Raw genomic sequence first — 144179 nt, 5'->3', positions numbered from 1 at the left:
GACGTCTTTGAAGAATCCAAGCTTGGTTCGTTACCTCCGCACCGAGAGTGCGATTGTGCCATAGATTTAATCCCGGGTAGTAAATACCCAAAGGGTCGTTTATTTAATCTGTCTGTGCCTGAACATGCTGCTATGCGAGAATATATAAAGGAGTCCTTGGAAAAGGGACATATTCGTCCATCGTCATCTCCCTTAGGAGCCGGTTTTTTCTTTGTGTCAAAAAAAGACGGCTCTTTGAGACCATGTATTGATTATCGGCTTTTGAATAAAATCACTGTTAAATATCAATACCCATTGCCGTTGCTAACTGATTTGTTTGCTCGCATAAAGGGGGCCAAGTGGTTCTCTAAGATTGACCTTCGTGGGGCGTATAATTTGGTGCGAATCAGGCAGGGGGATGAGTGGAAAACCGCATTTAATATGCCCGAGGGCCATTTTGAGTATTTAGTGATGCCTTTTGGTCTTTCAAATGCTCCGTCAGTTTTCCAGTCCTTTATGCATGATATTTTTCGCGATTATTTGGATAAATTTATGATTGTGTATCTGGATGATATTCTGATTTTTTCGGATGACTGGGACTCTCATGTCCAGCAAGTCAAGAGGGTTTTTCAGGTTTTGCGGTCTAATTCTTTGTGTGTGAAGGGTTCTAAGTGTGTTTTTGGGGTACAGAGGATTTCCTTTTTGGGATATATTTTTTCCCCCTCTTCCATTGAAATGGATCCTGTCAAGGTACAAGCTATTTGTGATTGGACGCAGCCCTCTTCTCTTAAGAGTCTTCAGAAATTTTTGGGCTTTGCTAACTTTTATCGTCGATTTATTGCTGGTTTTTCGGATATTGCTAAGCCATTGACCGATTTGACTAAGAAGGGTGCTGATGTTGCCGATTGGTCCCCTGATGCTGTGGAGGCCTTTCGGGAGCTCAAGCGCCGTTTTTCCTCTGCCCCTGTGTTGCGTCAGCCTGATGTTGCTCTACCTTTTCAGGTTGAGGTCGACGCTTCTGAGATCGGAGCTGGGGCAGTGTTGTCGCAGAAAAGTTCTGACTGCTCCGTGATGAGGCCTTGTGCCTTCTTTTCCCGTAAATTTTCGCCCGCTGAGCGGAATTATGATGCTGGGAATCGGGAGCTTTTGGCCATGAAGTGGGCTTTTGAGGAGTGGCGCCATTGGCTTGAGGGGGCCAGACATCAGGTGGTGGTATTGACTGACCACAAAAATTTGATTTATCTTGAGACCGCCAGGCGCCTGAATCCTAGACAGGCGCACTGGTCATTATTTTTCTCTCGGTTTAATTTTGTGGTGTCATACCTACCGGGTTCTAAGAATGTTAAGGCGGATGCCCTTTCTAGGAGTTTTGAGCCTGACTCGCCTGGTAACTCTGAGCCCACAGGTATCCTTAAGGATGGAGTGGTATTGTCAGCCGTTTCTCCAGACCTGCGGCGGGCCTTGCAGGAGTTTCAGGCGGATAGACCTGATCGTTGCCCACCTGATAAACTATTTGTTCCTGATGATTGGACCAGTAGAGTCATCTCTGAGGTTCATTCTTCTGCATTGGCAGGTCATCCTGGCATTTTTGGTACCAGGGATTTGGTGGCAAGGTCCTTCTGGTGGCCTTCCCTGTCACGAGATGTGCGAGGCTTTGTGCAGTCTTGTGACGTTTGTGCTCGGGCCAAGCCTTGTTGTTCTCGGGCTAGTGGATTGTTATTGCCCTTGCCTATTCCTAAGAGGCCTTGGACGCACATCTCGATGGATTTTATTTCAGATCTGCCTGTTTCTCAGAAGATGTCTGTCATCTGGGTGGTGTGTGACCGTTTCTCTAAGATGGTCCATTTGGTTCCTCTGCCCAAGTTGCCTTCTTCTTCCGAGTTGGTTCCTCTGTTTTTTCAAAATGTTGTTCGTTTGCATGGTATTCCTGAGAATATCGTTTCTGACAGAGGGACCCAATTCGTGTCTAGATTTTGGCGGGCATTCTGTGCTAGGATGGGCATAGATTTATCTTTTTCGTCCGCTTTCCATCCTCAGACGAATGGCCAGACCGAGCGGATTAATCAGACCCTGGAGACATATCTGAGGTGTTTTGTGTCTGCTGACCAGGATGATTGGGTTGCTTTTTTGCCATTGGCGGAGTTCGCTCTCAATAATCGGGCCAGCTCTGCCACTTTGGTGTCCCCGTTTTTCTGTAATTCGGGGTTTCATCCTCGATTTTCCTCTGGTCAGGTGGAATCTTCGGATTGTCCTGGAGTGGATGCTGTGGTGGAGAGATTGCATCAGATCTGGGGGCAGGTGGTGGACAATTTGAGGTTGTCCCAGGAGAAGACTCAGCTTTTTGCCAACCGCCATCGTCGTGTTGGTCCTCGGCTTTGTGTTGGGGATTTGGTGTGGTTGTCTTCTCGTTTTGTCCCTATGAGGGTCTCTTCTCCTAAGTTTAAGCCTCGGTTCATCGGCCCGTATAAGATATTGGAGATTCTTAACCCTGTTTCCTTCCGTTTGGACCTCCCTGCATCCTTTTCTATTCATAACGTTTTTCATCGGTCATTATTGCGCAGGTATGAGGTACCGGTTGTGCCTTCCGTTGAGCCTCCTGCTCCGGTGTTGGTTGAGGGTGAGTTGGAGTACGTTGTGGAGAAAATCTTAGACTCTCGTGTTTCCAGACGGAGACTCCAGTATCTGGTCAAGTGGAAGGGATACGGCCAGGAGGATAATTCTTGGGTGAATGCATCTGATGTTCATGCCTCTGATCTGGTTCGTGCCTTTCATAGGGCCCATCCTGATCGCCCTGGTGGTTCTGGTGAGGGTTCGGTGCCCCCTCCTTGAGGGGGGGTACTGTTGTGAATTTGGATTCTGGGCTCCCCCGGTGGCTACTGGTGGAATTGAACTGGTGTCTTCATCTTCTCTGTTCACCTGTTCCCATCAAGATGTGGGAGTCGCTATATAACCTTGCTGCTCTGTTAGTTGCTTGCCGGTCAACAATGTTATCAGAAGCCTCTCTGTGCTTGTTCCTGCTCCTAGACAACTACTAGATAAGTTGGACTCTTGTCCATGTTTGTTTTTGCATTTTTGTTCCAGTTCACAGCTGTAGTTTCGTTACTGTGTCTGGAAAGCTCTTGTGAACAGGAATTGCCACTCTGGTGTTATGAGTTAATGCCAGAGTTTTAAAGTAATTTCTGGATGGTGTTTTGATAGGGTTTTCAGCTGACCATGAAAGTGTCCTTTCTGTCTTCTGCTATGTAGTAAGTGGACCTCAAATTTGCTAAACCTATTTTCATACTACGTTTGTGATTTCATCTTAATTCACCGCCAATACATGTGGGGGGCCTCTGTCTCCTTTCGGGGTATTTCTCTAGAGGTGAGCTAGGACTAATATTTTCCTCTGCTAGCATTATTTAGTCCTCCGGCTGGTGCTGGGCATCTAGAATCAACGTAGGCATGCTACCCGGCCACTGCTAGTTGTGCGTTAGGTTTAGTTCATGGTCAGCTCAGTTCCCATCTTCCAAGAGCTAGTTCCTTTATATGCTGATGCTATGATCTCTTGCCATTGAGATCATGACAGTAGAAGAAGCAATAGACACAGGCAGAGAATCCTCATGAATACCACGACAGCCCCAACTTGACACTGACATAGCCTTCCAGTCCAGGACTGGATTATGGGTCTGTAACCATGGCAGCCCCAAAACAACCAAATCATGCATTTTATGTAGAACAAGAAAACGTATCACCTCGCGGTGTTCAGGAGTCATGCACATGGTAACCTGTGTCCAATACTGCGGTTTATTTTCTGCCAATGGCGTAGCATCAATACCCCTAAGAGGGATAGGATTTTCCAATGGTTCAAGAATAAAACCACAGCGCTTAGCAAATGACAGATCCATAAGACTCAGGGCAGCACCTGAATCTACAAACGCCATGACAGGATAAGACGACAGTGAGCAAATCAAAGTTACAGACAGAATAAACTTAGGATGCAAATTACCAACGGTGACAGGACTAACAACCTTAGCTATACGTTTAGAGCATGCTGAGATAACATGTGTAGAATCACCACAGTAGTAGCACAAGCCATTCCGGCGTCTATGAATTTTCCTCTCATTTCTAGTCAGGTTTCTATCACATTGCATTAAATCAGGTGTCTGTTCAGACAATACCATGAGGGAATTTGCGGTTTTTCTATCACATTGCATCGAATCAGGTGTCTGTTCAGACAACACCATGAGGGAATTTGCGGTTTTGCGCTCCCGCAACCGCCGGTCAATTTGAATTGCCAGGGCCATGGTATCATTCAGACCTGTGGGAATGGGAAAACCCACCATAACATTCTTAATGGCTTCAGAAAGGCCATTTCTAAAATTAGCGGCCAGTGCACACTCGTTCCAATGTGTCAGCACGGACCATTTCCGAAATTTTTGGCAATACACTTCAGCCTCGTCCTGGCCCTGAGACATAGCCAGCAAGGCTTTTTCTGCCTGAATCTCAAGATTGGGTTCCTCATAAAGTAAACCGAGCGCCAGAAAAAACGCATCAATATCAGCCAATGCTGGATCTCCTGGCGCCAACGAAAAAGCCCAATCTTGAGGATCGCCCCGTAAGAAAGAAATAACAATTTTTACTTGTTGAGCAGAGTCTCCAGACGAACAGGGTCTCAGGGACAAAAACAATTTACAATTATTCCTGAAATTCCTAAACTTAAATCGGTCTCCGGAAAATAGTTCAGGAATCGGTATCTTAGGTTCAGACCTAGGATTTCTGGTAACATAATCTTGTATGCCCTGCACACGAGCAGCAAGCTGGTCCACACTTGTAATCAAGGTCTGGACATTCATGTCTGCAGCAGGCTTAAGCCACTCTGAGGTAAAGGGGAAAAGAAAAAAAAAAAATGAGAGAGGGGAAAAAAAAACTCAAAATTTTCTTTCCTATAATCCCACTTCTGCAATGCATTAAACATTTAATACTGGCCTGGCATACTGTTGTGACCCCAATGGCGAGGGTCTCAGAGGAACGTGTAAGTCTGTAAGATACAAAAATCCAGCTCATAGGGCAGTGGTAACTGGGTTGACCAAATATCTACTCCTAATGCCAACACTAGAAGTAGCCGGGGATCAGTTGGATACAAGCCCCCCACAAATAATAACGGTGAGGTAAGAGGAAATGACAAACACAGAAATGAACTAAGTTTAGCAAAGAGAGGCCCGCTTACTAATAGCAGAATATAGCAAGATAACTTACTTGGTCAACAAAAACCCTATAAAAATCCACGCTGGAAATTCAAGAACCCCCGAACCGTCTAACGGTCCGGGGGGAGAACACCAGCCCCCTAGAGCTTCCAGCAAAGGTCAGGATACTGATTTGGAACAAGCTGGACAAAAATACAAAACAAAACAAAAGCAAAAAGCAAGGAAGCAAACTTAGCTTGAATAAGCAGGAACCAGGATCAGTAGACAAGAGCACAACAGATTAGCTCTGATTTCAACGATGCCAGGCATTGAACTGAAGGTCCAGGGAGCTTATATAGCAACGCCCCTGAACTAACGGCCCAGGTGAGCATAAAAGAGAAGACAGACGCTCCCAGAGTCAAATCACTTAATAACCACTAGAGGGAGCAAAAAGCAAATTCACAACAGGGAAGTAAAATTCTCCTCAGAACGCAAATCTTTCCATGACCGAGCTTGAAAGTGATGTCCATCAGGCCTCAGGCCTACTACCGTGGCATTGACATTATAATCATCTGGACGGAGTCTGAGCAACAACTAAAGATGTTCCATAAACACTTTAATCAATTTCATCCTACCATCAACTTGACAATCAACTACTCCTGTAATGAAACTAACTCTTTAGACACAATTAGAGATAAATGAGTAATAAAATGCTCTGGGCTCATTGCTCGAACTGAGCAATTCCTTACACTCGCAGGCTCGTTTTGAGTAACGAATATGATGAGAGTCAATAGGAAAGCTGAGATTTTTTCTAGCAGATCCTACAAAGAGAGTGAAAAAGTTGAAATGGATGGAAAAAGTGCTTAATAGAAGGAGAACAGCATGGGGAAGACCCCTGTAAGCATCTCTGGCTCCTAGATCTTCACTGAGAACAATGGGGTCACACTTTCACTCCATTTTAAGGACTGACAATAAAACAAATCCAAACCAATGAGAATTTTTTTTCCCTCTATAATGACTTGTATATAAGGCAAAATTTAAAAAAGGATTTTTAGAAAATCAAATTTAAGTAAAACAAAAGTGATTTTTCTATTAAAAATAGGAAATTTCAGTTGAATTTATAAACAAAGCAAGAAACCGCCAAAAATAAGGGACTCAGAAACACAATGTATTAGACATAAAGGAGGCCTCATACACATTCTGCTCACATTATCATGTATTGGTCTCCTAGACTCATAAAGACTGTGCACTTTTGAGGGTTAGATACCAAGGAAACGTCCTCAAGACCAAGAAATAATCTATGGTTGAGGAGTATAATACTGATAAGGGGATGTGCACACGTGGACTAACATTTCTGCATCTCTTGGCAGGAAACATGTAGCTACAAAAATGTGCATTTTTTGTGCATTTTTGTCCTGTGTTTTTGGTTGATTTGAGTGAATGGTGAAAACCGCACATGATGCAGATTATTTTCTGCACCAAATTTGCAAGTCAAAAATACTCAATGTGTGCATGACACCTCAGGTGTCTCATTCACTTTGCTGGCATCAAGTTTTGATTGAGGTTTTGTCACAAATCAGTGCAGACAAAAAAACATCAAAAAAGCACCCAATCTGCAATGTTTGCACACAGTCGAAAATGTTGAGCAAGTTTTTACAGGCTTATATAGCAATGAACTGTACTCAAGAATATGTATGGATAAGCAATATGATACCAATAAATTTAAAACAAGTTTTTTTGAGGCTTATACATCAACGAAATATACTCGAGACCAAGAAATAGTCTCTGGGTAATCAATATATTAATAGCCTCATTGTCCTAATCTCTAGGAATCCTTGGTCTTCGAATCTTCCAGCCTCTTGAACTCTGTTCTTCCAGCACTGACTGGACACCATTTGGTCATTTGCGGTATGATGCACTTCAATGACCACGGAGGTCTAGTCAGCATTGGAAGATCTGAGGTCAAGGGGCTAGACGATCTGAAGACCTGAAAACTAGAGGGCCTTTGAGGGTCATGCCAAGGTCAGGTGATTATATCATTTTGATTTAAGCACTTCAAGTAAAGATTTGTGACAAATTTGATTAGTAAAGAATCCATTCACTCACCTTATCTCTACTCCCAGATATTACATTGAGTTTGAATGCATAATCATAATTAAATGTGAAAACTCATGAATATCAGGTAATCAGCGTATGAGTTCAGGTCTCTCCTCAGGTGGCATCTTGAGTTTTTGACCCTCCGTACTGCTGATGAGTGCCTGTCCTCGTACTCTCTGTGAGACTTTGTTCTGTACACATCGAGCCTCTGAAAAGGTAATAAAAAAACCATTGCATAAATCAGTTACGGTAACTGTTATTTAGTGCAGCCTGGTTTCTTATGATCCTAATCAACTACACCCAAGTTTTATTTGAGGGGATGGGCTGTGAAATAGAGAAAAATGGAAGGAGAAGGCCTGCCCAGTGCAGCAACACAATGGAAAATCTGCAGACGTTTGTGAAATGGGATGGTGTGCCCAAGGAGACCTGTCATGATCTCAATGGCAAGAGAACATAGCATAAGCATATATAGGAACTAGCTCTTGGAAGATGGGAACTGAGCTGACCATGAACTAAACCTAACGCACAACTAGCAGTGGCCGGGTAGCATGCCTACGTTGATTCTAGATGCCCAGCACCAGCCGGAGGACTAAATAAAGCTAGCAGAGGAAAATATTAGTCCTAGCTCACCTCTAGAGAAATACCCCGAAAGGAGACAGAGGCCCCCACATGCATTGGCGGTGAGTTGAGATGAAATAACAAACGTAGTATGAAAATAGGTTTAGCAAATTTGAGGTCCACTTACTACATAGCAGAAGACAGAAAGGACACTTTCATGGTCAGCTGAAAACCCTATCAAAAACACCATCCAGAAATTACTTTAAAACTCTGGCATTAACTCATAACACCAGAGTGGCAATTCCTGTTCACAAGAGCTTTCCAGACACAGTAACAAAACTACAGCTGTGAACTGGAACAAAAATGCAAAAACAAACATGGACAAGAGTCCAACTTATCTAGTAGTTGTCTAGGAGCAGGAACAAGCACAGAGAGGCTTCTGATAACATTGTTGACCGGCAAGCAACTAACAGAGCAGCAAGGTTATATAGCGACTCCCACATCTTGATGGGAACAGGTGAACATAGAAGATGAAGACACCAGTTCAATTCCACCAGTAGCCACCGGGGGAGCCCAGAATCCAAATTCACAACAGTACCCCCCCCTCAAGGAGGGGGCACCGAACCCTCACCAGAACCACCAGGGCGATCAGGATGGGCCCTATGAAAGGCACGAACCAGATCGGAGGCATGAACATCAGATGCATTCACCCAAGAATTATCCTCCTGGCCGTATCCCTTCCACTTGACCAGATACTGGAGTCTCCGTCTGGAAACACGAGAGTCCAAGATTTTCTCCACAACGTACTCCAACTCACCCTCAACCAACACCGGAGCAGGAGGCTCAACGGAAGGCACAACCGGTACCTCATACCTGCGCAATAATGACCGATGAAAAACGTTATGAATAGAAAAGGATGCAGGGAGGTCCAAACGGAAGGAAACAGGGTTAAGAATCTCCAATATCTTATACGGGCCGATAAACCGAGGCTTAAACTTAGGAGAAGAGACCCTCATAGGGACAAAACGAGAAGACAACCACACCAAATCCCCAACAGAAAGCCGAGGACCAACACGACGGTGGCGGTTGGCAAAAAGCTGAGTCTTCTCCTGGGACAACCTCAAATTGTCCACCACCTGCCCCCAGATCTGATGCAATCTCTCCACCACAGCATCCACTCCAGGACAATCCGAAGATTCCACCTGACCAGAGGAAAATCGAGGATGAAACCCCGAATTACAGAAAAACGGGGACACCAAAGTGGCAGAGCTGGCCCGATTATTGAGAGCGAACTCCGCCAATGGCAAAAAAGCAACCCAATCATCCTGGTCAGCAGACACAAAACACCTCAGATATGTCTCCAGGGTCTGATTAATCCGCTCGGTCTGGCCATTCGTCTGAGGATGGAAAGCGGACGAAAAAGATAAATCTATGCCCATCCTAGCACAGAATGCCCGCCAAAATCTAGACACGAATTGGGTCCCTCTGTCAGAAACGATATTCTCAGGAATACCATGCAAACGAACAACATTTTGAAAAAACAGAGGAACCAACTCGGAAGAAGAAGGTAACTTGGGCAGAGGAACCAAATGGACCATCTTAGAAAAACGGTCACACACCACCCAGATGACAGACATCTTCTGAGAAACAGGCAGATCTGAAATAAAATCCATCGAGATGTGCGTCCAAGGCCTCTTAGGAATAGGCAAGGGCAACAATAATCCACTAGCCCGAGAACAACAAGGCTTGGCCCGAGCACAAACGTCACAAGACTGCACAAAGCCTCGCACATCTCGTGACAGGGAAGGCCACCAGAAGGACCTTGCCACCAAATCCCTGGTACCAAAAATGCCAGGATGACCTGCCAACGCAGAAGAATGAACCTCAGAGATAACTCTACTGGTCCAATCATCAGGAACAAACAGTTTATCAGGTGGGCAACGATCAGGTCTATCCGCCTGAAACTCCTGCAAGGCCCGCCGCAGGTCTGGAGAAACGGCTGACAATACCACTCCATCCTTAAGGATACCTGTGGGCTCAGAGTTACCAGGCGAGTCAGGCTCAAAACTCCTAGAAAGGGCATCCGCCTTAACATTCTTAGAACCCGGTAGGTATGACACCACAAAATTAAACCGAGAGAAAAATAATGACCAGCGCGCCTGTCTAGGATTCAGGCGCCTGGCGGTCTCAAGATAAATCAAATTTTTGTGGTCAGTCAATACCACCACCTGATGTCTGGCCCCCTCAAGCCAATGGCGCCACTCCTCAAAAGCCCACTTCATGGCCAAAAGCTCCCGATTCCCAACATCATAATTCCGCTCAGCGGGCGAAAATTTACGGGAAAAGAAGGCACAAGGCCTCATCACGGAGCAGTCAGAACTTTTCTGCGACAACACTGCCCCAGCTCCGATCTCAGAAGCGTCGACCTCAACCTGAAAAGGTAGAGCAACATCAGGCTGACGCAACACAGGGGCAGAGGAAAAACGGCGCTTAAGCTCCCGAAAGGCCTCCACAGCATCAGGGGACCAATCAGCAACATCAGCACCCTTCTTAGTCAAATCGGTCAATGGCTTAGCAATATCCGAAAAACCAGCAATAAATCGACGATAAAAGTTAGCAAAGCCCAAAAATTTCTGAAGACTCTTAAGAGAAGAGGGCTGCGTCCAATCACAAATAGCTTGAACCTTGACAGGATCCATTTCAATGGAAGAGGGGGAAAAAATATATCCCAAAAAGGAAATCCTCTGTACCCCAAAAACACACTTAGAACCCTTCACACACAAAGAATTAGACCGCAAAACCTGAAAAACCCTCCTGACTTGCTGGACATGAGAGTCCCAGTCATCCGAAAAAATCAGAATATCATCCAGATACACAATCATAAATTTATCCAAATAATCGCGAAAAATATCATGCATAAAGGACTGGAAAACTGACGGAGCATTAGAAAGACCAAATGGCATCACTAAATACTCAAAGTGGCCCTCGGGCGTATTAAATGCGGTTTTCCACTCATCCCCCTGCCTGATTCGCACCAAATTATACGCCCCACGAAGGTCAATCTTAGAGAACCACTTGGCCCCCTTTATGCGAGCAAACAAATCAGTCAGCAACGGCAATGGGTATTGATATTTAACAGTGATTTTATTCAAAAGCCGATAATCAATACATGGTCTCAAAGAGCCGTCTTTTTTTGACACAAAGAAAAAACCGGCTCCTAAGGGAGATGACGATGGACGAATATGTCCCTTTTCCAAGGACTCCTTTATATATTCTCGCATAGCAGCATGTTCAGGCACAGACAGATTAAATAAACGACCCTTTGGGTATTTACTACCCGGGATTAAATCTATGGCACAATCGCACTCTCGGTGCGGAGGTAACGAACCAAGCTTGGATTCTTCAAAGACGTCACGATAGTCAGACAGGAACTCAGGAATTTCAGAGGGAATAGATGATGAAATGGAAACCACAGGTACATCCCCATGAGCCCCCTTACATCCCCAGCTCAACACAGACATAGCTCTCCAGTCGAGGACTGGGTTGTGAGATTGCAGCCAAGGCAATCCTAGCACCAAATCATCATGTAGATTATACAGCACCAGAAAGCGAATAATCTCCTGGTGATCCGGATTAATACGCATAGTTACTTGTGTCCAGTATTGTGGTTTATTATTAGCCAATGGGGTGGAGTCAATCCCCTTCAGAGGAATAGGAGTCTCCAAAGGCTCTAAATCATACCCACAGCGTTTGGCAAAGGACCAATCCATAAGACTCAAAGCGGCGCCAGAGTCGACATAGGCGTCCGTGGTAATAGATGACAAAGAGCAAATCAGGGTCGCAGATAGAATAAATTTAGACGGTAAGGTGCAAATGGAAACAGATTTACCAAGCTTTTTAGTGCGCTTAGAGCATGCTGATATAACATGAGTAGAATCACCACAGTAGAAACACAACCCATTTTTCCGTCTAAAATTCTGCCGCTCGCTTCGGGACAGAATTCTATCACACTGCATACTCTCTGGCGACTTCTCAGTGGACACCGCCAGATGGTGCACTGGTTTGCGCTCCCGCAAACGCCTATCGATCTGAATAGCCATTGTCATGGACTCATTCAGACCCGCAGGCACAGGGAACCCCACCATAACATCCTTAATGGCATCAGAGAGACCCTCTCTGAAAGTCGCCGCCAGGGCGCACTCATTCCACTGAGTAAGCACAGACCATTTACGGAATCTTTGGCAGTAAATTTCCGCTTCATCTTGCCCCTGAGATAGGGACATCAAAGTTTTTTCTGCCTGAAGCTCCAAATGAGGTTCGTCATAAAGCAACCCCAAGGCCAGAAAAAACGCATCCACATTGAGCAACGCAGGATCCCCTGGTGTCAATGAAAAAGCCCAGTCTTGAGGGTCGCCCCGGAGCAAGGAAATCACAATCCTGACCTGCTGTGCAGGGTCTCCGGCAGAGCGAGATTTCAGGGACAAAAATAATTTGCAATTATTTCGAAAATTCTGAAACCCGGATCTATTCCCCGAGAAAAATTCCGGCAAAGGAATTCTCGGCTCAGATACAGGTGCATGACAAACAAAATCTTGCAAATTTTGTACCTTCGTGGCGAGATTATTCAAACCTGCAGTTACACTCTGAAGATCCATTACAAACAGGTGGACACAGAGCCATTCAAGGGTTAAGAGGAGGTAAGAAGCAGCTAGACAGCAATTAAGGGCTAGGCAGCAAAACTCTGAGGGGAAAAAAAAAAAAAAAAATTTCCCTTCAACACTTCTTTTTCTCCTGCTTCAGCCCAAACAATTAACACTTTGAGGGCCGGTCAAACTGTCATGATCTCAATGGCAAGAGAACATAGCATAAGCATATATAGGAACTAGCTCTTGGAAGATGGGAACTGAGCTGACCATGAACTAAACCTAACGCACAACTAGCAGTGGCCGGGTAGCATGCCTACGTTGATTCTAGATGCCCAGCACCAGCCGGAGGACTAAATAAAGCTAGCAGAGGAAAATATTAGTCCTAGCTCACCTCTAGAGAAATACCCCGAAAGGAGACAGAGGCCCCCCACATGTATTGGCGGTGAGTTGAGATGAAATAACAAACGTAGTATGAAAATAGGTTTAGCAAATTTGAGGTCCACTTACTACATAGCAGAAGACAGAAAGGACACTTTCATGGTCAGCTGAAAACCCTATCAAAAACACCATCCAGAAATTACTTTAAAACTCTGGCATTAACTCATAACACCAGAGTGGCAATTCCTGTTCACAAGAGCTTTCCAGACACAGTAACAAAACTACAGCTGTGAACTGGAACAAAAATGCAAAAACAAACATGGACAAGAGTCCAACTTATCTAGTAGTTGTCTAGGAGCAGGAACAAGCACAGAGAGGCTTCTGATAACATTGTTGACCGGCAAGCAACTAACAGAGCAGCAAGGTTATATAGCGACTCCCACATCTTGATGGGAACAGGTGAACATAGAAGATGAAGACACCAGTTCAATTCCACCAGTAGCCACCGGGGGAGCCCAGAATCCAAATTCACAACAGAGACCCCACCCCATGAAAGCCAGAGGTGATGCTGCTCATAGTTTTTAAGCATCTCACCGGTGAGGGAGAAAGTTGAATTTTGGCTCCAGAGGCTGACAAGTAAGGTCGTACTGGGCCACTGGTCTTAAAGGTTGGATGACATGACAGAGTTGAGAGGGAATGTAGTAGGCTGGGGTTAAATAATTAGCTGGTAGTGCAGGGGCTAAAATATTTGAACTAGGTGGTGCTGGTCTTATGTTTGAGGGGAGAAAGAGTCAGGGGTGGGGTCACAGGACACTAGTATAAAAGGGGTCAGCCATTTTAAGTGAGACAACCATTTTAAGTGCCCCTTACAGTGATAAGAAGCCCTCATAGGGTACCTGCATGATGGATGTTGAAGAAGTTCTTCAGCAACTGAGGCATGCCGCAGGCACATTAGGCACAGATTGGCTCCAGGAATCTGTGCAAGGCTTGCTGCATGGGGCGGTGGCAGGAGTTCCTCAGACACCACAAGACAGATGTCGGCCACAGAGATTTAGGCCTCCGGCACCCCTCAGTCCAGAAGTCACCCCCTTGTCCTGCATCGCATCAGGAGCCCCTCTGGGGACCCTCCAGCAATGGGCTCGGGTTGCAGGGCTTCTGCCAGGCGTCCGAGAGCTGAGAGGAATCCTAGCAGCTGGTGGGGCCTGCATCGGGGGGAGGAGTTGGCCTCCTTCTCTTCAATGGCAGTGGTGGATGTTCCGGTAGATAGTGCGGCGGATGTCCTGACCAGAGCAGAATCTGCTCAACGGGGACAATTCAGTGAAGTGCGGAGGCAGGGGCATTACCGGAAAGTAAATCGGCGGGGATCACGTCATGAGCAGAAGTCAGCTGGCTTCGCCCACTCAGCAGCAGCAGCAGCAGCAATGGCACAGGTAGATATCGGGCAGTGTCGGGCGGGCCTGAGAGTCACAGGAGCTTACAGGCAGCAGGCAGCTGGCCCAGATAATGATGTGGGGGGTTCAGGGGTGGGGTCATGGAGCACTAGTATAAAAGAGGTCAGCCATGTTAAGTGAAGCAACCATTTTAGGTGCCCCTTACAGTGATAAGAAGCTCCCAGAGGGTACCTGCATGATGGATGTTGAGGCAGTTCTTCAGCAACTGAGGAATGTCGCAGGCATGTTAGGCACAGATTGGCTCCAGGCATCCGTGCAAGGCTTGCTACATGGGATGGTGGCAGAAGTTCCTCAGACTCCACAAGACACACGTCGGCCTCCTGCACACTGTAACAAGACCACAGACAGAATCCACTGAAAAGACGGTCAGTGAGCACCCCCGGCCCCTTGTACATAAAATAGACAGGACGAACACAGCTCCTTCCCAAGGGTTACCTTTTCTTTCCAGTCCCTGTATTCCGGCAATCAAAATCAAAATCAAAATTGCTTTGCAATAATAAAGAAATAGGAACAGGTAGTAGAAAAGAAGATACAACACCGGCTTCCTGCTCATTCCCTGACACTACCCACAATGGTCACGGTACGGTAGCTGAGATCAGGCAATCAGTTCATTCTCTAGAATCTGATCAGTTATAGTCCCTTCAGCTGGGGCCCATCTAAAGTCCAGGGGCCAGTGTTGTGGTCCTTTAGTCCTTAATCCGGGGCAGCAGATCCTCTCCCTGCTGGGAGTCTGGTAATGCCCCGGCTGCAGCCACACGTCTACTCAGGGCTCACTTGCCCAAGCTTCTGACCCAGAGCAGCAGCTTCCTGCTGCTTTTTCTGCTGCTAGCCCTGCCCATCTATTTAAATATTGACTGTCCCTAAATCTACAACAGTATGTATAACACAGTGCACAGCAAGTACATATAGGGACATTACTGACACAGCACATCACAGGATAAACACAGTACAGCATATTACAATAGGAAATCCACACAATAGGATAACATATACAACATGCAAACAGGGCCGCATGGGCTCCGCGTAGGGGAGGGGCAAATCCGAGGTTCTCCACCACCTCCTGACAGCATCTCAGTCGAGAAGTCACCCCCCTGGTCCTGCGCCATGTCAAGAGCCCCTCCAGGGACCTTCCAGCAATGGATGCGAGTTGCAGGGCTTCTGCCAGGTATCCAAGAGCTGGCAGGAATCCTAGCAGCTGGCAGGGCCTGCAAGGGGGGAGGAGTTGGCTTCCCTCTCTTCAATGGCAGTGTTGGAAGTACCGGTTGATAGTGTGGCAGATGTCCTGACTGGAGCAGGATCTGCTCAGCGGGGACAATCCAGTGAAGTGCGGAGGCAGGGGCCTTACCGGCAAGTTCATCAGCGGGGATCACGTAGTGAGTGGCAGTCGGTTGGCTTTGCACACTCAGCAGCAGCAATGGCACAGGTAGATGACGGGTAGTGTCGGGCTGGCCTGGGAGCTACTTTGAGCCTGGGAGTCATGGGAGCTTATAGGCAGCTGGCCCAGATGACAGTGCAGAGGTTTCTGAAATGGGCACGGGGGTGAGGGGAGACATCACAGGCAGCTGGTAGCTGGCCCTGAATTCAACATGAATGCATCAACAGCACAGAGGGACAGTGCTCACATGGCTGGCATAGCTTATTGTCTGTCATGATTCCCAATGGCAGGGACTTAGGCAAAAACGGACAAGCTCTAGGAAGGATGGTATCTTAGGTAACCGCGATACTGAACCTAACACGCAACTAAAAATAGCCAGGGCGTGTGCCTACGTTGTCTCTAGACACCTCGCGCCAGCCGGAGAACTAACTACCCCTAATAGAGGAATACACAGACCTGACTTGCCTCCAGGGAAACCCCAAAGGTTATAGTAGCCCCCCACATATAATAACGGTTAGGTAAGAGGAAAACACAAACGCAGTATGAATATAGATTCAGCAAAGCGAGGCCCTCTGACTAGATAGCGGAATATACAAAAGAGGACTTCGCGGTCACCTCAAAACCCTGAACAGCCATCCTGGAATTACCTTAACTCCGTTGTCAACTCATGACACCGGAGTAGCAATTCCAGATCACTAGAGCTTCCAGCCGCACGAGATATGAAAATGCATGCTGGACAAAACAAACACAAAAGCCAAAGATTCAACTTAGCTGACTTGCAGACTTGGAGCAGGAAGCAAGCAACAAGGTGCTCTGATAACATTGATTGCCGGCACTGCAATGACTGGGAAGCCAGACTAAATAGGAGACTCCCAATTTCCTAATGGAAACAGGTGCACTGGAAAAAACAAGACACCAGTCAACCAGTACCACCAGTAACCACCAGAGGGAGCCCAAAAACAGAATTCACAACAGTACCCCCCCCAAAAGGAGGGGGCACCGAACCCTCATGAGAACCACCAGGGCGATCTGGATGCGCCCTATGAAAGGCGCGAACCAAATCAGAAGCATGAACATCAGAGGCAGTCACCCAAGAATTATCCTCCTGACCGTATCCCTTCCATTTAACCAAATACTGAAGTCTCCCTCTGGAAATGCGAGAGTCCAAAATCTTCTCCACAACATACTCCAATTCACCCTCCACCAGCACAGGAGCAGGAGGCTCAACAGAAGGAACAACCGGTACCTCGTACCTCCGCAACAACGACCGATGGAAGACATTATGAATGGTGAAAGATGCTGGTAGATCCAAACGAAAAGATACAGGATTAAGAATCTCCAAAATCTTATAAGGACCTATAAACCGAGGCTTAAACTTAGGAGAGGAGACCTTCATAGGGACAAAACGAGAAGACAACCACACCAAGTCCCCAACACGGAGATGATGACCCACACGACGATGACGATTAGCAAACTGCTGAGTCTTCTCCTGAGACAGCTTCAAATTGTCCGCCACATGACTCCAAATCTGGTGCAGTCTATCCACCACAGTGTCCACTCCAGGACAATCCGAAGATTCCACCTGGCCAGATGAAAAACGAGGGTGAAACCCTGAATTGCAAAAGAAAGGAGAAACCAGAGTGGCAGAACTGGCCCGATTATTGAGGGCAAACTCTGCCAACGGCAAAAAGGCGACCCAATCATCCTGATCAGCAGACACAAAACACCTCAAATAAGTCTCCAAGGTCTGATTAGTTCGCTCCGTCAGGCCATTAGTCTGGGGATGGAACGCAGACGAAAAAGACAAATCAATGCCCATCCTGGCACAGAACGCTCGCCAGAACCTGGACACAAATTGAGATCCCCTGTCAGAAACGATGTTTTCCGGGATACCATGTAAACGAACCACATTCTGAAAAAATAAAGGAACCAACTCCGATGAAGAAGGCAATTTGGGCAAGGGTACCAAATGAACCATCTTAGAAAAACGGTCACACACCACCCAAATGACGGACATTTTCTGAGAAACCGGGAGGTCCGAGATAAAGTCCATAGAGATGTGCGTCCACGGCCTCTTCGGAATAGGCAAGGACAACAACAATCCACTAGCCCGAGAACAGCAAGGCTTGGCCCGAGCACAAACATCACAAGACTGTACAAAGGTACGCACATCCCGAGACAGGGAAGGCCACCAGAAGGACCTGGCCACCAAATCTCTGGTACCAAAAATTCCAGGGTGACCTGCCAACACAGAAGAATGAACCTCTGAGATGACTCTACTGGTCCATTCATCTGGAACAAACAGTCTCCCAGGCGGACAACGATCAGGCCTATCAGTCTGAAACTCCTGCAAAGCACGCCGCAAGTCTGGGGAGACAGCAGACAAAATCACTCCATCCTTAAGGATACCCGTAGGCTCAGAATCACCAGAGGAGTCAGGCTCAAAACTCCTAGAAAGAGCATCTGCCTTCACATTTTTCGAGCCCGGCAAGTATGAAACCACAAAATTAAACCGGGAGAAAAACAAAGACCAGCGCGCCTGTCTAGGATTCAGACGCCTGGCAGACTCAAGGTAAATCAGATTCTTGTGATCAGTCAAGACCACCACCTGATGTCTAGCACCCTCAAGCCAATGACGCCACCCCTCAAATGCCCACTTCATAGCCAAGAGCTCCCAATTACCGACATCATAATTTCGCTCGGCGGGCGAAAATTTTCGAGAGAAGAATGCACATGGTCTCATCACTGAGCAATCGGGACCTTTCTGCGACAAAACCGCCCCTGCTCCAATCTCGGAAGCATCAACCTCAACCTGAAAAGGGAGCGAAACATCAGGCTGACGCAACACAGGGGCAGAAGAAAAGCGGCGCTTAAGCTCCCGAAAGGCCTCCACAGCCGCAGAGGACCAATTGGCAACATCAGCACCCTTCTTAGTCAAATCAGTCAGAGGTCTAACCACACTTGAAAACCCAGTTATAAATCGACGATAGAAATTAGCAAAGCCCAAGAACTTCTGAAGACTCTTCAGGGAAGTAGGCTGCGTCCAATCACAAATAGCCCGAACCTTGACAGGATCCATCTCAACAGAAGAAGGGGAAAAAATATACCCCAAAAAGGAGATCTTCTGAACCCCAAAAATGCACTTTGAACCCTTTACAAACAAAGAATTGGACAGCAAAACCTGAAAAACCTTCCTAACCTGTTGAACATGCGACTCCCAGTCATCCGAAAAAATCAAAATATCATCCAAATACACAATCATAAATTTATCCAGGTATTTACGGAAAATATCGTGCATAAAGGACTGAAAGACTGAAGGAGCATTAGAAAGACCAAAAGGCATTACCAAATACTCAAAATGGCCCTCGGGCGTATTAAATGCAGTTTTCCACTCATCTCCCTGCTTAATCCGCACCAAATTATACGCACCCCGAAGATCAACCTTAGAGAACCACTTTGCCCCTTTAATACGAGCAAATAAATCAGTCAATAGTGGCAAAGGATACTGATATTTGACTGTAATCTTATTCAACAAGCGATAATCAATACAGGGCCTCAGGGAGCCATCTTTTTTACCCACGAAAAAAAAACCTGCTCCTAAAGGGGATGAGGATGGACGGATATGTCCCTTTTCCAAGGACTCCTTAATATACTCTCGCATAGCAGCATGCTCAGGCACAGACAGATTGAACAAACGACCCTTGGGAAACTTGCTGCCAGGAATCAATTCTATAGCGCAATCACAATCCCGGTGAGGGGGAAGAGAACCAAGTTTAGGCTCCTCAAACACATCACCATAATCAGACAAAAATGCCGGAATTTCAGAGGGAGTAGATGAAGCAATGGAAACCAAAGGTACTTCCCCATGAGCCCCCCAACATCCCCAGCTTAACACAGACATTGTTTTCCAGTCGAGGACTGGATTATGAGTTTGCAACCATGGCAATCCAAGCACTAAGACATCATGCAAGTTATGCAACACAAGGAAGCGAATCACCTCCCGATGGTCAGGAGTCATACACATAGTCACTTGTGTCCAGAATTGTGGTTTATTCCTAGCCAAAGGTGTGGAGTCGATACCCTTCAGAGGGATAGGAACTTCCAAAGGCTCTAGGCTAAACCCACAACGTCTGGCAAAGGACCAATCCATAAGACTCAAGGAAGCGCCAGAATCCACATAGGCATCCACAGTGATAGATGACAATGAACAAATCAAAGTCACAGACAAAATAAACTTAGACTGCAAGGTGCCAATTGAAAAAGACTTATCAACCTTTTTTGTGCGTTTAGAGCATGCCGATATAACATGAGCAGAATCACCACAGTAGAAGCACAACCCATTTTTGCGCCTATAATTCTGCCGTTCACCTCTGGACAGAATTCTATCACATTGCATAATCTCTGGTGCCTGCTCAGAAGACACCGCCAAATGGTGCACAGGTTTGCGCTCCCGTAAACGCCGATCAATCTGAATAGCCATAGTCATGGATTCATTCAGACCTGTGGGCGTAGGAAACCCCACCATGACATCTTTAACGGCGTCAGAGAGACCTTCTCTGAAATTCGCCGCCAGGGCGCACTCATTCCAGTGAGTAAGCACAGACCATTTTCGAAATTTTTGACAATATATTTCAGCTTCATCATGCCCTTGAGAGAGGGCTATTAAGGCCTTTTCAGCCTGAATCTCCAAATTAGGTTCCTCATAGAGCAACCCCAGTGCCAGAAAAAACGCATCCACACTGAGCAGCGCAGGATCCCCTGGTGCCAATGCAAATGCCCAATTCTGGGGGTCACCCCGCAACAAGGAAATAACAATTTTAACCTGCTGAGCGGAATCTCCAGCGGAGCGAGATCTCAGAGAAAGATACAATTTACAATTGTGCTTAAAATTCAAAAAACGAGATCTATCTCCAGAAAAGAACTCGGGTATAGGGATCTTGGGTTCAGACACAGGAGCATGCATAACATAGTCTTGGATATTTTGAACCTTAGAAGCGATAGCATTTAGGTTTGAAGCTAAACACTGGATATCCATTTTTCAACAGCAGAGATCTGAGCCATTCAGGGGTTAAGAGGAGAGAAAAAAAAAACAGCAGACTGCAATTATGGCTAGGAGAACTTCTGAGCAAAAAAAAAAAAAAAAAGTGTCAGAAACTTCTTTTTACTCTCTTTCTTCAGCCAATACTCTTAATACATTAGGCCGGCAATACTGTCATGATTCCCAATGGCAGGGACTTAGGCAAAAACGGACAAGCTCTAGGAAGGATGGTATCTTAGGTAACCGCGATACTGAACCTAACACGCAACTAAAAATAGCCAGGGGGTGTGCCTACGTTGTCTCTAGACACCTCGTGCCAGCCGGAGAACTAACTACCCCTAATAGAGGAATACACAGACCTGACTTGCCTCCAGGGAAACCCCAAAGGTTATAGTAGCCCCCCACATATAATAACGGTTAGGTAAGAGGAAAACACAAACGCAGTATGAATATAGATTCAGCAAAGCGAGGCCCTCTGACTAGATAGCGGAATATACAAAAGAGGACTTCGCGGTCACCTCAAAACCCTGAACAGCCATCCTGGAATTACCTTAACTCCGTTGTCAACTCATGACACCGGAGTAGCAATTCCAGATCACTAGAGCTTCCAGCCGCACGAGATATGAAAATGCATGCTGGACAAAACAAACACAAAAGCCAAAGATTCAACTTAGCTGACTTGCAGACTTGGAGCAGGAAGCAAGCAACAAGGTGCTCTGATAACATTGATTGCCGGCACTGCAATGACTGGGAAGCCAGACTAAATAGGAGACTCCCAATTTCCTAATGGAAACAGGTGCACTGGAAAAAACAAGACACCAGTCAACCAGTACCACCAGTAACCACCAGAGGGAGCCCAAAAACAGAATTCACAACAATTGTCAAAACCAGCTGTCTGAGATGCAAGGAGACATGGGAGATACAGAAACTGCAGAAAAGCAATGCTCGACTGGAGTAAGCTCTGGACAGCATCATCAGGAATCCTGATTTCCGGCTGCTGGGATCACAGCGCCCAGGCAGCCAAGTGAGACCACTCAGTTCACTCATATTATCCCTTTGTTAGCCTCCCCTGATTGTAGGAGTCAGAATGTGTTTTCTGGGGGGGGTTAGCAGGGGCATGGGGCTAATCTTGCAAGGTTTGAAATATTTAGCTTGGTTATGGCGATCTGGGAGGCTCTCAAGGTGGGGCATCGCCATCTGCAGCATGATTGGGTAATGTTAGGGTACGGGGGTCTCAGGTAGATATTGGTGAGTACTGTTTATCTGGTTTGGGGATAGGTGATTCGCCCTTTATTATGGCAAGTGACGTGTCATCAATTATTAATATGTTAGCGGGAGGAGTGTCTGGACCTATACAACCTACAGGAGAGGGTGGGGAAAAGGAAAGAGGGTTCGGTACGTTTGGATGATGCAGCAAAGGGTGAGGCATATGTATGTTTTGAGGGTCCCTTGGGGGCACATCTAAAGCTAGAAGTAAGGGAAAAGATTTGGAAAGGGGAGTACGTGGAAATATTTTCGCTGCTGCCACTGGAACGTTTTAATTTGGATAGGTTAAGAAAAGAGCATTCTAGGAGGGAGGATGAGGATAAGAGAAGGTATTGCTTAATTCCCAGAACCTTCTCAAATCGGTTGCAAGCATTCGCTATTTTGATGAGTGTCATAGGTGAGATGGTCCTGGAGAATTGCTCAGGCCTGATTTGTTATATGGATGTAATTGGGGATACTTATAGGGTATATGGTAGTCAGGGATGGCTTAGACATGATGAACAATTTAGTCAGCAAAAAGCAGTGCGGACCAGTATCCGCTGAGATCACAAAGATGTAGCTCTATGGATAAGGGTAACGGTCCCTATTAGATTAGGCCAAGGGAATCAGTCATTTCCATGGGGCACCAGGGGTTTGGGACAGCCAGGACACTCGGTTTCAATGCAAAATGGGCTGTTTCTCATTCAAGGAGGGGGTCATGCAAATTTGGGAACAAGTGTAAATTTAAGCATGAGTGTTAAACGTGGGGCAATCATGGGGCAACAAAGTGTTTTAAGGGAGGAAGACAGAGGGGAAATGATAGCACTGAAAAAAGGGGTGACACCAGTGCACCTGGTCGAGATGGAATGCTTTCTAAATAAATATCATAATAAGGCGGCGGACACTTTGTTAAGAGAGGGATTTAGGGATGGTTTCAGAATACATTGTTTTGACGTTAAGGTTCGGTTATCTACTATGAAATTTAAGTCGGCTTTGCAATTCCCGGATGTAGTTTCAGAGAAATTACATAAAGAATTGGCTCTGGATAGGATGGTGGGACCATTTGTGCTTACTCCTCTCAATAATTTGAGGGTTTCACCACTTGGAGTGGTACCAAAAAAGGAGCCTAATAAATTCAGGTTGATTCACCATCTTTCCTTTCCGAAAGGGTCATCGGTGAATGATGGGATTGATCCGCAGTTATGTTCTGTGTGGTATGAAGTATTGTTGATCTTGGGTAATCAGCTATCAGATGTTTGTTCTTCGCATTGTGATGTAGTTCTTTTTAAGTTGGCTTTTTCGTTGGCCTTATTTGGTGCTTTTCATTTTGGGGAGTTAGTCAGTCCCTCCAGATTTAAAAAAGGGGGGGTTGTTGAGGGAAGATGTGGATGTTTATGGGGATAGAGTGGTAATATTTATTCGGACTTCAAAAACGGGTGTAAGGGAAAGGGTTGCAGGGTAGTGTTGTTTGAGGTGAATGGTTCTCCCTTATGTCCAGTTCATTGAATAAATGTGTTTTGAGATATGGTGGAGCATTGGATGCCCCGCTGTTGGTCCATGAGGATGGATCCTTTTTATCCCATTTTCAGTTTGTGACTATATTCAAGCGGTGTTTAGAACACGAGGGCATTCCTTCAACAGATTACAAGGGGCATTCATTTCAAATTGGGGTAACCACGGAGGCAGCCAGAAGGGGTTTGGGAGAGGAAGAGGTAAAGAAAATTGGACGTTGGGAGTCTGTAAGGTTCGGGTCATAAGTTCGCTGTTCGCCCAGCGATAGTATAAGCTAAGGGTAATTTTATTTTTTCTACGTGTTGTTGTTCTTTTGTTTCAGAGCATGGACAGCTGCTTGGGTGGATAATGGGACATTGTTTGTATTTGGGGTAGCGTTGAGGACAGGGGTTCATCATGATGGGCAGCAGTTGGGTGTCCCGAGGAATGTGGTGGTTCTGCGTTGGATTAGGAAGAGGGGGGTGGTTTGGAAGGAGTTACTTCTGGAATTTCACAGATTTGTGCATTTAGATCGGGCTCTGGATGTGCTGGTACTACATCTAGAGGGGAATGATTTTGGTAAAATGCCCTGTAGGGAATTAATAAAGGATATTAAGTTTGATTTGTTGCGGCTTTGGTCGATATTCCACAGGGTTTTTGTTGTGTGGTCCAATATAATTCCTAGGAAGGTATGGCAAGGAGTGTGGTCTATTCAGGGGGTGAATAAGGCTCGAATCAAAGTAAATAGGGGGGTGTCTTGCTTTATGGTGAGCAACGGGGGGGGGGTGGTGCACCACATAAAGTTGGAATCTGATGAAGGGGAATTTTGGAGGAAGGATGAGATTCATTTAAACGCTGTCAGACTGGACATGTGGTGTTTAGTGGTACAAGAAGGCATCGAAAAAGGTCTGAAGGTGTAGAGGGACATAAATGTTTAAGGAGATCAGAACATTTATGTTGGTGACATGGGGGGGAGGTTCTCGAAGTTGGTGGTGCTGATGAATGGCGGATTGGAGGGAGATCTCAAGAGGTCCTGGTCCCTCCTCTGGGTGGATTCAAGCTGACAGCTAAATGGTGCTGGACATTGCCCAGGTGGGTTGATAGGTGCCACTGAGCTGGTGCTTAGCGGCTAGAGGCCAGACTCGACCTGGGGCCAAGTTGGGATTATTAAACCTGAGGTTTATGGTTTTGTGGCTTCGAGGACCACCCCTCCTGGGATGTTGTGTTAAAAAATTGTGTTAAATGTTAATAAAAGGCTGCTGTGACCAATTAATCCAACTTACGTGTGGAGTGTTTTTGGGATTTCTTAATAAAGGTTGAAGTTGGGTTAAGAGGCTAAGAGGTATAGAAAATGGGTGTGGAAGCTCACATGACTCGCGAATACCAGTTTGTCGAGCAAGCACCCAGCATTGCCATGGTAAACAAGGGGCAACATTGCGCGCTCATGGTCAAATATTACCCAGAAGTCCAAGGCAAGAGAAGAAGACTAATGCTTGCAGCACTCCAATATGGACACTCAAATAGTGTGAGGTCTGCTCTGCATCATCCAAGTGCATCATATAAGTGTATTGCACTGAATTAGACCAGAATTTAATACAATGTAAACAGACTGCACCTTGTATTCTAAAAATATTGCTCTCTAACCGGCATGTCTACTTATCTTTTCTTCCTACAGGTATGTCACCCAGCTTTCCAAGCTTTGTGATAAATCTTACAGATGGCGGCCATTTTAATGAAATCAGAAGTGGAGAATAGGACACAGCCATCTTTGGGGTGAGTAAGTAACATACTTGCAGAGTTTGTGGCTAAACCTCAACAATGAGGGGCAATGCCGAAACTGGAACTGTATGTTGATTGAATTTGATGTCAGACATTTGATAATGATAACTGATATACAGCCATCGTTTACTGTACAAAAAAAGTGTAAAAGAGGTGTAAAATATATGAGGTGCAGAATGAGTGCAAATACCTCCATGACATGATAAATTAAATATATCTATCTTACTCTGTGGAAGAGGAAGCAATAATACAGTGATAGGAGGAGGAAAAGGGAACAGAGAAATAATCCTTGCTCACGTGCTCTAACAAAAAACAATGGTGAATAAACCATGATAGAGTGATAGTTGAGAATGAGTGACTTCTTTTCATACACAGTCTAAATTTGAATGAACCCTACAATATCAGTGGGCTCATGCGTTTTGAAAGGGGTTAAAATCAAACAAAGTTGGAAAACCCTATCAATTAATGTATATGGGGCCTCTAATGTGTATGGGGGCATCTCAACTCATCCCTAACAAATTATGTCGGAGGAGAAAAGGTTCTGGTATGTTCTAGTTTTTGAATGGCTGATCTTTTTGTTCTTGGCAAAAAAATAGTCTAGCGACTAGAGGATTCTGACAGTAGCATTCTCATGGAGGATACAGTAAGCGCTTGTGTATGAAGAGTTGGAAGACAAATGATTGGCCAACAGTAATCCATTGTGTATGGGCCCACTTACTCTTCAGCCTTCTGCTATGGTGGTTCTTTGTACACAACCCTACAATTGCCTGCACATATTGCCTGAAGTCTGCTGATATCGGTGGGATTCTGTGCATGGGTCCTTCTGACTCTCCAGATAGATGATGCCAAAGAAAATGAGTTTTGGGCAGTTTGACCTTTAACTTTCAAACGAATGTTCTCCAGCAGATAAGCTGTTGTCAATGATCCTCCAAGCTCCCCTTTAAAAACACAAGCAATTTTAGCAAAGACGAAGATTCAACTATGCAGGAAAGTAAGGAGAGTTCATTACAACATTCAGCTGACAGCTATCAAATCTGATCGTGGTTGGCTTAGCGCAGATGACAGCTATGTTCCCTGACTCCCTCATACACGTGAACATTTAGCATGGTCATGCGTTTGTGTGTTTTGGAGTTAAAATCAAACATACTATAGTTGTAAAATCCCCCTATTTGGTTTAGATGTCTTAGGACATGAGCCTCAAACATGCGGCTTGAAAGCCACATGTAGCTCACAGGATCATGTTATATGGCTACCGGGTTTACCAAGAAACTATGAAAAGATGAGCTACAAATGGTGACTTTTCTACGTAACTCTGCAAGACAGCAAGGGAGTAATAGTGGGTAGTTAAATAGGGTAAGCTTGAGATAGGATGATACCGCCAATTGCATGGGTGCTTGAAGCTGGACGCCATTACATGGTGGGAGCACCGGGATAATGTTGCCTATAACGAAAGGTGGCACAAGGTCTTGGAGTGACTTCTCTGTGGAAGCTTTGGATGTCATTGTACCGGTAACGGGAGGATCAGGATGTCACTTCCTAAGTGACTCTAGATGTTGCTCGTGAAAACCTCTGAGAGATATACACTCACCGGCCACTTTATTAGGTACACCATGCTAGTAACGGGTTGGACCCCCTTTTGCCTTCAGAACTGCCTCAATTCTTCGTGGCATAGATTCAACAAGGTGCTGGAAGCATTCCTCAGAGATTTTGGTCCATATTGACATGATCGCATCACACAGTTGCCGCAGATTTGTCGGCTGCACATCCCAAAGATGCTCCATACAAGGCAGGATGGATCCATGCTTTCATGTTGTTTACGCCAAATTCTGACCCTACCATCCGAATGTCGCAGCAGAAATCGAGACTCATCAGACCAAGCAACGTTTTTCCAATCTTCTACTGTCCAATTTCGATGAGCTTGTGCAAATTGTAGCCTCAGTTTCCTGTTCTTAGCTGAAAGGAGTGGTACCCGGTGTGGTCTTCTGCTGCTGTAGCCCATCTGCCTCAAAGTTCGACGCACTGTGCGTTCAGAGATGCTCTTAGGCCTACCTTGGTTGTAACGGGTGGCGATTTGAGTCACTGTTGCCTTTCTATCAGCTCGAACCAGTCTGCCCATTCTCCTCTGACCTCTGGCATCAACAAGGCATTTCCGCCCACAGAACTGCCGCTCACTGGATTTTTTTTCTTTTTCGGGCCATTCTCTGTAAACCCTAGAGATGGTTGTGCGTGAAAATCCCAGTAGATCAGCAGTTTCTGAAATACTCAGACCAGCCCTTCTGGCACCAACAACCATGCCACGTTCAAAGGCACTCAAATCACCTTTCTTCCCCATACTGATGCTCGGTTTGAACTGCAGGAGATTGTCTTGACCATGTCTACATGCCTAAATGCACTGAGTTGCCGCCATGTGATTGGCTGATTAGAAATTAAGTGTTAACAAGAAGTTGGACAGGTGTACCTAATAAAGTGGCCAGTGAGTGTATGTGGCTCTTAATACATAAAAGGATAGGGACCACTGCCCTAATACAAAATGGGATTCAAAAGTAAAAACACCCTTTAACCCCTTAACACAAAATCTAGCACATGTACGTGTTTGTGGGGTTAGAGAGGGCTCAGGAGGACGTATCTCTCTGCACGACCGGTGCATAGCCATCATCTGTACCTAAGAGCAGTGGCCGGAGCAGAGTTCTGATTAAATTGCTAAAGCATTTGAACATTGCTGTCAATCTAGGACAGCAGCATATAAGTGGAACGTGCACTAGTTCCCAGCACAGGTCACTGACTGTGATTACCATGGAAGTTGGGGGTCTGCCGATCAGTGCTTCCCTAAAAACACTAAAATATAAAATAAAATAAAAAATATTTAAAAAAATGAAAAAAATTAATAAATAAAATTCAAATCATTCCTCTCTTCCCATTTGAAAAATAAAGAGATGTAAAAAAAAAAAAGTTTTATCATTGCACCTATGAAGGTTCAGTCTATCGAAATCTAAAATTAATGGAGAACAAATTGCCAAAATTGTATTTTTTTGTTTACCAATCCTCCCTAAAATGTGCAAAAAAATATATATAAATCTATATAACCCAAATTGCTATCAATAAAATGGTCAGCTCACCTTTTCCTGTTTTTATGTACAATAAACATTAAAATGAAGATGTCATTCAAAACTAGAACTTATCCTGCGAAAAAAAAAACGTTCACCATCCAACCTGATGGAACTGGAGAGGATCAGCAAGGAAGAATGACAGAGGATCCCCAAATCCAAGTGTGGAAAACTTGTTGCATCATTCCCAAGAAGACTCATGGCATGTGCTATCTCAACAAAGGGTCTGAATACTTATGACCAAGTGATATTTCAGTTTTTCTTTTTAAATAAATTTGCAAAAATTTCTACATTTGTTTTTTTTTTTTCAGTCAAGTGCAGTGCAGAGTGTACATTAATAAGGAAAAATTACCTTTTTCGAATTTACCAAATGGCTGCAATGAAGCAAAGAGTGAAAAGTTTGAAGGGGTCTGAATACTTTTCGTACGTACTGTAAGTGATGAACACAGACTCCTCTGTCCACATGTTGGAAAATGTTATTCATCAGATCAGGATTCTCTCTTCCATTTTCTTGATGGTCCAGTTTTGATGCTTCTGTACCCATGGGACTATTAGCGGTGAACTGCAGTTAGTGTGGTTACTCTGGCTCTTCTGCAACTATAAAGCCATATACACATTGAACTTTTGTTTCTTACTAAGTACTGAACACTACTGATGAGCGAGCACTAAAATGCTTGTTTCTCTAATCGAGCATGTTGGACTTCTCAGGTGCGCAACTAAAGCGTATAAGAGTATAATGGAAGTCAATGGGAATTTCAAGCATTTTTCTGGAAGACACTCCCAGGAGGTCTATGGAGCTTACAATCACTGAAATGGAAGTAAAAAATACTTAAATGTAAAGGGAACAGCATGAGGAAGATGCCAGGAATAGTAATGAACGAGTATGCTCGTTACTTGGGTTTCTCCGAGCATTCTCGGGTTGTCTCCGAGTATTTCGGCGTGCTCAGATATTTAGTTTATGTCGATGCAACTGCATGATTTGAGGCTGCTAGATAGCTTGAATACATGTGGGGGTTGCTTAACAAACAGGTAATCCCCACATGTATTCAAGCTGTCTAGCAGCCTCAAATCATGCAGCTGCGTCAACATAAATTAAATCTCCAAGCACGCCGAAATACTCGGAGACCACCCGAGAATGCTCGGAGAAACACAAGTAACGAGCATACTCGCTCATCAATAGCCAGGAAGCATCTCTGACTCGCAGGTTGCTGCTGGAAACAATGTAGTCAAAGTATTGTGCCACTTTGGTGGATTAACAATAAAACATACCAAACTGAACATAAAATGGACTTAAAAAGGTTAGGAAACATTATTTCCAGTATAATAACTTGTTTATAAGGCAAATGGAAAAAGAGAGAAAAAAGCCCCGCATCATCTACTACTTAGTTTATCTTCACAAATAGCATTTTTGCACTTTCTCATTGCTTTCAATGGTGAAAAAATGCTGCATAAACACTAAAAGAATTGACATTCTCCTTCTTTTAAAAAAATGCAGCATTTCAGTAAGGAAAAAAAGGAATTGTGTGTGCGCATGAGATTTCTGATTTTTTTCCCCCATTTGTAAGGAGTGGGACTTCTAGACAGGTGAATAGTGATGGGTAAACCTGAATAGTAAAGATGGGGTCTATATCGAACACCTACTGTTCGGGCACGGATCCCAAACATGGACTTCTCCAGGAAGTTCATGTTACTGTTCAGGTTCAGCACCCCAAACATCAAATGTTTCCCATGCTGTAATCTGCATTACAAAGCGAGAAACACCTTTGGCTCTGATGGTAATAATCTTACCGCCGGTCAGAGCGCTAGCGGCTGTGATGGCTGTAAAAAGTTTACCTCCTGTCACAGAGGCGTCAGCTGAAGAAAGAGTACTACTTCTATCAGCCTTTGCCTGTAGTTGCTGATAATAACGAGATCAGTGCCTGCTGCTCACCAGCCGGCGCCTGCGCTATAAATTAATTTAAAAAAATGATGTGGGGTCTGTGTTGCAGCCCGAAACTGAAAGCTTCGGGCTGCAACCCTCAGCTGTCAGCTTTATCATGGCTGGTTATCAAGAATTGAGGGGTCATCACGCTGTTTTTTAAATTATTTAAGTAAATAATTTAACATATGGCATGGGGTCCCCCATTTTTGACGACCAGCCAAGCTAAAACAGACAGCTGGAGGCTGGTATTCTCAGGATGGATATTGACTCCCCCATCCTAAAAATAGCGGCACACAGCTTCCTCAGAAAATTATTATCTTTGCTAGGCTCTTCCCACTTGCCCTGTGGCGGTGGCATGTGGGATTCAAATTTTTGGGGTTGATGTCACCATTGTATTTTCATGTGACATCAAGCCCAGCATTTAGTAATAAAGAGGCAACTATGAAATGCCTCTTCATTAACAACCCCATATTGTCATATCGTCAATAAAAAACATCCTGAGTAAAGTCCTTTATTTGAAATAAATATACACATCATGTTACAAATGTATTTAAAAATAGCAAACATAGTTATACTCACCTTACGCCCATTCCATTAAAACCCTAGTCCTCTGTAAAAAACAGAAAATAATAAACAACAAAAATACTCACCTAAAGCCTACTTTATTGAAGCCCTGATCTACTACAAAAAAAAATAAAAATAGAAAACAACTGTATCCCTAACCTGTCCGACATACTGTCCCACGCCGTAATCGATGTATGCGATAATTATCTTTCAACCTGGACTTTGCCCAGATGCGACCGTCCAGGCTGAAAACCAATGAAGAATGAACTGCAGCGGTGATATCATCGAGGTGACTGCAGGTAACTGAATCTGCTTCAGTGTGACACGATGAACTGTGGTGACCTCAGTGAGATCACCACTAGCACCGGGAGAAAAAGTGTCATGGAGCAACAGCGAGTTCACTGCAGTTCACTGTAGAAATGTGGTTTTCAGCCTTGGTGGTCGCATCTTGGCATTGTCCAGGTTGAAAACCAATTGCAGCTTGGGACAGTATGTCGGACAAGTGAAGGATTTGTTTTTTTATTTCTTGTATTTTTTTTTTATTGGGGACCAGGGCTTCAATGTAATGGGCGTAAGATCAGTATAACTGGGTTTGTTATTTTTAAATACATTTGTAAAATAGCGTGTATTTTTATTTCAAATAAAGAATTTTATTCTGGGTGTTTTTTACTGACAATATGACGATATGGGATTACTAATGGAAAGGCGTCTTAAAATTAGAAATAGGCACTCCAATACACCATGGTACTCCCATAGAGTAGTGTCTCAGAAAACATTTACATTTAGAAGGAGTGAGACTACAACTGGCGCAACAAGGACATTCAGGCATTCGACTGCAATGTTGCTAAAGTGTGCAGCATTTCCCTCTGTGTCGGCTCAGGGCATCAGGCAGCCCAGAGGCTTCAAATAAATTGAAGCAGGGGTTTCAAAACATTTTTTTTCTACTTGGAGACACTTGCCAATGACAATTCATAAATCATGTGGGGGAAACTTCTCCAACCCATTCTGGGGAAAGAACACCACAATTCCTGTGTCTATTTATTCACACAAGAGGTGGATTTGGGCCTTTCTCCCATTGTATGAATGAATTTTTATTTTACATGGTGCTGAAGCAAATTTAATGCTCACATGCCACAGTCACTTCCTCTCTGCGTAAGCTGATTCCGTGGGTTTTTAATGCCGCTGAGGGTATAAGAACTAAAAGGCACATCCACCTGTCAACTAAAAATGCTGACAGGGTGACTTATCAAAATGAAAAAGGCCAATTGAAATCTTCCTTTTTTTCTGATGTATTACCATGTGCCCCTTCCTACCGAAAAAAGGGTAAATGGTTCATCGTTTATTATTTTTCATGCCCTCCTCACTCTCCTCCTATATGATATCAGCAGAGTTATCATGCAGCCCTCGCTTAAAATTTTTTGAGGGTCATCGGGCGGCCCTCAGACATACATTTTGGATGCCTATCAGTCATACATTTTGGAGTGCCATCTGGCTGCCCTCACTCATAAATTTTTGATGGCCATCAGGAAGCCCTTAGTCATACATTTTGAAGGGCCATTAGGTGGCCCTCATGCAAAAACTTTGGAGGGACAGCAGGAAGCCCTAACACTAAATTCATATTCAGGGCTACATATTTTATTTTCAAAAATAACACTAGCCAAGAGTCTGGACAACATAATCCTCACCTTCATGCTCTTTCCTCCCACCATGGCGAGTTCTAGGAAACAAGTGATGCCACAGTTGAACACTCCGAGGAGCTCTTTACATTTCCATTTATAAATTATGGCCTCTTGCCCTGCATATTTCAACAGGGACATTAGGAGATTGTGTGTAGTGATGCCCAAATTTTTTGCAAGCCATGGTCAGTTGAAGATGATGGTGGGGAATGACATTTAATGTCTCAAGAGGTAGATGATGATGAGACACAGTTGACAACAAGTGATGTTAGGTCAACAAATCAGGAGGACCAGAGTGCAGAAGTGTAAGACGAGGTAATTGACGATGAAGACACTGACCCAACCTGGGAAGGTGCCATGCAGATAGAGCACAGCAGCATATAGGAGAGGGATCTGCAGCACTACAACAAGCAATGAGATAGCCAAAAGGAGAAGGCGGACAACTGTTCCCCAAAGCGCCAACACAGGGCAAGTTCCCAAGAAAAGGGTTAGGTATTCCTCCAGTCTAGCACTTTTTTAAAGAAAGTACGGATGATAAAAGTATGGTCATTTGCAGCCTTTGCAATACCAAGATGAGCAGGGGCCAAACCGCTACCAGTCTAACCACCACCAGAATGCTCAGGACATGTCATCAAAACATCACTGCCTTTTCCCTTGAGCTATATGCTTGCTAATTCCTCATCCAGGATGCTGGCATGGATTCCTCCTGCCTTGCACCTGTTTTTGCACATTCACAAGCACCATTCTCAACCATGTCCACTTCCTTGGCCCAGAGCAATGTTCAACTGTCCCTACCCCTGGCCTTGGAATGTAAAAGATAATACCCAGCCACCCACAGGCACAAACACAAAACGGGCACACTGCCAGACTGCTTGGTCTACAAATGTTGACATTTAGGCTTATGGACACTGAGGCTTTCACCAACCTCATGGCAGTGGCCATCCCTCTCTGTACTTGGTTCTCAGCCACCACTATTTTTCCTGGTGTGCCATTCCCGACTTACATTAGCACGTGTCCCATAGCATCACCCATGCCCTGACCAATGCAGTTACTGGGAAGGTTCACTTAACCACCAACACATGGACAAGTGCTTGTGGTCAGAGACAATATATTTCACTGATGGCACAGTGGATGAACCTTGTGGAGGCCGGGACCAAGTCGGACCCTTCGACTGCACACATGTTACCGACGCCAAGGACTGAGTGCCATTGTTCCATCAGGGTTTCCTCTATCTCCTACACCAGTTACTGTACCCACTCCTCCTCCTCATCCTCTATCTACGAATTGTCATCTGTAAGCACTTCATCCATTTCAGTCGAAAGCTGGATGCACTGCGGCACTGCCTTGGTGAAGCATCAAAATCCCGCTCTGACAAAATGCATCAAAAACAAGTCCTCGTACGGCTACACCCACGTAAAAAAAATAAACTTCATAGGAAAAAGAGAAGGGAAAGACAAAAGAACAAAATACATTTTGCACGGAAATGCATTCGGGGAAAAATGAAATGCTTTGGGTAATATGCTCCGTGGCCTTGAAGCCAAATTAAACTATATCAAAGAAGAGTAATCAAGAGTTCAAAAAAAGAAAACTTCATGATGTAAGATATGAAAAGGAAGAAAATCAGGTGACTCTATGTAAATGATTAAGAATCAGGCAAAGACTAGAAAAAAAACAGCAATAAACAACATACCCTAAGGAAAGGGCTAGACGTAAACTTCTCGGTGAACATTGAGGAAGTGATTGACGTTGACGAACTGTTAAATGTCACTAAGACCTTGAAGTCTTGGTGTACCACGACATAGTACAGACGTGTGCTATAAACAGAAGTACGTAATAGACCATTAGTGTATAAAGAGTATGATTGTATGTAAATTATGTCTCCTGAATGCCCTATAAAATACGGTGATTTATCATGTTCTCCTCTCATACGAGTTATTTATCTGGTTGGTAAAGGACAACTTAGAAATGAAAGCCGTGGTCTTCACAGTCGCTGTTGGGTTTGCCTTGCAGGTGGCAGGTAATTCTCTTTTTATTACATTGTAGTGTCATAGGAGCTTTCTTTTTTATGTTTTTGGAACTTTATACATTTTTATAAATTTTATTTGGGCATTGTAAGTTAGAAACCATAGTCAAGAATGAGGCAGGACCATACAACAGCATCATAAAGCTCATTTAGGCTCTCTGTGTCCATGGCTTTGATATGTGTATGAGACCTACACTCACCGGCCACTTTATTAGGTACACCATGCTAGTAACGGGTTGGACCCCCTTTTGCCTTCAGAACTGCCTCAATTCTTCGTGGCATAGATTCAACAAGGTGCTGGAAGCATTCCTCAGAGATTTTGGTCCATATTGACATGATGGCATCACACAGTTGCCGCAGATTTGTCGGCTGCACATCCCAAAGATGCTCCATACAAGGCAGGATGGATCCATGCTTTCATGTTGTTTACGCCAAATTCTGACCCTACCATCCGAATGTCGCAGCAGAAATCAAGACTCATCAGACCAAGCAACGTTTTTCCAATCTTCTACTGTCCAATTTCGATGAGCTTGTACAAATTGTAGCCTCAGTTTCCTGTTCTTAGCTGAAAGGAGTGGTACCCGGTGTGGTCTTCTGCTGCTGTAGCCCATCTGCCTCAAAGTTCGACGCACTGTGCGTTCAGAGATGCTCTTAGGCCTACCTTGGTTGTAACGGGTGGCGATTTGAGTCACTGTTGCCTTTCTATCAGCTCGAACCAGTCTGCCCATTCTCCTCTGACCTCTGGCATCAACAAGGCATTTCCGCCCACAGAACTGCCGCTCACTGAATTTTTTTTCTTTTTCGGACCATTCTCTGTAAACCCTAGAGATGGTTGTGCGTGAAAATCCCAGTAGATCAGCAGTTTCTGAAATACTCAGACCAGCCCTTCTGGCACCAACAACCATGCCACGTTCAAAGGCACTCAAATCACCTTTCTTCCCCATACTGATGCTCGGTTTGAACTGCAGGAGATTGTCTTGACCATGTCTACATGCCTAAATGCACTGAGTTGCCGCCATGTGATTGGCTGATTAGAAATTAAGTGTTAACAAGAAGTTGGACAGGTGTACCTAATAAAGTGGCCGGTGAGTGTAAAGAAAACCTAATTTTCTATACCCTAATAGGAACATTTAAGTTAGTAGTGATGGATCCTCTGTTAAGGATTCCAATCCCTTAGGGTTCACGTTGACTAGTGTATAATCATCAATGTGCTGCCCAATTTTTGATTGGATAGTACATGGACAGCACACTTACTCAAGTTATTCAATAGGGTGGTGTGAAAAAAAATTGCAGAATGCACTACTTTTATATCATATGACACTCACCCATTCAAGGCTATGAGTGCATTAAACAAATTGATGTCACAGGGAAATAAACAGACACATGGATGAAAATTACTTGAGTTTTTTGCATGAAACTCTAACGATTTTCTATACACTCACCTGCATATAACTTACTGTAGGTTCACACGAGCGCATAAAAAATCATTTAGCGTTTCATCCAGAAAATTTGTACAGTTTTTTTTCACTTGTCATCCATGTACAATACCCAGCTATTAATCATTTATTATTATTATTATTCATTTTTATAGCGCCATTTATTCCATGGCGCTTTACATGTGAAAAAAAGGGGACATGCATAGACAAGTACAATCAACATGAGCAATAAATGCACACGCAAGAACAGGAGAGAGGACCCTGCCCGCGAGGGCTCACAGTCTACAGGGGATGGATGAGGATACGCTAGGAGAGATATATAGCACCATTTATAGTTTCCTATGTTTCAGAATTGCAATATATCCGTAAAAATCAGCTATGTACAACTTACGATTATTATTTTTTTTTTTTGCGTACACATAGACTTGAAAGGGCAAGTCTCATTCGATTTAGGGAAGAAACCAGTGGATTCTGCATTTTTTTTATCAGACACAGATCAGGTCACTGAAAAAAAATAATCTGCACTGCCCCAATAAATAGCATTAGCCCAAGTGTTGTCTGTTTTTTCACGGAAATATGTTCCTTTCAATGAGCCTTTAGTCAGAGTGGAAAGTGGATACAAGAAGAGTCTTTCATCCTAGAAGACCTCCCCTGTCCTGAACTAGACATTCAGTTGAGTTTAATGAGTACCATGTAATTCTTAATTTGGCCTACGGGGGTGTTGCAGATAAAATGAACACTTTTGGTGTATCTAGAAATGCCAATAATAATCAATGAATCAGTATGTGCTGAACGTCCTGTAAACATGCTGGTGTTGACCTCATGAACTAGCAAAAAGCTTGTTCTTATTGTGAATTTTTTTAAATTCTGCCACCAAAATTTTTATCGGCAGGACATTTCCCAGTGAAAACAGGAAAGGTGCTGCCATTAACATCATGCTGTATAGGGAGAGAGCACTCAAATGAATGATCTTTCTGTTCTCATGAGTATTGGCCAGTCTACAAAAACTGACCAGTAAATGAGCGCTGATAGACTTGAATATTGGCACTCGTTAAGGCCAGGTTCATACTGCATTAAAGCAGCCCGTTCAACGCATAGCGTTGACGGGCTGTGTTAATGCTACAACATACACGCCATCAGTCACGTTATGCTATACCACTAGCACAGATGATTCATCTGTGCTAGCGGTGACGGAGATTCAGATGCTGCAGCCCGCATCCAAGGCTCCATCACTGAATGACGGCACATCGCTTGCGCATGCCGATTCTGGCTTGCGCATGCCGATTATGGCATGCGTTGGCGATGCGCCCGATAATAGGGGTTAATGGCAGCGTTAATGGACTGCGTTACACCACGTTATGCCTTGGTGTAACGCAGTCCGTCTAACAGACTGCCATAACGCAGTGTGACCCCAGCCTAAGGTGCATTGACAAGCCAAAATTGGTACATCTAAATGCACCGTAACTATTAGGTTTTCCCACAAATCATAACTGAATGCTAAAGGCTTTTGATCATCTAATTGTCAAAGACCCGTCTAAGAAGTCGGTATCCATATGTTTACATGTTGCCAGTAAAGAGGGCATGGATAATTCTTGTCTCCAAATTTACCAAATTGAATGTATGGACCATGTTCCAACTGACATGTTCAACCAACAATAAAATTAAATATTGCAAAAATGCTACAAAAACTCCTAAGCCCTTCATCGATTGCCTAATTTCTCCACAGTACTAGGAAGATTAAAAAACAACCGACAATTTAGACAGCTGTCCACACAAAGAACCAATGATGCAAATTTCACATTCCCTCAAAAGGACTTAATACAGAAACGCAAACATCATGAAAGGCCGGTCATTATATTTATGAATGAGAGAAAAGTTACCTACAATGATCAGACAAAATCTAGAATGAAGAGGAACATTGAAATATTTACAGAAGAAGGTTCTGGGGACTTATCTACAATACCACCTCAGTCTACAGAAACAATCAGAACTCCAGAAGGATCTGGTGATGGGTTTACAACACCCGAAGACTCTCGAGACTTCACATCCTCCACTATTAAAACAAGGCCGACCGAAACCAAACCAACTTGTAAGTGTCTTGATACCTTTCAGATGTTCTTCAGGGGTGATTATGTTACTGGTACATGGTACAAGCCTTTTGCCAAATTATGACCCTACTATGTTATTTTTTAGTGGTTTAGCTGGTGGAGACTCACATATAGCTATATGCCCCATGTGTTGGGTCTCAGTAGGGAACTTCAAGTAGCCATCTGCAGATCTGTTTACACTGCAAGATAATCGTGCACAAGACTTGTTAAAAATCCTTGTTTCATGATAATCTTGCTTTTCAAACAGGCTGCCAATCACCAAATGAACAAGAAATATGCCAGTTCATCGAATAAAATAATATTCTGCACAGCGCAAAAAATCATTGATAGGTGAGAAAACATCTGATACTGTCAATAACTATGGCAACCTAGGTGCACTGAGTGATGGAAAAATCCAACACAGCAGATCAACTTTTTAAGAAGTGTCCGCCATTGGTTGTCTTTGTCATTCATGTTCAAGCCCCCCATAAAATATTGACCAATGGCAAACAAAATAGTCTAAAATATCCCAATGGAAGACCAAAGCCTATATTGCCAGCTATAGGCATCGGGAAAAAAATCCCAGTCCTGTCCATTACAATAGTAAAATCTTAACCAGTCTTTATTGGACAGTCCAGAAAACTTCCCACCTAGGTCGCTTTATCTGGAGTCATGGACATACAGGTCCCATTAAAGCACTCGAGGTTTTAGAGGTCCAATAACAACTATCAGCACCTCTTTGTGACTGTCAAAAGTTGATCTGCCATTTTGTATTTTAATGGTTGAAAAAAAATAATTCATGTCATGAACATCTCATCAATGAAAACCCATATCAGGTCCCAGATCTTGGAAGAATCCAATCGATATTTTGACATTTCAACTTGTGGCATTGTTGACAACTTTTAAAAATCTGCCAATGTCTGTCTAAAATCTTTGATGCATCGCCACCTTACAGCTACTTGTAGGTTTGGTTGTCCTCCCTGCATTGGCCACTTTTGCACTTCAATATTAATATAAGGACTTATTCTTCAAGCTAAGCGTAGTTTTCAGTTCCTATACATTGTACTGAGACCATGTAATATTATCTCTTCTACAGTAAATTGTCAAAATGGGGGCACCTCCAATGGTAAAATATGTGTGTGCACCCCAAATTTTTATGGTGACCGCTGTGAGTTTGTCTCCGGAAGAATAGAAATTGGTAAGCATTTTTCATTCTTTCCGGATTATATCTATGCTTCTAGACTTTGTCATCTATTAGGACATTTCTCTTATTGGTTACTCAAACTAAGCTGCACTGCCTGTTGGAGTCTGAGGTAGTCCAAAAAATTTTTTCTAAGGCTAAAACCCATGCTGATTATTTTCTGATTAGTGTCGGATATTTTTCATGTTGCAAATATTGCATTCAGTTTGGGGTATATTGCATGGCAAGTGTCGCAATTCACGAAGAGTCTCTCTGAAAAGATTCAATTTTTTTTAGTTTTTTTACAAGTTGGCCCATGTTGCACTTATTATTAACCATGTGGTATTATCTTTATATACTTGGAGACAACATAGGAAACAAACAATACTCTCAGGTTACTTATCTTTGCCTATGTTCACATGCAGCATTTTTGCAGCTTATTTTTGTTACTTTATATATGCAAATTAAAAGCTTCTGGTTACGATACCAGGAAAAGCTATGAGATTTCAAAAGTCTTGTGCATACACTTTGTTTTATTATGTCCATGAGTGAATTTGAGAATTGCAGCATTTTTAAAATCTGCCTTTTCTGGGTGGCTGAGGGCTGCTATTTTTAGGCTGGGGGGGTCAATATCCATGGCCCCTTACCAGCCTGAGAATATCATCCCCAGCTGTCTGCTTTAGCAAGGCTGGTTGCCAAAAATGGGGGGACCATATGTGTTTTAAAAATTATTTATTTATTCATCCGCTGCCTGCTGTCGCTGTTATCAGCTCAATATATCTCTCACCATTCTCCCATGGTCGCGCTGATCGCCGGCAGAGCAGGGGAGAATGATGAGAGCTATCTTCAGCATGCGGCACCAGGGAACAGCAGTAACTCTACCGCTGCTTCCCTGGCGCTGGTGCATGTGGTATTGATGCGACACCCGGGTGCCACACGTGTGCCACACGTGTGCCACAGGTATTACACACACTGACAAATGGACACGGATAACTCTGGTACCGTTTTTTCCGGTACCTGAAACATCAGTACGTGTGAAACAGGCCTTAGGAGGCCTTTTTGGATCATTAGATTAGATTAAATATGAAAAAACTTAATATATAAACCAAAGAATAACCTTACGCTTAAGTATTAATTTATAAATTAGCAGAAAAATCTGCATTTGTACACTTTGCATTATTATACATCGCATGTATATATGCTATTATTTACTCATTTGCATTTCATCTTGATGTGTGATCCACATGATTGGTGGATTTTTTTTTTTTAATTTTCTCTCCCATGATGCATCATTATACTCTATACGCAGTTGGGTCCTCCTGGGTCTCCTGCCATAACATTTAATTTCATTCAAATGTCGACAGTTTGCGCTGATACTGAGGCATCCTGAGCATGCAGGATGGCTTGAATTTATTTGGAACTTGATTGGGGCTTCTTATCCACCATCTAGAGTATGATGGGTTGAAATATTTAATAAATTTTTCTCTGCCACCACATTGATTAGCTACAGTACAATCGGTTGAAAACTTCTTTAACATGTTGCGCACCATAGACAAAGCAACATCAAGATCTCTGGAGATGGACTTGTAACCATGAGATTGTTGATATTGTTCAACAATTTTGATTCTCAAGTCCTCAGACAGTTCTCTTATTCTCTTTCTGTTCTCAATGCTTAATGTGACACAAACAGACACACCTGTTACTTGCCACTGGTGAGTTTGGACAAGCATCACATGCTTGAAACACTGTTTCTGCAATTTTGGAAAGGTGACAACAATTTTGCCAGGACCATTTATGGAGTTTTGTGTGAAATTATGCCCGATTTGCCTTTAATTCCACTGTTTTGTGTGTTGTTCCAATACATACAAAGGAAATAAACATCTATAACAAACATGTGCAATTGCAACAATTTTCTGGGAGAAATACTTAATTTTCTGGAAGGTGGAAACACTTTTGTCCATGATTGTATATATTCCTAAGAGATCTTTTACAGATCCTGCATTGTAAAGATTTAAGCTCTATGGCAGCTGTTAGAGTACACACAGGTGCTGGGTTCTTCTGTCAAACAGAGTAAAATTTATTGTATTTCCTAAATTTCCAAAGTGCTCAAATGCAAAGAAACAAAAGCCTTTAAGTGGCACAAACGAATAACAAATCAGTCCTTTCAATGGATAGACAAAATAGTTCAAAACAGTCACACCCATTCAGTTTTAAATCCACCTCTCAGGGTTCAGTAGACACTTTACCCCATTAATGGTCTTATCCCTTTCCAAACACCACAGACACTGCTAAGCTAGCCCAGCTGCCTGTTATTACAAAAGCAAACCCCGAGCTGGAGCATATGGGAGCAACCTTTCCACCAAGTCTCTTTTGGTCGCTCCTAATTCCTGGACCCAAAATATGGTCAACTAAAAATCCTCTCAGTAAACTGTTGTTACTGGCATATTTTCTTCTGGGGCTTACATCACCGAGGTCAGCTACCACAGTGACCAGAACATTACAAATAAAGTCCTCAAGATAAATATGAAAATATACAATGACATACATATAACTAAGAAAAAAAACAAGTTTGCATATTAGGGATCTACATGACAGTAATAAGTTAGAAAATTCTTTCAACGGGATATTCATTGTGAATGTAAACAGCAAATAATGTGTACAAAGGAAAAAAACTAAACCAAAAAATTACTTTTTTCTTTGTTAGTATCAAAAAATATAATATAAAATGTATGAAAATTTATATATATTCTAAAATGTTGCTACAGCATAATACAGTTCATGAAGCAAAACCTCAAACAGCCGCGTTAATGAAAAACAAAACTTATGGCTTGCTAAAAAGATGAAAACAAATTTGGACAATTGTAAAGGTCCATTCCGTCCTGATCACTAAGTTACACGGTCAGTTACTGTGTGGAACTGTTATTTCTGTAAACTTTTACAGAAATTGTTAATTTTCTTTATTTTTTCTTCAATACATTGATTCAGGACCAAATGTTAATGTCACAGTGGACGTGGAGATTAAAATTGTGAATAAAAATTTTATTGGAAATTTGGAGAACAAATTAAGTGAGGAATACAAAGAGCTTGAAAAAATGTTCAAAAATGCTGTAAGTTCTATTTATTTATTTATTTATTTTTCCCAGAGAAGTAAATTCTAGTCATTGTTGTTGACATTAATATTTTTTTTCATTATTGTAGATGATTTCAGTCTACAGTGAAGTTCCAGGATACAAAGATATGAAGATATTGGCTTTTGGGTAACTATTTCTGTTCATGACTAGTGACCATTAATTCTCATGGTGTGGAAGGATGTACAGAACTGTACAAAAGGTTTAGGCAGGTGTGGAAAAAATGCTGCGAAGTAAAAAAAAATTAAAAACTAAAAATAATATTTTATTTTTTATAAGTGAACGAATAAAAGAGAAGTCTTATATCCATCAGAATCTGATGACCACCTATCACCATTCATCTTTTCTTTTACGTACATTTGCACACAGTTTTTGAAGGCAGGATGTTGTGCCAAACATCTTGGAGAACTGCCCCCAGATCTTCTGTGTATGAGGCTTGTGCTGATCCTTCTTTCTCTTCATGTGATCCCAGACAGACTGGTCGATGTGAGATCAGGGCTTCGTGGGTTTCCATTTGAGATGAGAAAGGAGTCCTGGAAGTCATGATCTGGCCCCACAGAGCCCTGACCTCATATCATCCAGACTGTCTGGGATCGCATGAAGAGACAGAAGGATCTGCAAAAGCTAAAATCCATAGAAGACCTGTGGTTAGTTTTCCAAGATTTTAGGGTCAAACTCCTGCCAAGTTCCTTCAAAAACTGAGAGCAAGTGACAACTACCAAGAAGAAGTCACCAGATACTGATGTGATTTACTTTTCTATTTTATTAATTCACTTTGTATTTTGTTAATTGATCATTAATAAACTAATAATACTTCTATTTTTGGAAGCATCCTTACTTTTCAGCATTTTCTCACATCTGCCTACATATTTTGATCAGTACTGTGTACAATGAATATTCATTGTTGTTGGCTTCCTCTTCTCCCACCCTTTAATTTAGCACACATCTCATGACTATGACAACATTTCATGGCATGGCCGTGTGGGACACAACGTCACATTGCCATTCACCAAATGTCTGCATGTTATTAAGAACAGAGGTATACAGGGGCATAACTATGACAGGTGCAGGGGATCATGATCTGTTAAAGGCAGACGCTGGCTGTATTGCACAGGGAGCTCTTTCCTGTGTGGAGCAGGCTCAGGTCTTGAGCCCGCTCCATGCATGCACACCTGATGTGGGATGTACCACTGTCTTGTTAAGGAAGATCTTAAGAGGTCTAAGACTACATTGGGATCACAGGTATTTTTTCCTGTTACACACTCTAAAATCTTGTTTGCTTGGGAAGCTTCTGCCTGACATTGAGCTTACTTTCAACTAGAAGTACTTAAAGGAAATGTCTGGCTTAGTAAACCTACTATTATGGCAGTGTGAGTTCATAAATGGGGTCCTTCATCAGTTGGACAGATCAGTAGATCTAAAGTTAAAAACTGTTGTGTTTCTAACAGGAATGGTAGCGTCATTGTGAATCACAGCATTATTCTAGAGGTGGAATATGAATCTCACGACGACCTCATTGACAATTATAAAGAACGATTAAACAATGTGGAGACTCAATTGGGAAAACTAACAAACTACAACTGCTCTGGAACACGTAAGTATTTACCAAGGGTGACCACTGGAGTCCGAAAGGTTCTTCCTGGGTCAGTGGGGAAATATTCAGTATATCTTACATTTCATTGATCTATATCTTTGTGAGCTCAGGTGTCCAGTGGATGGTCCTAGTCAGTGATTGTCAGATTTTCCTATATGTTGTGAGTGGTTGACTCACTCAGCTGCTTCACCAGTTAGACACAGGAACCGTACTGGTAGCAGTTCACCTGCTAGTTGATTATGGACACCACAAACTTAAGAAATTAGAACAAACCTTTCCCGTTTTAGGTCAATTAGGATTACCATAATTATTAATATTTGCCAAATACCAGAATAATGAGAAAGAGAGAGTGAGAGAGAATGTCTTATGGCATTTTTATTACTTACTGTAAAGTCAAAAGTTTTAATAATTTAAGATTACTGTGCCATTAAACAATCCTCGACTGCCCATATGATAATAATAATGTCATGTGTTTGGAATCTTCTGGTAGGTTTTTTGGCAACATCTGACTTAATTAGAGACACACCTGTGGATGTATTTTAATGCACACCTGAAATATACTGCGCGAGTCCTTAGTGAACTCAGTCATTTACCGAACTTTGGCCGACTTTTGCCTATTTTTTTTAAAAAAGCAAGAGAATCTTAACACGAAACCGAATATGCAATGTTCATGCCGAATTTCAAATTGGCGAACGTTTTCAGAAAAAGTTCGATCATCTATAGTCACTACTTATCTAAGTATCCCCCATATTCTGGAACTGAGTGCATCAATGCGTCCTATTATCTCTCACAATTCGAAACTTTGGACGCAACCTTAAAACTCATCTCTACAGGAAAGCCTACTGTCTACAATAATCCCACTGCCATCTCACTACAACTAGAACTTCCGACCTACTGTCTCCTTCCCCAATAGCCTGTGTATTGTAAACCCCAGGGGGCAGGGTCCTCAGCCCCTCTGTACCAGTCTGATAGATTGTTTAATTAAATTTTAATGATTAATTTTAATGGAATTAATGCTGCTTTAAAATTACATAATAATAACAATAATTATAGTATTATTATTATTATTATTAATAATGTGCCCTACCATCACAACTACCAGTCCTACACTGACTCCCACAAGTCTTGTCTTTTCTCTTTGGTCTGCATCTTCTGGCAATGACTAGTCCTCACATGGTCACATGTGGTGGAGCACAATATTAACGTGATTTGGCCATGTGTTATCGCCAGAATATACAGACTGATGGTTGAATAGAAAACAGAAGAGTTTACCAAAGGTAGCTAGTGGAGGAACTGGCAGAGATCTAATTTTGCAGGGTAAGTGACTGTGGGCGAAGAACAAGTGAATATAGTTTTTGTTTTACTTTTTCCCAGCCCTCAAAAGAACTGAGCAAAATTGGCAGCTGGAATACCGCCATTTTGTTTGGATAATGTGAATTGACTAATCTGATTCTAGTTAGTCTGATTTTTTTTTTTTTAGGAAATCCATAAACATTTGATTATTTTTTTAATCAATCATCTCCAATAGGGTTTACAAGCTTGTTGATGCTGATCATGGAGACAGCAAAATTCTTTCTGCTATTGTACAGAGTTACCAAAAATGTATGGATGTTTTGCTACCCTAGTTGATGGTTTTTGGATGATGCAAGGGCTAAAGAGAATGGCCGAGGGCAGAAAAAATAATCTATAATTCAGTTTGATCTACATACTGTAGGTCCAATATTCTGTATAGGTTAATATATGCTCTCACAATGGTCATATAGAAACACTAGATGTTTCCAGCCAGCTAACGCTCGGCACGCTCATTGCTTTCTAATTAACGCTGCTGGTGATTAAACAAAAGTAAATAATAACAACATTCAATAGCGCTTGCGCAGGTGGTAAATTAACTTAAAATTAAGTTAATAACAATAGTGTGGTGATGTGTTGGGGGCGGGATTATGTGTGGTAATGTGGTGGGGGCGAGATTATGTGTAATAATGTGTTGGGGGCGGGATTACGTGTGGTAATGTGGTGGGGGGGCGGGGTTATGTGTGGTAATGTGGTGGGGGGCGGGATTACGTGTGGTAATGTGGTGGGGGGTGGGATTACGTGTGGTAATGTGGTGGGGGGTGGGATTATGTGTGGTAATGTGGTGGGGGCGGGATTACATGTGGTAATGTGGTGGGGGGCGGGATTATGTGTGGTAATGTGGTGGGGGGGCGGGATTATGTGTGGTAATGTGGTGGGGGGCGGGATTATGTGTGGTAATGTGGTGGGGGGGCGGGATTATGTGTGGTAATGTGGTGGGGGGCGGGATTATGTGTGGTAATGTGGTGGGGGTGGGATTACGTGTGGTAATGTGGTGGGGGGTGGGATTACGTGTGGTAATGTGGTGGGGGGTGGGATTATGTGTGGTAATGTGGTGGGGGCGGGATTACATGTGGTAATGTGGTGGGGGGGCGGGATTATGTGTGGTAATGTGGTGGGGGGCGGGATTACATGTGGTAATGTGGTGGGGGGTGGGATTATGTGTGGTAATGTGGTGGGGGCGGGATTACATCTGGTAATGTGGTGGGGGGGCGGGATTACATGTGGTAATGTGGTGGGGGGCGGGATTACGTGTGGTAATGTGGTGGGCAGTGGGATTACGTGTGGTAATGTGGTGGGGGGTGGGATTACGTGTGGTAATGTGGTGGGGGGGCGGGATTATGTGTGGTAATGTGGTGGGGGTGGGATTGTGTGTGGTAATGTGGTGGGGGCAGAATTTTGTGTGGTAATGTGGTGGGGGCGGGATTATGTGTCGTAATGTGGTGGGGGGCGGGATTACGTGTGGTAATGTGGTGGGGGGGCGGGATTATGTGTGGTAATGTGGTGGCGGGGGATTAAGTGTGGTAATGTGGTGGGGGGCAGGATAATGTGTGGTAATGTGGTGGGCGGTGGGATTACGTGTGGTAATGTGGTGGGGGGTGGGATTACGTGTGGTAATGTGGTGGGGGGTGGGATTACATGTGGTAATGTGGTGGGGGGGCGGGATTATGTGTGGTAATGTGGTGGTGGGGGATTATCTGTGGTAATGTGGTGGGGGGCAGGATTATGTGTGGTAATGTGGTGGTGGGGGATTATCTGTGGTAATGTGGTGGGGGGCAGGATTATGTGTGGTAATGTGGTGGGGGGCGGGATTATGTGTGGTAATGTGGTGGGGGGGCGGGATTATGTGTGGTAATGTGGTGGGGGTGGGATAGTGTGTGGTAATGTGGTGGGGGGCGGGATTATGTTGGGTAATGTGTGTGGTAATGTGGTGGGGGCAGAATTTTGTGTGGTAATGTGGTGGGGGCGGGATTATGTGTCGTAATGTGGTGGGGGGGCGGGATTACGTGTGGTAATGTGGTGGGGGGGCGGGATTATGTGTGGTAATGTGGTGGCGGGGGATTATGTGTGGTAATGTGGTGGGGGGCAGGATAATGTGTGGTAATGTGGTGGGGGGCGGGATTATGTGTGGTAATGTGGTGGGGGGCGGGATTATGTGTGGTAATGTGGTGTGGGCGGGATTACGTGTGGTAATGTGGTGGGGGCGGGATTATGTGTGGTAATGTGGTGGGGGGCGGGATTACGTGTGGTAATGTGGTGGGTGGTGGGATTATGTGTGGTAATGTGGTGTGGGGTGGGATTACGTGTGGTAATGTGGTGGGGGGGCGGGATTATGTGTGGTAATGTGGTGGAGGGCGGGATTATGTGTTGTAATGTGGTGGGGGTTGGGATTGTGTGTGGTGATGTGGTGGGGGGCGGGATTATGTGTGGTGACGTGGTAGGGTGAGGGATTGTGTGGTGATGGGGTGGGGGGGCGGGAATATGTGTGGTGATAAGGTGGGGGGCGGGATTATGTGCGGTGATGGGGTGGGGGGTGGGATTATGTGTGGTGATTTTGTGGGGGGGCGGGATTATGTTTGGTGATGGGGTGGGGGGGCGGGATTATGTGTGGTGATGGGGTGGAGGAGCGGGATTATGTGTGGTGATGGGGAGGGATTATGTGTGGTGATGTGGTGGGGGGCGGGATTATGTGTGGTAATGGGGTGGGGGGCGAAATTATGTGTGGTGATGTGGTGGGGGGCGGGATTATATGTGGTAATGGGGTGGGGGGCGGGATTATGTGTGGTGATGTGTTGGGGGGTGGGATTGTGTGGTGATGTGTTGGGGGGCGGTATTATGCGTGGTGATGTGGTGGATGGGCAGGATTATGTGTGGTGATGTGATGTGGATTGTGTATGGTAATGTGGGGGGGCGGGATTATCTGTGGTAATGTGGTGGGGGCGGGATTATGTGTGGTAATGTAGTGGGGGGCGGGATTATGTGTGGTAATGTGGTGGGAGGAGGGATTGTGTGTGGTGATGGGGTGGGGGGTGTTATGATCCTTAGTGATTGAGGATCACAAGTTACTCCAGCAAGGTGACTAAACCAAGGACAAGCTCTAGGGAGGTGGAAAACTGGACTGACCGCAAATCTGAACCTATACAAACACACTAGAAGTAGCCGGTGAATGTGCCTAAAATCCTAGATGTCTCGAGCCAGCCTGAGGAACTAACTACCCCTATAGAGAAAGAAAGACCTCTCTTGCCTCCAGAGAAATAATCCCCAAAGATATAGAAGCCCCCAACAGATAATAACGGTGAGGTAAGAGGAAGGCACATACATAGGGGTGAAAGCAGATTCAGCAAAAGAGGCCCACTAATTCTAAATAGTAGAAAATAGAAAAGGGGTCTACGCGGTCAGTAAAAAACCCTTACAAAATATCCACACTGAGATTTCAAGAACCCCCACACCAACTAACGGTGTGGGGGGAGAACCTCAGTCCCCTAGAGCAACCAGCAAGTAAGAAATGACATTTTAACAAGCTGGACAAAAAACATGATGAACGCTGATAATCAGAACATGAACAAACAAGAACTTAGCTTGTCTTGGAGAGACTGGGAGCAAGGTAGTCACAATGAAACTGAAGAGCACTGAATACATTGATAGCAGGCAAGGAGCTGAGTATCCAGGTGAGCTAAATAGGAAACCAACCAAGGATAACGAACAGCTGATGAAGCCAACCTGCAAAAAGACAACACTACACAGTACCGCTTGTGAGCACTAGAGGGAGCCCAAAAATAGAGTTCACAACAGGGGGGGTATTATGTGTGGTGATGGGGTGGGGGGCGGGATTAAGTGTGGTGATGGGGTGGGGGATGGGATTATGTGTGGTGATGGGGTGGGGGGTGGGATTATGTGTGGTGATGGGGTGGGGGGTGGGATTATGTGTGGTAATGTCATTGGGGGGCGGAATTGTGTGGTAATGTAGTGGAGGGCGGGATTATGTGTTGTAATGTGGTGGGGGGTGGGATTGTGTGTTGTAATGTGGTGGGGGGTGGGATTGTGTGTGGTGATGTGGTGGGGGGCGGAATTATGTGTGGTAATGTAGTGGAGGGCGGGATTATGTGCTGTAATGTGGTGGGGGGCGGGATTATCTGTGGTAATGTGGTGGGGGGTGGGATTATTTGTGGTGATGGTGTGGGGGGGTGGGATTATGTGTGGTAATGTGGTGGGGGGGCGGGATTATGTGTGGTAATGTGGTGGGGGCAGGATTATGTGTAGTAATGTAGTGGGGTGGCGGGATTATGTGTGATGATGTGGTGGTGGGGTGGGATTATGTGTGGTAATGTGGTGGGGGCAGGATTATGTGTGGTAATTAGTGTTGAGCGATACCGTCCGATACTTGAAAGTATCGGTATCGGAAAGTATCGGCCAATACCGGCAAAGTATCGGATCTAATACGATACCGATACCCGATACCAATACAAGTCAATGGGACTCAAGTATCGGACGGTATCCCTGATGGTTCCCAGGGTCTGAAGGAGAGGAAACTCTCCTTCAGGCCCTGGGATCCATATTAATGTGTAAAATAAAGAATTAAAATAAAAAATATTGCTATACTCACCTTTCCGACGCAGCCTGGACCTCACCGAGGGAACCGGCAGCGTTCTTTGCTTAAAATGCACGCGTTTTCTGCCTCCCTTGACGTCACGGCTTGTGATTGGTCGCGTGCCGCCCATGTGGCCGCGACGCGACCAATCACAGCAAGCCATGACGTAATTTTCAGGTCCTGAATGCCTAATTCTAGGCATTCAGGATTTTAAAATTACGTTTCGGCTTGTGATTGGTCGCGTCGCGGTCACATGGGCGACGCGACCAATCACAAGCCGTGACGTCACGGGAGGCAGGAAACGCGCGCATTTTAAAATTACGTCACGGCTTGTGATTGGTTGCGTGCCGCCCATGTGACCGCGACGCGACCAATCACAGCAAGCCGTGATGTAATTTTCAGGTCCTGAATGCAGAATTAGGCATTCAGGACCTGAAATTACGTCACGGCTTGCTGTGATTGGTCGCGTCGCGGTCACATGGGCGGCACGCAACCAATCACAAGCCGTGACGTAATTTTCAGGTCCTGAATGCAGAATTAGGCATTCAGGACCTGAAATTACGTCACGGCTTGCTGTGATTGGTCGCGTCGCGGTCACATGGGCGGCACGCAACCAATCACAAGCCGTGACGTAATTTTAAAATGCGCGCGTTTCCTGCCTCCCGTGACGTCATGGCTTGTGATTGGTCGCGTCACCCATGTGACCGCGACGCGACCAATCACAAGCCGGAACGTAATTTTAAAATCCTGAATGCCTAGAATTAGGCATTCAGGACCTGAAAATTATGTCACGGCTTGCTGTGATTGGTCGCGTCGCGGCCACATGGGCGGCACGCGACCAATCACAAGCCGTGACATCACGGGAGGCAGGAAACGCGCGCATTTTAAGCAAAGAACGCTGCCGGTTCCCTCGGTGAGGTCCAGGCTGCGTCGGAGAGGTAGGTATAGCAATATTTTTTATTTTAATTCTTTATTTTACACATTAATGTTGTTTCGATACCGATACCCGATACCACAATAGTATCGGATCTCGGTATCGGAATTCCGATACCCGCAAGTATCGGCCGATACCCGATACTTGCGGTATCGGAATGCTCAACACTAGTGGTAATGTGATGGGGGCGAGATTGTGTGTGATAATGGGGTGGGGGACAGGACTACGTGTGGTGGTGGGGAGCGGAGCTACTGTGCAGGGGGCGGGATTAGCGAGTAATCACGATGCCTCTTATATATATAGATTCTGGCTCTAGTGTTAGCTATCCCTCCTAGCTTTACACCAACTGCACATTTGATCAGATTACCTTTAGTTTCCTTTTCTAAATTATTTATAAAAATGTTGAACAACACTGGGGCCAAGACAGAGCCTTGTGGTACTACAGTTGAAACATTCCTCCAATTGCATGCACAAGCATTTGTTATCACTCTTAGAGTATGTTTACTGAGCCAGTTATGAATCCACCTAACCGTAGACTTGTCAATCCCATACATTTTTTCAATAAGGATAGTATGAGATACTTTATGAAATGCTTTATTGACATCAAGATATACTATATCTACCTCATTTTCCTGATCCACCCAGTCAGTGATTCCATCATAGAAGGATATTAGATTAGTCTGGCATGACTTGCTTGCTACAAAACCATGCTGGCTCTGGTTAATTACTGCTTAATTACTGTATTTTTATGCAAGTGCTTACATACATGCTGGTTAATAATTTATTCAAAGATATTTCCTGGTATAGAAGTAAGGATCATTGGCTTATAATTCTCTGGATCTAACTTCTTTCCTTTTTTGAAGATGGATCCAGAAAATGGCAACATATTTGGACTACCTCCAACATTGGATTTAATGTCCAATTGGACTTTTAAATGTGTTTTGTAGGCCTTTAATCACCATTGGGAGCAACCTCTGTAACCTCATGTTCCTCCCTGGGAGCTTTACTGTAGCTCTGTAGGCATTTCAAAATGACCAGCGTCACTCACATATAGGCAAGGCTTGCCAAAGCACCTCCACTTCTATGCATAATTAAGACACTTGACAAATTTGTTCCACTAAACAGAGCTATGATACGACCATATACATGTTAGATTTTCTCTCGAGATCACCTTAGACATGAGTTAGATAAAAAATGATCTTGCACCTCAGACAGATGTACATTTGAAGAAATGATGGAAGATCTTACTGATACACCCAATCCATAGATAACAGCGGAACAATGCACTTAGATGAGAGCAGCATTGGATTCTCATTTTCTCATGTGTTACTTATTTAACAACTTATTTTCTTTTCAGCTCAGCTGTGTGTTGATGGACCATCTTCGAATGTAATAGAACGAGAGCCAAGCAAAGAGGGTCTGTGACAACCATTCACTGATTCTTATGAATGTTAAGATGATGGTGATGATGGTGCTAGTCGTGATGATTGTGGTGAAAGTGATGATGTTGATATTCATGATTCTGATGGTGATATTGATGGTGATGATGGTTTTGTTAAATGATTTGTCCACTACTGAATGAAACCTTCCTAGATGCTAAATACCCTCAGATAAAATAAAAACACATTCACCTGTTGGACCGGCTTATCCAGTGACGTTAGTGCTGCTTCCCATGGTGGTCTTGTGACTTTATATAACATGATCATTGCAGCCAATCAGAGGATGCCCAGCTCTGAAGGAAAGCTGCAGCCAATCTGTTGATGATGACTGCCTGCAACAGGAACCTGGCATAATAATGTTACATAAGTGCTGGGAAACAAAGCGCCGACATTGCTGGAACGGAACAGAACCGGTCTGGGAGGTGATGTGTTATTTTGTTATTTTATCTTTAGCAATTAAGAAGAGGTTGCTTGGTCAACAGGCTGATGACTTCAGGGACAGCAGCACTAGCTTCTCCATAACTTCCTGAAGGTATCACGTTGAGTAGTACAGCCAATCAGGGGGTCTATCACAGGAAGCATAAAGGATGTGGTCTATCCAAGGAACACCATATTATGCTTGTACTGTGTAGGGATAAGAGCTAGGGAGGTGCTGGTCCTTTATAGTCAGTGTGACTGTGAATAGATTGATGTGAGATATTCTACAGTAACAGCACCTTAATAACAATTTTTATTACTCTTCACATAGTACAAAGAAGGATAGCATTTTATTACTGCAGTCATCATGCCTTATTTTGCTACTAAAGCAAAATCCTGAAACCAAGGCTTGTGTGTCACAGATAGTGTGCTTCCTGGCATGTGAGACAGGCGAGATATATATGTATAAAGAAATTATATATTTTTTTAAAGACCAATGAAAAGTCTCCACTAATCAGAAATATAAACATAACTCTGTCTGAAAAAATATATCTGCTGAATTTTTTTAATGCATAGTTACTTCATGTAAAAGCCACCCAAATATAACTGCTGGTTAACAGCAGTTACCACCCAATATCCCCTAGCCACTTAGGTTGAGGTCACATGGACATTAAATGGGTTGTCCAGCTCAAATCGATAAGTCTGCAGTCACTCGGTGTGACTGCAAACTTATGTATCCTCCCAGTGCATTCACTGTGCACTGCGGGTATTCGCCGATTTCTGAGTTGGGACTGTAGGGTTATGTATGCATTATTCATACTCCCGGCTTATGGGAATGGCCTCACTTCCATATACATATATGGAGCGAGGCTGTGCCCTCTAGATGGCCACATCACTAGACAGGTCATGGCCTCACTCAATGCAAATGTATGGAGTGAGGCCATGCCCACTAGACAGTCCCTGGCTGGGAGTATGTATAATACATACAGTACATACCCTCTGGTCCCCGTTCAGAAACTGGAGAATCCCTGCAGAAAGCAGAGTGACTGCAGACTTAACGATTTTGACCATACAACCCCTTTAATTAAGAGCTTGAAAAAGTTTCAGTAGGTGACTTTAGATTGTTATACACATATTTTCCAGGCAGCTAGAGACTTTCCAGGTTCAAAATTTTCTATATAATTATTAGCCGCACGCCAAACTTTTGAGGAAAATTTAGCAAAGCTAATAAACTTGAATTACAAACAATCCACCTAAATAAACTAGAGACCCTACATTCTTCCTCTTTGAAGAGGCTGTTTGCATGGGTGGTGATGGGAGCAGTGATGATGGTGATGGGAGAAGTGATGATGGCGATGCAAGTAGTGATAATGGTGATGGGAGCAGTGATGATGGCAATGGGAACAGTGATGATGGCGATGCGAGCAGTGATGATGGAGATGCGAGCAGTGATGGTGGTGATGGGAGCAGTGATGATGGCGATGGAAGCAGTGATGATGGTGGTGGGAACAGTGATGATGGAGATGCAAGCAGTGATGATGGTGATGGGAGCAGTGATGATGGTGATGGGAGAAGTGATGATGGCGATGCAAGTAGTGATAATGGTGATGGGAGCAGTGATGATGGCAATGGGAACAGTGATGATGGTGATGAGAGCAGTGATGATGGTGATGGGAGCAGTGATAATGGTGATGGGAGCAGTGATGATGGTGATGGGAGCAGTGATAATGGTGATGGGAGCAGTGATAATGGTGATGGGAGCAGTGATGATGGCAATGGGAACAGTGATGATGGTGATGAGAGCAGTGATGATGGTGATGGGAGCAGTGATAATGGTGATGGGAGCAGTGATGATGGTGATGGGAGCAGTGATAATGGTGATGGGAGCAGTGATAATGGCGATGCGAGCAGTGATGATGGAGATGCGAGCAGTGATGATGGTGATGGGAGCCAGGGCCGGTTTTAGGCAAAGTGGGGCCCTAGGCAAAGTTTAAAATGGGGCCCCAAATGCTAACATATTGCACATCACACAAAAGCATTTCGGTTGTATTTACATGCGCTGATCTCAGGCCGCTAAATGAGTTTGATCGACAATACTGAAGCTGTTCAACACTTGTTTCCCGGCCTCTTTCCACCAGCTGAGGAATAATGATGGGACAGAACGATCACTAACAGATCACTATACAGTATCATGTTATCAGCAGCACATCTACAGTTTACACCGGCGATGTGCTGCTGAGAACAATGATTTCTATTTCGGCATAAACAATCCAATCACTCGATGAATATGCAGCTTTTTGCTTGTTTAGTAAAATACACCCCATAGTCCTGCATATATTATAATGTGCACCACAGTCCTCCATATAGTATAATACACTCTTCCTATAGTCCTCCATATATTAAAATACACTACTTAGTCCTCCATATAGTATAATACACTCCTCATAGTCCTCCATATAGCATAATACACTCCTCATAGTGCTCCATATAGTATAATGCACCGCCATAGTCCTCCATGTAGTACAATTCACTTCCCATGGTGTAATGCACCCCATAGTTCTTCATATAGTATAACGTATTCCCCATAGTCCTCAATACAGTATAATGCAGCCCACATATAGTATAATGCAGCCACCACCCCACAGAGTATAATGCAGCCAACCCAGAGTATAATGCAGCCACCCCATAGAATAGAATGCAGCCCCCCTCATAGTTTAATGCAGCACCCTCATAGAGTATAATGCAATCACCCATCAAAGAATATAAATATAATACAGCCCCCATAGAATATAATGTGGCCCCGAATAGAATATAATGCAGCCCACCTCCCCTCAGAATATAATGCAGCCCCATCAAAAAGTATAATGCAATCATCCCTCAAAAAATCTAATACAGACCCCTATAGAATATAATACAGCTCACCTCCCCATAATATATAATGTAGCCCCCATAGAATAGAATGCAGCCCCCCATAGTATATAACACAGCCTCCCCATAGAATATAATATACCCCCCATAGTATATAACACAGCCTCCCCCATAGAATATAATAATAATAATTTTATTTATATAGCGCCAACATATTCCGCAGCGCTTTACAACTTAACCTCCACAATAGTGTATAACACAGCCACATAGTATATAATACGGCCTCCCCCATAGAATATAATATACCCCCATAGTATATAGCAAAGCCCGCATAGTATATAGCACAACCCGCATAGTATATAGCAGAACCCGCATAGTATATAGGACAACCCGCATAGTATATAGCAAAGCCTGCATAGTATATAGCAAAACCTGCATAGTATATAGCAAAGCCCGCATAGTTTATAGCACAACCCGCATAGTATATAGCAAAGCCCGCATAGTATATAGCCCAACCCGCATAGCATATAGTACAACCCGCATAGTAGTATACAGCACAGCCCGCATCTCTCCTCCCCCCCGAGAATGGCCCCACAGTCCAGTAAAAAAAACAACCCACACTCCTCACCTCTCCTTGTGCCCGCGTTGCTCCCTGCGCCTGTCTCGGCGGCTGCTGCTGCACTGCCTGGCACATAGTGAGTGTGCGCACACCCGCAGTGTCAGAGGCTGAGCAGGGAATTATGGGAGAGGGAGCGTCAGCGGACGCTCTCTCCTCCATCATTGTATTCAACTGTACTGGCGTCATAGACACCAGTATAGTTGAATGCGGTGGCAAAACGCTGGTGGGGGGTGAGTCGGCACGCAGCGGCCCGCTACTGGCACAGGCACTTCTGGCATTTGCCAGAACTGCTTGATGGCCAGTCCGGCCCTGGTTACAAGAGACCCTCAGGGGTTTTCTTCTCCGAGGATGCTCTATACTTTACAAGTCAGTGGCTTAGAAGACACCCTGACATCTTTTTGAGCATTTTTTTCTTAAGAAACCATTAGGCTGGGTTCACATTGCGTTCCTGGCGTCCGTTAGACGGACTACGTTACACCACGGCATAACGCGGTGTAACGTAGTCCGTTAACGCCGCCATTGAATGCAATGTCGGACACATCGCTAGCGCACGCCCACAATGGGCGTGCGCTAGGGATGTGCCGTCACTGAGTGACGGACCCTGAGACGCGGGCTGCAGCATTTCCGGGTCTGTCACTGCTAGCGCAGATAGAGCTAGAAGATGCTCTATCTGCGCTAGCGCGATGTAACGTCGGCAATTGCGTTAACAGCAGCCCGTTAGCGTATGTGCTGAACGGGCTGCTGCTAACGCAATGTGAACCCAGCCTTAGCAGTTTCTTTACTGCTGAAAAATACCAAGTACAAAAGACACACAAAATGCTAAAGAAACAAAAAAATGAGGTGGTGTGGCCAGTGTGTGACTGGTGTGGTAGTGCAGTTGAAAAAAACTCACCAGTAAGCAGTGAAGTCTCCATATGGGAAAACTCCTGGGTGGCAGCATAGCTCCTGTACTGTGTCCTGACAGGGGCTGCTGTGCAGCGTCAGGACAACGTCAGTGGTCAGGTGTGACATAGGAAGGTCCTGCCGCTGAACAGCAGCTGCAGTGCCAGCCCAGGACACAGTATAAATTATAACCCTGAAGCCTGCTGCAGAGTGAGGATCGACGGCCATAGCAGAAGAACAGGAGAACATGCAGAGCGCAGGTCAGGTCAGTATAACACGCCTGACTGCTTCTGCCTGGGGGATTGCAGCCGACGTTACAATAGATAACACGAGGCAGTGCAGCGCCGCCAGGAAACGCTCGCATTGCAGAACAGATAAGACAGATACACTTATGTCTGCCTCTTCTGCAAAGTGAAGCACTGCCTTGTGCTATTTTAATTTTAAGCAAGCTCCATTGTGGAACCAGCAGGGGGCCCTTGGAGGAGCGGGGGCCCCAGGCAGCTGCCTGGTCTGCCTGTGCTTAACGCCGGCCCTGGATGATGGTGATCGGAGCAGTGGTGATGGGAGCACTGGTGATTGGAGCAGTGATTATGATAATGGGAGCAGTGATGGCGATGATGGGAGAAGTGGTGGTAATGGGAGCAGTGATTACAATGATGATGGTTATAATAATTATGTTGTGGTGATGATAGTGATGTTGATGTTTATGACGTAAAGACTGAAGATGATGATGATGTTGATCATTATGATAATTATGGTGTAGGTGAAGATGATTGTCATTGTAATAGTAAAGATGATGATACTGATGTTGATTGTTATGTTAACAATAATTATGAAGATAGAGATGTTGATAAAGTTTGATAATTATGATGATAATGGTTTTGATGATATTGAAGGCAATAATGATGTTGATGATGGTTAAAATGTCTGGTAATGGTGTTGGTGATTATAGTGATTGTAATAGTGATGATGATACTCATGTTGATGGTTATGATTAGAGTTGAGCGAATTTTACTTTTTTCAGATCGAGTCGGGTTTCGCGAAACCCGGCTTTGTCAAAAGTCGGGTCGGGTGAAATCGGCCGATTATTGCCAAAAGTCGGGGGCCGACTGAAACACGAAACCCAATGCAAGTCAATGGGGAATTAAAGTCGGCAGTGAGTGGAGGACAGGAAAACACCTACAGTGCCCATTTTAATGCCAAAAACATCAATTCTTATTACTTAAGCTTGTCAATCTTAATTTACTTTATAATAATAGTTAGGCATTGAAAACTGGGGGTCATTTGGCTAAAGTTGTGGGGGGTAGGGCTGGCTCAAGATTTTCGTGGGCCCAGGAAACGCGGAATACGTCACGGCGGTGGAGCAGGGAGAGGTAAGTATTTCAACTTTGCAAGTGCTGTGATCCTGAGCAAGCAGGGGAGGCCCACTCGTTGGCACTGGCACAGGGCCCCTCATAGTACAGCGGTGTGTTTGACAGCGGGTGGCGCCTCCCACTGGCAGAGACACTTTTGTGTACTATGAGGGGCCCTGTGCCAGTGAGGTCACCAACTAGTATGCCCCCCACCTGATGAAGGAACCTGCACTTTCATCTGCACCTTCCTCTTTGTCCCCGTGTAAGGTGGTATAGTATGCAGGAAGGGGAACCTTACTTTCAGCAGGGTCAGATTCTGGCTGTGTAGAGTGCAAGGGGAATGTAGTGGTCTGGGTCAATGTACCAGCAGACTCATCTAGCAGTGGCTGGGCAATGGGCAGGATGAGGAGGAAACACAGATATAGGCCCAAATAATGAAGTGGGCTAAATGCAGTTCAAAATTGGTAACAGAACTAAACAGGCGGCATTGCTTTGTTCAGTGGAGTACAACTGTAATGAGTGGCAGACACAGTTAGTAGGCCCTAATAATAAAGTGGGCTAAATGTCTGCCAAAAAATTGTTCATAAATAAACATGTGGCATAGCTACGTACAGGGGTGGGCTCCTCTGCTGAGTAGCAGACAGTGGTAGTAGGCGCAAAGTATTAACTGGTCTAAATGGAGGTCAGAAAAAAAGGATTTGTCGGGAGCACTACTAATTTGCAGAATAGTCAGCTAGGGTGCTACACAATGCATGAAAAATGCAAGTACTGAACAAAAGAAGAAAAAAGACACTGCATAAATGCATGCACACCTATATGTACGAAAAATGAAAAACAGCTTTATTGTGTAACCAAACACATGTACAATATAAAAACACTAAAAACAATCCAATGAGGATCAAAGAGACAAACACACCAATCTGCTTATATGATGTTGAACGCAAAACCCACAGCCTCAACAGCAAAATACAATTGAATATATGTATAAACCCGAATATAATAAGGCCTAATACTTTCTGTAGGTTCAATTACACAGGTCAACAAAAAAAAATTTTTTTTCTGGTGTCCAAAATATTTTAATGAATTTGGGGTATTTTTGGGGTGCTGATTCTGAATATGCTATCAGTTTTGCCAGATTGGCTCAAGTTTTTGAGATTTTTGGTATCTTATTTATAGCACTTGTTGGTAAATGCGACGCATCATCTCATTAATTTCTTTGGATTAGTACTTGAACTGAGCAGTTCTCAATATAGTTTTGTGTTAATTAGTGTTCTAAAAGTTTGTTCATAGCTTGATTTTTGCACTAACTTTATGTTGTTGTCTGTTTTCCAGTGAAAAGCATGAACTCATCAAGAAGAAGTTGTCTTAACGATCCAGACTCATTCTGTTACATTTGTGGTGAATACACACTGCCAAAACATAGAAGAAACATAACAGACTTCGTAAAAAAAAGTGTATTTTGCCTATTTTGGGGTTATGCTTGGGGACCAAGACAAGTTTTGGGCACCACACATAGTGTGCAAAGCATGTATCGAATTATTACGAAAATGGAGCAAAGGACAAAGAAAAAGCTTCAAATTTGGTGTTCCAATGGTGTGGAGAGAGCCAAAAAATCATCATGATGACTGTTATTTCTGTGCAGTGCAAGTGCAAGGATTCAATAAGCATAAGAAACGAAAATGGGAGTAACATGGAATCTGCAAGAAGGCCTGTCCCTCATTGTGAAGATGTGCCTGTACCTGTGTTTACCATAAATAGCAGTCATCATGATGATTTTTTGGCTCTCTCCACACCATTGGAACACCAAATTTGAAGCTTTTTCTTTGTCCTTTGCTCCATTTTCGTAATAATTCGATACATGCTTTGCACACTATGTGTGGTGCCCAAAACTTGTCTTGGTCCCCAAGCATAACCCCAAAATAGGCAAAATACACTTTTTTTACGAAGTCTGTTATGTTTCTTCTATGTTTTGGCAGTGTGTATTCACCACAAATGTAACAGAATGAGTCTGGATCGTTAAGACAACTTCTTCTTGATGAGTTCATGCTTTTCACTGGAAAACAGACAACAACATAAAGTTAGTGCAAAAATCAAGCTATGAACAAACTTTTAGAACACTAATTAACACAAAACTATATTGAGAACTGCTCAGTTCAAGTACTAATCCAAAGAAATTAATGAGATGATGCGTCGCATTTACCAACAAGTGCTATAAATAAGATACCAAAAATCTCAAAAACTTGAGCCAATCTGGCAAAACTGATGACATATTCAGAATCAGCACCCCAAAAATACCCTAAATTCGATGAAATATCTTTGGCACCAAAAATGCTGTTGACCAGTGTTATCAAACCGCAGACCCTGATAGCACATGGGTGTCCCCAGAGCTATCATACCAAAAATGTGAAAATAATCACTGAATAAATGCAACCGAGTGACTGAAACTGAAAGTCAATCGCCAAGGGCAAGAGAGAGCATATTGGTCGAAACCAGCAGGGGGGTGCCACATGGCAGGCAATTGCCGATGAATGTACAGCCTGCAGCTAAAATATAAGCATGCTATGGAAATGGCTGGAAAGTAACATAACTAAGGGAACAAGATCTGCTCACCAGTTAAAAAAGGAAAGGTTGGAATAGTAACATGCCTGTGGCTGCTGTAGCAAAAATCCCCATGCTGGCAAGTCTGTGGGCAATAAGCAAGGAGGTGCAAGCGCAGCGATACGCGTGGGATTCTCCCATACCTCCTTGCTTATTGCCCACAGACTTGCCAGCATGGGGATTTTTGCTACAGCAGCCACAGGCATGTTACTATTCCAACCTTTCCTTTTTTAACTGGTGAGCAGATCTTGTTCCCTTAGTTATGTTACTTTCCAGCCATTTCCATAGCATGCTTATATTTTAGCTGCAGGCTGTACATTCATCGGCAATTGCCTGCCATGTGGCACCCCCCTGCTGGTTTCGACCAATATGCTCTCTCTTGCCCTTGGCGATTGACTTTCAGTTTCAGTCACTCGGTTGCATTTATTCCGTGATTATTTTCACATTTTTGATATGATAGCTCTGGGGACACCCATGTGCTATCAGGGTCTGTGGTTTGATAATTGAACCTACAGCAAGTATTAGGCCTTATTATATTCGGGTTTATACATATATTCAATTGTATTTTGCTGTTTATTTAGGCTGTGGGTTTTGTGTTCAACATCATATAAGCAGATTGGTGTGTTTGTCTCTTTGATCCTCATTGGATTGTTTTTAGTGTTTTTATATTGTACATGTGTTTGGTTCCACAATAAAGCTGTTTTTCATTTTTCGTACATATAGGTGTGCACGCATTTATGCAGTGTCTTTTTTCTTCTTTTGTTCAGTAAATGGAGGCCAGGGCCCTGTATATTTTAACTATCATCTATCATTTCAACAAATTTGTATTGGCAGTGCCATTGAAGGATTTAACAGCACAGACTATACAGTGGTGGAGCAGGGAGAGGTAAGTATTGCAAGTGGTAGAGCACTGTTCGAGCTGGGGGGGAACACTCTCATGTGGGCGGCGGTACTGGCACAGGGCCCCTCATATTACGACGGTGTGTCTGACGTTGGTTGTGCACCACCACCGTCAAAGACATTTCATTGTACCATGAGGGACCCTGTGCCAGTGCCGTCGCCCAAGAGTGGGCCCACCCACCTGTCCAGGCAAACGGCACTTGCACGGGTGCTTGCGCCAGGTGGTGACCACGGCCCTGTAGGGGGAGTCAGCCAATTTAGGGAGGTATAAAAATGGCCTATGGTGGACATTCAGAAGCTGCAAATGGAGGAATTGGAGAAGTCAGTAAGAGGAGGCCAAAAGCAAGACATTTTTCAGGCAAGCTACATGTCAGCAGGGGAAGGTGGGGCAAAATAATTTGAAATCCATGATTGGTTCATTTTAATGAAGGTTAGATCATCAACATTTTGGGTAGCCAGACGTGTCCTTTTCTAAGGGAGCATTCGAGGCCTTGTGTAGCCAGACGATGACGCTGGCTCAACTCCTCCAGCCTTAGGTGCTATTGTGCTTTTAGACACAAAAAGAGGACTTTAAAAACCCTCCAGAAAATTGAAAAAATCACAGAGAAAACAGCAGAGATGTTTACCTGCTGAAGCCTCCAAACAAATGGACCCGATTATTGATGGCAAAAACACAGGTGCAAAAAATACCGATGAAACAACCACTTTCAATCCAGTGTTGGCTGTTTGGCATTAGTGCACAAAGAGATAAGCGATACTAGTCTGTATGTGGCATTGTTCACACAGGCAATGCAAAGCATCTGGTTTACAGCCTATTACTGACGCACATATATGCGGGCTGCCCTTGTGTAGCCAGACGATGACGCTGGCTCAACTCCTCCAGCCTTAGGTGCTATTGTGCTTTTCCCACTACCACCAGATGCACCACCACCACCACCATCAGTACCAGCTGGCAACCACCGCCCACGGGCTCTTCCACCAGACTTCCTCATTTTTTGAAAAATCTAACCAAAATAACAACCGTTATATGGTACTGTAAAACAAGGTAGAAGGTGTATATAAACATGTTGAGAATTTAAATCTCCCTTTTTTGGGGGGAGACTGAACCAAAACTCAGGCCCTGTGCATAAAACAACACAATGTAAGTGGCAGAAAGTGGCTGGCTGATATATGACAAACTAACAGGACTGAAGTATATCCACTTTGTGAGAATTTGAATCTCCTTTTTTTTTGGAGACTGAACCAAAACTCAGGCCCAGTGTATAAAACAACACAATGTAAGTGGCAGAAAGTGGCTGGAAGATATCTGTAAAAATCCAAGGACTGTCGTACAATTTCAATCTTCCTACAATGATCTCAGGACAAGTATGGCAGCAATAAAAAGGACTGCTGCACACAAAAGTGTGGACAAATAAACAAGATAACTGTGCAGAAAGGAGCAACAGGATTTTTGCTTTTAAAAAAGCAGTTGGTTTGCACAGCGGCGTACACACAGCAATGCAGCTATCAGGGAGCCTTACAAGGCAGCCTAATAAGCTACAGAGCTGATGCACAGAAATATACCCTCCACTGTCCCTGCAAAGAAAAGGTGGTGTTGGACAGTGGAAATCGCTACAGCACAAGTGGTTTGGGGGTTAATCTTCCCTCCCTAACTATATCCCTTCTTCTGACGAAGCAGCAGCAACCTCTACCTATGCTAAGATCGGCAGAAGTAAGATGGCAGTCAGCGTGCACGCCCCTTTATAGCCCCTGTGATGCCACAGAAAGCAAGCCAATCACTGTCATACGCTTCTCTAAGATGGTGGGGACCGAGACCTATGTCATCACGCTGCCCACACTCTGCGTCCACCTTCATTGGCTGAAAAATGGCGCTGAAAGCGTCATACGAAACGCGACTTTTGCGCGCAGATCGCCGACCGCATGGACGATCCCACACTAGGATCGGGTCAGGTTTCATGAAACCCAACTTTGCCGAAAGTCGGCGATTTTTGAATTTGTCCGATCCGTTTCGCTCAACCCTAGTTATGATAATTATGGTGTTGATGATAGTAGATAATTATGATGATGGTAATGAAGATGATGAGGACAGTGATGGTGATAATCTTGTTGATGATGGAGATGATGATATTAATGATGATGATGATGATGATACCATTGTTCTTCTCCTTTATTTGGCAGAGGTCTGTAGAAGCATAGTTCCAGAAAACTTTACAGATTATTTTAGCCCACACGAGTCACAGGCAATCTGTTTATCTATCTGTGAAGAGGAGTCCTCAAATCATCATGAATGTAACAATGGTATCTGCAGAATCTCTCCAAATGCTGGGGCAAGCTGCAGGTGGGTTCAGACTGTTGTATAAATATATCTACTATATAATTGTCTAAGGGTCACTTCCATCTTTCTGTCTGTCCTTCTGTCTGTCACGGTTATTCATCCGCTGATTGGTCTCGCCAGCTGCCTGTCTTGGCTGCCACGACCAATCAGCGACGCGCACAGTCCGGAAGAAAATGGCCGCTCCTTACTCCCCGCACTCACTGCCCGGCGCCCGCATACACCCCTCCGCTCACCGCTCACACAGGGTTAATGTCGGCGGTAATGGACCGTTATGCCGTGGGTAACGCAATCCGTTACCTCTGCTATTAACCCTGTGTCACCAAGTTTTTTACTATTGACGCAGCCTATGCAGCGCCAATAGTAAAAACATCTAATGCTAAAAATAATTAAAAAAATGAAAAAAGATTATATACTCAACTACGCCGCCTTTCCCGCTCCTCGCGATGCAACCGGCACGTTCTGGTGGCACGGATGGTCTGGCAGAAGGACCTGCCATGACGTCACGGTCATGTGACCACGATGTCATCACAAGTCCTGCGCGCCTGCGCAGAAAGGACCTGCCGTGACGTCACGGTCATGTGACCGCTACACGGACATGTGACCGCGACATCATCACACCCTGGGACCGGAAGCTGCCGCCTGCACCCCACACAGGCGACACAGCTACAACGCACCTGCGGAAGGTGAGTAATGTTTATTTTTAATTTTTTTAACCTGTGTCATACGTGGCTGGGCAATTTACTACATAGCTGGGCAATATACTACATGGGCTGTGCAATATACTATGTGGCTCTGTGCTGTATACTACGTCACTGGGCAATATACTACGTCACTGGGCAACATACTATGTGGCTCTTTGCTGTATACTACGTCACTGGGCAATATACAATGTAACTGAGCAATATACTATGTGGCTGGGCAATATACAATGTAACTGGGCAATATACTACGTGGACATCCATATTCTAGAATACCCGATGCGTTAGAATCGGGCCACCATCTAGTATATATATGTATATATGTATATATATATATATATATATATATATATATATATATATATATATATATATATACTAGATGGCAGCCCGATTCTAAAGAATCGGGAGTCTAGAATCCATATATACTTTATTTATTCAAATGTAAGAATAATTTGGTGGGCGGGGACCCTCGGCCTCCGATTTGGTTGGCGGGGCACCACGGCCTCCGATTTGGTGGGTGGGGTCCCTCTGCCTCCGCTTTGGTGGGCGGGGCCGCTCGGCCTTCGATTTGGTGGGCGGGGCTCCTCGGCCTCCGATTTGGTTGGTGGGGCCCCTCGGCCTCCGATTTGGTAGGCGGGGCCCCTTATCCTCCGATTTGGTGGGCGGGGACCCTCGGCCTCCAATTTGGTGGGCGGGGCCCCTCGGCCTCCGATTTGGTGGGCGGGGCCCCTCGGCCTCCGATTTGGTTGGCGGGGCCCCTCGGCCTCCGATTTGGTGGGCAGGGACCCTCGGCCTCCGATTTGGTGGGCGGGGCCCCTCGGCCTCCGATTTGGTGGGTGGGGACCCTCGGCCTCCGATTTGGTGGGCGGGGACCCTCGGCCTCCAATTTGGTGGGCGGGGACCCTCGGCCTCCGATTTGGTGGGCGGGGCCCCTCGGCCTCCGATTTGGTGGGTGGGGACCCTCGGCCTCCGATTTGGTGGGTGGGGCCCCTCGGCCTCCGATGTGGTGGGCGGGGCCCCTCGGCCTCTGATGTGGTGGGCGGGGCCGGGCCCCTCGGCCTCCGCTTCGGTGGGCGGGGCCGCTCGGCCTTCAATTTGGTGGGCGGGGCTCCTCGGCCTCCGATTTGGTTGGCGGGGCCCCTCAGCCTCCGATTTGGTGGGCGGGGACTCTCGGCCTTCGATTTGGTGAGCGGGGAGCTTCGGCCTCCGATTTGGTGGGCGGGGACCCTCGGCCTCCGATTTGGTGGGCAGGGACCCTCGGCCTCCGATTTGGTGGTCGGGGACCCTCGGCCTCCGCTTTGGTCGGCGGGGCCCCTCGGCCTCTGATTTGGTGGGCGGGGTCCCTCTGCCTCCGATTTGGTGTGCGGGGACCCTCGGCCTCCGCTTTGGTGGGCGGGGCCCCTCGGCCTTCGATTTGGTGGGCGGGGCCCCTCGGCCTCCGATTTGGTTGGTGTGGACCCTCGGCCTCCGATTTGGTGGGCGGGGACCCTCGGCCTCCGATTTGGTGGGCGGGGACCCTCGGCCTCCGATTTGGTGGGCGGGGCCCCTCGGCCTCCGATGTGGTGGGCGGGGCCCCTCGACCTCCGCTTTGGTGGGCGGGGCCGCTCGGCCTTCGATTTGGTGGGCGGGGCCCCTCGGCCTCCGATTTGGTTGGCGGGGCCCCTCGGCCTCCGATTTGGTGGGCAGGGACCCTCGGCCTCCGATTTGGTGGGCGGGGCCCCTCGGCCTCCGATTTGGTGGGCGGGGACCCTCGGCCTCCGATTTGGTGGGCGGGGCCGGGCCCCTCGGCCTCCGCTTTGGTGGGCGGGGCCCCTCGGCCTCCGATTTGGTTGGTGGGGCCCCTTGGCCTCCGATTTGGTGGGCGGGGACCCTCGGCCTCCGATTTGGTGGGCGGGGACCCTCGGCCTCCGATTTGGTGGGCGGGGACCCTCGGCCTCCGATTTGGTGGGCGGGGCCCCTCGGCCTCCGATGTGGTGGTCGGGGCCCCTCGGCCTCCGCTTTGGTGGGCGGGGCCAGGCCCCTCGGCCTCCGCTTTGGTGGGCGGGGCCGCTCGGCCTTCGATTTGGTGGGCGGGGCTCCTCGGCCTCCGATTTGGTTGGCGGGGCCCCTCGGCCTCCGATTTGGTTGGCGGGGCCCCTCGGCCTCCGATTTGGTGAGTGCTCTGCCTGGGGCCACTGTGCTCTGCCTGGGGCCCCATATGCTGCCTGGGGCCCCTGTGCTCTGCCTGGGGCCCCTGTGCTCTGCCTGGGGCCCCATGTTCTGCCTGGGGCCCCTGTGCTCTGCCTGGGGCCACTGTGCTCTGCCTGGGGCCCCATGTTCTGCCTGGGGCCACTGTGCTCTGCCTGGGGCCCCATAAGCTGCCTGGGGCCCCTGTGCTCTGCCTGGGACCACTGTGCTCTGCCTGGGGCCCCATATGCTGCCTGGGGCCCCTGTGCTCTGCCTGGGGCCACTGTGCTCTGCCTGGGGCCCCATATGCTGCCTGGGGCCCCTGTGCTCTGCCTGGGGCCCCATATGCTGCCTGGGGCCCCTGTGCTCTGCCTGGGGCCCCTGTGCTCTGCCTGGGGCCCCATGTTCTGCCTGGGGCCCCTGTGCTCTGCCTGGGGCCACTGTGCTCTGCCTGGGGCCCCATATGCTGCCTGGGGCCCCTGTGCTCTGCCTGGGGCCCCATATGCTGCCTGGGGCCCCTGTGCTCTGCCTGGGGCCCCATATGCTGCCTGGGGCCCCTGTACTCTGCCTGGGGCCCCTGTGCTCTGCCTGGGGCCCCATGTTCTGCCTGGTTCCCCTGTGCTCTGCCTGGGGCCACTGTGCTCTGCCTGGGGCCCCATATGCTGCCTGGGGCCCCTGTGCTCTGCCTGGGGCCCCATATGCTGCCTGGGGCCCCTGTGCTCTGCCTGGGGCCACTGTGCTCTGCCTGGAGCCCCATAGGCTGCCTGGGGCCCCTGTGCTCTGCCTGGGACCACTGTGCTCTGCCTGGGGCCCCATATGCTGCCTGGGGCCCCTGTGCTCTGCCTGGGGCCACTGTGCTCTGCCTGGGGCCACTGTGCTCTGCCTGGGGCCCCATATGCTGCCTGGGGCCCCTGTGCTCTGCCTGGGGCCACTGTGCTCTGCCTGGGGCCCCATATGCTGCCTGGGGCCCCTGTGCTCTGCCTGGGTGTAGGACACTGGTGACGTCACTTATCTCCGGACATTAGCTCCGGACATTAGCTCCGGACATTAGCTCCGGACAAAGCCACGGAAGTTGGCACAAATTGCCGGAAGTAGTATTCTAGGCAATTATATATTAGATTTTAATGTTATCAGTGTTTACCTTTGAACGTTTATATTGTATTGTCCTGTCACCAGCCATGTGTACGATTATCGGCCGAAAGCCTCTCTGGAACCAATAATCACCCCAAGTAAAGGTATCTTTATAAGTTAAAGATTCAGAATACTATGACTTTTATCATATCCTGAACAGTCAAGTTTTTTATGAACCGTTAAGGTTTTCTGGTTGAAGTAAAAAAAACTCTGAGTGTTTACAGTTTGAAACCATAAAATGTTGAAAAATTATGTCATTCTTGAGTATATCACTCAATGGTGCTCATAAACGTGTCAAATTTGATCTATAATATACTTTAATATACGTTACTTTAATCTTTAATATACTTAAGAACAGGGCCCCAGACATCACACAGGGAGTCTGAAACACCGCACAGTGGTCCAAAATATCGCTGTGCTCTGCCTGGGGCCCCATATGCTGCCTGGGGCCCCTGTGCTCTGCCTGGGGCCCCATATGCTGCCTGGGGCCCCTGTGCTCTGCCTGGGGCCCCTGTGCTCTGCCTGGGGCCCCATGTTCTGCCTGGGGCCCCTGTGCTCTGCCTGGGGCCACTGTGCTCTGCCTGGGGCCCCATATGCTGCCTGGGGCCCCTGTGCTCTGCCTGGGACCCCATATGCTGCCTGGGGCCCCTGTGCTCTGCCTGGGGCCCCATAGGCTGCCTGGGGCCCCTGTGCTCTACCTGGGACCACTGTGCTCTGCCTGGGGCCCCATATGCTGCCTGGGGCCCCTGTGCTCTGCCTGGGGCCACTGTGCTCTGCCTGGGACCCCATATGCTGCCTGGGGCCCCTGTGCTCTGCCTGGGGCCCCATATGCTGCCTGGGGCCCCTGTGCTCTGCCTGGGGCCCCTGTGCTCTGCCTGGGGCCCCATGTTCTGCCTGGGGCCCCTGTGCTCTGCCTGGGGCCACTGTGCTCTGCCTGGGGCCCCATATGCTGCCTGGGGCCCCTGTGCTCTGCCTGGGGCCCCATATGCTGCCTGGGGCCCCTGTGCTCTGCCTGGGGCCCCTGTGCTCTGCCTGGGGCCCCATGTTCTGCCTGGGGCCACTGTGCTCTGCCTGGGGCCCCATAGGCTGCCTGGGGCCCCTGTGCTCTGCCTGGGACAACTGTGCTCTGCCTGGGGCCCCATATGCTGCCTGGGGCCCCTGTGCTCTGCCTGGGGCCACTGTGCTCTGCCTGGGGCCCCATATGCTGCCTGAGGCCCCTGTGCTCTGCCTGGGGCCCCATATGCTGCCTGGGGCCCCTGTGCTCTGCCTGGGACCACTGTGCTCTGCCTGGGGCCCCATATGCTGCCTGGGGCCCCTGTGCTCTGCCTGGGGCCATTGTGCTCTGCCTGGGGCCCCATATGCTGCCTGGGGCCCCTGTGCTCTGCCTGGGGCCCCATATGCTGCCTGGGGCCCCTGTGCTCTGCCTGGGGCCCCTGTGCTCTGCCTGGGGCCCCATATGCTGCCAGGGGCCCCTGTGCTCTGCCTGGGGCCCCATGTTCTGCCTGGGGCCACTGTGCTCTGCCTGGGGCCCCATAGGCTGCCTGGGGCCCCTGTGCTCTGCCTGGGACCACTGTGCTCTGCCTGGGGCCCCATATGCTGCATGGGGCCCCTGTGCTCTGCCTGGGGCCACTGTGCTCTGCCTGGGGCCCCATATGCTGCCTGGGGCCCCTGTGCTCTGCCTGGGGCCCCATATGCTGCCTGGGGCCCCTGTGCTCTGCCTGGGGCCCCATAGGCTGCCTGGGGCCCCTGTGCTCTACCTGGGACCACTGTGCTCTGCCTGGGACCACTGTGCTCTGCCTGGGGCCCCATATTCTGCCTGGGGCCCCTGTGCTCTGCCTGGGGCCACTGTGCTCTGCCTGGGGCCCCATATGCTGCCTGGGGCCCCTGTGCTCTTCCTGGGTGTAGGACACTGGTGACGTCACTTATCTCCGGACATTAGCTCCGGACATTAGCTCCAGACATTAGCTCCGGACATTAGCTCCGGACATTATCTCCGGACATTAGCTCCGGACAAAGCCACGGAAGTTGGCACAAATTGCAGGAAGTAGTATTCTAGGCAATTAAGCTCCGGACATTAGCTCCGAACATTATCTCCGGACATTAGCTCCGGACAAAGCCACGGAAGTTGGCACAAATTGCAGGAAGTAGTATTCTAGGCAATTATATATTAGATATATATATATACAGCATAAACCAAAAGTTTGGACACATCTTCTCATTTAAAGATTTTTCTGTATTTTCATGACTATGAAAATTGTACATTCACACTGAAGGCATCAAAACTATGAATTAACACATGTGGAATTATATACTTCACAAAAAGTGTGAAACAACTGAAATTATGTCTTATATTCTAGGTTCTTCAAAGTAGCCACCTTTTGCTTTGATGACTGCTTTGCACACTCTTGGTATTGTCTTGATGAGCTTCAAGAGGTAGTCACCGGAAATAGTTTTCACTTCACAGGTGTGCCCTGTCAGGTTTAATAAGTGGGATTTCTTGCCTTATAAATGGGGTTGGGACCATCAGTTGTGTTGTGCAGAAGTCTGGTGGATACACAGCTGATAGTCCTACTGAATAGACTGTTAGAACTTGTATTATGGCAAGAAAAAAGCAGCTAAGTAAAGAAAAATGAGTGGCCATCATTACTGTAAGAAATGAAGGTCAGTCAATCCGAAAAATTGGGAAAACTTTGAAAGTGCAGTGGCAAAAACCATCAAGCGCTACAAAGAAACTGCCTCTCATGAGGATCGCCCCAGGAAAGGAAGACCAAGAGTCACCTCTGCTTCTGAAGATAAGTTTATCCGAGTCACCAGCCTAAGAAATCACAGGTTAACAGCAGCTCAGATTAGACAACAGGTCAATGCCACACAGAGTTCTAGCAGCAGACACATCTCTACAACAACTGTTAAGAGGAGACTTTGTGCAGCAGGCCTTTATGGTAAAATAGCTGCTAGGAAACCACTGCTAAGGACAGGCAACAGCAGAAGAGACTCGTTTGGGCTAAAGAACACAAGGAATGGACATTAGACCAGTGGAAATCTGTTCTTTGGTCTGATGAGTCCAAATTTGAGATCTTTGGTTTCAACCACCGTGTCTCTGTGCGACGCAGAAAAGGTGAACGGGTGGACTCTGCATGCCTGGTTCCCACCGTGAAGCATGGAGGAGGAGGTGTGATGGTGTGGGGGTGCTTTGCTGGTGACATTGTTGGGGATTTATTCAAAATTGAAGGCATACTGAACTAGCATGGCTACCACAGCATCTTGCAGTGGCATGCTATTCCATCCGGTTTGCGTTTAGTTGGACCATCATTTATTTTTCAACAAGACAATTACTCCAAACACATCTCCAGGCTGTGTAAGGGCTATTTGACCAAGAATGAGAGTGATGGGGTGCTACGCAAGATGACCTCGCCTCCACAGTCACCAGACCTGAACCCAATCGAGATGGTTTGGGGTGAGCTGGACCGCAGAGTGCTAAGCATCTCTGGGAACTCCTTCAAGATTGTTGGAAGACCATTCCCGGTGACTACCTCTTGAAGCTCATCAAGAGAATGCCAAGAGTGTGCAAAGCAGTCATCGAAGCAAAAGGTGGCTACTTTGAAGAACCTAGAATATAAGACATAATTTCAGTTGTTTCACAATTGTTAAGTATATAATTCTACATGTGTTAATAAATAGTTTTGATGCCTTCAGTGTGAATGTACAATTTTAATAGTCATGAAAATACAAAAAAATCTTTAAATGAGAAGGTGTGTCCAAACTTTTGGTCTGCACTGTATATATACTAGCTGTTTCCAGCCAGCTAACATTTGGCACACTCATTGCTATCTTATTAACGCTGCTGGTGATTAAACTAAAGTAAATAATGACACCATTCAATAGCACTTACACAGGAGGTAAATTGATGTAAAATGAAGTTAATAACAGTAATTGTGGTAATGTGGTGGGGGGCGGGTTTATGTGTGGTAATGTGGTGAGGGGCGGGATTATCTGTGGTAATGTGGTGGGGGCGGGATTATGTGAGGTGATGTTGGGTGGCGGGATTATGTGTGGTAATGTGGTGAGGGGCGGGACTACGTGTGAAAATGTGGTGGGGGCGGGATTATGTGTGGTAATGTGGTGGGGAGTGGGATTATGTGTGGAAATGTGGTGGGGGGGTGGGATTACATGTGGTGATGTGGTGGGAGGGCGGGATTATGTGTGGTAATGTGGTGGGGGGCGGGACTATGTGTGGAAATGTGGTGGGGGAGTGGGATTATGTGTGGTGATGTGGTGGGGGTTGATTATGTGTGGTGATGTGTTGAGGGGGCAGGATTATGTGTGACGATGTGTTGCGGGGTGGGATTATGTGTGGTGATGTGGTGGGGGGCGAGATTATGTGTGGTGATGTGGTGGGAGGGCGGGATTATGTGCGGCAATGTGGTGGGGGGGCAGGATTATGTGTGGTAATGTGGTGGGGGGCAGGATTGTGTGTGGTGATGTGGAGGGGGCGGGATTGTGTGTGGTAATGTGGTGGGGGCAGGATTGTGTGTGGTAATGTTGTGGGGGCGGGATTGTGTGTGGTAATGTGGTAATATGGTGGGGGGGATTGCATGTGGTAATGTGGTGGGGGGCGGGATTGTGTGTGGTAATGAGGTACGGATTATGTGTGGTAATGTGGTGGGGGGGATTGTGTGTGGCAATGTGGTGGGGGCCGGGATTATGTGTGGTAATGTGGTGGGGGCGGGATTGTGTGTGGTAATGTGGTGGGGTTGGGATTGTGTGTGGTAATGGAGTGGGGGCGGGATTGTGTGTGGTAATGTGGTGGGGGCGGGATTGTGTGTGGTAGTGGAGTGGGGCCGGGATTGTGTGTGGTGATGTGGTGGGGGGCGGGATTGTGTGTTGTAATGGAGTGGGGGCGGGATTGTGTGTGGTAATGTGGGGGGGCGGGATTGTGTGTGGTAATGTTGTGGGCGGGATTGTGTGTGGTAATGTGGTGAGGGGCGGGATTGTGTGTGGTAATGTGGGGGCAGGATTGTGTGTGGTAATGTGGTAATGTGGTGGGGGGGATTGCATGTGGTAATGTGGTGGGGGGCGGGATTGTGTGTGGTAATGAGGTACGGATTATGTGTGGTAATGTGGTGGGGGGGATTGTGTGTGGCAATGTGGTGGGGGCCGGGATTATGTGTGGTAATGTGGTGGGGGCGGGATTGTGTGTGGTAATGTGGTGGGGTTGGGATTGTGTGTGGTAATGGAGTGGGGGCGGGATTGTGTGTGGTAATGTGGTGGGGGCGGGATTGTGTGTGGTAGTGGAGTGGGGGCGGGATTGTGTGTGGTGATGTGGTGGGGGCGGGATTGTGTGTGGTAATGTTGTGGGGGCGGGATTGTGTGTGATAATGTGGTAGGGGACAGGATTATGTGTGGTAATGTGGTGGGGGGCGGGATTGTGTGTGATAATGTGGTGGGGGGGCGGGTTTGTGTGTGGTATTGTGGTGGGGGCAGGATTTTGAGTGGTAATGGAGTGGGGGCAGGATTGTGTGTGGTATTGTGGTGGGGGCGGGATTGTGTGTGGTAATGGAGTGGGGGCAGGATTGTGTGTGATAATGTGGTGGGGGGGCGGGATTATGTGTGGTAATGTAATGAGGGGCGGGATTGTGTGTGGTAATGTGGTGGGGGGCGGGATTGTGTGTGGTAATGTGGTGCGGATTATGTGTGGTAATGTGGTGGGGGGCGGGATTCTGTGTGGTAATGTGGTGGGGGCGGGATTCTGTGAGGTAATGTGGTGAGGGGCGGGATTGTGTGTGGTAATGTGGGGGCGGGATTGTGTGTGGTAATGTGGTGGGGGGGCGGGATTGTGTGTGGTAATGTGGTGGGGGCGGGATAGTGTGTGGTAATGTGGTGGGGGGCGGGATTGTGTGTGGTAATGTTGTGGGGCGGGATTGTGTGTGGTAATGTGGGGGCGGGATTGTGTGTTGTAATGTGGTGGGGGGCGGGATTGTGTGTGGTAATGTGGTAATGTGGTGGGGGGGTGGGATTGTGTGTGGTAATGTGGTGGGGGTGGGATTGTGTGTGGTAATGTGGTGGGGGGCGGGATTGTGTGTGGCAATGTGGTGGGGTTGGGATTGTGTGTGGTAATGGAGTGGGGGCGGGATTGTGTGTGGTAATGTGGTGGGGCAGGATTATGTATGGTAATGTGGTGGGGGGCGGGATTATGTATAGTAATTTTGTGGGGGCCAGGATTATGTGTGGTAATGTGGTGGGGGCGGGATTGTGTGTGGTAATGTGGTGGGGGGCTGGATTATGTGTGGTAATGTGGTGTGGGAGCGGGATTATGTTTGTTAATGTGGTGGGGGGCGTGGTTATGTGTGGTAATGTGGTGAGGGGAGGGATTATGTGTGGTAATGTGGTGGGGGGCGGGATTATGTATGGTAATGTGGTGGGGGCGGGATTGTGTGTGATAATGTGGTGGGGGCGGGATTGTGTGTGGTAATGTGGTGGCAGGTGAGATTGTGTGTGATAATGTGGTGGGGGGTGGGATTGTGTGTGGTAATGTAGTGGGGGGCAGGATTGTGTGTGGTAATGAGGTACGGATTATGTGTGGTAATGTGGTGGGGGGGATTGTGTGTGATAATGTGGTGGGGGGCGGGATTATGTGTGGCAATGTGGTGGGGGGGCGGGATTATGTGTGGTAATGTGGTGGGGGGCGGGATTATGTGTGGTAATGTGTTGGGGGCCGGGATTATGTGTGGTAATGTGGTTGGGGGGCGGGATTGTGTGTGGCAATGTGGTTGGGGGCGAGATTGTGTGTGGTAATGTGTTGGGGGACGGGATTATGTGTGGTAATGTGGTTGGGGGCGGGATTGTGTGTGGCAATGTGGTGGGGGGCGAGATTGTGTGTGGTAATGTGGTGGGGGGTGGGATTGTGTGTGGTAATGTGGTGGGGGGCAGGATTATTTGTGGTAATGTGGTGGGGGTGGGATTGTGTGTGGTAATGTGGTGGGGGGCGGGATTGTGTGTGGCAATGTGGTGGGGTTGGGATTGTGTGTGGTAATGGAGTGGGGGCGGTATTGTGTGTGGTAATGTGGTGGGGCGGGATTATGTATGGTAATGTGGTGGGGGGCGGGATTATGTATAGTAATGTTGTGGGGGCCAGGATTATGTGTGTTAATGTGGTGGGGGCGGGATTGTGTGTGGTAATGTGGTGTGGGAGCAGGATTATGTTTGTTAATGTGGTGGGGGGCGTGGTTATGTTTGGTAATGTGGTGGGGGGCGGGATTATGTGTGGTAATGTGGTGGGGGGCGGGATTATGTATGGTAATGTGGTGGGGGCGGGATTGTGTGTGATAATGTGGTGGGGGCGGGATTGTGTGTGATAATGTGGTGGGGGGTGGGATTGTGTGTGGTAATGTAGTGGGGGGCGGGATTGTGTGTGGTAATGTGGTGGGGGGCGGGATTATGTGTGGTGATGTGGTGGGGGGTGGGATTGTGTGTGGTGATGTGGTGGGGGGCGGGATTGTGTGTGGTGATCTGGTGGGGGGCGGGATTGTGTGTGGTAATGTGGTGCGGATTATGTGTGGTGATGTAGTGGGGGCAAAGCAACTGTGTAGGGGGCGGGATTAGTGAATAATCACGATGCCTCATATGTATATATATATATATATATATATATATATATATATATATATATATATTTTTTTTTTTTTCCATTCTTAAATAGCACCACACATATCCTCAGGTTGTGTCTGGTATTGCACCACAGCCCTGCTGAAGTTAATGGAGCTGAGCATCAATACTGGACACAACCTCTGGTCAGGTGTGGCAGTGTTTTGGGAAGAAATTAGCCATGTTTCTGTAATTTTACAAATTTTGCATATTGCTAGAAGAAATAACACATTAATTAGTACATTAGGTGATTGTATAAGAGCGGTAGTGGACAGGTTGTGCATGCTGGGCTATAGTGGTGACATTATGTTCCTTGGCAGTTTCATATACTGGTATTTTGGCATCTGCTTCATTGATGGATAGTGGTATATTTGGCATTCAGCCCCTGGTGAACAGGAGCATATATTAGAATATGGTCCATAATCAGTGCAGCACATTACCATTACTTTTTATGAGTGAAAAATGCTGCAAAAATGCTACAAGAATGCTGAAAGAATTGACATGATGCAGTTATCAAACATACAGGAAGTAAAGATAACAAACGTGTGCATGAGATTTCTGAAATCGCATAGCTTTTGTGGGTACTGTGAAAAGCAGATTTGCATATAATAAAAATGCAGCAAAAAAATGCCATGTGTGCACAAAGCATTATGGAGTGTAATCTTCAAGAAAAAAAATCTCAACCTTCCCAATATTATTGTTTTCATTTTTCTGTTTTTTGTTTTTTTTTGGGGGGGGGGTATGTAGAGGGGATGCCGCGTGAAAAAAAGTAAATTTGCACAGTTGCTATGGTGCTTATTGCTGTTCTTTTGATTCCCTCTTAGGAAGATCTCCTAATGACTCCTTTACAGAGGAGAAGTATCTGCCTCTAGTATTGGTTGACTTGTATAAACAGTTTACAACCCATCCCCAAGAAGATACTCGTCTGCTCATAAGAGCAAACCAAAAAAGATGAAGAAAAAATTATCAAAGTCCTTGAGGAGAGGAAAATTAAGATCAAATAAGCTAGAACCTCAGATTTATTGAACATGTGCACTGATAACACTGGTGGTTATAGGTGGAAGAGGACCATTTGTTCCTCCATAGGTATCAAGATCAGGTTTCTAGCTCTTACCTAGAGATGATTCCATTAAACCTTGTGGCCACCATGATTTTATTTTTACCCCTCACATAATGTTGTTCCTTTTTTATTTCAGTTGTGTAGACACCCATCACTACATCTACACATATGCGAACTGCGGAGGAAAGATGCCCAAGTCTGCCCTGTACGGTGGAATCGGAGCAGCCATTGGAATCTTGATTATCGCTCTTCTCATTGTGGGATTCTTCCAGCTCAAACAAATGAGAAAGAACAAAGGGTGAGGGCTTTACAGTTCTTACTATATAAGGCATAGGAGGGCTTGCCCTTGTGATGCCTATCGGTATGACGTACCTCTGTGAGTCCCTATGTCTGCATTTTATGGACTACTGCCATTATCCAATATACTATGTGGTCTCTGCAGGAAGATTGAGACTGTGATCCCAGGCCATGGCTTTTATGATAACGGTTCATTGAACGGAAGAAGAAATGGACATCGGACACCACAATAGGAGCCCATTTTGATCTTTGCTGTGGCCCTCCTATCTTCTATGTACTGTACAACCCCGCCTGATTCCTTCGAAAATACAGTAGATGATGAACAGCGGCCATCTGTCTGCTGCCTTCTTCATTGATAACTGTGGGATTAATATTTTTTCTCAGAATTATTGACAACTGTTCCCCGGAAGCTGCTTTTCCTGTTAACCATATTGTCAGGTTGGGGTATACTATGGTGTTTCATGCGCAAAGGCAGTAGGTGATGTTGGTGGGAAATACCAAATGTCCCATTTATACAAATATCCACCTAAATCCATAATACCAGACCCATTGGGTGGTTCCAACAAGTCTTGCCTCAGTAATAGACCGTGCCACTAATATGAAAGTTTGAGGAGCCTCAAATTAATTGATGAACCCAATGTTTTTAATGTAGATCTTGCTAAATTGAACAAATTTGGTCCTGAAATATCTCCAGTAAATATGGAACCATGAACAACTTCTTATTCATCAAAGATACATTGACTTTTTGACCGATAAGGAGTTCTTTATGGCTTCATATTTACTGGAGATATTTCTTTACCTAATTAGTCCAATTTAGTAAGAGCTACTTCCAAAACTTTGGGCTCATCAATTAAATATTTTACTTGCTTATCAATTATATTAATCTCTTACTAATGTAGACTGGGAGTCCAACAATGGTCATTATGAAGTGAAATGATAAAGTCCAAATCCTTGGCAAACTGACTGTGAAGAGTTTCCAATCACAGTCACAGACAAAATAGTCTGGACAAAACATTTAAGACCACAGAAGTCTTAACTCACTCAAGTAAAGGAATAGATGAAGCTGTCAGACTTCTAAAGAAAAAATTCCAAGCAGATAGGATCGTCTTAAAATAGGACTTCATCTGAGACACGTCTGATGAGACCCCATTCCGATTACCGAAGAATGAGATGTAATAACTTTTTGTCCTCATAGAGAGCACCAAAGTGCCCAACGTATTAGAGCATGTAAATAAGCCTGATCACTTTGTTGTTTTGACATTCTTTTAGAAGTCAGACTACCCATTTTTTATGTTTTTTCTAATGGTTCGTTATGAGAATTATCCTTTCCATTACCCATCAGCTCAGTTATGCTCTCGATTAACCTACACGATGGCCCAACAGGAGCACCTTGTCTGTTCAGATAAATATTAGTAGAGGTGACTTCACGTCTTGGCTCAATGGTTTCTTCTTCTGTAGGAATGCAATCAAAGACAACTGGTACAATGACTCTATTGATTTATGGCAAAACGAGAGTTCCATCAAATACTTCCGTGGTGACCAACAAGATGGAGGTATGTGTTTTATTCACTGGTGTCCCTAAAGAAGGGACTGAATCCACTAAATTAAATATGTATTTGCTGAATATTTACAATATTTAAAGAGTGGTTTTGCATTCATATTGTCCCTACTTGAAGGGTTTCTAATGCGCTTGGACTGAGATTTACCGGTAGACTGATCTCAGAGCATGATGTTTCCTTCAAGTTGAGTAAAAAATGTCTTTCTTTAACCTAAGATGCCAGCTGGAGAACGTTTAGTTAGAAAAAACTAATTTAGTTAATGACCCCCAAGTTTAAGATTTAAAAAAAGTATCAAGCAAGAATTTAGACCTAGGAGACCTTTAGGTTTATGATTATTGGGCCTAGGAAGGCGTCACTTTGTCACTAAATCCATTAGACTCAACTCAGATTTTACAATATCTGAAGAAGGAAATAACTCTACCTAATATTAATGATAAGATAGTTATGGCAGCAATATGAGATAGGACAGTTGTAAAACTCATGTTTTATTACTCTTCTTGTACAGATTCTTTCAGCAGCAAATCTGCCGCCGAGATCTTCAAACCTGCATTGGACAAAGTAGATCCAGCGATTGAGGTATAGTATTGGGAAGAATACTTTTCTAGACTATTTGATACTTCCCTGTTGGTCTACAGTAGTAGAGGGCTAAAGCCATGCTTGACAGTGTTCCACGAAAAATTTTCGTGTTGAAATCAACGGTAAGTCCAACCACAATCCGCATGATATACTTGTGAACAGGGTTTCTACTGGGCAGATATTTGGCACCACCAAGAAAAACATCTTCAGAAAAAGATGCAAATTTGATATCTGTGAACGTGATCTTTTTGGATTGATGATGATGGATGATGGATTAGAGAAGTGAAGGAGATAATGTCACCGGTGATGGTGGCCTAGTGTTGTGTGTTGGGTAAAACTAAATCCCTGGTGGTCTAGAGTAGTGTTGAGTGATACCGTCCGATACTTGAAAGTATCGGTATCGGAAAGTATCGGCCGATACCGGCAAAGTATCGATTCTAATCCGATACCGATACCCGATACCAATACAAGTCAATGGGACTCAAGTATCGGACGGTATCCCTGATGGTTCCCAGGGTCTGAAGGAGAGGAAACTCTCCTTCAGGCCCTGGGATCCATATTAATGTGTAAAAGAAAGAATTAAAATAAAAAAATATTGATATACTCACCTCTCCGACGCAGCCTGGACCTTACCGAGGGAACCGAGAGCCTTCTTTGCTTAAAATGCGCGCGTTTCCTGCCTTCCGTGACGTCACGGCTTGTGATTGGTTGCATGCCGCCCATGTGGCCGCGACGCGACCAATGACAGCAAGCCGTGACGTAATTTTCAGGTCCTGAATGCCTAATTCTAGGCATTCAGGATTTGAAAATTACGTTACGGCTTGTGATTGGTCGCGTCGCGGTCACATGGGTGACGCAACCAATCACAAGCTGTGACGTCACGGGAGGCAGGAAACGCGCGCATTTTAAAATTACGTCACGGCTTGTGATTGGTTGCGTGCCGCCCATGTGACCGCGACGCGACCAATCACAGCAAGCCGTGACGTAATTTTCAGGTCCTGAATGCCTAATTCATAATTCTAGGCATTCAGGACCTGAAAATTACGTCACTGCTTGCTGTAATTGGTCGCGTCGCGGCCACATGGGCGGCACGCAACCAATAACAAGCCGTGACGTCAGGGGCTGGCTGGCACTTTTCAGCCTGGGGGGCAATCACAAGGCAGTGGCCCTCGAGTTGCGGTGGCCCTCCTTTTCCCTGCTTACCTCTGGCCATTGCATTAAAGCAGCAGACATAACAGGCTTTAAAAACCCACTGGTACAGAGATATGGGAACAGAACGGAGCTTGCTGCATAGATAAGGGAGCAGAACTAAGCTTACTCCAGAGATATGGGCGCAGAACCGAGCTTACTACAGAGATATGGGAGCAGAACCGAGCTTACTACAGAGATAAGGGAGCAGAACCGAGCTTACTTCAGAGACATGGGAGCAGAACAGAGCTTCCTATAGAGATATAGGAGCAGAACAGAGCTTACTGCAGAGATATGGGAGCAGAACGGAGCTTACTACAGACATATGGGAGCAGAACGGAGCTTACTACAGACATATGGGCGCAGAACGGAGCTTACTACAGAGCAGTATAATATAGTAAAATATATAGATGAATTAGAAATGGCGACACACGCAAACGTCATCTGCATTAGTAATACATGCACCATTACATAATTAGTTGTAGGCTGGGTTCACAAGAGTGAAGTTTACATTCTGTGTACGCACCACAACCTCCAGCCTCGCGGAGGGTATCACTCCTGTAAACCCAGCCTGACGGGGACAACCCCTTATAAATGGAAGTGTGCTCCTCTAAACCATGCAATCACTGCCAATCCTCCAACCGTAAGTGGTGAATTTCCAGAGCTGGGAAATGGGATTTCAATATTAGAACACGTCAACTTTAGTTCCCGTCCCTCCTCAAGGAAGTATGGCAGACAGGTGTGATAAGACTATTAGAAAAACTACTGCCACACACACGGCAGTACATACTGGCAGAAGTGTGAGGGCATTAGTGCCTGTGTATGGACATGTCAGAGGCTAGAGAGAAGAAAGCTTGGTCCCTCTTAGCTTCTGGCAATGTTTTACCTCAGCTCACATTTGGGCCATACCATTGTAAAACAGGTAGACACATTTACCCACTGACCCTACTATTCATAAGGAACTGCTGTCTACCCCTTAGTTGCCCACTGTATATAGTCAGTGTGGGGATGTGGGCTACAGAACAACACAGGGCGATGACACTGCTACCTGAACCCTTCAGCTGCCCCACAATATGCAGGGAGTAAAACCAGTACAAAGTATGGCAGCCTCCCTGCAGAGCTGTCCAGGGCCGGACTGGGACAAAAAAGGAGCAATGCCACACAAACCCCACCAGCCCACAGACTATAAAGGTACCTTCACACTCAGCAACTTTACAACAATATCGCTAGCGATCTGTGACGTTGCAGCGTCCTGGATAGCGATCTCGTCGTGTTTGACACGCAGCAGCGATCTGGATCCTGCTGTGATATCGCTGGTCGGAGCTAGAAGTCCAGAACTTTATTTGGTCGTCAGGTCGGCGTGTATCGTCGTGTTTGACATCAAAAGCAACGATGCCAGCAATGTTTTACATGGAGCTAACGACCTGTGACAACGATAAGTGAGTCGCCGTTACGTCACTGGATCGCTCCTGCATCGTTCTGGAGCTGCTGTGTTTGACGTCTCTACAGCGACCTAAACAGCGACGCTGCAGCGATCGGCTCGTTGTCTATATCGCTGCAGCGTCGCTGAGTGTGACGGTACCTTAACACTCCCCCCACACCCGATCAGTGGATTTTCCTATACTGTGTTGTGCCCTTCAACGCTCCTCTTAAAGGCGTTATTTGAAGAGCTATGTGTGAATGTCGCCACAGTGCCCACGATTGATCGCTTCTTTAGAGCGCCGGTTCTCGAGATCATGGGGGTCCCAGCGGTCGGACCCCAGCAACTACAAAGTTCTCGGGAAAGGGGATTACTTGGTATAATCCATTTAAATGTGTTTTCCAATATATATATATTTTATTTTCCCATAGTATTCCTGAAAATAATAAACCAATATTAACCCTCCCAAAGACCAATGTCACCTATCCGAGAACAGGACAGGAACAGGATTGGCAGGAGGAATGGTACTGTGCAGTGTATATATACAGGACAGGAGGAGGGTACTGTGCAGTGTATATATACAGGACAGGAGGAGTGGTACTGTGCAGTGTATATATACAGGACAGGTGGAGGGTACTGTGCAGTGTATATACAGGAGGAGTGGTACTGTGCAGTGTATATATACAGGAGGAGTGGTACTGTGCAGTGTATATATACAGGAGGAGTGGTACTGTGCAGTGTATATATACAGGAGGAGTGGTAATGTGCAGTGTATATACAGGAGGAGTGGTACTGTGCAGTATATATACACAGGAGGAGTGGTACTGTGCAGTGTATATATACAGGAGGAGTGGTACTGTGCAGTGTATATATACAGGACAGGAGGAATGGTACTGTGCAGTGTATATATACAGGACAGGAGGAGGGTACTGTGCAGTGTATATAAACAGGAGGAGTGGTACTGTGCAGTGTATATATACAGGACAGGAGGAGTGGTACTGTGCAGTGTATATAAACAGGAGGAGTGGTACTGTGCAGTGTATATATACAGGACAGGAGGGGTGGTACTGTGCAGTGTATATATACAGGAGGAGTGGTACTGTGCAGTGTATATATACAGGAGGAGTGGTACTGTGCAGTGTATATATACAGGACAGGAGGAGTGGTACTGTGCAGTGTATATATACAGGACAGGAGGAGGGTACTGTGCAGTGTATATATACAGGAGGAGTGGTACTGTGCAGTGTATATATACAGGAGGAGTGGTACTGTGCAGTGTATATATACAGGACAGGAGGAGTGGTACTGTGCAGTGTATATATACAGGACAGGAGGAGTGGTACTGTGCAGTGTATATAAACAGGAGGAGTGGTACTGTGCAGTGTATATACAGGAGGAGTGGTACTGTGCAGTGTATATATACAGGACAGGAGGAGTGGTACTGTGCAGTGTATATAAACAGGAGGAGTGGTACTGTGCAGTGTATATATACAGGACAGGAGGGGTGGTACTGTGCAGTGTATATATACAGGAGGAGTGGTACTGTGCAGTGTATATATACAGGAGGAGTGGTACTGTGCAGTGTATATATACAGGACAGGAGGAGTGGTACTGTGCAGTGTATATATACAGGACAGGAGGAGGGTACTGTGCAGTGTATATATACAGGAGGAGTGGTACTGTGCAGTGTATATATACAGGAGGAGTGGTACTGTGCAGTGTATATATACAGGACAGGAGGAGTGGTACTGTGCAGTGTATATATACAGGACAGGAGGAGTGGTACTGTGCAGTGTATATATACAGGGCAGGAGGAGTGGTACTGTGCAGTGTATATATACAGGGCAGGAGGAGTGGTACTGTGCAGTGTATATATACAGGACAGGAGGAGCGGTACTGTGCAGTGTATATATACAGGAGGAGTGGTACTGTGCAGTGTATATAAACAGGAGGAGTGGTACTGTGCAGTGTATATAAACAGGAGGAGTGGTACTGTGCAGTGTGTATATATACAGGACAGGAGGAGTGGTACTGTGCAGTGTATATATACAGGGCAGGAGGAGTGGTACTGTGCAGTGTATATATACAGGACAGGAGGAGTGGTACTGTGCAGTGTATATATACAGGACAGGAGGAGTGGTACTGTGCAGTGTATATATACAGGACAGGAGGAGTGGTACTGTGCAGTGTATATACACAGGACAGGAGCAGTGGTACTGTACAGTGTATATATACAGGACAGGAGGAGTGGTACTGTGCAGTGTATATATACAGGGCAGGAGGAGTGGTACTGTGCAGTGTATATATACAGGAGGAGTGGTACTGTGCAGTATATATATACAGGACAGGAGGAGTGGTACTGTGCAGTGTATATATACAGGACAGGAGGAGTGGTACTGTGCAGTGTATATATACAGGACAGGAGGAGTGGTACTGTGCAGTGTATATATACAGGACAGGTGGAGGGTACTGTGCAGTGTATATACAGGAGGAGTGGTACTGTGCAGTGTATATATACAGGAGGAGTGGTACTGTGCAGTGTATATATACAGGAGGAGTGGTACTGTGCAGTATATATACACAGGAGGAGTGGTACTGTGCAGTGTATATATACAGGAGGAGTGGTACTGTGCAGTGTATATATACAGGACAGGAGGAATGGTACTGTGCAGTGTATATATACAGGACAGGAGGAGGGTACTGTGCAGTGTATATAAACAGGAGGAGTGGTACTGTGCAGTGTATATATACAGGACAGGAGGAGTGGTACTGTGCAGTGTATATAAACAGGAGGAGTGGTACTGTGCAGTGTATATATACAGGACAGGAGGGGTGGTACTGTGCAGTGTATATATACAGGAGGAGTGGTACTGTGCAGTGTATATATACAGGAGGAGTGGTACTGTGCAGTGTATATATACAGGACAGGAGGAGTGGTACTGTGCAGTGTATATATACAGGACAGGAGGAGGGTACTGTGCAGTGTATATATACAGGAGGAGTGGTACTGTGCAGTGTATATATACAGGAGGAGTGGTACTGTGCAGTGTATATATACAGGACAGGAGGAGTGGTACTGTGCAGTGTATATATACAGGACAGGAGGAGTGGTACTGTGCAGTGTATATAAACAGGAGGAGTGGTACTGTGCAGTGTATATACAGGAGGAGTGGTACTGTGCAGTGTATATATACAGGACAGGAGGAGTGGTACTGTGCAGTGTATATAAACAGGAGGAGTGGTACTGTGCAGTGTATATATACAGGACAGGAGGGGTGGTACTGTGCAGTGTATATATACAGGAGGAGTGGTACTGTGCAGTGTATATATACAGGAGGAGTGGTACTGTGCAGTGTATATATACAGGACAGGAGGAGTGGTACTGTGCAGTGTATATATACAGGACAGGAGGAGGGTACTGTGCAGTGTATATATACAGGAGGAGTGGTACTGTGCAGTGTATATATACAGGAGGAGTGGTACTGTGCAGTGTATATATACAGGACAGGAGGAGTGGTACTGTGCAGTGTATATATACAGGACAGGAGGAGTGGTACTGTGCAGTGTATATATACAGGGCAGGAGGAGTGGTACTGTGCAGTGTATATATACAGGGCAGGAGGAGTGGTACTGTGCAGTGTATATATACAGGACAGGAGGAGCGGTACTGTGCAGTGTATATATACAGGAGGAGTGGTACTGTGCAGTGTATATAAACAGGAGGAGTGGTACTGTGCAGTGTATATAAACAGGAGGAGTGGTACTGTGCAGTGTGTATATATACAGGACAGGAGGAGTGGTACTGTGCAGTGTATATATACAGGACAGGAGGAGTGGTACTGTGCAGTGTATATATACAGGACAGGAGGAGTGGTACTGTGCAGTGTATATATACAGGACAGGAGGAGTGGTACTGTGCAGTGTATATACACAGGACAGGAGCAGTGGTACTGTACAGTGTATATATACAGGACAGGAGGAGTGGTACTGTGCAGTGTATATATACAGGGCAGGAGGAGTGGTACTGTGCAGTGTATATATACAGGAGGAGTGGTACTGTGCAGTATATATATACAGGACAGGAGGAGTGGTACTGTGCAGTGTATATATACAGGACAGGAGGAGTGGTACTGTGCAGTGTATATATACAGGACAGGAGGAGTGGTACTGTGCAGTGTATATATACAGGACAGGAGGAGTGGTACTGTGCAGTGTATATATACAGGACAGGAGGAGTGGTACTGTGCAGTGTATATACACAGGACAGGAGCAGTGGTACTGTACAGTGTATATATACAGGACAGGAGGAGTGGTACTGTGCAGTGTATATATACAGGGCAGGAGGAGTGGTACTGTGCAGTGTATATATACAGGAGGAGTGGTACTGTGCAGTGTATATATACAGGACAGGAGGAGTGGTACTGTGCAGTGTATATATACAGGACAGGAGGAGTGGTACTGTGCAGTGTATATATACAGGACAGGAGGAGTGGTACTGTGCAGTGTATATACACAGGACAGGAGCAGTGGTACTGTACAGTGTATATATACAGGACAGGAGGAGTGGTACTGTGCAGTGTATATATACAGGGCAGGAGGAGTGGTACTGTGCAGTGTATATATACAGGACAGGAGGAGTGGTACTGTGCAGTGTATATATACAGGACAGGAGGAGTGGTACTGTGCAGTGTATATATACAGGACAGGAGGAGTGGTACTGTGCAGTGTATATACACAGGACAGGAGCAGTGGTACTGTACAGTGTATATATACAGGACAGGAGGAGTGGTACTGTGCAGTGTATATATACAGGGCAGGAGGAGTGGTACTGTGCAGTGTATATATACAGGAGGAGTGGTACTGTGCAGTGTATATACACAGATACTTAGATTTACACCACGCAAGCTATATATATATATAATATATATATATATATATATATATATATATATATATATATATAACGGAGCAGCACCAAATATTTAAGGGCTTGTCCACTACTAGGACAACCCCTAAATGTTCGGCCCCGATAAATTAATAAAGCCTATACTCACCTCCTGTGCCGCGCCGTTCCCACAGTGGCTGTGATGTGGTGTTATGACATGTGATGCCCGGAACCAATCAGTGCTGGTGTCACTGTCTCAGCTCAGCCTGCACTTCCTCTTCATGTTCAGTTTGTCTGAAGGCAGACACAGTGAAACCAGCACTGATTGGTTCCAGGCAACATGTGGCATAACACCACATAACAGCCACTGTGGGAACGGCGCAGAACGGCGCAGCACGGCGGGTGAGTATAGGCTTTATTAATTTATCGGGGCCGAACATTCAGTTTAAGACGAGGTTGTCCTAGTGGGAGACAATCCCTTTAAGCAGTGGACTCTTTATTAGCCCATATTCTTGGCCATATTCTCGAGTCCACCGCACACACACAGGGAACCGTGGAATTACCGGGGCTCTGGCCTGTCGCAAAATGGCAGCGCCGGACACCCACGCAGCACTGCTGGGCACCGGAGACACCCGCAGCACCGGCCAGCAACCGCCAGGCACCCAGAGACACCCGTCAGCAGCACTGGATATGCACCAGCACAAGACCCCCCACACCATCACGTCGCACATCAGAGCCCCCCTCATCCTGGCCTGCAGCATCACCCCACTCCTGCCTCCTCCAGCAACGACCCTGAGACCCCCCTTCACTGCACCCACTACTCCCAGTAAGCAATAAGACGCATGGATTATAAGAAGCACCACCATTTTATTAAAAAATATTTTTTTTTATTATTTGGGGTGCGTCTCATAATCCAGAGCGTCTTATAATCCGAAAAATAAGTGGTGTGCATAATATATATATATATATATATATATATATATATATATATATATATATATATATATACACACACACACACACACACACACACATATATATACATATATACATAGACACACATAATTACACGCGTGCGCACACACACACACACACACACACATATGTGTATATACATACAAACACATACATACATAGACACACATACATGCATACGAACGCACACACACACATACATAGACACACATATATATATAATATATAGATATATATATATATACATACACACATATATATATACACATACATACACACATACATAGACACACATATATATATATAATATATAGATATATATATATATACATACACACATATATATATACACATACATACACACATACATAGACACACATATATATATACACACACATACATAGACACACACTCACTCACACATTATATAGGTGAAACTGCGACTGCGGTACGTACATTATATAGGTGATACCACTGTGTGCAATATACTGCGACCGCTATGTATAGCCCATATAGGCCAGGCGCTCTGTGTGTGTATGTGTGTGTGTGTGTATATATATATATATATATATATATATATATATATATATATATATATATATATATATATATATATATATATATATATACACTCACTGGCCACTTTATTAGGTACACCTGTCCAACTTCTTGTTAACACTTAATTTCTAATCAGCCAATCACATGGCGGCAACTCAGTGCATTTAGGCATGTAGACATGGTCAAGACAATCTCCTGCAGTTCAAACCGAGCATCAGTATGGGGAAGAAAGGTGATTTGAGTGCCTTTGAACGTGGCATGGTTGTTGGTGCCAGAAGGGCTGGTCTGAGTATTTCAGAAACTGCTGATCTACTGGGATTTTCACGCACAACCATCTCTAGGGTTTACAGAGAATGGTCCGAAAAAGAAAAAAAATCCAGTGAGCGGCAGTTCTGTGGGCAGAAATGCCTTGTTGATGCCAGAGGTCAGAGGAGAATGGGCAGACTGGTTCGAGCTGATAGAAAGGCAACAGTGACTCAAATCGCCACCCGTTACAACCAAGGTAGGCCTAAGAGCATCTCTGAACGCACAGTGCGTCGAACTTTGAGGCAGATGGGCTACAGCAGCAGAAGACCACACCGGGTACCACTCCTTTCAGCTAAGAACAGGAAACTGAGGCTACAATTTGTACAAGCTCATCGAAATTGGACAGTAGAAGATTGGAAAAACGTTGCTTGGTCTGATGAGTCTCGATTTCTGCTGCGACATTCGGATGGTAGGGTCAGAATTTGGCGTAAACAACATGAAAGCATGGATCCATCCTGCCTTGTATGGAGCATCTTTGGGATGTGCAGCCGACAAATCTGCGGCAACTGTGTGATGCCATCATGTCAATATGGACCAAAATCTCTGAGGAATGCTTCCAGCACCTTGTTGAATCTATGCCACGAAGAATTGAGGCAGTTCTGAAGGCAAAAGGGGGTCCAACCCGTTACTAGCATGGTGTACCTAATAAAGTGGCCGGTGAGTGTATATACACACACACACACACACACACACACACACACACACACACACACACACACACACACACACACATACATGCACACACATATACACTGCGGCTGACCTATATGGGCTATACACAGCGGCCGCAGTATATTACACACAGTGGTATCACCTATATAATGTATGTACCGCAGTTTCACCTATATAATGTATATAGACTGCTGTACATACATTATATAGGTGATACTGCTACTGCGGTATATAATCGCAGTATCACTTATATATTGCATATACAACAGTCAATATACATTAGACAGGTCAAACTGCAAATGCTGCATATACATAAAAAAGTTTTCATCTTGGGTCTCATCTGAGATAGGGGAGGATGAGGAGGGTCCACTGTCCAGCCAGCATCGGAGGTGCGGAGGATGTGGAGCAGATGCAGGCCGGGGATTGGTGAGGAGAGCAATGTTCTCTGACACTGGTTCTGGCCAGGGTCAGACACAGTAAGGCTCAGGCATCTCTGCGCGCGGTGGCGGCCTTTTCAAACCTTTGCACAGGGCCTGGTGCGTGCGCTATCATGTTTTCCCTCACTGACAAAGGCTGCAGCCATGTACGCAAGCAAGAACGAGGGCCGTGCTCATGTGGGCCGCCACGGCCTTGGTCAGCGCGTTCACCAAGAGAGCACGCACCATGGCCTGTGCAGAGGATTTAGAGGGCCGGCGGCCCATTTTGTAGCTCAGCGTGCTTAGGGGCCCCTTAGCACTCCGGGCCCCGCTGCAACCTCTGTAGTTACGCCCGATAGGGGTATACCATAGGCACAGATATACAATGTTATATACACTGGATGGATCAATCCTGCACCTGGCCCAGGACATACATGCACTGTATATATATACAGGGCCATGTATACAGCATGTGATGTCCAGTCACCAGGTTCAGGCTTGATCACTCCAGTGCTGGATTCTGCAGACAGTCTCTGCTCACTCTCAGTATAGGGAGATTTATTGCAGGAGACTGAACTTTCCTGCAGTCTGGTAACTCTGGAGCCGATGACCTGGCACTGACAGGGTGAAAGTTCAGACTCCTGCAATAAATCTGTGAGCAACAGCAGAGCGGCCACTGATACTATAGGGACCGGCCCTGGACTAATCGGGAGGTGAGCAGCCGCGTCCATCTCCTCACCGCACAGCGCTGAATACTCACTGATGTGTGAGCCGTCCACATGCAGATCTCCAGCAGTTACATGCAGCAGTGTCCCCTCTTCCTCAGCAGCCGGCCGGCCGCACACAGGGGGCAGGGGGCGGGTCTGCTCCACTGTGAGGCCGCTGTCAGGACATAGAGAACACATCGCCGGCCACCAGCAGCCCGAATCAGCTGCTTGGTGACCGGCCCGGGGGGCACATGCCCCTTTGCCACCTGGCCCAGTCCGCGCCTGCGTGACGTCACGGAAGGCAGGAAACGCGCGCATTTTAAGCAAAGAAGGCTCCCGGTTCCCTCGGTAAGGTCCAGGCTGCGTCGGAGAGGTGAGTATATCCCTATTTTTAATTTTAATTCTTTATTTTACACATTAATGTTGTTTCGATACCGATACCCGATACCACAAAAGTATCGGATCTCGGTATCGGAATTCCGATACCCGCAAGTATCGGCCGATACCCGATACTTGCGGTATCGGAATGCTCAACACTAGTCTAGAGCAATGTCTTCTTTATTTTTAATCAAGGCATAATATTTTATTTCCTGATAATGTATGATAAAATAGGAGGGTTTTATTGTATTATCTGGTGGTTTAAGATAATGTAACCATACAATGTGGCTGTAATATCCCTTTAAGGAGAATTTAGATTATATTTTATTCTCCGATGGGCTGGTGCAATGCCCCCTTACTTGGTGGTTCAAGATAAATAGGAGAGAAGGGGTTATAGTCCCAGAGAAATAGGAGATTGGTGGTAATATTTAATTTGCTTGTGCTCTAGGGTTTTGTCTCCTTACTTTGTAATCTAGGGGGCTATATATTATTCCCTGGTTGTCCAATGTAATGTCTCCTTAATACTAGGATCAAATAGAAGGGTTACATTTTAGCCACTGGTGGTCTAGGGAGAATGTCCTCTTAGTAGGTTGTCTAACAAAAATAGGTAGATTTATATTATATTCCATGGTGATCTAGAGTAATGTACTGTTACTTGGTGGTATATGGCAAAATTATGAATAGGGATGAGCGAACTGGAACTGTAAACTTCAGGATTTGTATCAGACACCTAGTGTCTGGTACCGAACCCCGAACATAGACTTCTTACTGTATATCTGTGTTAGGCTAGGTTCACATTGCGTTAGTGGGTGATCGCTAACGGACAGCGTTGCACGGCGAAAATGTCGCAATTAACGCCGTGCAACGGGTCCGTTAGCGCACCCATTGACAGCAATGTAAATTTCACCTGCAGCGCATCACTAGCGCGTGCCTTTTTCGGCTCGCGCTAGTGATGTGCCGTTCTTCTGTGACGCACCTCGGACGCTGCTTGCAGCGTCCGCGGCGCGCCCGAGGTCCGTTCCCCGCTCTCGCAGATCGGGGATCTGCGAGAGCGGGGACGTTAATGCGACCCCTGAACGCGGCCCCTAAATAAACATTGCGTTAGCGCAATCCGCTAGCGCTAGCGCTAAACGGATTGCCCTAACGCAATGTGAACCTAGCCTTACTGTTCAGGTTTGGCAGCCTGATAAAGCTTGTTGAAAGGCTGAAGCACAGCCAGTTTTAAAGTTGTGGGCACTTCCGGCCCCATCACAGTTATGCCAAATGCCAAGTGATGGCATGGTTGTGATTGGCCGGCTCACCACATGACCCGGCCTGACAGTGTAAAGTAAATAAATAATTTAAAAAGATAATTTGGGGTCCCAACTATTTTTAAAACCTGTCAAGGGAAATCAGACAGCTGTGAACTGGTCTTATTGTGTTGGGAAGGGGCCAATATCAATTAACAGTCCCAGCCTATTAATATCATCCCCAGCTTTCTGCTTTGCCTTTGCTGGTTACTAAAAATGAGTAGACCCTAAAAAATGACATGGGTTCCCCCTATTTTTAAAACCAGCTAAGACAAAGCAGACAGGTAGGGTGTCATGTCGGACGTTATTCATACTAGGGTGTCCGACAGACAGCGGTAATTCCACATATGTCCACTATATGCTCAGTGGCGCCGGCTAGACTTGATCCAGGTGTCCCGGGGTTAATATAGCTGGTAATCAGGTTGGAGGCTGGGTCACGCCCACGGCCTTTAAATAGTCGTGCTGGACTTTGGGCGTCGCCGATTATAGCTTGTGCCTCGTGCCTAGTGATTCCAGTCTGGAGTGGTGGTCTTGGTGTAGGAATATTGTATCTGGTGGTGTATAATCCTTTGTCATATTCCTCCTTCCTATATTTGTATTTGTTTTGCCCGGTGCACATTATAGTGTATTCCTGTGTGTGTCTGCGGCATGGTGCGTTTTTCAGTTTTCCCTGTCTGTGCTTTCTGTGGTGATTGGTGTGTGGTCTCTTCACTGGGTGGCGGGTGGTGGTTTCAGCATAGGACTGAAACTTGAGTCAGGGTCAGGCCTGGTGGCCCAGACATGCACACCATTAGTGTAACTTCTGGGAGAGGGACAGACAGGGTTTCCCTAGTCTGAGGGATATCGCAGGGGCCCGGGTAATCAGCCTTAGTCTACCCAGTACCCCCATGACATAGGGGCTGATATTAATAGGCTCTGAATGATCAAGGATATTTCCAGTCCTCAACAGCCCCATAAGTGGTGCATCCATTAGATGTGCCAATTCTGGCACTTAGCCTTAACTCTTCCCGCTTGACCTCGTGCAGTGACAATCGTGGTAATGGTTTGAGGGTTCATGTCAGCTCTGCAATATCTGTAGAGCCCAGAGGTTAGTAATGAAGAGGCGTCTATCAGACGCCCCCATTACTAACATCACCGCTCATGATTCCTGCTCTCATGCTGATCTCATGAGAGTCAGCACCTGTGAAATGAGGTAACCTTACTGACTTCACCTCAGTTCACAGCGGCTGGATCTCACAGAGTACATCGTGAAACTAAGCAGTGGCTACTGCTCTAGTATATGGAGCTTCTTTCTTACCCCCCAGATTTCTGCTTTTTCTTGGCTGGTTGCTAAAAATAGGCAGGACCCCAAGCCATTTTTTTCCATGTATTTAACAACTACAGTAAAATACACACACAAGGTACTGCTCAACTCCTTCACTTGGACCTCCACCCCCTGAGTAAGGTTTAGCCGAAACATGTTGGTTGGAGACAAATGGAGGAATAGCTAGAGGTTTATGATGCCTAAGTAAAATTTTGAAGTTTTATTCAACTGACTCTTCCCTGGGGTTTTATATTTTGCTTTCCAGTGGTTGAAAGCAATGTTCCCCTATTTGGGGGTGTGGAATAAAATAATCAGCTTATATTTTATTATTTTTTGTTATGTTGTTCTAGCGTTATGTCCTATCAGCTGGTAGTCTAGAGTAAAACAGGTGGGTGATATTTTATTCCCTGGTGTTCTATGGTAATGTTTTCTCTCTTGGTAGTCTAGGATAAAATTTTAGGGTTACATTTTATTTCATGGTGGTCATGATGTAATTAATCCTTCCTTACTTAGTAGTCAAGGATAAAATAGGGGGGGGGGGTTCAACTTTATCCCCTCATGGTTTAGGCTAGAAGAGGGGATAATACCTAATGGTCTGGTGGTTTACTCACCTCCTCTTGTGATGGATTGTATGGTACATATCACATTCAACTCTCCTCACTGGCAAAGGTGCCTAATATAGACTGAGAAATACTGTAATGTCAGGCAGAATTTGGCACTTCCTATTGGTGCTTCCTACTGTAACTTGGAAAGGTAACTACAACAACAACAAGCTTAAGTTTTCGAAGAATGAATTTTAGTCACCCGATCACCTATCTATATGTATCTCAATACCCTTCTCTGTTCCTCTCTCCATGTACTCACTTGATCCAACTGTTCCATTTTGTCAATCCTTTATAATCATGGGGATGACACTGTTATGTTGTGGTGGTGGGAATGTCCACATGACAGTCTACGTCACTTGAATACTGGAAATAGGAGCTCTACCTACTTACAGATTTCATTCATTTCATTGGCGGCCAGAGGATGAGTGAAGAACACCCGGAACTGCCAATACCAACTAATAGTTGTCCTTTTTTTTGGAGTAGATGTCCAATATGGTGGGCAGCTCAGGGGTTGTTACCATCTTTCCCAGTTTCCTCACTGTACCCTCTTGTTTTCCTACTATCATCCACCAGGTTAAGATGAAAAGACCCACAATCGCTATCGCATGATTGCTGCAAAAGACGTGCTGCCCAATGTTCTCCTCTTAATAGGAAGTCCTAATATCTCAGAAGGCTTCTATGAAACATCATCACTTTTAGCACTGGACCTCAAAAAATGGAAGACGAGACGAGCCAAAGGACAAATCTTCTCTGATGCTTTCCCCACCAATTGTTTATTACCATATTGTATATAATTATTTAATTATTGTGATGCATAGCTGCCCCTTTTCTGCTTCCCTCAACTCAGCCTGAGCTGAGCAATAACATTGTGCCGGACTGCAGCCACCACTAGAGGGAGCCCTTGTTAACAGTGAGCTCCCCCTAGTGGTGGCTGTAGGCAGCTAGTATTTATTCACTTCTATCATTGGTCATGTAAAGAAAAGGAGCAATGTGAAACTGAAATGTTAGAACCTGTTACATCTCTATCACAAACCTGGTTGATTTTATTTTCCCTGCAACCTGTTAATTTATAATTATTTTTTCAACCTGTCTATTTCTTGAAAATTAGTTAAAAATTTTCAATAAAAATTAAATTAAAAAAATTAATAGATTTGCATTTACCCTTCTACACGCTTATTTGATATGCAAATTCATGTCATATATAAAAAATATGTATAAATATATATATAGCCACTGGCTATAGGGAGTAGAAAATGCTAAAATTGTCTAAATCCTCTTCCACCTCAAAACTCCTCAAAAACATTAAGCTTTCAGCTCCAAAAACTCAGCATTCAGCAAAGAAACCTCTGTCAGGGTATTTCGAGGAGGTTTTGGGGTAGAAGCTAAGCGGAAACCCTTCTATTCCTACTGAAAAATGCAAACCGCCTCAAAAACATGACGATTATGTTCATTTTACTGTATAAATAAACTCATCAAAAAAGACTCCATGTTTATGCAAAGTCTCTTTGCTGAGGTTTTTTTTAGAAGAAACTGAGCAGAACCTCCGTTTTTGGAGGAATCTTTCATTTTTTAGGAAGATTTAAAAAATACACTATTTGGGCCCAATTTATTAAAAAGTTTTCAGCAGAATTCTGGCAAAAAAATAGAACTCCAAGAAATGTCTCAAAATTTTTCACAATTCATGGCTGGGCAAGCATTTTGCACTTTAGAATGAAGATTTAATAACAGCCATATTTATATACTCCGGTTTCCTCCCACATTCCAAAGACAGACTGATAGGGAATTTAGATTGTGAGCCCCATTGGGGACAGCGATGATAATGTGTGCAAACTGTAAAGCGCTGCGGAATATGTTAGCGCTATATAAAAATAAAGATTATTATTATATAAAAATAAAGATTATTATTATTATATTTATACACATACTGACCAATGAACATGTTATTAAACCGCATTGAATCAAAGAGTGTTGTCGTTTTTTTTAAAAAAGTTACAATTTTATTTAACATATATGCCAACAGACAAAACATACAATTAAAATAGTGCCTCAAAACCGCTAAAATTCTATATTAATAGGTAAGCGTAAGGAATATGTAAATCCAGGGAACATTCAATTATAAAAGTTTGCAATTTTTGTCAATAAATCAAAACTTTAAACAAGCATTATTGTTGGACAAACTTTTAGCATGGTAAGCAACGCTGTTAACAGTAACCTTAATAGCTGTATCTAAATCATACAATAAGTTGCTCTATGGCAGCCGCATATCTACCAGAAAAAATTAGCTAAATACACTCTGTTAATAAAGCATGCTTGTAACGCGGTCAGTACCGCTATTAACTAGCAACACTGGTAGCTAAATATAAATCATGCAATAAGTCACACTGTGACAGCCGTATTCCTACCCGAGATATTGCTAAATCAAATTATTTATTATATACAAAAAAAAACTGCTTTAAAATAATTTTTTTTTAGAATTTATCCTCGAAAGAGGCAGAGAGCCGACTATGTCTTAGAAGATATGCGATGGACATTAGATCTGCTAGACAGCTGAGCGGGTGAGGTGGGTCTGAGCGGGTCTTAAGTTGTTTTCACACTGCGTCTTTTTCCGTCGTTTTAAAAACATCATTTTTTTCCAGTAGAAAAATCTCCTTGAAACTCATTTTTCTCTGCAGAATTCTACACTTGACGATAGCTAGTGAGTCTGTTTTCTGGACAGTTTCACAGTATTTTTATACAAGGATATTTTTTGTGTGATTTCCCAATTTTTTTAAAGATTTTTTATTGTCTTTTCATCTCCATAAAAGAAATGAAGAAAACATAAGCTTCTTTTTCCAGAGGAAATGCTGAAAAAATTTGCAAAAAAAACTTTTTTCAGTTTTAAAGTGTTCAGCTACAAAAATAGAAAGAAAAAGCCTTAGAACACGTGCACACAGCATTTTTTTCATGAGGATTTATGAAGTGAAGTGACATGCTCATTATTTGGACAGTTGCCACTGGGAAGCCGACTGTTCCTTATACTTAACAGTAATAGCGTGAAAGCAGCCGGGGATGTTTTTTAATGAAGTTTTGGAGCAGAAACCAAAAGGAAACTCTTCAAATCTTCCTAAAAAAATTGCAAAACTCATCAAAAACTTGAAGGTTTTGTTTAATTTCCTCTAAAAACATAAAAATCAGAGACTCCGTGTGAACATAGCCACTCTGAGTTTTTTAAGGACTTCTAGAGCGACATTTTTTTCAAGGAGAAGCCTCAATGAACTTTCCTTTTAAGGGGAGAGTTTGGAGTTCTTCTTTTCTTAAAGCTGTTTGGAACAAATTTGGAAGAGTTTTTGATTGGACAGTGCCTAGTTTGGAGAGATTATCTTCAGGGTATGCATCAAAAACGTGATATACAGGATGCCGGTGCATCCCCTGAGGTTTTCCAAGGCAAAGCCTCTTCAAGACATAGCAGACAGTCTTTAATCAAAGCCGCTGGTTTCTTTTATTCTACAATTTAAATTACAATTTGAGGCCGAGTTCCTAGTGGAAGCCTCCCAATAAATTCACAGGGACTTAAAATTACAGTGAAAATTTGAGACATTTTTTAAAAAATATTTTTAAAAATGGAAAAAATAATATGTTAAACTTTGAGTCAACCACCTTATCCCTATCTATCTTCATAAGGAAAAAACACAATGTCTCAAAGAGCTCCATCGATAGAAAAACAAACAAAAATTACAGTTCTTGGAAAAACTCAAACCAATTTTTTTTTACTAAGTTCAGAATTTTTTTAAGCTTCTAAAATTGCAAAAAAATCTGTACAAGTTTGGGATCTGAGTAATCATACTGACTTAGAGAATCACAATGAAAGCTTTAATCCACGTTGAAGCCTGTTTTCACCTTCCAGACTGGGCCAATTTTTACAATTCTGACCACTGTCCCTTTATGAGGTTATAACTCTGGAAATCTTCAACGGATCCTGATGATTCTGACATTCTTGCCTCATGACATATTGTACTTCATATTAGTGGTAAAATTTCTTTGATATGACTTGTGTTTATCTGTGAATAAAAAGGAAATTTGGCAAAAATGTCACAATTGTCAAACTTTTAATTTTTATGCACTTTAATCAGAGAGTCATGTCAAACAAAATAGTTAATAAATAACATTACCCACATGTCTACTTCACATCAGCACAATTTTGGAAACAAGTTTTTTGCTAGGAAGTTATAAGGGTTAAAAGTTGACCAGCGATTTCAAATTTTACAACAAAATTAGCAAAACCATTTTTTTGGGACCACATCACATTTGAAGTCACTTTGAGGGGTCTGTATGGCTGAAAATACCCAAAAGTGACACCATTATAAAAACTGCACCCCTCAAGGTGCAATCAGCGCCATTTGACTTTTTGAATGTAAAATTTGCTAGAATAATTAGCTGTCACGGGGGTACTGGGTAGACTAAGGCTGGTTACCCGGGCCCCTGCGATATCCCTCAGGCTAGGGAAAACCCTGTCTGTCCCTCTCCCAGAATTTACACTAATGGTGTGCTTGTCTGGGCCACCAGGCCTGACCCTGACTCCTGTTTCAGCCCTATGCTGAAACCTCCACCCGCCACCCAGTGATTAGACCACACCACAATTCATACAGAAAGCACAGACAGGGAAAACTGAAAATGCACCACGCCGCAGACACACAGGAAAACACTATAATGTGCAGAGGGCAAAACAAATACAAATATAGGAAGGAGAAATATGACAAAGGCTAATACACTACCAGAAACAATATTTCTTCTCCAAAACCACCACTCCAGACTGGAATCACTAGGCACGAGGCACAAGCTATAATCGGCGACGCCCACTGAGCATATAGTGGACGAATGCGGAATTACCGCTGTCTGTCGGACGCCCTAGAGTGAATAGCATCCGACATGACAGTACCCCGCCTTCTACGAGGGACACCAGGGCCCTCACGACTTATAGGACCCAGCTTGTCCGGATGGCGGCGGTGAAACATACTGACCAGCCGGTCCGCATGAATGTCCGAGGCTGGTACTCAAGACCTCTCCTCCGGCCCATAACCATGCCAGTGTACCAGGTACTGTAATGTGCTGCGTACTGCTCGAGAGTCAACCACCTTAGAGACTTCAAATTCCAAATTGCCATCCACCAAAACTGGAGATGGCGTCGGCGTCGCGTCCACGGAACCCATCACCTTTTTTAATAACGATCTGTGGAACACATTGTGTATCTTATAAACCGTAGGAAGCTCCAATCGGTAGGCTACCGGGTTAATGATGGCGGCGACCCTAAATGGACCAATAAACCTCGGACCTAATTTCAGGGATGGTATTTTGAGTTTTATGTTTTTTGCGGACAACCACACTCAGTCACTCACACTCAGGTCCGGACCTGGCACCCGTCTACTGTCAGCCACACGTTTGTACCTAGCACCCAAACTCAGCAAGCGCTGTTTCACTCTCCTCCAGACAGATGACAGTTGTGCTCCTAGCTGGTCTTCCTCCGGGACGCCAGCAGAGCCCCCCTGACACAGGGTACAAAATTGAGAATGATGCCCGTAAACACAAAAGAACGGGGACTCCCCAGACGATTCCTGGCGGTGATTATTTATAGCAAACTCTGCCAAAGGAGGGAACTTCGACCACTCCTCCTGATTGTCAGAAACAAAGCAGCGTAAATACTGCTCCAAATTCTGGTTCATACGCTCGGTCTGACCATTTGACTAAGGATGAAACGTCGAAGAATGCGATAACTTGATCCCTAGCCATGAGAAAATGCTTTCCAAAATTTTGCCACAAACTGAGTACCTCTATCAGACATGATGTCAGATGAAACCCCGTGAAGTCTGACCACCTCCTGCACAAATACCTGAGCAAGAGTCTTCGCGTTAGGCAATGACGGCAAGGACACAAAGTGCAACATCTTTGAAAACCGATCAACAACCACCAAGATGACCGTGTTCCCAGCTGAGGAGGGCAGGTCTGTAATAAGATCCATGGAGATCTCCGTCCATGGCCTACTGGGTACCCCTAGAGGATGTAATGAGCCAGCAGGACAGGAGCGAGGCGTCTTAGCCCTAGCACACGTGGTACATGCTAATACGTACGAGACCGCGTCCTGTCTGATTTTAGGCCACCAAAACCGACACGACACAAACTCCAAGGTACCCCTAACATCTGGATGGCCAGCCAGAACAACATCATGATGCTCACCCAACACCTTTAGGCGAAGATGAAGCGGTGCAAACGATTTGTTAATGGGAAGCTCTGGTGGTACTTCCTCCTGAGCCTTGGCAATCTCAGCCTCAACCTCTGTCATGAGAGCCGAGACCACTACACCCTTTTGGAGGATGGGTACCGGATCTTCCCGAGGTTCTCCCCATGGAAAACACCTGGATAAAGCATCTGCCTTAGAGTTCTTAGACCCCGGTCGGTAAGTAACAAAAAAGTTGAATCGCGTGAAAAACAACGCCCAGCGAGCCTGCCTGGGGGACAGACGCTTGGCTGACTCTAAATAAAGCAGATTTTTATGGTCGGTGATAACTGTAACCTGGTGGATTGACCCCTCCAAGAAGTGTCGCCAGTCCTCAAAAGCCAACTTGATAGCCAACAACTCCCTGTTGCCGATATCGTAGTTACATTCGGCGGGCGACAGCTTCTTGGAAAAGTAGGCGCATGGACACAACTCGCCCAAGGATGAGCCTTGTGACAGCACCGCCCCCACTCCAACCTCAGACGCATCAACTTCCACAGTAAATGGTTTTGATACGTCCGGTTGCACCAGAATGGGGGCCGAAGCAAAACTGTTCTTCAGAAATTCGAATGCGCGCACAGCAGCCTCAGGCCAGGCAGAGAAATTGGTACCCTTTTTCGTCATGTCAGTAAGCAGTTTAGCAATGGTAGAAAAATCTTTGATAAACTTTCTATAATATTTAGAAAACCCAAGGAACCGCTAAAGTACTTTTAGGTTATCAGGCCGTTCCCAACGCAGCACCGCTTGCACCTTAGCAGCGTCCATTTTAAAACCTGAAGCAGACACAATATAGCCCAAAAAAGGCAACTCATGAAACCAAAAATACACATTTCTCAAGTTTTGCATAGAGCTTATTTTCTCTTAGTAGCTGTAACACCTGCCTGACATGATCTAAATGAGTATCACGGTCGCATGAATAAATGAGAATGTCATCTAGGTACACAATAACGAATTTCCCCAGGACATGCGAGAACACATCATTTATGAAATGTTGAAATACTGCAGGAGCGTTTGTCAACCCAAATGGCATCACCAAATTTTCAAAATGACCCTCAGGAGTATTAAAAGCCATCTTCCACTCATCACCTTGACAGACTCTTATGAGGTTGTACGCCCCCTGAGGTCAAGCTTGGAAAACCATTTAGCACCAGCCACCTGGTTGAACAAATCAGGTATCAGTGGCATAGGGTATGGATCACGAATAGTGTTGAGCGATACCGTCCGATACTTGAAAGTATCGGTATCAGATAGTATCGGCCGATACCCGAAAAGTATCGGATATCGCCGATACCGATACCCGATACCAATACAAGTCAATGGGACACCAAGTATCGGAAGGTATCCTGTATGGTTCCTACGGTCTGAAGGAGAGGAAACTCCCAGCGACCAATCACAAGCCGCGACGACATCTAAGGTCTTTCAAGCGCTTGAAAGACCTTAGATGACGTGACGTCACATGACCGCCCAGCGACCAATCACAAGCCGCGACGTGATCTAAGGTCTTTCAAGCGCTTGAAAGACCTTAGATGACGTCGCGGCTTGTGATTGGTCGCGTGGCGGTCACGTGACCGCCCAGCGACCAATCACAAGCCGCAACGTCATCTAAGGTCTTTCAAGCGCTCATTCTTAGAAACGGAAGCTGCCGGTTACAACTAGGGCGCGTCAGAGGGTGAGTATATCCCGATTTTTTATTTTAATTCTTTATTTTACACATTAATATGGTTCCGATACCGATTCCCGATACCACAAAAGTATCGGATCTCGGTATCAGAATTCCGATACCGCAAATATCCGCCGATACCCGATACTTGCGGTATCGGAATGCTCAACACTAATCACGAACCGTAATCTGGTTTAACTCCCTGAAATCCAGACACGGGTGTAGTCTGCCATCTTTCTTCTTAATGAAAAAGAACCCCGCTGCCACCGGTGAGGATGAAGGCCTGATGTGCCCTTTGCTCAGACTCTCAGCAATGTAGTCTTTTAAGGCTTGCCTCTCAGGACTAGAGATGTTGAACATCCTTGCTTTCGGCAATTTGGTGGCAATTCTGAGCAACCCTTCTCTGAGAACACATCCGCGAAATCCAGCAGTGACTCAGGAATGCTAGAAGTCACAGTGGACACACATGTGGCCAGGCAATTCTCCTGGCAGAAACCGCTCCACTGGATTATGTCCTGAGTTTTCCAATCAATCACTGTGTTGTGCATAGATAACCATGGAAAACCCAAAACCATTTGTGCAGGAAGATTACTGAGTACCCTACATGTAACCTGCTCGAAATGTAGGACCCCAATGTGGAGTTTCACCTCCACCACAAACTCAGTAATCTCCCCTTGTGGGAAAGGAGCAGCATTGATGGTGACCACCCGGATAGGATGAGGCAGTTTTTCGACCATGAACCCGGCCGTGCGCGCAAACTCCTCATCAATGAGATTAGTGGCCGAACCACTATCCACAAAAACAGTAATTGGCAGCGCTCTCCCAGCGACCATAACTCTGGCAGGGAGCATACATTGAGAAACCACAATGAAAGATATGCATAAGCTCAGATTAGCCTCTTCCACACCCTCTGAGCTTAGTAGTTTTCCGCCATTGCCCTTTTCTTAGAAAACAGAGGACAAGCATTTACATAATGCCCACTTTTACCACAACAAAAACAGGGTCCCTGCTTCCTGAGCGAGGGGGCTCGATAATGTGACACCCCTGCAATTTGCATAGGCTCCGTGAGCTCACCTGCAGCAACCTCACGTGCACCTACGCCTTCCCCCATAGGCATCATCTCTTGCACCCCCTGACGCAAACGGCAATCAATGCGGACAACAAGACTCATAGCAGACTCTAGAGAAGCAGGAGTCTCATACATCAGGAGGGCTTGTTTAACCCTTCTCGAAACCCCATGTACAAACTGACTCCGCAGCGCAGGGTCATTCCATTGTGCGTCCACCGCCCAGCAGCGAAATTCAGAACAGTAATCCTCCGCCACTTGCTCCCCTTGGCGGAGAGCACGAATTTTAGATTCAGCTAGAGCCATTCTGTCAGGATCATCATAAATGAGCCCAAGAGCAGAAAAAAAACTCTCCACTGAGTTAAATGCAGCTGAATCAGATGGTAAAAAAAATGCCCCAGCTTGGGGGTCTCTGTTCAGTAATGACAATACCAGGCCCACACGCTGAGCCTCATTACCTGAGGAAACCGGGCCCATACGTAAATATAATTTGCAAGCTTCACGAAAAAAAAACAAATTTACTGCGTTTCCCAGCAAACCTCTCAGGTAAAGGGATCTTTGGCTCTGCAACACTACCTGCAGTTTCAGCTTGCACATTAGACACTACAAGACCCTGTTGCTGAACTGCCCCCTTCAACTCAGTGACCTGTAAGGACATCGCCTCCAACTGGTAGGTTTTGGAAGTCATGGGATCCATGGAATACAAAATTTATATGGCCGATTATAATTTCACGGGGGTACTGGGTAGACTAAGGCTGGTTACCCGGGCCCCTGCGATATCCCTCAGGCTAGGAAAAACCCTGTATGTCCCTCTCCCAGAATTTACACTAATGGTGTGCTTGTCTGGGCCACCAGGCCTGACCCTGACTCCTGTTTCAGCCATATGCTGAAACCTCCACCCGCCACCCAGTGATTAGACCACACAACAATTCCCACAGAAAGCACAGACAGGGAAAACTGAAAACGCACCACTCCGCAGACACACAGGAAAACACTATAATGTGCAGAGGGCAAAACAAATACAAATATAGGAAGGAGAAATATGACAAAGGCTAATACACCACCAGATACGATATTTCTTCTCCAAGACCACCACTCCAGACCGGAATCACTATGCACGAGGCACAAGCTATAATCGGCGATGCCCAAAGTCCAGCAGAACTATTTAAAGGCAGTGGGCATGACCCAGCCTCCAACCGAGTACCAGATAGATTAACCCTGGACAACCTAGATAAAATCTAGTAGGCGCCACTGAGCGTATAGTGGACGAATGCGGAATTACCGCTGTCTGTCGGACGCCCTAAAGTGAATAGCGTACGACATGACATTAGCGGACGCCATGTCGCGTTTGGAGAGCTCCTGATGTGCCGAAACAGTGGAAACCCCCAACAAGTGACACCATTATGGAAACTAGACTCCTTAGGGAACTTATAGAGATGTGAATTGAGCATTTTGAACCCACAGGTGCTTCACAGAAGTTTATAAAGTAGAGACATGGAAATAAAAAAATTACATTCACATTTTTCCCAAATAAATCTTTTTTAGCTCCATATTTTGCATTGTCATGAGGATAACAGGCGAAATTGCTCTATACAATTTGTTGTGCAATTTCTCCTTAGTACACCGATACCCCGTATGTGGAGGAATACTACTGCTTGGGCCAGGTACGGACTGGGGCTGAAATTCAGTTCTGGCATTTGAAATCACACAGGCCCATGTTGTCCCCGTCTCCAAGCACCAGATGGGATATATTACTAATATTACCCTGGGTGGAGGAAAGGAAGATTTTCTACAAGACCAATATTTCTAATGATACCCGTGGACTGCTGGGATAAGTGACGGAGTCAGCGACTTTGTGCTCTATCACAACTCTTAACAGTATGGGGGTCTTGAGAACACCAATTCTGTTAACAACGTAGCAGACAAGGCAGCCCATGACCAGACAGGCCCTTCTGGCATTTGCCAGAATTGCCAGATGCCCAGTCCAGTCCTGGTTTGGGCAAATGGCAGGTCTTGTAAGATAAGGAGCGCCATTTGACTATTTCAATGCAAAACTTGATGGAATAATTAGTGGACACCGTGTCGCATTTGGAGAGCACCTGATAGAAGCGTGCAGGGAACGGATTCGCTACACGATGCTCCTCTATGTCATTGTCACTACTGAGAGCAGCATAAAAGGGGTTTAAATGCCTGTGGGCTCTCATACAGAGCTGACACCTGCACATGATCGCCGCGGCGCTCAGCGTGAGGTCACGCGATCGCCGCACTGTACATGTACTTCTTATTGCGGAAACACATTTCCCGGAGAGCAGTATATGTACAGGACATAGTCCAGAAAACCACCCACAGGTGGTCTCCTTTCGAACACCTGCATTGATGTGTAAACGCAGGCCTAGGAACTTTAAAGACTCCTTGGTCAAGGCCGACATTGGCAGTTTCACTAAGCAACCTAAACAACAGTTCCTAAACACTCAGAGAATGGGCACATTCCCATGCTTGAATTGTGCCTGCTGCGCCAATGTTATTAAATCCAGTGAGTTTTTACATCCACACGGGCAAGAGATTTAAAATCAATGGCTTCTACACTTGTGAAACCAACTTCGTGGTGTACCTAATTAAATGCCCGTGTGGCCTCCTCTATATAGGCGAGACCACACAACATGTGAGGGACAGAATTTCAAGCCATAAGTCAACAATCAGGTTGAAAAAACTTGGCTTCCACTCCCCCACCACTTTACCTCGGCCAACCATTCCGTTTCTCAACTCCGTTATCAGGTCATAGAAAGGGTAGAAAAACCCAGACGTGGGGGTGACCATGTTAAACTTCTGAAGGAAAGGGAATCTTATTGGATTTATACGCTACAGACTTTGGCCCCCAAGGGCCTCAACAGAGAATTGGATTTGACCTTTTAGTTGAGTTAAGTGTTGTATATGCAATGTTTGACTGTATCATTTTCAGGTTTCCAGGTTCTCCGATCAGGATCACCCTTCTAACCTATGTCACTCTTTTGTCTCCATCCTTCCTCCTCCCATCAGACCTCATGAATAAGCACCTTATGAATAATTTTTTGATCTTGCTACTCTCCAACTTGGCTCATCTGGGTAAGTTTCCCTGAACTTCATCCTTGTTGGCAATATCCGTTTTTTATTTTTTATTTTTCATTTTATTATTTTTTATTTTTTATTTTATTTTTTTCCAATTTTTGTTCATTTATTTACCTCCTATTTTTTTATTACTTCATTTTATTTTTCTTATTATTCTCTTGTCTTTTCTTCCAGCAGGTTTTTCATTTTATTTCATTTTTTCGTTTTTTATACATCCATTTATTTTTCCTTTAATCTTTATTTTATATTTTCCCATTATTCAATGGGTGTCTTCCAGTTTTTGTTCATGGGTATTTAGTATTTTCTTTTCCTTTTATTTTTATTTTTACTTTGACACATACATTTGCAATTTGGCTCCATTTGAGTAGCCTCTACCATAGTGCTGCCCAGCCTATACAGCACCTTGCGGTTCCACCCTTTAATCTTGAGCCTGGGTACCATATGCATACACCCAGTTCCCTGCTTTCTCCTCTTCTTTCTCTCATTCCTTCTGTCTGTATTTGCTTTTTTCTTTTCTTTTTTTCTGTCTTTTTTCTGTCTTTCTTTGGTGGCACACGCACTCCTCATTAGCTCCCCACGCAAGCGCTGACATACATACTCCCTGAACGAACTACGCATGCGCCGAACCTTTGCACGGCTGGCGCAGACTCAGATCAGTCCTACAGCTCCCACGGCCACAGCGCAGACTCACTTAGGACGCAGTGCGCTCCAAGCCTCCCTTCCACCTCCGGCTACTGCGCACTGTACTGCGCAGATCCGGATGTTACCGTGCTGGCTTCCTGCATAAAAACCGGATGTCCTGCACACTAGCTTCCACATCACCCACCAGGCGGACACGCTTCCACATATCTCCACCAGAGCTGGTAAATACGTAGCCCTTGTAGGTTCTCTTTCCATTGTTATATATGTCTCTCCATTTGACAGCTTATACTTACTTCTCCCCTTTCCTTCCCCCTTCTTCTTTAGCCCTATGGGAATTGGCACTCTCTTCTCTCCTTTACCTCTTTGACAGAAGGTCAGTATGTTACAGCAACGTCTTGATCGCTGCACCTGGTTATCCTGTTTCAATTTATGTACATATACTCTTAATGATTGTTATTCCTTAATAGTCTTGCTCCTGCCTGCACTTTGGGACTTTGATCCCCTGATTATGGTTCTCACAGTTTACCTGTATTTATCTATACCGTATCATTAATGTGACAGCTGTTAACGAGTACCACTGTATAGTTTGGACCGGGAGTTATTGTTGTTGTTTTTTCCATTTTTTTATTGTATGACATGTATATATGTACAGCACATTTATGAGTTTACATTTGTTTTACAGTGAGGTTTTGACAAAGACCTATGTTGGTCGAAACGTTAACCTGACTTGAATGGCTCGCCACCTATAATTTTCCAAATAAGCACCTGGTGATATTTTTGTATATATGAATAAAGAAACTACACAGTTTGCAAAACTTTCAACCGTTTGAGTGCGGCTGATTTTCCTCTTACTTATATGTACAGGACATGTCGGGCAAGGGTTAATGTGCATGAGCTCTGCAAACAGTTGAGCTTCACCGACACTAAATGATAAGCTGAATAATGTCAGCAGCTGTCCCCCCATTTTTTTTTACAGTGCAACAACTGTGCACACAGAACAATTTTCATGGCAAAAAATTACAACGTTTGATATGGTGGGCTATATCACGTTTAGCAACAGAATTCTTTTTTTAAATGTGCTTGAGCTCTGCAGACAGCTTAATTTCACCGCCACAAAATTACACCATGGGATATGGCGAGCTGTATCACATTTAGCAATAGAATTTTTTTTAATCTGCATGAGCTCTGTGGAAGCAGACAGGAAAGAAGCAGAGGAGAGATTGAGGGCTCAAGGAGGCGACAATTAGGCCCCCTAAGAGCAAGAGCACAGAAACCGGGTACCGGGAGCCAGAGGTTGTGGATAGCTGTAAGGTCCACAGCAGAGCCAGTGGGCATAGGACTATAAGTATACTGCCCATACCATACCTGAGGCAAAGCAGCAGATGGAGTCTGGAGTCACTTTGTCAGAGACCCCCAAGAGTACAGCTCAAGCTGCCTGCTGTGCAGGTTCTGTCAAAGTACAGGAGAAAGGAGTACTTTGCCCGCAAACCACAGGCAGCAAGGTAATAGAAGCCCAGCGCATGGAGGAAGGCTCCCAACCTGACCTGCCAAGGAGACGACTTCTTGTTTCTGGGCTGCCTGGACTCCTTCTGTACCTGTTGCCGGTGCCCTGGACTGTGGCCTGCTACCAACAGTAAACCAGGTAAAGACTGCAACCCTGATTCATCTGTCATTTAGCGGCAACACACCATCCCTGCCTTATATCTTGGGAGCCCTGGGGACCCCACTTCACCGGTGGGAAGCGTCGCCATCCAGCCACCATACCATCACCCCAGAGGACCCCTTTAAGTGGAGTCGGTCCCTACTGACCGAGAACCACAGGTGGCGTCATGAAAATAGACCTTCACAATACCCCTTAAAAGACAGTTCGCCTTTAATTGAGTCCCTGGGCCACAAACCGGGTTGCCGTGACATCCACTTTAAGAGCAACAGGACCTGATACCGAGTACCCCACTGCCCTGGTGGGCGACTCACAAATTTTTTCCCTCACTTTTTTACCAAATGTTACCAATTTTTTTCCCTGGTTTATAAAATTTTGCTCGTGTTTCCATGTGCCATATTCATGCCGATTTTATGTTTGGCTATCATTTTCTGAACATATTCCTCATCTATAATTATGATGATCATTCAGAGAAGGTCATGGTTAGAAAATAAGACAATGTTGAACAGTTTGTGATCTTATAGTAGGTAGCAATTACATACATTTCTGTAGACTCAGAATAATTAGAAGCAATATATTTTTTATGATATATTAGGGTCATCAAATAACTGCGTAGATTTGGAATTGTTAGGTTTATAATACCAATAAACAAAAGGTGTAGTCATCTACAGTGATCGCTTTGACGAAAACCGACATGCTTAAGGTGATACAACACTTACATCGATGACACATATTACACTGTTCTTTACTATCTTGACTATTGCACCAAGTAGGACATTACACAGTTCCCAAAGAACTAAGCTCTCAGAAAGCCAATTCCAAAGGGGTCTGAGGAAAGAGTATCGACTTTGTCCACCAATCCATAAATGTCATAAATAGAGATGAGCGAACGTGTTCGGAAAACGTTCGCCAAGCTCAAATTCGGCACAAACGTAGCGCATTGGGATTCGTGTTCGGTTTCAAGAGCATTTTTACTCAAAGTAGTCAAAATTCGGTCACAATTTAGTAAATCATTGCGTTTCCACTAATGCTTTTGTTCTGACTTTGGCTAGTATAGTGGTGGTGTATGATGAGCAGGGTTGGAGTGACGTGTTTGATGAGTGGAGGTGGTATGATAAAATTGTCTTACCCCTGAAGAAGCCAAGGATGTAGCTGGCGATACGTATAGCGTCTGCTCCTGCAAACATTTTTTACTGGCAAAAATGGCTCCAAATAGGTTTGAACCCTGATATTTTTTCACAAATATTTTTGATTTGCTAACAAGGTTTTCTTGCTCTTAATACCTTTTCCATTTTTTGTTTCTTATTCTCTCTTATGAATTTTCGTTTGGTATAATCAGTTTACAGGTTAAACCTTCTGGTAGTCCACAACCAGCTGCGTTTTTTTGTATTTCAGTCACAGCTGCTATTCCTTAAATACTGATATGGTGATGTGAATAGGATTATTTAACCTTCTACTGTCTTCATGTTGTGCGTGGGGTACATATCAATGTTCTGTTTTCTCATGAATCTTTGTTTCTATGATGTTTTTCTGCTGGTATTATATGCTAATATACTGCCTTTTGGATTGTTGTGAACTTCTGTGGAAGTAGGTTATTACCATATCAAGGGCATAATCAGTTATTGAACCTGTTTTCGTTTGTTAAATGTCTTTATGAGTCTGTCTTGTTGCACATGATTTGTTGTTGTTTACATTAATAAAGTTAAAATTTTATATATTTTCCTGGGGGCTCCCTATTTTTTAGCATGCATCTTTTTCTCTTCTATTTTCTCCATTGCTATGCAGCATGCTTTTGAAGAACCCCTTGAGTTCAATTATGAATTAGCGGTGCCCTCTGTTTCTTTGTCTTGCAAAGAAAGTTGATGGCCATCGCAGTCCCTTTGTACAAGTTGCCCAGTTGCCATTACATCTCTAATAAAGCTGTGTCTGCACTACACTAGCATTTTGCAGACAACACCACCCATTCCCTGAAAAAATCTATGACTGTCAGGGTGTATTTCACCACTGACAGCTGGAAGAGCAAATATGGGCAGAGGCGTTACATTTCGCTGACTAGGCACTTGGTGACTATGCTGGTTGTGGAGCAGGTGGTCAAAGGGCTGTTCCACAAGTCTTGGAATACCCAAGGCTTTCAGGACAAAACTCTGAATCTAACACTTCCTCCACTGCCTCTGGCTTCCCCAACTCCTCTAGGGTTTCCACCTCCACCCTCAAACTCTCCTTTAATCAGACACGTGTTTCAACATTGCAGATAGAATCCCCCCAGCTTTGTACTGCGCAGTCATTGCTCACCCAATCAGGTAGTGTTAAAATGAATATGCTTTGGAGCTCGCAGTCACACAGTTCAAGAATGGACAGCTATCCAGGCCGAGTAAGAGCAATGGCTGTCTCCACTGAACCTGGAGCCAGAGAAGGCCTTGTGCAATAACTGTGAAAACCTGGTGGCGGCCCTACGCCAGGACAACCTTGCAAACGTACCTTGTATGGCTCACATCCCCAACCTGTGGTGGTACAGCAATTTCTCTACCACTATCCTGAAGTGGATCCACTATTGTAGAAAGCACGGTTGCTGTGTCTTCACTTCTGATGATAACACCCCACAGGTCATCGACTTGAATCGCTGCAGAGATCTTTCAGCCTACCGGTTAACCATTTGATTTGCAATGTTCCGACATGGTGGAATTCCAGTCTGCACATCTTGCAGCAACTGTAGCAGCAGTGATGAGCCTTGGTGCAGTATGTCCTTTAGCATAGCCTGAGCTAATGCAGTATGGATGTAGTGCAAATCATGCTTGCGGAGTGGACACAGATGAAGGACCTCTGAACCCTTCTGCACAGTTTTGAAATGGCTACTAAGCTGGTTAGTGATGACAATGCAATCATCAGCATCTCTAATTCGGTCATCTACATGCTGGAACAAATCTTGAATAGTCTGCAGCAGGAGGTGGTGGTCCCAGGGGAAGAAGTGACAGAAGAGGAGGATGAAGAAGTGATGGCAATATCTCAAATTTCCAGACTGTCATAGCATAGGTGGGTGCCATGGGATGGTGGATTACAGCGATCAAGGGGGGCTCACGGAGGAAGCAACCTTGAGTATTACCCTGTGTGAGGCAGTGACTGGTGTTACATGTGAGGGTCACTGTATGTTTCCCCTAGGATATGCACAAAGGCATATTGAGGCCATGGGAGTGCATTGCAGTCACAGGTGTAGCTGTGATTGCAATGGAAAATAAAAAATGATTGTTAGTCTTGGACAAGCAATTTGTCCAGGGCAGGTATGAGAAAATCTGCTGGGCTTTTGCTTTGAAACTGACTACAAGATGGTAGAGTGGCAGCCCATTTCCTTCTTGGCCTGGTCTTCCATGTGGCCATAGGCCACAGGTTCTTTAATTAAAAGTCCTGCAGTAAAGGGTTTGGGTGTTTCATTGTAAGGGTCAGAGTCAGTTTGGGTTTGACAATTGTGCAGAGCAGACGGCTCTGCAGAGCTCCATCTGTGTGAAGCAACACTGGCAAGCAGAGCTGAGAGGCCTGGCACCCTTAGCATACATAGTGGTGTAGTTGCTCACAGCAACTGGTCTTAGAGGTGGACTGGCATGTTTATTGGCTGCAATCTGGAGGATATGGCTCCCGACTGCGATCCGGAGGATATTGTGTACTGTGTAATGCTGTGAGTTGGACATTAAGGGCAGAGACACATTGACGTATTTCTCGTGTGAGAATCACATCACACTGCACGGACCGGCCAGCACCTCTCCTGACCTCAGCATGATGGATTACTATGCAGCTGTCAAGCTCAGGTCAGGAGAGCTGACAGCCAGTACAAGTTTTATGATGCGATTCTCACACGAGAAATATGGCAGTGTGTCTCTGCCCTAAGGCTGATGTCCTACTTGCAACTGCAATGCGAGAATCTCAAGCGAGCCTCTCACCTCAATACCAGGCAATATCTGGCACTGCCGCAGGCACTCAGGACTTGAGCGTGCGGCTGGAGTGCCGGGTATTGATGCGTGAGTTTCTCGCATTGCACTCGCAAGTGTGACCCCGGCCTAACACGGATTTCAGGGAGACGTCCGTGTGTTCTGGGTCCATGCACAGACACTAGGTGTTCGGTATGGACCCCAAACTTCACCGTTCGAATTTGCCCTTCCCTAGTACCTTATTATCCGCAGATCCCTGGAAATACAGTCAGTCATGGCAAAGTTTAAAAAAAAGTCTAAAGTCCTCTAATAAAATAGAAGAAAATAGCAGTGCAATTGCAGTTTTTTGTGACGTGAAAAAATAATAAAAGACCTAGTTCAGGACATCATTTATTACGGCTTATCTAGATTAGAAATTACATTTTAGCTTTATGTTTGGTTTCTGGTGCAGTTTGTGGAAGATATGTGAAAGTTAGAGACTGTGCGTGAGACTAAAGAGTTCCCTGCCCTTACAAGACTGCTTACATGGAGGTATTTATGATCTATGCAGGATCCATATAGCTTATGAAGGTCAAACTGCAGAAAATATGTGCACACTGGTTTAGGTACACCATTGGTCTCAGAAGGGAGGGGGGCATTTGGATTTGGGAGCACAAATTTTGCTGAATTTCTTTTGGAGGGTGAGGAGCCATTGCTCTTTTCCAGAGCCTTTGTGCTACCAGTAACGCAGAAGCCTCCTATTTTTCTATTAACAAATGACAGACCTGAGTGGGGAATTACTTTTTTGTGGATTGAGCTGAAGCTTTTTTTGAGAACATTTTATATAACATTTGGGATCACAGTTATCTGGCGCTCTATGCTGACCATTTCCATCAGGGTTTCCAGCTAAATCTCTGAGTGACGTGAATCAGATGAAATTCCCAAAGTTACTCTCTCTGGCCTCTGTTCAACAGTGTCCTTCTTTTCAGAAGTGCACAAAACTGTGGCCGACGGCACTTTTATGCAATCTTAAAAAGACGGACACCGCCGGATGACAGGTCAGACATCGTCCACAGTGCCTCCAACTGCCTCATTATAGGGAATCTTCCACTAGAGGTTCCGTCTGAATCACGTTTTTCAGAGATCTACATGAAAACCCCAGTGTAAGCGCTCAGTGCAGAGCGCAGGATAAATGTGCGCCAAGCATTACTGTGATCTTTTGGAGGCAGAATGAAAAAATCAGCAGCAGATGAAGAATTGGTTTTATTTCCATTTTACACCATTCCTTGTGCAGTATAAGTGATTAGGCGACTTTATTATTCGGGTCGGTGCGATTACAGCAATACCAGATTTATATCGGGTTTTTGTTTGGCTGCAGTCACCATAGTTTTTGCATCACCATATTTTGAGATCTTTAATTTTTCCATATTTTGGCCCACAGAGTTACGTCAGGGATTCTTTTTTGCGGGATGAGTTGACGGTTTTATTGGTACCATTTTCGGGCACCTGACATTTTTGATCGCTTTCTATTCCTATTTTTGGGAGGCAGAATGAACAAAAAACAGCAATTCAGGAATTTTTTCTGGAGGAAGTTATGCCGTTGCGTGTATGGTAAAACTGATAAGGCAGTTTTATTCTTTGGGTTAGTACGATTGCAGCGATTTCTCTTTTTTTATATATATATTTTGGTGCTTTTACCCAATAAAAACTATTTTATTGAAAAATTAATTATTTTTGCATCGCTTTAGTCTGAGAGCTATAACTTTTTCATTTTTCCACTGATGGAGCTGTATGTGGGCTTGTTTTTTTTCAGGACAAGATGTCGTTTTCATTGTTACCACGTTTATTTATATCCGTCTTTTTGATCACGTTTTAATCCACTTTTGTTTGGTGGTATGAAGATAAAGCATTGTTTTTTGCTTTGTTTTTTATTTATTTTTTATGATGTTCACTAAAGAGGCTAACTAGTGGGACATTTTTATAGGTAGAGTCATTGCGGAGATACCAAATATTTATTTTTTCACACAAATATTTATTTACTAGATGGCGGCCCGATTCTAATGCATCGGGTATTCTAGAATATGTATGTCCACGTAGTATATTGCACAGCCCATGTAGTATATTGCCCAGCCACGTAGTATATTGCACAGCCCATGTAGTATATTCCCCAGTCACGTATTATATTGCCCAGCCACGTAGTATATTGCCGAGTCACGTAGTATATTGCACAGCCCATGTAGTATATTGCACAGCCCACGTAGTATATTGCCCATCCACGTATTATATTGCACAGCCACGTAGTATATTGCCCGGTCATGTAGTATACTGCCCAGTCACATAGTATATTGCCCAGCCACATAGTATATTGCCCAGCCACATAGTATATTGCCCAGTCACGTAGTATATTGCCCAGCCACGTAGTATATTGCCGAGTCACGTAGTATATTGCCCAGCCACATAGTATATTGCCCAGTAACGTATTATATTGCCCAGCCACGTAGTATATTGCCCAGTCACATAGTATATTGCCCAGTCACGTAGTATATTGCCCAGTGACAGGCCACACAATATATAACAGTGGCCACTCAGTAAGACGGAAGTACCCCTTAGACAATTATATATATAGAAGATATAACGCATACTAATAACAGTACAATAAATAATAGCAGTAAGTATAACACAAAATAACAAGAGTAATACTAACAGCACTGATAGAGTAAATAAGATGAATGCTACTAATGTGTCCTGAGGTCGCAGCATGTCCGCCGTGCACACCGTGCAGCCTGGAGATGCCGCCAGGGGTGGAGCGTTCCCGGACACATGCTCCACACCGGTGGTCACACCGGGGGTCCAGTGATAACAAGGTCGCGCTTCCCCATGCTGGATCAGAGGAGCGCCCCCTGCCAGCGGCTGGCGGTGATGCTGGCAGTGGAGGCTCCAGTTCAGTACACGAAGTGCTCTTACCGTTTCGGGAGCGTGTATTCCTCCGCAGAAGATGGCGGGACTGTCCCCGGTGCTACAGCCACACAGGGATGCGGGGAGCCGGCTCGGATACACCATGTTTCTCAGCTCGGAGTGTGAATCTGAAGCAGAGATGTATCTGAGCCTGGCCCGGACCAAAACGCGCTCGTACGGGAGCACGGCCAGCGTGATGGCACCCTGGGCCGAGAGGTACATAGAGCACCCGGTCAGCCCCGGGGACACCCTGCAGGGCATCTCTCTCAAGTACGGGGTGACGGTAAGCAGGGGACAGGCTTAGGAGGCTAAGAGCGGTGTGCCAGGCTGGTGGGAGTGTGGAGCCCACCACCTGAGCTGTGTGCGGGCAGGAGACTGGCACTGCCGGGGTCTGCGGGGGGAGACCGTGGTGCATAGGGCATGCAGTGCTAGGCCCAGCGCACACTGCAGGGGGTGTGTGTGTGTGTATGACTGGAGGGGAGTATGCGGGTGCCGGGCACTGACTGCAGGGGAGTAGGGAGGGACTAATTGGACTGTGGCTGTCGCTGATTGGTCGCAGCAGCCATGACAGGCAGCTGGTGAGACCAATCAGCGACTTGGATTCCATGACAGACAGAGGCCGAGACCAATGAATATCTGTGACAGAAAGAAAGACAGAAAGATAGAAGGACAGACGGAAGTGACCCTTAGACAATTATATAGTAGATAGATACAATATCTTTTGATTTTTTTATTATTATTTATTTTTTAACAATTCTTTATTTTTTTTTTAACTTTTTTTAACTTTTCTACTTTGTCCCAATATGAGACCATGATTTTTTTTTGCAGGCTGATCATGTCTACAGCATGGGGATGCAGCAGCATCCCTGTGCAGTACAAATTGTCAGCTCTGCACTGACAGAGAAACTTGCTGATCATGCACTGGGCATGATCAAGCAACTTTCCTACCTCTCGTGACCCGGATGTTGTCAAGACAACATCGGGTCACAATGGTAACGATCGGTAACGCCGCTTCACGTTGTGCAGTCTCTGATCCAAGGGCAAACTATCATCCCTCTGCCGGCTCCCGGAATGCTAAGATCATGTTTGATTGCAGCATTAGGCCGGTTTCACACGTCCAGATATTTCCAGTACCAGAAAAACCGGTACTGGAGATATCCATGTCCTTGTGTCTGTGTGCTCACGTGTTACATCCGTGTGGCACACGTGTGGCAGCCATGTGCCACCTGTGTGCTGCATCAGGACCACACGGACAGCGCCGGGAAGCAGCGGAACAGTAAGCGCTGTTCCCCTGCTTGTGTTGCTGAAGCCGGCTGTCATCCGCTCTCCCCTGCTCGGCCGAAAGCAGCGCAAGCAGGGGAGAAGGAATGAAAGAAAAACCGCTGTGGGGTCCCCCCTATATTTTCCAACCAACTCGGCAAAACTCACAGGTGTGGGCTGCTGCCCAGAAAAGGCACATCTACTCTTCCCACTGGCCTGTGGCATTTGCATATCTATGGGGTAATAAGGGGTTAATGTCACCTTGCTACTATAAGGTGACATTAAGCCGGCTTAGCGATGGAGAGATGTCAATAAGACACCTATCCATTACTAATCCCACAGTTGTGAAAGAGTTAATAAAACACGCACACACACTAAGAAGAAAGTATTTTAGTGAAATAATGAAACACACAGGTTTTTAATATCTTTATTGCACGCTCAATCCAAGTGAAGCCCTCGTTCTTCTGCAAAAAATGCCAAAATAAAAAAGCAGCAATATACCATACCTGTCCGCCTTACAGTCAAATCTCATGCAGTAATCCATATCTGGGGGCATTTACATTTACAACCAGGAGCCTGCTAATGCGACTGCTCCCGGCTGTAAACGACTGGGGAATGAATGAAATGCAGGGGCAAAGCTTTGGTAACTAGCGGTGCCGTCACCGAAGCTGCACCCCCTGGTGGCATAAACTCATATAAACTCTGTAGCATGGGAAAATATTCAGCAACTTTCCCAAGCTACAGCGTTCATATGAGTTCATGCCGCCAGGGGGCGCAGCTTTGGTGACTGCACTGCTAGTCACAGAAGCTTCGCCCCTGCATTTCATTCATTTCCCAGTCATTCCACAGTCGAAAGGGATATTTCCTCTATCTCTCTAGCGTTTGGAAGATAGAGAGTTGAATTCTTACATGGGACGGTGTGGAGATGTTCAATGATGCTGGTGATGATAATGGTGGTGGTGCTATCACATCCTCTCTTTTTGGGGAGATCGGTAGTCTTGTTGATCAACTTGTACAGACACAGCAGTAGTTTATAATTTTTTTTAGACAACGCTAGAAATCGTGCAGACATAGAAGCAGAGTATAATTATTTTTTAGGGCCACTACTAGTACAGACACGGCTGCAGAGTACACATAGGCTTTTTGCACAGTACTCCCACAGGCAGGGGTGTAGAGTACACACATGCTTTTTGGCACAGTACTCTGTTAAATATACTTATTTCAAATATTTATTTATTCAGGACTTTTTAGCAGATGCAATACTCAAAAGAAATTGTCACAATGTTTCTTACAAAAAATGTAGTGGTTTATTGGATTGCCCTTCAATAAACAGCAAAACATAAAATAGATGAAATAGTTACAAAGAGATTGTTCATTTGTCCATATTAACGTTTGTTCCCCATCTTTCCTGGGATCCTGAGTGGTAGTTTGCATCTCTCTCTGTCAAAAGCATGGCTAAATAAAGAAGCATGTGGTTAACTCACATATCAGCTTTTGAGCATACAGCCTGGGGTCCATCTGGAAAGTATGCCCCCCTTCCTGTGGGCCATGTGGTTATATATGTCCCACATAGTACGTGTTATTTCTATATGGCGTTAACATCTACCATGAGCTAAGTACAGGAATTACACATGTAATGTCAGCTAAACCTTCCACAAAGCAATGTGTTCAGTACAGAATTGAGAATAAGAATAAATCAGTAACCATTAATTAATATTTAACAGACTCCCACAGGCAGGGGTGCAGTGTGTACACACATGCTTTTTGGCACAGTACTCCCACAGGCAGAGGTGCAGGGGACACACAGAGGCTTAAAAGCACAGCACTCCCACAGGAAGAGGTGCAGAGTACACACAGAGGCTTAAAAGCACAGCACTCCCACAGGAAGAGGTGCAGAGTACACACAGAGGCTTAAAGGCACAGTACTCCCACAAGCAGAGGTGCAGAGTGCACACGCTGGCTTTTAGGCACAGTACTCCCACGGGTGGGGTGCAGACTACAGACAGAGGCTTAAAGGCACAGTAGTTACATAGTTACATAGTTACATAGTTATTAAGGTTGAAGGAAGACTGTAAGTCCATCTAGTTCAACCCATAGCCTAACCTAACATGCCCTAACATGTTGATCCAGGGGAAGGCAAAAAAACCCCATGTGGCAAAGAGTAACTCCACCATGGGGAAAAAAATTCCTTCCCGACTCCACATACGGCAATCAGACTAGTTCCCTGGATCAACGCCTTATCAAGGAATCTAATATATATACCCTGTAACATTATACTTTTCCAGAAAGGTATCCAGTCCCCTCTTAAATTTAATTAATGAATCACTCATTACAACATCATACGGCAGAGAGTTCCATAGTCTCACTGCTCTTACAGTAAAGAATCCGCGTCTGTTATTATGCTTAAACCTTCTTTCCTCCAGACGTAGAGGATGCCCCCTTGTCCCTGTCTCAGGTCTATGATTAAAAAGATCACCAGAAAGGTCTTTGTACTGTCCCCTCATATATTTATACATTAAAATAAGATCACCCCTTAGTCTTCGTTTTTCCAAACTAAATAGCCCCAAGTGTAATAACCTATCTTGGTATTGCAGACTCCCCAGTCCTCTAATAACCTTGGTCGCTCTTCTCTGCACCCGCTCCAGTTCAGCTATGTCTTTCTTATACACCGGAGACCAGAACTGTGCACAGTATTCTAAGTGTGGTCGAACTAGTGACTTGTATAGAGGTAAAATTATGTTCTCCTCATGAGCATCTATGCCTCTTTTAATACATCCCATTATTTTATTTGCCTTTGTAGCAGCTGCCTGACACTGGCCACTGAATATGAGTTTGTCATCCACCCATACACCCAGGTCTTTTTCATTGACGGTTTTGCCCAGAGTTTTAGAATTAAGCACATAGTTATACATCTTATTACTTCTACCCAAGTGCATGACCTTACATTTATCCCCATTAAAGCTCATTTGCCATTTATCAGCCCAAGCTTCTAGTTTACATAAATCATCCTGTAATATAAAATTGTCCTCCCCTGTATTGATTACCCTGCAGAGTTTAGTGTCATCTGCAAATATTGAAATTCTACTCTGAATGCCCCCTACAAGGTCATTAATAAATATGTTAAAAAGAAGAGGGCCCAATACTGACCCCTGTGGTACCCCACTGCTAACCGTGACCCAGTCCGAGTGTGCTCCATTAATAACCACCCTTTGGTTCCTATCCCTGAGCCAGCTCTCAACCCACTTACACATATTTTCCCCTATCCCCATTACTCTCATTTTATGTAACAACCTTTTATGTGGCACCGTATCAAAAGCTTTGGAAAAGTCCATATATACTACGTCCACTGGGTTCCCTTGGTCCAGTCCGGAACTTACCTCTTCATAGAAGCTGATCAGATTAGTCTGACATGAACGGTCCCTAGTAAACCCGTGCTGATACTGGGTCATGAGGTTATTCCTCTTCAGATACTCCAGTATAGCATCCCTTAGAATGCCCTCCAGGATTTTACCCACAGTAGAGGTTAAACTTACTGGCCTATAATTACCGAGTTCAGTTTTTGCCCCTTTTTTGAATATTGGCACCACATTTGCTATACGCCAGTCCTGTGGTACAGACCCTGTTATTATGGACTCTTTAAAGATTAAAAATAATGGTCTATCAATGACTGTACTTAGTTCCTGCAGTACTCGGGGGTGTATCCCATCCGGGCCCGGAGATTTGTCAATTTTAGTTATTTTTAGACGCCGCTGTACTTCCTGCTGGGTTAAGCAGGTGACATTTAATGGGGAATTTTTATCACTAGTCATTTTGTCTGCCATGGGATTTTCTTTTGTAAATACTGATGAAAAAAAGTCATTTAGCATATTGGCTTTTTCCTCATCCTCATCCACCATTTCACCCAGACTATTTTTAAGGGGGCCAACACTGTCATTTTTTAGTTTCTTACTATTTATATAGTTAAAGAATATTTTGGGATTATTTTTACTCTCTCTGGCAATGAGTCTCTCTGTCTCAATCTTTGCTGCCTTGATTTGCTTTTTACAGAATTTATTTAATTTTCTGTATTTATTTAATGCCTCCTCACTACCTACTTCCTTTAATTCTCTAAATGCTTTCTTTTTGTCCCTTATTGCGCCCCTTACAGCTCTATTTAGCCATATTGGTTTCCTCCTATTTCTAGTATGTTTATTCCCATACGGTATATACTGTGCACAGGTCCTATCCAGGATGCTAATAAATGTCTCCCATTTTCTTTGTGTATTTTTGTGTCTCAGGATATCGTCCCAGTTAATTGCACCAAGATCCTCTCTCATACGTTGGAAATTTGCCCTCCTGAAGTTTAGTGTCCTTGTCACCCCCCTACTACCCATCTTATTAAAGGTTACATGAAAACGTATTATTTTGTGATCACTATTCCCCAAGTGACCCCCAACCCTTATATTTGATATGCGGTCTGGCCTGTTGGTTAATATTAGGTCTAGCAGTGCCCCCCTCCTTGTTGGGTCCTGAACCAGTTGTGAAAGGTAATTGTCTCTCATAGTTGTCAAAAACCGATTACCTTTACTGGAACTGCAGGTTTCTGTTCCCCAATCTACTTCAGGGTAGTTGAAGTCCCCCATAATAATGACTTCTCCTTGAGTCGCAGCTTCATCTATTTGCTTTACGAGGATATTCTCCATTGCTTCCATTAGTTTTGGAGATTTATAACAAACCCCTATCAGTAATTTATTATTTTTTCCCCCTCCCCTTATCTCCACCCACAGGGACTCTACATTTTCATTAAATTCACCTATATTATCACGCAGGATGGGTTTTAAGGAAGATTTTACATATAGACACACCCCACCCCCTCGCTTATCTGTACGGTCATTTCTGAACAGGCTATAGCCCTGCAAGTTAACAGCCCAGTCATGGCTCTCATCCAGCCACGTCTCAGATATCCCCACCATATCATAATTATGCTCCAACAACATTAGTTCTAATTCGTCCATTTTGTTGGCGAGGCTTCTGGCATTAGTAAACATGCACTTGATGTTACTCTCTGTACCTCTATTCTTTCTTAAATTACTAACTGTTCTAACCCCACCCCCCATGCCACCGCCACCCCCAACTTCCTTATTTGTGCCCAGGTCTCTATCTGCACTATCTTCCCCTCCTATAAAATGAATACCCTCCCCCCCAATCCCTAGTTTAAACACTCCTCCAACCTTCTAACCATTTTCTCCCCCAGCACAGCTGCACCTTCCCCATTGAGGTGCAGCCCGTCCCTAGCGTAGAGCCTGTAGCCAACTGAGAAGTCGGCCCAGTTCTGCAGGAACCCAAACCCCTCCTTCCTACACCAATTCTTGAGCCACTTATTAACCTCCCTAAGGCTACGTTCACATTTGAGGTCAGCGCCGCAGCGTCGGGCGCCGCAGCGGCGCCGCATGCGTCATGCGCCCCTATACTTAACATGGGGGCGCATGGACATGCGTTGTGCTGCGTTTTGCGCCGCATGGCCGCAAGCGTTGGACGCAAGAAACGCTTCAAGTTGCATTTTTTTTGCGTCCAACTTTCGGCCAAAAAGGACGCATGCGGCGCAAAACGCAGCGTTTTAGCGTGCGTTTTGCCGCGTTTTCGTTTGCGTTGTGCGCTGCGGCGCCGACGCTGCGGCGCACAACGCAAATGTGAACGTAGCCTAATCTCCCGTTGCCTCTCTGGCGTGGCACGTGGTACAGGCAGTATTTCGGAAAATACCACGTTGGAGGTCCTTGCTTTCAGCTTGCAGCCTAATTCCCTGAAATCATCTTTAAGGAACTTCCACCTACCTCTAACTTTGTCATTTGTGCCAATGTGCACCATGACCGCTGGGTCCTCACCAGCCCCTCCCAGTAATCTGTCCACCCGATCAGCGATGTGTCGGACTCGAGCGCCAGGTAGGCAGCACACCGTCCGACGATCCCTGTCTTTGTGACAGATTGCCCTATCTGTTCCCCTAATAATTGAGTCCCCCACTACCAGCACCTGTCTGGCCTGCCCTGCTCTCCTTTTTCCCTCCTTACTGGAGCAGTCACTCCTCTGGCTTTCAGAGGACATGCCTGGCTGCAGCAATGCTACCCCTGTACTGGCACCCCCCTCATCTGCCAACTTAGCAAACTTATTGGGGTGTGCCAGATCAGGACTAGCCTCCCTGGCACTCTTCCCTCTGCCCCGCCTTCTATCTGTCACCCAACTAACTGCAACACTGTCCTGCAGCTCCATCCTACCATCCCCCTCCTCATCTATCCCATTGAGCGTCTGCTCTGTGAGCAGAAGACTCCTCTCCATATTGTCTACAGGTCCTTCTCAAAAAATTAGCATATAGTGTTAAATTCCATTATTTACCATAATGTAATGATTACAATTAAACTTTCATATATTATAGATTCATTAGCCACCAACTGAAATTTGTCAGGTCTTTTATTGTTTTAATACTGATGATTTTGGCCTACAACTCCTGATAACCCAAAAAACCTGTCTCAATAAATTAGCATATTTCACCCGTCCAATCAAATAAAAGTGTTTTTTAATAACAAACAAAAAAACCATCAAATAATAATGTTCAGTTATGCACTCAATACTTGGTCGGGAATCCTTTGGCAGAAATGACTGCTTCAATGCGGCGTGGCATGGAGGCAATCAGCCTGTGACACTGCTGAGATGTTATGGAGGCCCAGGATGCTTCAATAGCGGCCTTAAGCTCATCCAGAGTGTTGGGTCTTGCGTCTCTCAACTTTCTCTTCACAATATCCCACACATTCTCTATGGGGTTCAGGTCAGGAGAGTTGGCAGGCCAATTGAGCACAGTAATACCATGGTCAGTAAACCATTTACCAGTGGTTTTGGCACTGTGAGCAGGTGCCAGGTCATGCTGAAAAATGAAATCTTCATCTACAGGTGCCGCATTCCCCAGGTAAAGCCACTTTTGAACCATAAACAGCGGCAGAAGCGCCTGACCTGGGCTACAGAGAAGCAGCACTGGACTGTTGCTAAGTGGTCCCAAGTACTTTTTTCTGATGAAAGCAAATTTTGCATGTCATTCGGAAATCAAGGTGCCAGAGTCTGGAGGAAGACTGGGGAGAAGGAAATGCCAAAATGCCTGAAGTCCAGTGTCAAGTACCCACAGTCAGTGATGGTGTGGGGTGCCATGTCAGCTGCTGGTGTTGGTCCACTGTGTTTCATCAAGGGCAGGGTCAATGCAGCTAGCTATCAGGAGATTTTGGAGCACTTCATGCTTCCATCGGCTGAAATGCTTTATGGAGATGAAGATTTCATTTTTCAGCACGACCTGGCACCTGCTCACAGTGCCAAAACCACTGGTAAATGGTTTACTGACCATGGTATTACTGTGCTCAATTGGCCTGCCAACTCTCCTGACCTGAACCCCATAGAGAATCTGTGGGATATTGTGAAGAGAAAGTTGAGAGACGCAAGACCCAACACTCTGGATGAGCTTAAGGCCGCTATTGAAGCATCCTGGGCCTCCATAACATCTCAGCAGTGTCACAGGCTGATTGCCTCCATGCCACGCCGCATTGAAGCAGTCATTTCTGCCAAAGGATTCCCGACCAAGTATTGAGGGCATAACTGAAAATTATTATTTGATGGTTTTTTTGTTTGTTATTAAAAAACACTTTTATTTGATTGGTCGGGTGAAATATGCTAATTTATTGAGACAGGTTTTTTGGGTAATCAGGAGTTGTATACCAAAATCATCAGTATTAAAACAATAAAAGACCTGACAAATTTCAGTTGGTGGATAATGAATCTATAATATATGAAAGTTTAATTGTAATCATTACATTATGGTAAATAATGAAATTTAACACTATATGCTAATTTTTTGAGAAGGACCTGTATGTATCTCAGTGTTGCCAGCTGCACATTTAGATCCAGTATCTGGGTTTCCAAATGCACAATGTGCTCACATCTCGCACAGCAGTATGCACCCTCGACCGGCTGGTCAAGGACTGCATACATGTGGCAAGATGTACACTGGATGGCATTAACAATTGTGGAGCACATTTCCTAATGGGGATTGCACCACACAGAAACGTTAATTAAAAATAAATACAAAGTATTAATTAAACCAAAAAACAAAACAAAAAAAAAACAGAAGCAATTCCTCCCTTGGAAACTCCCTGATTCCAAAGTCACTGAATCACAAGTCACACACTTACCGCCGTTCACACTTACGCTCAGGTCACACTCAGCTCGCTCACACTCGCTGTGCTGAAGATTTATAGATTTTTTTTTTTTCTCTCTATCTCCCCTCAACAGCAATCCACCTTGCTGTTCAGATGCACTTCCAAAAAGCAATACTCCTATATATATGGGTGCAGAGTACACACAGAAGCTTAAATGGACAGTACTTCTATAGGTTGGGGTGCAGAATACACACACAGGTTTTTTTTGCAGAATACACACACACAGAACCTAGCACTGTCCCTCACACCAGTAGTGTCTTGTCTCAATGCTAATCAGAGCAAAATGGCAGCTGCATTCGTGATCCAGCTTTTATTCAGGCCATGTGGGTCATGCGTTGGCCGGTCAATCATAGCCATGCTAATACTTGGCATGGCTGTGATGGCTCCTGAATGGCCCACAGCCTAAAAGCTTGTTGATGGTTCAGCAGAAATTGTGTGTCAAATTTTGGTGCCATTTCTGTGCATTTCCGCATGTGAAAATGTTGAATATGGGGTGTAAGATTGCTCTTACTGAGTGTATTGGGGGACACTCGCTTGGCACGGGATTAATGTAGTCAGGCACGATTTTTTCAAACACAAAACAGTCCAAGCGGTTTATTAAAGGGTCATAAACCAGGTTATGCACAGTTCATTATGTGCATCTCATGAAACACAACAGGCACCAACTGGTGATATTAACTTGCAGCTTTAAATACTTCATTTACGGCTTTGACTCACGGACACTAAACATGCTGGACCTCTCACTTCACCCAGTTACCATGGGTGTCCGTACGCCGAACAGTTCACCAATGTCCCAAGTCACATACAGCACATGTGACTCTTGGTCGCGGTCTCTAATCACGCCGAACCTCACTCCGTTCAGTTGCCGTGGGAGACCACACAGTTCATAGAACAAGCACCAACAGTTTATGGAGGTACCTTACGGGAGCTCCTGCTCCACCTGCTGACTCCTTGTCAGACGTCTTTTTCCGGGTAAGCTGCCTCACTGGGATCACCAACTTGCCTGGGCGGCATATCTTAGTCAGTCCAGACCCTCCGGAGGACTGTAGCTTCCCCAAGTTTCACTGTGCGCTGCTCAGGGATCCGGTCCTACTCCCAGGACCTCCCACGCTAGCATGTGCTTTCAGGAAGCCTCCTCCCAGGTCTTCCAACACAGGGACATGTGACCCACACCCTGTTCACATTATGTACCTCGTAACCACACCCCATAGGTGAGGTATATCACATGGGCTGATCACGTGATCATGACATCACTGCAGGTCCTCAAAATACCCACACTGCCAAATAGGAAAAAGGGGTACAGTGAGCACCCTCACCCAGTAGTGAGGTATGTGGGTAGCCAGACCCTCCCATCTCTCATAGCTACCCGCAACCCGGACCCAGGTCCACTAAATGACATCTTCAGTGCTTACGTGCTCTAAAGACAAGATACTCCGGGTTGCATCTCAGGGAGCACCCATCCCTGTGACACATACCTCCCATTAACCACAATGCCAGACACTGTCTCACTATCACATCCGTGCATACAACTGCCATGGATTCTCATGGCCTCAATACGCCTCCGTGCGCATACTGAGGAGACCATGCAGCGCCCCCTACCTGTTACAGGGGTCACTGCATCACAGGGGATAAAACAAAATTTTGTCGTAAAAATGTAGTAATTTTTTTTTTTTACTGCCCAGTGGTCTAAAATTCTGTAACACACACGGGATGTCACTATGATCACTGTATTCTTAGATGAATTCATTGAGAAGTTTAGTTTGTAAAAATGGGGTCACCTGTGGGGGGTTCTGTTGTTCTGGCACCTTATGGGCTCTTCCAGTGGGTCAAGGGATCCACAAACCATAACAGCAACATCTGCACTACTATATGGCACTTCTTCCATTCTCAGCTTCCAGCTGTGACTGAAAAGTAGTTTCAGATTACATGTAGGGTATTGGCACACTCAGAAGTAATTCTATAACAACTGCGAGGTCCATTTTTTCTTATTAGCCCTTATGAAAATAAAAAAATTAGAGTTAAAATAACTTTTTTGTGGTAAAAATGTAATTATTCTTTCTTCACTGCCCAATGGCATAAAATTCTGTGGTGTTAACATGCATACTGCACTCGTAGATGATTTCCTTGAGAGGTGTGGTTTGTAAAATGGTGTCACTTGTGGATGTTTTCAGCTGTTCTGGCACCTCAGGGGCTCTGCCAATGTGACGAGGAACCCTCAAACCATTCCAGCAAAATCCGAACTCCAATATGGTGCTCCTTCCCATCTGAGCTTTGCACTGTGCCTCAAAAGTAGTTTTGGACCACATATGAGTTATTTGTGAACCAAGGAAAAATTGTGGAACAAATTGTATGGTTCATTCTCTCATATTATCAATTCTGAAAATTTATAACTTGGGGCCAAATCAACATTTTAGTGGAAAAAATTGTAACTTTCTATTTACTTAACCCAATGTTATACAATTCTGTGAATTGACTGAGGGTTAAAAATGATGACTAGACCCCTAGATGATTTCCTCAAGAAGTATAGTTTTCAAAATGGGGTCACTTGTGTTTTTTTTTTTGCTGTTTTGGCATGTTAGGGACTCTTCAAATGTGACATGACATCCGTAATTTATTCCAGCCAAAATTGCACTCCAGAATTCTATTGGCACTACTTCCTTTCCTACCCTTGCCGTGTTCCCAAACAGTAGTTTTCCACCACAAGTTAAGTACCATCATAGTCAGGAGAAATTGCACCACATATTTTATGTTCTATTTTCTCTTGTTGGCCTTGTGAAAATGAAAACATTGGCGCAAAACATAATGTTTGTTGAAAACATATTTTTTCATTTTAAAGGCTCAATGTTACAAAGTTCTGGGAAGCACATGGGGAGATTTAAGGTACTCACCGCACATGTCTGCATAAATTCCTTGAAGGGTGCAGTTTCCAAAATGGGGTCATTTGTGGGGTGTTTTCCAATCGTTAGACACATCAGGGTTCTGCAAACGCTTCATGGTGTCCACTATGTACAGCTGTGCTGATAAGTTTACATACCCTGGCAGAATTTTTGCTTTCTTGCCATTTTTTCAGAGAACATGAATGAAAACACCAAAACTTTTTCTCCACTGATGGTTAGTGGTTGGGTGAAGCCATTTATTGTCAAATTACTGTGTTTTCTCTTTTTAAATCATAATGACAACCCAGAATGTCCTCATGATCATGATCAAAAGTTCACAGACCCCATTTCTTAATACCGTGTATTGCCCCCTCTAACATCAATGACAGCTTGAAGTCTTTTGTGGTAGTTGTGGATGAGGTTCTTTATTTTCTCAGATGGTAAAGCTGCCCACTCTTCTTGGCAAAAAGTCTCCAGTTCCTGTAAATTCCTGGGCTGTCTAGCATGAACTGCACACTTGAGATCTCCCCAGAGTGACTCAACGATATTGAGGTCAGGAGACTGAGATGGCCACTCCAGAACCTTCACTTTGTTCAGCTGTAGCCAATGACAAGTCGACTTGTGTTTTGGATCGTTGTCATGTTGGAATGTCCAAGTACGTCCCATGCGCATCTTCCTGGCTGTTGTTTGCAAATTTGCCACCAGTATTTGCTGATAACGTGCTGCATTCATCTTTTCTTCAACTTTGACCATGTTTCCTGTGCCTTTGTAGCTCACACATCCGCAAAACATCAGTGATCCACCTCCGTGCTTTACAGTAGGAATGGTGTTCCTTTCATCATAGGCCTTGCTGATCTCTTTCCAAATGTAACATTTATGGTCAGGGCCAAAAAGTTAAATTTTGGTCTCATCACTCCAAATTACCTTGTTCCAGAAGTTTGGAGGCTTGTCTCTGTGCTGTTTTGTGTATTGTAGGTGAGATACTTTGTAGCATTTGCCCAGTAATGGCTTTCTTCTGGCGACTCGACCATGCAGCCCATTTTTCTTCAAGTGCCTCCTAATTGTGCATCTTGAAACAGCCACACCGCTAGTTTTCAGAGAGTCCAGTATTTCAGCTCATATTATTTGTGGGTTTTTCTTTGCATCCCGAACAATTTTCCTGGCAGTTGTGGACGACGCTTTTGTTGGTCTAACTGACCATGGTTTTTGTTATGGTTCTCAATGGCAAGAGAACATAGCCCAGCATACATTTGAACTAGCTCTTGGAAGGATGGAAACTTAAACTGACCATGAACTAAACCTGCCGCACAACTAACAGTAGCCGGGTAGCGTTGCCTACGTTTTATCCCTAGACGCTCAGCGCCAGCCGGAGGACTAACTAATCCTGGCAGAGGAAAATACAGTCCTTGCTCACCTCTAGAGAAATTTCCCCGAAAGGCAGACAGAGGCCCCCACATATATTGGCGGTGATTTTAGATGAAAATGACAAACGTAGTATGAAAATAGGTTTAGCAAAATCGAGGTCCGCTTACTAGATAGCAGGAAGACAGAAAGGGCACTTTCATGGTCAGCTGAAAACCCTATCAAAATACCATCCTGAAATTACTTTAAGACTCTAGTATTAACTCATAACATCAGAGTGGCAATTTCAGATCACAAGAGCTTTCCAGACACAGAAACGAAACTGCAGCTGTGAACTGGAACAAAATGCAAAAAACAAACAAGGACAAAAGTCCGACTTAGCTGGGAGTTGTCTAGAAGCAGGAACATGCACAGAAAGGCTTCTGATTACAATGTTGACCGGCATGGAAGTGACAGAGGAGCAAGGTTAAATAGCGACTCCCACATCCTGATGGGAACAGGTGAACAGAGGGGATGATGCACACAAGTTCAATTCCACCAGTGGCCACCGGGGGAGCCCAAAATCCAATTTCACAACAGTACCCCCCCCTCAAGGAGGGGGCACCGAACCCTCACCAGAACCACCAGGGCGATCAGGATGAGCCCTATGAAAGGCACGGACCAGATCGGAGGCATGAACATCAGAGGCAGTCACCCAAGAATTATCCTCCTGACCGTATCCCTTCCATTTGACCAGATACTGGAGTTTCCGTCTGGAAACACGAGAGTCCAAGATTTTTTCCACAACGTACTCCAACTCGCCCTCAACCAACACCGGAGCAGGAGGCTCAACGGAAGGCACAACCGGTACCTCATACCTGCGCAATAATGACCGATGAAAAACATTATGAATAGAAAAAGATGCAGGGAGGTCCAAACGGAAGGACACAGGGTTAAGAATCTCCAATATCTTGTACGGGCCGATGAACCGAGGCTTAAACTTAGGAGAAGAAACCCTCATAGGGACAAAACGAGAAGACAACCACACCAAGTCCCCGACACAAAGCCGAGGACCAACCCGACGCCGGCGGTTGGCAAAAAGCTGAGTCTTCTCCTGGGACAACTTCAAATTGTCCACTACCTGCCCCCAAATCTGATGCAACCTCTCCACCACAGCATCCACTCCAGGACAATCCGAAGATTCCACCTGACCGGAGGAAAATCGAGGATGAAACCCCGAATTACAGAAAAAAGGAGACACCAAGGTGGCAGAGCTGGCCCGATTATTGAGGGCAAACTCCGCTAAAGGCAAAAAAGCAACCCAATCATCCTGATCTGCAGACACAAAACACCTCAAATATGTCTCCAAAGTCTGATTCGTCCGCTCGGTCTGGCCATTAGTCTGAGGATGGAAAGCAGACGAGAAAGACAAATCTATGCCCATCCTAGCACAGAATGCCCGCCAAAATCTAGACACGAATTGGGTTCCTCTGTCAGAAACGATATTCTCCGGAATACCATGCAAACGAACCACATTTTGAAAAAACAGAGGAACCAACTCGGAAGAAGAAGGCAACTTAGGCAGGGGAACCAAATGGACCATCTTAGAGAAACGGTCACACACCACCCAGATGACAGACATCTTCTGAGAAACAGGAAGATCCGAAATAAAATCCATCGAGATGTGCGTCCAAGGCCTCTTCGGGATAGGCAAGGGCAACAACAATCCACTAGCCCGAGAACAACAAGGCTTGGCCCGAGCACAAACGTCACAAGACTGCACAAAGCCTCGTACATCTCGTGACAGGGAAGGCCACCAGAAGGACCTTGCCACCAAATCCCTGGTACCAAAGATTCCAGGATGACCTGCCAACGCAGAAGAATGAACCTCAGAAATGACTTTACTGGTCCAATCATCAGGAACAAACAGTCTACCAGGTGGGCAACGATCAGGTCTATCCGCCTGAAACTCCTGCAAGGCCCGCCGCAGGTCTGGAGAAACGGCAGACAATATCACTCCATCCTTAAGGATACCTGTAGGTTCAGAATTACCAGGGGAGTCAGGCTCAAAACTCCTAGAAAGGGCATCCGCCTTAACATTCTTAGAACCCGGTAGGTATGACACCACAAAATTAAACCGAGAGAAAAACAACGACCAGCGCGCCTGTCTAGGATTCAGGCGTCTGGCGGACTCAAGATAAATTAAATTTTTGTGGTCGGTCAATACCACCACCTGATGTCTAGCCCCCTCAAGCCAATGACGCCACTCCTCAAAAGCCCACTTCATGGCCAAAAGCTCCCGATTCCCAATATCATAATTCCGCTCGGTGGGCGAAAATTTACGAGAAAAAAAAGCACAAGGTTTCATCACGGAGCAGTCGGAACTTCTCTGCGACAAAACCGCCCCAGCTCCGATTTCAGAAGCGTCGACCTCAACCTGAAAAGGAAGAGCAACATCAGGCTGACGCAACACAGGGGCGGAAGAAAAGCGGCGCTTAAGCTCCCGAAAGGCCTCCACAGCAGCAGGGGACCAATCAGCAACATCAGCACCCTTCTTAGTCAAATCAGTCAATGGTTTAACAACATCAGAAAAACCAGCAATAAATCGACGATAAAAGTTAGCAAAGCCCAAAAATTTCTGAAGACTCTTAAGAGAAGAGGGTTGCGTCCAATCACAAATAGCCTGAACCTTGACAGGATCCATCTCGATGGAAGAGGGGGAAAAAATATATCCCAAGAAGGAAATCTTTTGAACCCCAAAAACGCACTTAGAACCCTTCACACACAAGGAATTAGACCGCAAAACCTGAAAAACCCTCCTGACCTGCTGGACATGAGAGTCCCAGTCATCCGAAAAAATCAGAATATCATCCAGATACACAATCATAAATTTATCCAAATAATCACGGAAAATGTCATGCATAAAGGACTGAAAGACTGAAGGGGCATTTGAATGGCCAAAAGGCATCACCAAATACTCAAAGTGGCCCTCGGGCGTATTAAATGCGGTTTTCCACTCATCCCCCTGCTTAATTCGCACCAAATTATACGCCCCACGGAGATCTATCTTAGAGAACCACTTGGCCCCCTTTATGCGAGCAAACAAATCAGTCAGCAGTGGCAACGGATATTGATATTTAACCGTGATTTTATTCAAAAGCCGATAATCAATACACGGCCTCAAAGAGCCATCTTTCTTAGACACAAAGAAAAAACCGGCTCCTAAGGGAGATGACGAAGGACGAATATGTCCCTTTTCCAAGGACTCCTTTATATATTCTCGCATAGCAGCATGTTCAGGCACAGACAGATTAAATAAACGACCCTTAGGGTATTTACTACCCGGAATCAAATCTATGGCACAATCGCACTCCCGGTGCGGAGGTAATGAACCAAGCTTAGGTTCTTCAAAAACGTCACGATAGTCAGACAAGAATTCAGGAATCTCAGAGGGAATAGATGATGAAATGGAAACCAAAGGTACGTCCCCATGCGTCCCCTTACATCCCCAGCTTAACACAGACATAGCTTTCCAGTCAAGGACTGGGTTATGAGATTGCAGCCATGGCAATCCAAGCACCAACACATCATGTAGATTATACAGCACAAGAAAGCGAATAATCTCCTGGTGATCCGGATTAATCCGCATAGTTACTTGTGTCCAGTATTGTGGTTTATTACTAGCCAATGGGGTGGAGTCAATCCCCTTCAGAGGTATAGGAGTTTCAAGAGGCTCTAAATCATACCCACAGCGTTTGGCAAAGGACCAATCCATAAGACTCAAAGCGGCGCCAGAGTCGACATAGGCGTCCGCGGTAATAGATGATAAAGAACAAATCAGGGTCACAGATAGAATAAACTTAGACTGAAAAGTGCCAATTGAAACTGACTTATCAAGCTTCTTAGTGCGCTTAGAGCATGCTGATATAACATGAGTTGAATCACCACAATAAAAGCACAACCCATTTTTTCGTCTAAAATTCTGCCGTTCGCTTCTGGACAGAATTCTATCACATTGCATATTCTCTGGCGTCTTCTCAGTAGACACCGCCAAATGGTGCACAGGTTTGCGCTCCCGCAGACGTCTATCGATCTGGATAGCCATTGTCATGGACTCATTCAGACCCGCAGGCACAGGGAACCCCACCATAACATCCTTAATGGCATCAGAGAGACCCTCTCTGAAATTCGCCGCCAGGGCGCACTCATTCCACTGAGTAAGCACAGACCATTTACGGAATTTTTGGCAGTATATTTCAACTTCATCTTGCCCCTGAGATAGGGACATCAAGGCTTTTTCTGCCTGAAGCTCTAAATGAGGTTCCTCATAAAGCAACCCCAAGGCCAGAAAAAACGCATCCACATTGAGCAACGCAGGATCCCCTGGAGCCAATGCAAAAGCCCAATCTTGAGGGTCGCCCCGGAGCAAGGAAATCACAATCCTGACCTGATGTGCAGGATCTCCAGCAGAGCGAGATTTCAGGGACAAAAACAACTTGCAATTATTTTTGAAATTTTGAAAGCAAGATCTATTCCCCGAGAAAAATTCAGGCAAAGGAATTCTAGGTTCAGATATAGGAACATGAACAACAAAATCTTGTAAATTTTGAACTTTCGTGGTGAGATTATTCAAACCTGCAGCTAAACTCTGAATATCCATTTTAAACAGGTGAACACAGAGCCATTCCAGGATTAGAAGGAGAGAGAGAGAGGAAGGCTGCAATATAGGCAGACTTGCAAGTGATTCAATTGAAAGCACACTCAGAACTGAAGGAAAAAAAAAAAAAAATTTCAGCAGACTTCTTTTTTCTCTCCTTTCTCTGCCAATTAATTTAACCCTTTGTGGGCCGGTCAAACTGTTATGGTTCTCAATGGCAAGAGAACATAGCCCAGCATACATATGAACTAGCTCTTGGAAGGATGGAAACTTAAACTGACCATGAACTAAACCTGCCGCACAACTAACAGTAGCCGGGTAGCGTTGCCTACGTTTTATCCCTAGACGCTCAGCGCCAGCCGGAGGACTAACTAATCCTGGCAGAGGAAAATACAGTCCTGGCTCACCTCTAGAGAAATTTTCCCGAAAGGCAGACAGAGGCCCCCACATATATTGGCGGTGATTTTAGATGAAAATGACAAACGTAGTATGAAAATAGGTTTAGCAAAATCGAGGTCCGCTTACTAGATAGCAGGAAGACAGAAAGGGCACTTTCATGGTCAGCTGAAAACCCTATCAAAATACCATCCTGAAATTACTTTAAGACTCTAGTATTAACTCATAACATCAGAGTGGCAATTTCAGATCACAAGAGCTTTCCAGACACAGAAACGAAACTGCAGCTGTGAACTGGAACAAAATGCAAAAAACAAACAAGGACAAAAGTCAGACTTAGCTGGGAGTTGTCTAGAAGCAGGAACATGCACAGAAAGGCTTCTGATTACAATGTTGACCGGCATGGAAGTGACAGAGGAGCAAGGTTAAATAGCGACTCCCACATCCTGATGGGAACAGGTGAACAGAGGGGATGATGCACACAAGTTCAATTCCACCAGTGGCCACCGGGGGAGCCCAAAATCCAATTTCACAACAGGTTTTAATTTACAGAGCCCCAGATTTTCCATTTGTTAATCACAGTGTGATCTCTGTGGACTGGCATTATCAATTCCTTGGATATCTTTTTGTATCCCTTTCCTGTTTTATACAGTTCAACTACCTTTTCCCGTAGATCCATTGACAATTCTTTTGCTTTCCGCATGACTCACAATCCAGAATCGTCAGTGGCTGGATAAAAGATGCAAGAGTCTGTCTGGATCCCAGAAATTCACTCAGCTGTTATGCACACACTGATTACAAACAAACAGGTTACAGGTGAGGATGTTACCTTTAGTAGCCAATCAAACCCATTTGTGTCAACTTCTGTGCATGTTATCAGGCCAAAGTTATCAGGGTATGTGAACTTTTGATCAGGGTCATTTGGAAGTTTTGGGTTATCATTATGCTTTAAAAAGAGAAAACACAGTAGTTTGACAATAAATGGCTTCACCCAACCACTAACCATGAGTGGAGAAAAAGTTTTGGTGTTATCTTTCATATTCTCTGAAAAAAGGCCAAGAAAGTAAAAATTCTGCTGAGGTATGTAAACTTTTGAGCACAACTGTATTTCAGCCAATTATGCGTTCCAAGTCAAGTCAAAAGGTGCTCCTTCCCTTCCGAACACTGCCGTGCACCCAAACAGTAGATTTTTAGAACATTTGGGGTATCAGTGTACTCAGGAAAAATTGGACAACAAATTGAATGGTCCATTTTCTCCTTTTACCCTTGTGAAAATTTAAAATTTGGGACTAAAGCAACATTTTTGTGGGAAAAAGTTACATTTTCATTTTTTTTCTTCCACCTTGCTTTAATTCCTGTGAAGAACCTGATGTATTAATAAACTTCTTGAATGTGGTTTGTAGTGAGTTTGTCGGATTTGTTTGGATAGGCAGATGATAGCAAGATGAGTATAATTTTTCATGGCCAATTAAACAGAGTCCGGGACTGAATGGCATATTATCCCACAGGGAAAAACCTTTGTCTCAGCAGCAATATTGAATTAGCAATTGAGTGGACCCAACCTGGTTATTATTATTATCATGATTTATTTATATAGCACCATTAATTCCATGGTGCAGTACATGAGAAGGGGTTACATACAAAGTTATAGATATCATTTACAGTAAACAAATTTACGATGACAGACTGGTACAGAAGGAAGAGGACCCTGTCCTTGCGGACTTACATTTATCTTTTGTCAAACACTCCACTAAAGGTAGGTGTTATGCTGTAAGAATCAGGCTGCACTCAGATGTCATCCGAGTGCAGTCCTATTGTGAGTGTGACGATTCAAAGAGGGAAAACGGAAAGTGGACCCTTTAGACCGCGACGACGAACCCCTCACGGACGAGCTGACCAGATAGACCGCCCCCTATACAGGGAGAGTTAGGGGCAGGCCCATGAGGGACTATCGCCACGGAAGCTGGAGGACCAGGACGGGAGAAGACCAAGAAGAGGCGGAGATAGTAGGACCACAGGATAGGTGAGTACTGCAGAGACACAGGACTGGTGGGTAAACTGCAGCAGTGCTGGGACTGGCGGAGGAACTGAGGAAACGCAGAGGCTAGCAGGATACAGGAAAGACAGGATAAACCCAAAGTCAGAGGGAAAACGAACTTCACAGAGACTAAGAGCGGCCAGGAACACCTGAAGGAACAAATGATAACCAGGCACAGAGGGACAGCAGGAAGCAGTTTAAATACCTAAAGGCACGGTAGCACTTCCAGGTAACAGACCTCCAGAACCATAGAGAGGACAATAAGGAGGACCGACTTCCTATACTAGTCCTCCAGGACCAAAGAGGAGATGAAGAGGAGAGCCGACAGAAGATCAGAAGTGCACACGCGCAGCACTGAACCTGGTATGCGCGCGCATGAGAAGCAGAGGCCGGGAGCGAGCGAGGAGGCGGCAGCAGCGGTATGATAGTAGGAAGGTAGGCAGGGCCGGACTGGGACTAAAATTCAGCCCTGGCATTTGAAGTTACACAGGCCCACTTGTCACATGGTGACTGTATAATATCTTTGTACACTTGTAGGTTACAAGAAGTGAGGGGAGTGTAACACGACTATATAAGTCTACGTTCACATTTGCGGTCTGCGCCGCAGCGTCGGGCGCCGCAGCATCGCCGCATGCGTCATGCGCCCCTATATTTAACATGGGGGCGCATGGACATGCGTTGCACTTGCGTTTTGTGACGCATACGTCACTGCGGCACACGCGTCCGGGCGCAGAGGACACAGCAAGTTGCATTTTTGCTGCGTCCAAAATCAACCAAAAAAAGGACGCATGCGTCGCAAAACGCAGCGTTGTGCATGCGTTTTGCTGCGTTTTTGTTTACGTTGTGCGTTGCGTCGCCGACGCTGCGGCGCACAACGCAAATGTGAACGTAGCCTTACATATAATCACAGCTGTATGCAGCATTACAGCTGAGACCTATTTATTGCTTTTAGTTGCAGTACCAAGAACAGCCGCTACTTTACCTACATAACTGGATCTCGTAGATAATGAAGGGATTGTGGAACCTCATTCTGATGCTCCATAAACTTTACCTACAGCCACTTTTGGTTCTGCTGCGCCGCACGAGACCCAGTGACTCTGAAGAGCGGTGACATCAGTAACGACACCCCTCTTCAGATATTCTGGGTCTTGCGCTGAGCTCGGCGACTGTCAAGAGCGGTACTGTTACTACCGTCACCGCTCTTCAGAGTCGCTGGGTCTCGCCAGGTCTGGGCTAGTAGTGGGGGTGTCAGATAGACTTACTAAGATTACTTACACCAGGGATTGATAGCAGCTGACATTACGCAGCTGACATCAACCCTAAAAATCATTACACATACCAGAATTAAATCCTGTGGCGGCTGGGAAAAGCAGTAGAGTTAGCGCTATTCCCAGACGCCGGGTGCTAACTACAACTGTCATCATCCTTGCCTCATCTCCCTGCGAAGCATTTCTGCTGTATTTACATGAACTGAGTGTGCAAAGCAGTCATCAAAGCAAGAGGTGGCTACTTCGAAGAACCTAGAATATAAGACATAATTTCAGTTGTTTCACACTTTTTTGTTAAGTATATAATTCCACATGTGTTAATTCATAGTTTTGATGCCTTCAGTGTAATGTATAATTTTCATAGTCATGAAAATACAGAAAAATCTTTAAATGAGAAGGTACGTCCAAACTTTTGGTCTGTACGGTACATGTTTTTGTAGTTGCATATAGAAAGGGGAGGTTAGTTAATTATTATATGGTTAAGCTTCTGATATTGGTCATCTGAATGCATGGAAGATTGTGGTTAAAGCATAGCAACAGGCTGATTAAGCAACTAATGTGTAACTATCGCCTTTCCTGCAATTAGGCTAAAACTAGAGACATCAGCTCAGGACATCTGGTGTTCAGTTCCTCTTTTGTTGTGAATTCCGCTCTTGGGCTCCCTCCTGTGGTTTTGAGTGGTATGGCTGCTTCTTGGATTTAGCATCAGCAGCTGTTTTCACTGATCGTCTTTCTGGCTCGGCTATATTAGTCTGGCTTTATCCCTGATTCAATGCCAGTTGTCAATTGTTGAGCTTGGAGTCATGGCTCTCTGAGGATTTCCCTGTCACTCTGACCATTTCAGCAAAGCTAAGTCCTTGCTTGTCTTTTTGCAGTTCACTTGTTGTGGACTTTGTTGTTCAGCACTTTCTATGTTTTGCTCATTTGTCCAGCTTATCAGTATGGATCTGTTTAGCTAAGCTGGAAGCTCTGGGCAGCAAGGTTTGCCCTTCACACCTTTAGTCAGGTGTGGAGATTTTTGCATTTCTCTGCGGTGGACTTTTTCTAGTTTTCATTACTGACCGCACAGTGTCTGTCCTGTACTAATCCTATCTAGCTAGTAGTGGCCTCCTTTGCTAAAATCTTGTTTCATACTACGTATGTCATTTCCTTCTCCTCTCACAGTCATTATTTGTGGGGGGGCTGTCCTGTCCTTTGGGGATTTTCTCTGAGGCAATATAGCTTTCCTGTTTCTGCCTTTAGGGGTAGCTAGATCTCCGGCTGTGACGAGGTGTCCAGGGAGTGACAGGAACATCTCACGGCTACTGTTAGTGTCTGTGTTAAGATCAGGAACTGCGGTCGGTATAGTTACCACCTGCTCAGAGCTAGTCGCATGTCGCTCCTTAATCACCAGACCATAACAGTACAACTGGACAAAAATGAGCTGAATGCATCTCAAAAGAAGGAAGAGAAAAAGAGTTCTGAGCCATTTTTTTATTCTTTAGTCTGTTTTGTCTTTTTCCTTCCTCTTAATCTCTGGGTGATTCAGGATTTGGATGCGGGCATGGATGTTCAGGGGTTGTTTTCTCGTGTGGATCAGCTTGCTGCAAGAGTACAGAGTATTCAAGATTATGTTGTTCAGACTCCAGCCTTAGAGCCTAGAATTCCTACTCCGGATTTGTTTTACAGGGATAGATCAAAGTTTTTGAACTTTAAAAATAACTGCAAATTGTTTTTTGCTCTGAAACCCCGTTCCTCTGGTGACCCCATTCAGCAAGTAAAAATAGTTATTTCTCTGCTGCGTGGTGACCCTCAGGACTGGGCATTCTCTCTTGAGTCAGGGGATCCGGCATTGCTTAATGTAGATGCATTTTTTCAATCGCTCGGATTATTGTATGACGAACCTAACACTGTAGAGCATGCTGAGAAAACACTGTTGACCCTGTGTCAGGGTCAGGAAGTGGCAGAATTATACTGCCAGAAATTTAGAAAATGGTCTGTGCTCACTAAATGGAATGAGGACGATCTGGCAGCAATTTTCAGAAAGGGTCTTTCTGAAGCCCTTAAAGATGTTATGGTGGGGTTCCCCACGCCTGTTGGTTTGAGCGAATTTATGTCTCTGGCCATTCAGATTGATCGGCGCCTGCACGAACCCAAAGTGGTGCACCATATGGCAGCGTCCTCAGAGCAGAGTCCTGAGCCCATGCAATGTGATGGGATTTTGACTAGAGCGGAACAGAGGGGATACAGACGTCAGAATGGGCTGTGTTTTTACTGTGGTGATTCTGCTCATGCTATTTCCGATTGCCCTAAGCGTATTAAGAGGGTCGCTAGATCTGTTACCATTAGTACTGTGCAGCCTAAGTTTCTCCTGTCTGTGACCCTGATTTGCTCATTGTCATCTTTTTCTGTCATGGCATTTGTGGATTCGGGCGCTGCTCTGAACTTGATGGACTTAGAGTTCGCTAGGCGCTGTGGTTTTTCTTTGCAGCCTTTGCAGAGTCCCATACCCTTAAGGGGGATTGATGCTACACCGTTGGCCAAGGAAAAACCTCAGTATTGGACTCAGCTGACTATGTGCATGGCTCCAGCACATCAGGAAGATTGCTGTTTTCTGGTATTGCATAATTTACATGATGTTGTTGTACTGGGTTTTCCATGGTTACAAGTACACAATCCAGTGCTGGATTGGAAATCAATGTCTGTGACTAGTTGGGGTTGTCAAGGGGTACATAGTGACGTTCCTTTAATGTCAATTTCCTCTTCCCCCTCTTCTGATGTTCCTGAATTTTTGTGAGATTTTCAGGATGTATTTGATGAGCCCAAGTCCAGTTCCCTTCCTCCCCATAGGGACTGTGACTGTGCTATTGATTTGATTCCTGGCTGTAAGTTCCCTAAGGGCCGACTTTTCAATCTGTCTGTGCCAGAGCATGCCGCCATGCGGAGCTATGTTAAGGAGTCTTTAGAGAAGGGGCATATTCGGCCGTCTTCGTCACCATTGGGAGCGGGATTCATTTTTGTTGCCAAGAAGGATGGCTCCTTGAGACCCTGTATTGATTATCGTCTTCTTAATAAGATCACGGTCAAATTCCAATACCCTTTACCTTTGCTCTCTGATTTGTTTGCTCGGATTAAGGGGGCTAGTTGGTTTACCAAGATTGACCTTCGAGGGGCATATAATCTTGTTCGTATTAAACAGGGTGACGAATGGAAAACTGCATTTAATACGCCCGAAGGCCATTTTGAATACCTGGTGATGCCTTTCGGGCTTTCTAATGCTCCTTCTGTATTTCAGTCTTTTATGCATGATATTTTCCGCAATTATCTTGACAAATTCTTGATTGTGTATTTGGATGATATTTTGATTTTTTCCAATGATTGGGAGTCTCATGTGAAGCAGGTCAGGATGGTATTCCAGATCCTTCGTGATAATGCTCTATTTGTGAAGGGCTCTAAGTGCCTATTTGGAGTTCAGAAGGTCTCTTTTTGGGGGTTTATTTTTTCTCCTTCGTCTATAGAAATGGATCCTGTTAAGGTCCAAGCCATTCATGACTGGATTCAACCCACATCTGTGAAGAGCCTTCAGAAATTTTTGGGCTTTGCTAATTTTTATCGCCGTTTCATTGCCAACTTCTCTAGTGTGGTTAAACCCCTAACCGATTTGACGAAGAAAGGCGCTGATGTGACTAATTGGTCCTCGGAGGCTGTTGAGGCCTTTCAGGAGCTTAAACGCCAATTTACTTCTGCCCCTGTCTTGCGTCAGCCGGATGTTTCCCTTCCTTTTCAGGTTGAGGTTGACGCGTCTGAGATTGGGGCAGGGGCCGTTTTGTCACAGAGGAATTCTGATGGTTCCTTGATGAAGCCATGTGCCTTCTTTTCCCGAACGTTTTCGCCTGCGGAACGCAATTATGATGTCGGCAATCGGGAGTTGTTGGCTATGAAGTGGGCATTTGAGGAGTGGCGACATTGGCTTGAGGGAGCCAAGCACCGCATTGTGGTCTTGACCGATCATAAGAATCTGATTTACCTCGAGTCGGCCAAGTGGCTGAACCCTAGACAGGCTCGGTGGTCCCTGTTTTTCTCCCGTTTTGATTTTGTGGTCTCGTATCTTCCAGGATCTAGGAATGTTAAGGCAGATGCCCTCTCTAGGAGTTTTTTGCCTAATTCTCCTGGAGTCCTTGAGCCGGTTGGCATTCTTAGGGAAGGGGTGATTCTGTCTGCCATCTCCCCTGATTTGCGGCGGGCGCTTCAGGAATTTCAGGCTGATAAACCTGACCGCTGTCCTGTGGGGAAGCTGTTTGTTCCTGATAGATGGACAAGTAAGGTAATTTCTGAGGTCCATTGTTCTGTGTTGGTCAGTCATCCTGGGATTTTTGGTACCAGAGATTTGGTTGCTAGGTCCTTTTGGTGGCCTTCCTTGTCGCGGGATGTGCGTTCTTTTGTGCAGTCCTGTGGGACTTGTGCTCGGGCTAAGCCTTGCTGTTCCCGCGCTAGTGGGTTGCTTTTGCCTTTGCCTGTCCTGGAGAGGCCTTGGACGCATATTTCCATGGATTTTATTTCGGATCTTCCTGTGTCCCAGAGGATGTCTGTTATCTGGGTGGTTTGTGACCGGTTCTCCAAAATGGTCCATTTGGTACCTTTGCCTAAATTGCCTTCCTCCTCTGATTTGGTTCCATTATTTTTTCAGCATGTGGTTCGTTTGCATGGCATTCCAGAGAATATTGTGTCTGACAGAGGTTCCCAGTTTGTTTCCAGGTTTTGGCGGGCCTTTTGTGCTAAGATGGGCATTAATTTGTCTTTTTCTTCGGCGTTCCATCCTCAGACAAATGGCCAAACTGAGCGAACTAATCAAACCTTGGAAACCTATTTGAGATGCTTTGTGTCTGCTGATCAGGATGATTGGGTGGCTTTCTTGCCGTTGGCCGAGTTTGCCCTTAATAATCGGGCCAGTTCGGCTACTTTGGTTTTGCCTTTCTTTTGTAATTTTGGTTTCCATCCTCGTTTTTCTTCAGTGCAGGTTGAGCCTTCTGATTGTCCTGGTGTGGATTCTGTGATGGACAGGTTGCAGCAGATTTGGACTCATGTGGTAGACAATTTGACGTTGTCCCAGGAAAAGGCTCAGCGTTTTGCTAACCGCCGTCGATGTGTTGGTCCTCGGCTTCGTGTGGGGGATTTGGTCTGGTTATCCTCTCGTCATGTTCCTATGAAGGTTTCTTCCCCTAAGTTCAAGCCTCGGTTTATTGGTCCTTATAAGATTTCTGAGATTATCAATCCAGTGTCTTTTCGTTTGGCCCTTCCAGCCTCTTTTGCCATCCACAATGTTTTCCATAGATCTTTGTTGCGGAGATATGTGGTACCCGTTGTTCCATCTGTTGATCCTCCTGCCCCGGTGTTTGTTGAGGGGGAGTTGGAATATGTGGTTGAGAAAATTTTGGATTCTCGTTTTTCAAGGCGGAGGCTTCAGTTTCTTGTCAAGTGGAAGGGTTATGGCCATGAGGATAATTCTTGGGTGGTTGCCTCCGATGTCCATGCCGCCGATTTGGTTCGTGCTTTTCATTTGGCTCATCCTGATCGGCCTGGGGGCTCTGGTGAGGGTTCGGTGACCCCTCCTCAAGGGGGGGTACTGTTGTGAATTCCGCTCTTGGGCTCCCTCCTGTGGTTTTGAGTGGTATGGCTGCTTCTTGGATTTAGCATCTGCAGCTGTTTTCACTGATCTTCTTTCTGGCTCGGCTATATTAGTCTGGCTTTATCCCTGATTCAATGCCAGTTGTCAATTGTTGAGCTTGGAGTCATGGCTCTCTGAGGATTTCCCTGCCACTCTGACCATTTCAGCAAAGCTAAGTCCTTGCTTGTCTTTTTGCAGTTCACTTGTTGTGGACTTTGTTGTTCAGCACTTTCTATGTTTTGCTCATTTGTCCAGCTTATCAGTATGGATCTGTTTAGCTAAGCTGGAAGCTTTGGGCAGCAGAGTTTGCCCTCCACACCTTTAGTCAGGTGTGGAGATTTTTGCATTTCTCTGCGGTGGACTTTTTCTAGTTTTTATTACTGACCGCACAGTGTCTGTCCTGTACTAATCCTATCTAGCTAGTAGTGGCCTCCTTTGCTAAAATCTTGTTTCATACTACGTATGTCATTTCCTTCTCCTCTCACAGTCATTATTTGTGGGGGGGCTGTCCTGTCCTTTGGGGATTTTCTCTGAGGCAAGATAGCTTTCCTGTTTCTGCCTTTAGGGGTAGCTAGATCTCCGGCTGTGACGAGGTGTCCAGGGAGAGACAGGAACATCCCACGGCTACTGTTAGTGTCTGTGTTAAGATCAGGAACTGCGGTCGGTATAGTTACCACCTGCTCAGAGCTAGTCGCATGTCGCTCCTTAATCACCAGACCATAACACTCTTTATGTCTAGAAAGTCCCAAGATATTGTCTGGTTTGTGGCAGTCATTTAAGCAATTAATTATAGTGTACAGTATATATTAGCTGTTAGTATATATGCAAGTGAAATCTATATAATTATTTATTTATATAGCACCATTAATTCCATGGTGCTGTACATGAGAAAGGGGTTACGTACAGAGTTATGGATATCATTTACAGTAAACAAATTTACAATGACAGACTGGTATAGAGGGGAGAGGACCCTTTCCTTGTGGACTTACATTCTATGGGATAATGGGGAAGAGATGGAAGGTCGGGGGTGTGGCAGCTCTGGTGTTGGTGAGGCGGCAGATTGGGTGGTGGTGAGGCGGCAGCTCGGGTGGTGGTGAGGCGGCGGAATGGTTATAGCAGGCTGTAGGCTTTCCTGAAGAGATGGGTTTTCAGGTTCCGTCTGAAGGATCCGAGGGTGGTGGATAATCGGATTTGTTGAGGCGTGGAATTCCAG

General features: G+C 45.2%; 1 protein-coding gene across 2 annotated transcripts; it reads left to right on the top strand.

Moving 5' to 3' along the window:
• The first annotated feature begins 34370 nt into the window (after nt 1-34370).
• Nucleotides 34371-95509, top strand: LOC143774310 (mucin-17-like). 2 transcript variants are annotated; one of them, XM_077261758.1, is made up of 12 exons: nt 34371-34481; nt 37650-38012; nt 39107-39208; nt 42176-42297; nt 42389-42447; nt 43767-43912; nt 52142-52201; nt 64038-64197; nt 77030-77191; nt 78649-78743; nt 79255-79325; nt 94601-95509. In XM_077261758.1, exons 1-12 carry the CDS (start codon nt 34430-34432, stop codon nt 94634-94636), a joined length of 1428 nt encoding a protein of 475 aa, XP_077117873.1. In that variant the 5' UTR covers nt 34371-34429; the 3' UTR covers nt 94637-95509. The 2 variants fall into 2 exon arrangements, with proteins under 2 accessions (XP_077117873.1, XP_077117874.1); XM_077261759.1 differs by lacking the exon at nt 52142-52201.
• The last annotated feature ends 48670 nt before the right edge of the window (nt 95510-144179 follow it).

The sequence above is a fragment of the Ranitomeya variabilis genome, chromosome 5 (genome assembly GCF_051348905.1).
Source record: "Ranitomeya variabilis isolate aRanVar5 chromosome 5, aRanVar5.hap1, whole genome shotgun sequence".
NCBI lineage: Eukaryota > Metazoa > Chordata > Amphibia > Anura > Dendrobatidae > Ranitomeya > Ranitomeya variabilis.
Note: the sequence above shows the minus strand (reverse complement) of the source record. Positions and strands in the feature narration are given on the sequence as shown.

Excerpts from the sequence above, each read along its gene's own strand:
- LOC143774310 (XM_077261758.1), top strand. The coding sequence starts at position 34,430 with ATGAAAGCCGTGGTCTTCACAGTCGCTGTTGGGTTTGCCTTGCAGGTG. Across the intron at positions 42,298-42,388 it reads AAAAAATGTTCAAAAATGCT|ATGATTTCAGTCTACAGTGA; the intron begins GTAAGTTCTATT and ends TCATTATTGTAG. Across the intron at positions 77,192-78,648 it reads CAAATGAGAAAGAACAAAGG|GAATGCAATCAAAGACAACT; the intron begins GTGAGGGCTTTA and ends CTTCTTCTGTAG.